The sequence below is a fragment of the Trachypithecus francoisi genome, unplaced genomic scaffold, assembly GCF_009764315.1.
Source record: "Trachypithecus francoisi isolate TF-2019V2 unplaced genomic scaffold, Tfra_2.0 Lachesis_group19, whole genome shotgun sequence".
Classification (NCBI taxonomy): domain Eukaryota; kingdom Metazoa; phylum Chordata; class Mammalia; order Primates; family Cercopithecidae; genus Trachypithecus; species Trachypithecus francoisi.
This window is the reverse complement of record NW_022681464.1, coordinates 26184103-26328281: the sequence shown is the minus strand read 5'-3', so window position 1 is coordinate 26328281 and position 144179 is coordinate 26184103.

Sequence of the window (144179 nt, the reverse complement as noted above, 5' to 3'; positions counted from 1 at the left end):
CAGCTACACTAACTATATGCTTGTAACCTGGGAAAGATGCTGCATAACTTATTGAAATACAAAAGCCATGACAAAATACCAAGTGATTATTTATCAACGCAGTTGAGAATTTATGATGAAAAGTGTGGGATCAGTTTAAGAGAGGATTTTGTTAGGACATGAAAACTGATGATTTTAATATGAAAATGTGAATGTTTCAAATAAGAATAGCTAGAATATAGCAGCTGTTAGCAAATATGAATAAATTTGTTATGAATTTATTTGAAAAAAGATTATACATTCTATGTATTCGAACCAATGGATTTTAATTTTACTTTTTTTTTTTTTTTCTGTTGCACAATTTTCTACTTGTTTCCTCTAATCCATATTATGCAGTCTGGAAATAGCACCTCCATACATCCCAAATAATCTTAACTGCCTGACGTTCATTCTACCCACATGCACATACAAACTCTCTCTCTCTCTGTTTCTCTATGTGATATGGTTTGACTGTGTCCCCACCCAAATCCCATCTTGAAGTGTAACTTCCACAGTTCCCACATTTTGTGGGAGAAACTCAGTAGGAGGTAATTGAATCATGGGAGTGAGTCTTTCCCATGCTGTTCTAGTGATAGTGAATAAGTCTCATGAGATCTGATGGTTTTAAAAAATGGGAGTTTCCCTGCACAAGCTCTCTCTCTTTGCCTGCCATCATCCATGTAAATTGTGGCTTGCTCTTCCTTGTCTTCCACCATGGTTGTGAGGCCTTTCCAGCAATGTAGAACTGTAAGTCCATTAATCTGATTTTTCTTCCCAGTCTCAGTATGTCTTTATCAGCAGCATGAAAATTAACTAGTACAACAAATTGGTGCCAGTAGAGTGGGGTGCTGCTGAAAATATACCTCAAAATGTGGAAGTGACTTTGGAACTGAGTAACAGGCAGAGGTTGGAACAGTTTGGAGAGCTCAGAAGAAGATAGAAACATGTGGGAAAGTTTGAAACTTCCTAGAGACTCGTTAGATTGCTTTGACCAAAATGCTGATAATGATATGGACAATGAAACACAGACCAAGCTGGGCTCAGATGGAAATCAAAAACTTGTTGGGAATTGGAGCAAAGTTGACTCTTGTTGTGTTTCAGAAAAGAGATTGGTGGCAATTTGACCCTGCCCTAGAGATTTGTGGAACTTTGAACTTAAAACAGGTGACTTAGAGTACCTGGCGGAAGAAATTTATAAGCAGTAAAGCATTCAAGAGGTGACTTGGGTGCTGTTAAAGGCATCAGTTTCATAAGAGAATCATAGCATAAAAGTTTGAAAAATTTGCAGCCTGACAATGTGATTAAAAAATAAAGTACCATTTTCTGAAGAGAAATGCAAGCCAGCTGCAGGAATTTGCATAAGAAGCCAAACATTAATCCCCAAGACAATGGGAAAAATGTCTCCAGGGCATGTCAGAGATCTTCATGGCAGATCCTCCCATCACAGGCCTCAAGGCTTAGGAGGAAAAAATGGTTTCATGGGCCAGGTCCAGGGTCCCCATACTGTTTACAGTCTAGGAACTTTGTGCCCTGTGTCTCAGCTGCTCCAGTCATGACTAAAAGGGGCCAAGATACAGCTCAGGCCAGGGCTTCATGGGGTGCAAGCCTCAACCTTGGTAGCTTCCACGTGGTATTGAGCCTGCGGGTGTGCAGAAGTCAAAAATTGAGGTTTGGGAACCTCTGCCAAGATTTCAAAGGCTAAATGGAAATGCCTAGATGCCTAGGCAGAAGCTTTCTGCAGGAGTGGGGATGTCATGGAGAGCCTCTTCTAGGGCAGTGCAGAAGGAAAATATAGGGTTGGAGCACCCATACACAGTACCCACTGGGTCATTGTTTAGTGGAGCTGTGTGAAGAGGGCTACTGTCCTCCAGACACCAGAATGATATATCTACCAACAGATTGAACCATGTGCCTGCAAAAGCCACAGACACTCAAAACCAGCCCATGAAAGCAGTTGGGAGAGAGGCTGTACCCTGCAGAGCCACAGAAGTAGAGCTGCCTAAGACCTTGGAAACTCACTTCTTGCATCAGCATGCCCCAGATGCAAGACATAGAGTCAAAAGAGATCATTTTGAATCTCTAAGATTCAACTGCTCTGCTGGATTTCAGACTTGAATGGGACCTATACCCCCTTTGTTTTTGTCATTTTCTCCCATTTGTAACGTCTGTATGTGACTGTAGCCCCATTGTATCTAGGAAGTAACTAACTTGCTTTTGATTTTACAGGCTCATAGGCAGAAGGGACTTGACTTGTCTCAGATGAGACTTTGGACTAGGGACTTTTGAGTTAATGCTGAAATGAGTTAAGACTTTGGGGGACTGTTGGGAAGGCACAATTGGTTTTGAAATGTAAGGATGTGAGATTTGGGAGGGGCCAGGGGTGTAATGATATAGTTGGGCTATGTCCCCACCCAAATCTCATCATGAATTGTAGCTCCCACAATTCTCACATTTCATGGGAGAAACCCAGTGGGAGGTAATCAGTCATGGGGGTGGGTCTTTCCTGTGCTGTTCTCACGTTAGTGAGTAAGTCTCATGGGATCTGTTGGTTTCAAAAACAGGAGTTTCCCTGTACAAGCTCCCTCTCTTTGCCTGCAGCCATCCATGTAAGACATGACTTGCTCCTCCTCCCCTTCCACCATAATTGTGAGACATCCCCAGCCATGTGAAACTGTTAGTCCATTAAACCTCTTTTTTTTTCCTAATCTCAGGTATGTCTTTATCAGCAGCATGAAAACAGACAAATCCACTATTTCTCTCTTTCTCTATCTGTTTTTCAGTCCGCCTGTCTGTCTGTCTCTCTCTTCCACATACATAGACTTACAGGCACACATACACACAAACAGGAGTGAAATAAAATCACTTTATAACACATAGAAACTGTATCTGTAGATATTAAAGTATCACACAGAATCACCTTCCTAAAATCACTTAGAGTGCCAAATGCCTCTTTTTCCCAGAAATTAGTGTTTTCTTTTTGTTATAAGAAATATCCTTTATATTTATATTTAGATATTTATGTTTAATTGTATGTTTTACATGCACATTTATATTTAAATGTATTTTACGAATAAGGGTAGTTAGAGTTAGCACATATGAAGTCAACTTGGTGCAACAAGCATGAAGCAGAGTACAGGCCCAAAAGACCTATTACGGTTTTGGAACATGCTTCTTCCTCAGATTATTTTGAACATTACAAATTTATTAAAGAGTTGCAGATGTGCTCAATCTACTTATCATTCATCCACAATATATGTAATTTCTTTTAAGGTGAAGATTTTCAGCTCAAAATGGCTTTTGGAATATTTACTCTTAGATGCAGTGATATTATGTCTGTTGAAATGCTTGGAATATAACCAGGTTATTAACATCTGACACGTTGCTCATCAACATTACATAAAATCAAAGCAAAACTTTTGAATGTATTACTTAATTTAATTCAAATTTAATGAGATAAAATATTTGAATGTACTTTGTACAAAGTCATAATTATCATTGTTATTACTCATTTCTCAGGCTTCAGTTTAGTTTGTTCCATTATTGGCAGCGTTAATTGACCTATTAGCTTTTCCTCAGTCACTGAAAGACATTGTTACTGTTGTCCTGTTGTAAAGACATCTACTTTTAGAAAGTCAATGTAAAATAGTGGTAGAATATTTGGAGCACAATTTACAAAGCCTGGTGTAGCAAGATTTTAATAACATGTCGTGTTATTAAAATAACATGACGTGTCCTGGATATAGCTGTGCGTCCTTGTATGAGAAAGTGAACTTCCTGAATTTGCGATTCTGCATCTGATATAAGGAGGATAATGATATTACTGATATGATCTTCGTCAGGATTAAATTAGTGTAGCCAAAAACACTAGAGTATGAGTAAATATTCAAGAAATATTTGGTCTTATTTTTGTTATTCATATTTTCATTATTTATCATAGAACTTCTATACAGAATGAAGAATGGAGGATGGACAAGGCTGCACGATGGACATTACTTGGAGAAGTTAGGCCTGAAGGAATACACAGCCACTGTTGTTGATAGGTATCTGAAATTTTCTGCAGCTTCAGACTGAGAAGGAACTTAGTGTGAATGATAACACATAATACCTCTATACATAAGTGGTGGTGCATAGCAACTGTCTTGACAAGCTGAAAGTGTCCCTAAAGTACCCATGAGTATAGTATCCTAGCATCTACATGCTGGAGTACCAGTCTAGGATATTTGCTTGCCTAGATGAGCCACAGCTGTCTTCTTCCCTCTTGTTGCTGTGTTCTGGATCAAATTAGGTTACTGTCACCATGGTGATAGAAACTGTCTAAAAGTAGGAGGGGATGAAATTTTTTAGAAGGCAATTGATGCTATTCCAAAGGGTTTAGATCTCAACTAAATTAATGGGGATTCACTAAATTACTTTACACTGATGAACGACCAGATGGTATTGAATTTTAGAATGATTACTCTGGCAAAAGTGTGGAAGAAGATAGACCAGAGCATAAAGAGCGGCAGGGAAGGGACTATGTCGTAATCTGGGTGAAAAATTAAGCTCCAAAGGAATTATAATAATGGGATAGATTTACAGATAATAAATTGGATTCACAAGGCAATTTGGTAAGGAATAAAGTTACAGGCAGCAGGTTAGGGTAGGGTGGAGACGTACCTTTAGTCAGTAGATTAAGATTTAAGGCAAATAATTTATCCTTAGTAGAATGGGTGACAGCAGCTGTGCAGTTCCCCCGAAGAGTAACTTGGATGTATGCAAATGAGGTGACCAAGGCAGAGTGATGTAAGAAAGAGACAGGATTATAAGACATAGGGTCCAGTGTGGAAACAACTCAGGCACTCAAATAAGACCATCAGCCACTTATAATACCACAAGCATAAAGCTATACTTGTGGTAGAGGCAATTTGATTCAATTATTATAATCATATGCTATTTAACAAAATTTGTTAGGTACCTATTATGTGTCCAATTCTGAGTTAGGCAGCCAGTATATAAGAAATTGTCTAAGGTGGGCATGGTGGCATGCACTGGTACTCCTAGCTACTTTGGGGGCTGAGGCAAGAGGATCATTTGAGCCCAGGGATTAAAGACCAAGTTAGGCAACATATGGAGATCCAAGTCTCTAAAATAAAATAAATAATTTTAAAATTACAGAAATAGAAATTGTCTAAATACTCCAAAATCTGGGGATATAGTAAAATCTTTGGGGTATTATAACAATAGCTGAGGCCACTGGAAGGCTCTAGTGAGAATAGATCAGTCAGGGCCATAATAGTTCCAAGGTATATTTTGCTCAGTGTTATACTTGAATTAATTTTATTAACTAAAACATTTTAAAATGAATTTTTTTTACTTGCTTTGAATAATGCTATTGAACCAACTTCCTTTATTCTATCAGCATTATAATTTCTTAGGTCTTAACATTCTTAGCACTTAGAGCTTTTTAATTTTTTTTAATAAACTATCTTTAGAGCAGTTTTAGATTCACAGCAAAATATAGCAGAAAGCACAAAAATTCACTTTTTAACTCCTGCCCCTACCCTTGCACAGCCGTTCCCATTATTAACATCCTCCACTAGAGTGGTACATTTGTTACAACTGATGAACCTACATTAACCTATCATTTTCACCCAGAGCTCCTGGTTTATATTAGAGTTTCTTCTTGGTGTTATACCTTCTATGGGTTTGGGCAAATGTGTAATGACATGTATCTATGTATCTACCATTAAAGTATCATATGGAATCGTTTGATTGCCTTAAAACTATGGGCTCTGCTCATTCATCTCTCCCTTTCCATCATCCCCTGGCAATCACTAATCCTTTTATTATCTTCATAGTTCTGCCTTTTCCATAACATTATGTAATTGGAATCATATGCAGCCTTTTCATGTTGGCTTCTTGCACTTAGTAATATGCTTTTAAGCTTCCTCTGTGTCTTCATGGGTGGATAGCTCATTTCTCTTTAGTGCTGAATAATATTCCTGTACTGAGGTAGGAGATCAACAGGACTCAGTTTCTGCTGATCAAACAGGATATAGCAAAGATACTTGCCAAACCAGCTAGAACTAGGAAGTATACGGTTCATTTGCATAAGAAACTCACCAGTGCTATGACAGTTTACAAATGCTATGGCAACAAACATGAAGTTACTTTATATGGTTCGAGTAATTCCCTCATTCCTTTTCTAGAAAATTCTGAATATCTGGCCCCTTGATTAGCATATAATTAAGAGTAGGTATAGCCAGAGGCTGCTGCTCTGGACTGCTCCTGTTTCTATATACTGCTGCTGCTGCTGCTTCTCAGACTGCTCTACCTATGGAATAGCCCCACTCAGCCTATGGAGCAGCCATTCTGCTGTACACTGTTGCTCTAATAAACTTACTTTCTTTCACTGTCAGTTTGCTCTTGAATCGAGCAAAGCCAAAAACCCTAGGCTGAGTCCCAATTTTTGGATTCACTTGCATCAGTACCACATTTTGTTTTCCATTCACTTGCTGTAGGAAATTTTGTTTGCTCTGTTTTTTGGCAATTGTGAATAATCTTGTGATAAAGATCCATGTCCAGGCTTTTCTATGGACATATCAATTTCCTTTGAATGCATCAGATTTATTTTATGCAAATCACTTTCTTCACCTTTTTTCAGAATAAGATGTATTCAAGAACCTGACTCCATTTTTGACATTTAACTTCTGACAGCTTTCAAGCCTCATCCCTCCCTCTTCTGCACATCTGGGTCCGCAGATAAGAAAGCCTGTGCATGCTGTCCTGTCATTTCTTCAGTAGGAAGTTCAAAGCATGCAAACGTTTGCTACTGATGGAACAATAAAATGAAACTAGATACACATGTTTCACCTTACACAAGAATTATAGACACAAATGTAAAATTCAGAATTATAAAACAACTAGAAAAATACATAGGAGATAATCTATAAAAAATGAATTGGTTGAAAAGATTTTAGATATAAAAGTAAAATCTTAATCAATTAAAAAATAGATGTCAGGCTTTATTAAAATAAAAATTGCTCTTCACAAGGCATTGTTAAAAGAATAAAATTAAAATGCACAGAATAGAAGAAAATCATTGCAAAATATATATCTAGCATAAGACTGGTATCCAAAAATATACAAATATATCTTAAAATTCAATTTTAACATAACCCAGTTAATTCAAACATAACAACTCAACTAAGAAAAGGAAAAAAATTCTTAGCAGACACTTTATCAAAGACTTCCAATTTTATCAAAGATGGAAAATAGGGACATTAAAAGATGCTTAACATTTTTGTCAATATCAAATTACAAATGTAAACAATAATAAAGTAAAGTTGACATCATTTAGAATGGCTAAAGTTCAAAAGATCGACAATAACGTTACTGGAGACAATACACAAGAGGAACTCTTATTCACTGCTAGTGGGAGTACAAAATGGTACAGCCGCTTTGAAAGGTATTTTGGACATTTCTTACTAAGTAAACATTGTCTTAGAGTATAATCCAGCACCCGTATTTCCAAGGATATTTCCAAATGATTTGAAAATTTATTTCCATAGAAAATCTAGCAGATGAATGTTTATAGCAGTGGCACTGATAATAACCAAAAAGAGCAAGTTGATGACCTACAGTAGGTGAATGGATAAACAAAAGGTGGTACATCTGTACAATAAAATACTATTCAGTGATAAAAAGGGTTATGCAGAGATGGATGAATCTTAGCTGCATATTAATAAGTGAAAGAAGCCAATCTGTGAAAGTTTCATAATATATGATGCCATTTATATGACATTGCGGAAGAAGCAAAATTACATTATCAGGAAACAAATCAGAGATTGACTATGTTTCAGAATGCAAAGAGGTTGACTACAATTGTGGAAACATGATGCCACAGATTTGTCAAAAGTCATACAATTTTTATAAGATAAGGAGTCAACCTTAATATAAAAATGTTAAAAAATAATTTAGGTGGTTGGAGATATCAGGATTAAGGCAAAATGTGCCAAATCAACTAACTCTAGTATAAATGTATGAAACAAACTTACTAAAGCAAACAGATGAAAGGAACTGACATAGGGTAGACATATAGATGAAGGGAATTTAATTGAAAATCTGAAATCAACCTTCATATTTAAGGTTAATTATTTATTTTCTTTCTTTCTTTTTTTGAGACAGAGTCTCGCTCTGTCTCCCAGGCTGAAGTGCAGTGGCAGGATGTCAGCTCATTGCAACCTCTGCCTCCCGGGTTCAAGCAATTCACCTGCCTCAGCCTCCTAAATAGCTGGGACTACAGGCGCCCGCCACCACGCCCTGTTAGTTTTTTTGTTTGTTTAGGTTTTTTTGTGTGTGTGTATTTTTAGTAGAAACAGGGTTTCACTTTGTTGATCAGACTTCTCTTGAACTCCTGACATCGTGATCCGCCTGCCTCGGCCTCCCAAAGTGCTGGGATTGCAAGCATAAGCCGCCTCACCCAGCCCAATTTATTTTCAACAAGGGTGAAAACATAATTCACTGGGGAAAATAGTCTTTTCAAGTAATTGTGCTGAAACAACAGGATGGGCACATGAAAATGAATCACACATATACAAACATTATTTAAAAATGTATCATAAAGCTCATATAAAATCTAAAACTATTTTTAAAAGATTTAAAGGAAATATAGGACTGAATATTCATGACCTTGGGTCATACAAAACTTTCTAAGATACTACACTAAAAATACAATTAACAAAAGAAAAAATTTTTATAAATTTGGTTTCAACAAAATTAAAACCATTGTACTTAAAAGGACACTATCAGGGAGCGAAAGCACAAACACAGATTGGGATAAAATTTTTAGAAATTATATATCAGATAAAGATTTGTATCTAGAATATTTAATAATTCTTACAACTTGATAATAAAAAGACAATTGGGCAAAGTATATGAATGATCTTATGTGATGGCTAATAAACATCTGAAAAGATGCTCAGTGTCATTAGCCATTTGAAAAATGCAATTCACCACAGCAAAAGAAATAGCACTTCATACCTACTAAGATGGCTATAATAAAAATGACAGACCATAATGTGTTGGCAAGAGTGTGAGGCAATTGGAGCTCTCATACATTTCCAGTGGGAATATAAAATGGTGCACCAATTTTGGAAAGTAATTTGGCAGTTCCTCAAAAGATTAAACATAGAGGTGCCTTAAAATTCGGTGAATATATACTATATATATAATGAAAACATATTTCCACACAATATCTTGTGCTCTAATGTTCATAGCAACATTAGTCATAATAGCCAAAAAGTAGAAACAACCTACATGCCTCTCAACTGACGAACAGATACATAAAATGAGGTATACCTAGATAATAAACTATTATTAAGCAATAAAAGGGCTTTTCTAGATACAGGGATGGTCAAACAGGGATAGTTTGACCTCATCCCTTCCTATTTGACCATCTTTCTTTCTATCGCTTGCCTGATGACCCTGACCAGAACTTCCAATACTGTATTGGATAGGAGTAGTGAGAGAGGGCATCCTTGTTTTGTTCCAGTTTTCGAAGAGAATGCTTCCAGCTTTTGCACACTCGGTATGATGTTGCCTTTAGGATATTCATATGTGGCTTTTATTATTTTGAGATATGTTCCTTCAATACCTAATTTATTGAGAGTTTTTAACATGAAGGGATGTTGAATTTTATCAAAAGCCTTTTCTGCATCTATTAAGATAATCATTTGACTTTGTCTTTAGTTCTGTTTAATCACATTTATTTATTTGTGTATGTTGAACCAAATTTGCATCCAAGGGATGAAGCCTACTTGATCATAGTGGACAAGTTTTTTGATGTTGCTGGATTTGGTTTGCCAGTATTTTGTTGAGGATTTTTGAATTGATGTTCATCAAGGATATTGGCTGGAAGTTTTTTGTTTGTTTGTTTTGTTTTGTTTTGTATCTCTGCCTGGTTTTGTATCAGGATTATGCTGGCCTCTTAGAATGAGTTAGGACAGAGTCCTTCTTTTTCAACTTTTTGGAATACTTTCAATAGAAATGGTCTTATCCCCTAGAATTCACCCCAAAACTTTCTTAAGCTGATAAGCAACTTCAGCAAAGTCTCAGGATACAAAATCAATGTGCAAAAATCACTAGGATTCGTATATACCAACAACATTCCAGCTGAGAACCAAATCATGAATGAACTCCCATTCACCTGCCACAAACAGAATAAAATACTTAGAAGTACAGCTAAGTAGGGAGGTGAAAGAACTCTACAAGGACAACTACAAAACACTGCTCAAATAAATCAGAGATAACACAAGCAAATAGAAAAATACTCCATGATCATGGATAGGAATAATTAATATTGTGAAAATAGACATACTGCCCAAAGTAATTTATAGATTAAGTGCTGTCCCCATTAAACTACCATTGACATTCTTCACAGAATTAGAAAAAAACTATTTTAAAATTCATATGGAACAAAAAAAAAGAGCCCAAATAGCCAAGGAAATCCCTAGTAAAACGAACAAAGCTGGAGGTATTACACTATTTGACTTCAAACTACACTACAGGGTTATAGTAATCAAAACAGCATGGTACTGGTATGAGAACAGACATATAAACCAATGAAACAGAATAGGAAACCTGAAAATAAGACTGCACATCTACAACTATCTGACCTTCGACAAACCTGACAAAAGCAAGCAATGGGGAAAGGATTCCTTATTCAATAAATAGTGCTGGGATAATTGGCTAGCCATATGCAGAAGATTGAAATTGGACACGTTCCTTATATCATATACAAAAATCAACTCAATATGCATTAAAGACCTCAATGTAAAATCAAAAACTATAAAAACTATGGAAGACAACCTAGGCAATATCATTTCAGGACACAGGAATGGGCAGAGATTTCATGCTGAAGATGCAAAAAGCAATTGCAACAAAAGCAAAAATTGACAAACAGGATCTAATTACACTAAAGAGCTTCTGCTTAGCAAAAGAAATTATCAACAGATTAAATAAACAACCTACAGAATGGGAGACAGTTTTTGCAAGCAATGCATCTTACCAAGGCTTAATATCCAGCATCTATAAGGAACTTAAATAAATTTTCAAGAAAGAAACAAAAACCCCATATAAAAGTGGACAAAGGACATGAACAGACACTACACAAAAGAACACATGCATGTGACCAACAATCATGAAAAACAGCTTAACCTCACTGATCATTAGAGAAATGCAATAACCACAATGAGATACCATCTCACACCAGTCAGGACGGCTATTACTAAAAAGTAAAAAAATAACAGATACTGGAAATGTTGCAGAGAAAAAAGAACACTTATACACTGCTGGTGGAAATATAAATTAGTTCAACCATTGTGGTAGACAGTGTGGCAATTCCTCAGAGACTTGAAGACAGAAATATTATTTGACCCAGCAATTGCATTACTGGGTATATACCCAAAGGAACATGTTATAAAGACACATGCACACATATGTTTATTGCAACTCTATTCACAATAGCAAAGACATGGAATCAACCTAAATGCTCATCAATGATAAATAGGATAAAGAAAATGTGGTACATATATACCATGTACTACTATCTAGCCATAAAGCACAATGAGATTACATCATTTGCAGGGTTATGGATGGAGCTGTAGGCCATTATTTTAGAAAACTAATACAGGAACAGAAAACCAAATACTACTTGTTCTCCTTTATAAGTGGGAGCTAAATGATAAGAATACATGAACACATAGAGAGGAACAACACACACGGAGGCCTATCAGAGTTTGGAGGGTTGGAGGAGGGAGAGGATCAGGGAAAATAACTGTTATGTACTAGGCTTAATACCAGGATGATGAAATAGTCTGTACAACAAACCCCCATGGCACACATTTACCTATGTAACAAACTTGCATACGTACCCCTGAACTTAAACAAAGTTCAAAAAGCAACAAAAGGAATGAACTACCTATATTTGCTACAATATAGATGAACCTTTAATCACCACTCAAAGTTAAAGAAACTAGTTGCAAAAGAAAATATATTTCATGACTTCATCTATCTGGAGTGTTGAGAATAGACACATCTATAGGAAGAGATAGTGGATTCATGATTTTCTGGGACTCATTTGGGGGAAATTGAGAGGAAGAGGAGAGTGACTGCTGCTGGTTATAGGGCTTCATCCCGCGGTGCTAGAATTATCTTAAAATTAATTGTAGTAATAGTCATATAATTCTGTGAACACACTAAAATATCAATCGAATTTTACACTTCAAATGAATGAATTGTATAGTATGTGAATTATACCTTAATAAAGTTGGTAGAAACAATCTATGGTAGCCTATTCCTACTGTCTTCCTTTTGACATGGATATTGAATGTGAACAAAATAGGTTTCAGTGATACAGATAATTCTCCATTTTGTTTCAGAAAGCGTTACTTATACTGACATAAGTCTGCTTAAGTATTCTTTATACTAAAAGTATCTCAATAAAATATTTATCCTTGGGAAAATGTATATTGATGAGCTGAAAATAAAAGGAGGCTGTGACTGAAAAAATACCTAAGGGAAAAAAAGAGAGAAAATATAGCTTGAATAACCACCTCTCCACAGATTTCTCATGTTCAAAGGCTACAAAAAACAACATTAGCTCTAAGGATAGAAAGTGGCTCTGTGGCTTCATCAGAAAGGGAGTACATTATGAAACATACCGAGGTGAAAGAGAAAAACAAAGCCAGGCAGAGTATGCCTAGCAGGATCCCAGTGGTAACAATAGTGATAATTAATTACATGTGCAATGTTCAATGTTTTTCTTCCTTACAAGACAGCAACAACACTATTATACCTTTCAGAGACAAATTAAGGCCAAGAGAGCTCACCTTTGAACTACCTCTCTAATGTGTCATGCATAGCCTGTGCTCCTTGTAATGAGCACAACCAGGAGAGGGCAGGTCTTCAGCACAAACAAAATACAGCATATAAACCAGCTGCAGAAAACATCCAAATGCATTTGAAAAGATGGCCACAATCTCAGAATTTTGATAAATATTTTTTTTCTAGTGCAATTGTGTTGTATTATTTGACTGTGTATTTTCAACTTGAACTGTTTGAAAAGACTTTGCATGCTGGAAATGGCATTGGTGCTCATTCCCAGGTCTTGAAAGATTATGTTTAGTAGGTAAAATAAAACTGAAATGATTTTATAGCAGAATGCTTGGAATAAAATTCCTTAGATATGCACCATTTTGAAAAACAAAATGATTCTAATATTACTTAAAACAGAGCAGGAAATAAAATTTGTAAATTATAGCTTTAAAGTTTCTGATAGTCATTAACAGGCTTTCCTTTTCCAGTTACTGGCATAATGTAATTCTCAACGTGAGCACAATAAGTCAAAATCAGTAATTTTGGTGTTGTATCCTTATACCTTTTAAACTTCAAATAGAGCCTTTCTGGGCCTTGGTTTTCAAGCTGAATATCCTGTAGTAACATCCAATTTGTGGTGTTATCCTGGGGATCAAGAGGGATATGTTTTAAAAACTATCATTTTCCTTAAAATAGAAGGCATTATTTTGGAGTTTATGCACAAGCATGCTTGGAAGCAAGGTCGACAAAGTAAGATATTAGTGACAAATTGACTAAATCAAATATAAGTATTTTTTAAAAGACTTTATTGATAAGAACATTACCATTGCCCCATTAGATGGTGATTATAACATTTACCCTGGGATTTGGCAAGGGCCAATATGCTAATAATTATATATCAAGTTGTTTATTTTTGGCACCCACATTTCTCTCTTATTATTTTCCTTCCCTGAGACTGTGCTACTGTAGGAAATCATTCAAGGATGTCAGCTGTTCTTTTTATTGCTCACCTAACCCAGATGTTATTTTGGTCCATCTGTTCCAGCGTTCTCTGCCACAATATGAAAAACAACTGGGGGCTTTGAGGTGACACAGTAATTAACCTTGTAAATGGCATTAGTATCACAACTGAAACCAACACTTGGTTTTGTGACTTTAGTCAATTAGCAGCAATTAATCTTGGTTGCTTTGTATAATGCCCCCATAATATTTTATAATTTGTTTAATGGTGGATGCTGTAAAATTATTGTCCTTTGTTCCATTTTTCTTGATGTTTAGATTCCCCTCCCTGTTACAATGAGCTTTGGATGTATCATTCTTTATGTTTGGGAAAATTATGTTTACTCCCTTGTGAATTATTAATTTGTTTAAAATTAATAATTTTAAGGATTGCTCAGTATCCATTGAATTTATAATTTATAATCCATTAAAATTATATCCATTTATAATTTACTTTATGTTTGTCTTATATTAATTTGAGTCATCTTTAAAGTCAAAATGAAGAATTCTCATTGGCAAGATGCTAAAACAACATTGACTAAAAAAATTTTAGGTTATAGAAGTAAAAATTTAATAACTGCAATGGAGACTGATGAATTTAACAGCAGATTAAACATAGAAGAGAACATTACTCTTTGAGAATTAATAAATTTGAACATGACTTAACGAAGTATATATTTGAGAACTTACACAATAAAATATAGGTAAGAGGCAAAGAAAAGCATGTAAAATAAACTGTAACAATAACCAGAACAAAAGAACATAGAAAAAATGAAAAAATACTGGGAAACTTGCTGATCAGCTATATTAAGAAAAATGTTAAAAAGTATTTTCATACTGAATGGGATACATCTCAGAAGTATAAAGAAAAAAATTAAAACATATATTTTTCAAAAACTAAAACATAGTTTGAAGAACTAAAATTTAAAATTTTAGTGAAATATATTTACTTATACATATAGAAGCTCAAGCAGTTTAAATACAAAAAAAGGACTGACATATTAGATTCAAACTGCTGTAAAAGAAAAATATTGAGAATATCTTGAAAGCAATCAGAGAAAAAAAGACATTACATATGGAAAAACTAATCTACAACTGCTTGCCAAGTCTTTGCTAGAAATAATAGAAGACTAAATGCAGTGAAATGTCTATTTTAAGAGCTAAAAAAATTAGATATTCATATATCTACTATTGGGACAAATATAATATTTATATTATATACAAGGAATAAAACATGCTGATAATCTTGAGGTGAAAATATTCCTCAAAAAATAAGGCAAAATAAAGACATTCTCAATAAAATGGTGATAACATTTATTTCAAACAGTTCTGCACTGTAAAAATTGCTAGAATAAATTAATGAGTTTGGAAAGAATTTCTTTCAAGGAATTGATAGTTTGAAGCCAAGTTACGACAACATAATAAGGGTTTATAGTATACATAAAAGTAAATGTAAGACAATACTGATGGTTTTAAGAATAAAAGAAGATTGATGTTCAAAGCAAAAATAAAGGTAATGTAGTAGGGGTTATAATTATTAAAAAGTAAAATATAAGACAACAAGAAAACAAAATATGAGAGGGATAAATAAATAAATAAATAAATAGTTTGAAAATGTTTAGACAAAGACGTAACCACAAACACTAGATATAAATTAGCCAATTTGGCTACAATAATACTAAAAAAAGTAGATTTCAATACAAAACTATTGAAGAGATAAAGGGAAATATTTTATAATAGCAAACATTTTAAAATGTATAATAATCTCATATGTATAAGTACCTAAAAACAGCATTTAAATACATGAAGAAAGGTTGGCCAAATTAAAGATAGGGATAAAAGCAAACCACAATGAAAATATGAGGTTTTAATATTTCTCTTTCAGTAATTAGAAAAAAAAAACAAGTAAATAGAAGAATCAGAAAAGATGTTGAATATTTGAAATGTAACTATTAAAAACCTTATATTGATAACTGGAAGTTTTAGGATATTTTAGAATACAGGTATTCTTAGGTGTACATAGAACCTTCACCAAGTAGCATCAGATAATAAATTCCTACCAACTACTTGCTCTGACCATGATGTTATTAAATCAAAAAACAGTAACAATAAGAATCCAGGATAATGCTAAATATTTAGGAATTAAGTAATACAAACTAAATAAAATATGGCTGATAGAAAAATAACATAAATTTTAAAATATTTAAATTGAATTACAATTCGTAAAAATTACTAATGTTTGGAATGCAGCAAAAGTTTTTGTTAGATAGAAGTTTAAATTTTAAGTGTGTAAATTAGAAAAGGAAAGGATTTCAATCAAAATCTAAAGCTTTCACATTAGCAATTTAGAAAAATGAAGGGCAAAGTAAACCTAAGACAATAAGAAGAAATGATATAATAATTACAGCAGAAATATATGAAAGAGAGTACAGAAAAACAATAAAGAATATCAATAAAGCCAAAAACTATTTCTTTTAAAGTATCAACAAAATTTACAATTCTGTACCTAGAGCGATTAAGAAGAGAGAAAACACAGATTAATAATTATACCACCGATGTATATACACAATAACATGAGTACAACTCCTGAAATGTTGATTAAAACAAGTTAGGTGCAAACAAATATATATTACGGTTCCATATATATTATATATATATAGAGAGAGAGCATATATATATAGCACATATATAGTACATATATAGCATATATATATGCTTTATATTTTTTAAATTTATTTATTTTTGAGACAGAGTCTCACCCTGTAGCCAGGCTAGAGTACACCGGCATGATCTCAGCTCACTGCAACCTCTACTTCCCAGGTTCAAGCAATTCTTGTGCCTCAGGCCTCCCAAGTAGCTGGGATTACAGGCGTGTGCCACCATGCCCAGCTGATTTTTGTATTTTTGGTAGAGACAGGGTTTCACCATGTTGGCCAGGCTGGTCTCGAACTCCTGTCCTCTGGCAATCTGCACACCTCGGCCTCCCAAAGTGCTGGGATTACAGGCATGAGCCACCATGCCCAGCCATGTTTTATGAAATTATTGTTTCAAGGAGGCATGTTAAGGAATGTTATGGTCTTAATGTTTGCATACCTCCAAAATTAATATGTTGAAATCCTAACTGCCAAGGTGAGGTTATTGAGAGATGGGGCTTTTAGGAGATGACTAAGTCATGAGGGCTCTTTGGACGGGATTAGTGCACTTATGGACAGAGATCCTGGAGAGCTTGCTTGCACTTTCTTCCATGTGAGGCTACTATGAGAAGACAGCAGTCTATAAGAAAGCAGGGCCTCACCAGACACTGAATGTGTTGTTGCCTTCGTCTTGGCCTTTCCAGCCTCCAGAACTGAGAGTAATAAATTCCTGTTGTTTATAAGCCACCTAATCTATGGCATTTTTATTACAGCAGCCCAAACGTGCTAAGATGAGGAGATGAATCTATAAAGAAATGCAAGTGAGAATAGTGGTTTTCTCTGAGTAGTGACTAAGGGTGGAAAGAGGATGGCACTTGAATGGTTGATAATGTTCTATTATTGTTTTGCATTGTGCTTGCATGGTGTTCACTTTCTGAAAACTCACTGAGCAGTACATTTAAAAATATTTCTTATCTGTATTTGTTGTATTTCACAATTTAAAAAAGATTTTTAAAGCAAAGTTAATCATTCTTATTGAACAAATACAAGTGATTTTCCAAAGTAAATGCTTATCTAAACTTAAAATAACAAAACCAATAACAAGTGTGTATACAATTTGACTCTAAATTATTAACCTCTTCTCATGTAGTCACTTCAAAATAATACCTTCAGTCCTAATGTTATCAAATGTAACACATTTGATGAAAGTTGAGACATGTACATGTCTATGCCAATGCTAAGAACACATGTTTGGTTCAATGTTCTTTTCTAAACTAATGACTAAACTAATTACTGTAAAACATTTGACCTTTTGGAGAGGGTTTTAATAAATGCATTTGAACCACAAGCGTAATCATGCAGATGTATTAGCTATAGTGAGGCTTATGAGTGTGTGGATAAATCAACTATCAAACACCCAACAAAGTCTAGAAAGCCAAAGCCTGGTTCTTAAAAGTTTAGTGTTATAGGAGGACAATTTTTAAAAAATGAATTAGAAACTATATACCTTAAAGGATAAATACAATTGATATTGCTGTAAATGCTTGAACATTAGCCAAGTGCATACATTTCAGATCATTACAGAATGCAAACTAGATTAAGTGAATAAACACTGCAATTCCCATATATTCTAATTTCGTTAGAACTTTCAGATATTGAGGGTCAGACACTGTTCTTGGTGTTTTATATTTACTATTCCTCAAACTTAATATCTCACAAAAGAACTTGTAATCTTGATCTAAGCAAACAAAAGTTATGGGGGGAAATTACCAAATCTCGGATTCAAATATGTAAATTGGTAAAAGAAAAGTTTGAATCAAAATCTGTCTACTTCCAAAGACTTTTCACTATCTATCTCACTTATATTATCACTTTTGATAGTAATTTTAAAATCTAGCTATATAGTAAGATGTATATATAAGATATATAGTTGCATATATAAGATATATATTGATATATATATAATATAATGAAGTATAATATAATATATCTGAGGCACTTGTCCTCTTTTACTTGATGAATATTTTGTAATATAAAATGGAAATCCACATCAATCTCCAAGATTCCAAATGTATGTTCAAGTTCTTCTTCCACAAATAACTCAAATAAGGAAGTATTTATATTTCTTTCCCTCTTGAATATCCAATGAAATAATTTTACTCACACAGCTACATCAGAACAGTCTGATGTTATTTGTTGTAGGGGTGACTTTACCATACCTCACTACTCCACGTGTATACCCAAAATCAACAGAGATTTGTGAGCCTTTATATCCATTCTAGTACCTTCTACTTTAACAATTGAATTGCCACTTGGATAAATCACTCTTATTCCTCAAAAAGGCAAAAGAAAATGGTATTTGCTCTAAAGTTTCCAGCCTCTGTTGTGGTTTATAAAGATGCTCTGCAGAATTTAACTCTTGCAATAGAGAGACATGCAACTTAATACACAATGAGTCTCACCCTTGTGAAAAAAGATGTCAACAGTAATGATATGTTTGGCATTATTTTTAAACCATTTTTTATGAAATCTATGAACTATACATCCAGCTAGATAACACTTACCTTACCACAAGTCTTATGGTGCAGTTACTGGAAAAATATGATGCCTGCCATGATACAAAATGTTTTAACATATTTACTTATGTCTTTACTTTAGAAAAGACTCAAAGTCTTGCTCAAGAGTGTAGTAAGGGATAGTTTAGTTAAGCTATTCACTGGATTATGCTATTCCCTGATCATCTTTCAGCCTATAATGTGACTTGTTCACTATAATAGGAACAGTTGTGGTTTTTCTGTTTTTGTTTTAGTTGACCACTTAAACACCCTTTTCTCCTAAAGGTAACTATTCTCTTCATACTTCTTAGTTGAGGCAGTCCTGGGAAGTTTTTATATATTGTCTTCTAATGTGGCCATGGCTGCTTGCTTCAGAAGAAAGAACATTTGACGCGATGGCACACACTCGTAGACTCCACTGTGAACCAAAGAAAAGGCTGGTGTGAGCGTTTTGCCTAACAATTTTGATTCCTTATCTTAATGAGTTTGAATGAGAGACATGGCATTAGGAAACTACATGAGATTAGAAGTAGAAACAGCAAGCCACTCAGAAAGACCAAAAAAAATGGAATTGACAGCTGAGCCACATTAATGTCCATATATGTTAACAAGACATTTTAAAAAACACTCCTAAATGTTCCACTACTAGATTATTGGATATATTATTAATTACTGCTAAGCTATCAGATCATTTAGTAAATCCAAAGAATTTACAAGACGTCATGAAGTTTTCTCCCTTAAATAAACATTATAACGTCAATTATGATCAGTATGATAAAGGAAATGCCAAGGGTAAATGATGGAGACTTAGTGACTAGAAGTTTGGGGAGTAGGCTACCTTTGATATAATGGTTAAGAAAGCCTCACTGAAGAGCAATGTAAAGGCCTTGGGATTAGAAAGGGTTCACCATAGGTAAGGAACAATACAAGAGAACAATTTGTCTAGATAGTGGTGGTCAAAAGGGACAGTAACATCAAAGAATGTTGAAAAAGTAGTCAGAGGCTAAATAATACTTACCCCAGTAGGCCATGCTGATAACCTTTCATTTGATTTTAAGAAAAATGGAAAGCCACTGAAAGATGTTAAGGAATAAAATGTATTGCAAGCATGTCTAGCTTCTATGTATACACTTAAAGCATACTTCATATTTATATAGCTTTATTTCTATTAACTAAATTGGCAATATTTATAAATAGTTTATGTGAACAATAACAATGTGGCTCTGATATTATTCTCTAATTTATTGGGGTATTAGTACAGTTATTAGAGGAAACTGAGAATCTCTGCTCTCATTCTAGGAAAGGTCTCCACTGTTTAACAGTTTCCTTTAATCTATGCCCAATCCAAGTGTAACCATGCACAGATTATTTTAATGGTCATATTATTGCAAAGATTCTAGTGGTTATCAATGTGTCCGTACATTTTAAAGTTTAGTTTTCAAGTTTTAAGCATTTTGTTTCTAATGTTTAACTATTTATTTTTCCATTTACCTTTTTGTAAAATTGTGAAGCCGTGAAAATGTGTCTATGAGATTACGGTCTAACTCAAATGTTTTATTCCATCATCCTCTGCAAAATTCTGGTGTTGAAAGCTTTACAAATTAACTCAATTAACAAACATGCCATTACTCCAATCAAAACTTCAGGGATTTTTGTAATACTATGCAAATATCATTTTAAAGTTATCTAATGGACAATTAAGCATGAATTTGTCTAATGGACAAAAGTTCGCAAGAATAAACATAAGAGAGAGAGAGTTTCTATCACCATAATGGAACTGAAATAATAATATGCGCTCACAATAACTATAGTTGAATATTTGTCAGATTTATAGATGAAGTGAAATGTTTCATTGATGCATGTAGCAAAAGAAAACAAAGGAAAAAGATTTTAAATAAACAAAATTTAATATTCAACCAACAAATATTTATTAATCAACATTTATGTGTTTTTCTGAATATTTAGGATACTTCAAAAATAAACTAGACAAAGATCATTGCTCTTATATGTATATTAGGATATGCACAGAATTTTTAAAATTATGTAGTATTTTAGATGATGGTGAGTTTGTGGAGAAAAGGGGGAGAATAGTAAAAGGGTCAGTTACATCACAATATAGGCTAGCAATGGTAGTTAAACTTCATTAAAAGGAAAGTATTTGAGTTAGGAATTGGCACTGTTTATGAAAAATAATGTGAACAAAATCGAAAGACAAATGAACATCTAGAAAAAAGTCACAAATAAGACATATATTTCATTAATATCATAAAACGACAATTCAAGAAGACAGCTCTCAAAATATTTTTATAAATGTATATTAAAATAATTATTTTAACGTAGAAATTTGGCAAAGATTTAAAGCTTGACAAAATGAACATTTAATACTGTGACATATTTTCTTACTCAGTTGAAGGAAATGCACATTATCACACATTTTCTGGAAGAAAAGAAATCACAGTATGCCCACATATATTAAAAATAACAATATACTTTACCAGTAATTTAACTTATAGGAGTTCATGCTAAGAAATTTGTCAAAGATAGGGGTTTGTTAAAGGTTTATGTACATGGAGAAATGATGGGAAATCTGAAAACAACCCAAATATCTAACAGAAAGGAAGTAATCAAACACTTTTTATTGTATCCTTTTATTCTAACCCTCTTTGTAATTAATCAGTACTTCAGGGACTCGCTACTGCCACCACCCTACTCCACTGGCATCATTTGATGACAAGTAATAATCTCCTAAGTTTCTTCTGTGCATGTATTGTGCAACAAATTATTTGACCAATATTTTTGAACAGGGAGCCAGAGAGATCTTTATGAGTTAAATCCAACATGCTCACATTCTTGCTCTAAAATAGAGCACAAAGTCATTAACGCATTCTACAGAAAGTATTATAAATATTTAGTGTATCCTATAATTCCCTGGAGGGCTAGGCCCTGACCAAGTTCTCAAAGTTTATTTCACAACCATGTTCTTGTTCTGAGTCTGGTCATCCTTGTTCTTTTTCAGCTTCTTTAATGTGCCATACATACCCATGTAACATGGCCATTGCATATGCTACTTCCTTTAGCATATAGCAGGCACTCAAATATTTAGTGATTGAAGAATGCACAAACTAATAATTGAAAGAATGAAAAGAATAAATGAAAAATGTTTCTGAGTATAATGGAGTGCAATGTGGAGAATTTAATCTTATTTTAAACCACAGTGTCCAAGATAATATAACTGACTGCTCAAAGTGCACATTCAGGATTGAAAATAAATATTGTGGGAAATGGGAAATGATAAATATGTTGAAACTGGTGATACAATATGATATTCAGTAGACACCATTTATCAGATAATTGGTGTGGGTTCAAGTATGGGACTGCATATAGAGATGTCAGGTCCTCTCCTCAGATGGGACTATTTAACCCATCTGCAGTTTAACTCAAAAAGTCTTCTTTATGTACTGATTATATTGAAAACATTTTATTCAGTGATGGGGAAATAAAACTGAAGAAGGTGAATTTCTCTCTCTATTATATTCTAGTCTAATAAGGAGGTTGTATCATGAAAACAATTTCAGAATACAGAAAATCAATGCAGCACCTGAACATTGCAATAAGGTTTCTGAGAAGAGAAACTGTTATAAAAATAGAAATATAGAAATATGTATTTACTTTCCCAATTTAGGCACATTGCTTCACAGAATTCCTGCTGAATATAACTGATTTCCAGCATATGGTAAAAACACATTGTAGGGACTGGGACTAAATAGCTATCCCTTAACTTGTTATGAAATGTCAAAATTAAGTGATGTGATTTGGTCATAGATTTTTATTTCTTTTTTTAGGTATCTAGTCATTGGGGACATTTTGTTAAGTGTAGAAAACAAAGGCAACATGAAAGCTAAGAACTACCAAAGAAATTATCTCTGCTTGGTGTCAGAAAACTTACTGATCCTTCTCACCCAAATGAATATTTTGACACATTTCTGTTGAGATTCTGGAAGTCCAGGACTTCAAATGAAACAGAATGTGAAAGTGCCTTAAAGGCAAGATCAATCTATCATATATTCGACACCATTTTGTAACTATGTGTCATTATCTGAAGCAATGAGCTCATGAAAAGCACATGGATCACTAAACTAGTCAGTGAATTGAACATATTCACTTAGAGTAGCTGAGTGACCTTGTGCAAGCCACTTAGCGTCTCTTTGCCTTAGTTAGCCATTTGTGAAAAGATGCTTCTACTAAGTGACTCTGCAATTCCACTAAGCTCTACAGAGCAATCTAGAATAGCGTATTTATAAAAACATGTAGATAATAAATAAGACATGGAAATATTATCCTAAAAAATAAGACAGTCAAATAAATTTTGCATATGAAAATGGTTCCATGAAAAGCTAAGACAATAGGAAATACAATTTAAAAGTAATAAAGAAAATAGAATATAAATTCACTCACAGATAACATCTTTATTTAATATCATTTGCTCATTACAATAATTCTGAGCAAGTTAAACCTCCTTTTAACATGGTAACCTTATAGAAAATAAACAAAATCACTGAAAAAATAGATCTTGCCCTGAAAATGAATCATACATCTTTAGATTAAGGTATTTAACTTATTCTTTACTAATATTAAATGGAAATAGTTATTTTCCATTTATGAAATATGTCCACATGTTATTCTTCCACATATCTATTTTATAGAAGAAATTGAGATTCACAAAATTAAAATGACTTGTCTACTTTCATTAGCTAAAAACTGGTAAAAACCCCGTTACATTTATATTTTTAAATTACAAATTTAAGCTTTATCTTGATAAATTATTTGCATGGTTGATATTTACATTTCATAGAGGAAGAAAGTTCTGTTACACAATTCATGTAGTTAAGAATGTTTGTTTCAAAACAAATATATTAGCATCTCAACTGAATATTTCCCAATAAAGACCTATTAACAACAACAGAAAGCTTTCAAATTAATTCCAGGGCCCATTAATAGAAACAGAACCTTAATTATACGCAATGACCTCAGCATTTGTTTTACCACACATGTGCAGGCTGGTCTGTGCACCTTTGCCCTCCACCCTGCAAAACACAGACTGGACTATAATATGCTACTTGATCAGATAATAAGATAATGTAATGTGTGGCAGTCTACGATTTTACCAGCTGTATCTGAAAATACGATTCAATGGGCCTGACTGACAAGGTTTCCTACATCAGTGAACAGGAGGCAACAAGTCGTGAACAGTATTGTGCAGCCGTCACCACTGCAGGCAGCCTTTGTCTTGATGCAGTTACATAACAAGGCTGCCTAACTGACCTGAAACACTACCAAAATTGCTATCTCCATGTTTAAATCTATTGAACACAAGGAAAAACACAATTCTTTCAGAAATTGTTCACTGGTCTCAGAATGGGTTATATGATTATGAGAATGATAGTAATTAATCAGCCTGGTTATTAGTTCAGCACTGGAAGATGATCAGCGGATACTGTGCCAATAAAGCAGAACGATCATGTGTAATTGCTGTAGTCTGTATTTTAGGTGCCTCCCTGCTACCTATGTAGTCAAATGGAGATATGATAATGTACCTGACCTAGCAATTATTATGAGGATACTGTGATATACTAAACATGAGATCACTTTGAAAATGTTCTGCAATATATATTACGCCAACCTAATACATCAATATGAATTTGTACCTCTTCCTTCTCAGAACTCTAAAAACACTATTACAATATGAGAATGAAAACATTATGGCAGCATATGAATTGTCACATTCTAAAAGTTCAATTGCATTTTAAATGGTTTTATATGTCCAAGCAATTCCAAGCAGTATGAGACTTGTGAAGTTAATAATGTTAACAACTGACATATATTAAATATTTAGTACATGACAATCTCTGTGATAAATACTTTATATCGGTTACTTCTTTTGATCCTCCCAGTGATTCTGAAGCAGGGCAGGTGAACCCTAAAGTAGGACTTAGCCTGGGAGGGTTCTTGCCTTTGCCCAGGAAATAATTCAAGGACAAGTCAGAGGTAGAAGACAACAACTTTGTTGAAACAGCAGCGTTACAGCTCCCGTGGTGTTACAGCTCCATGACTGCTGCTGCAGAGCAAGGCTACCCCATATGTAAGAGTGGCAGCTCAAGGCAGTTTTGCAGTTATACTTATATCTACTTAAATTACATGCAGATTAAGGGGAAGTTAATGCAGAAATCTCTAGGAGAGTTAACTTTTGGATCCTCAGGTCATTGCCATGGAAAGGAGTGGTAACGTCCAGTTGTTGCCATGGCAATGGTCAACTGACATGGCACACTGGTGGGTGTATCTTATGGAAAGCTGCTTCTGTCTCCTCCACTAGTCCTTAATTTGGTCTGGTGTCCAAAGCCAAACTCCAGAGTTAAGTCCTGCCTCCTCCCTTCTATGAAGAAGGTGCTGTTATTTTCTGAGTTCCATGAAGGAGAAAACTGGATCTTAAAAAGATTGCACTATTTGTTCACTATTACAGAATTAGAAATTGCTGAAGTGCCCTTGTGAGGATTCAGTATATCTGACTCCATATTCTTAACCACTAAATAATATTAATTCGTAGAGAGGTTAACTATAAAATTTCTCAAAATTACAGTAATATGTTCAACATTGTGATGTGGAAAATACGTTTTTCCTTTTTTTTTTTTTTCTCTGTATTACTGGTCACTGGTGTTGGAACTTAGTTACTCCAAAGTTGGCAGGAGTTCCTGTTTGAGACAGGAGAATAAAGAAGTTAAAGACTGACAATGAGGGCCAGGCATGGTGGCTCACTCCTGTAATCTCAACACTTTGGGAGGCCAAGGAGGGCAGATCATGAAGTCAGGAGTTCAAGACCAGCCTGACCAACATGGTGAAACCCTGTCTCTACTGAAAATACAAAAATTAGCCGGGCGTGGTGGCTCGCACCTGTAGTCCCAGCTACTCAGGAGTCTGAGGCAGGAGAATCGATTGAACCTGGGAGGTGGAGGTTGCAGTGAGCTGAGATCATGCCACTGCACTCCAGCCTGGTTGACAGAGCGAGACTCCATCTCAAACAAACAAACAAACAAACAAAAAGAAAAAACTGACAATGTGCGGATACAGAGCTTTACTGATTTAAATCCCCAAAGTCATTTCCAAGTCCTGGTCGTCATTTTCTTGTTTTAATCTCAAGAATTTCTATCTCTCTTTTTCCCCCCAATATACCTCTTGCAATTGAGAAGTAAGATTATTCTCCTTTCCTAATCCACTGTAGAATAGCCACATGCCTATAGATTTTTTCAATCTATCTTTTTTTTTTCCTCCTCAAGGACATTGGAAATTTTCATAAGCCTTAGCAACAATAGGGAAAAGTGAGTAAGTGAGTTTTAAACGTGAAAAGATTCTCCCAAAAGGACATTGGCCGTAATGTTGGCCTCTGGCATTTATTGGAATGTAAATGGAGTTAAGCTATGCCTCACTATATGCTCATGGTTAATACTGAGTATTCTCAAGTGTGTACATTACAAAAGTACCAACAAGTTAGAACTTTCATACATGAGTAAAATAAACTAAAATATCTTCTAATGATAAATATTTGCCTGCACACAAAAGAACATTAATTAAATCCTCACACTGTTTACTCCCTGAACACCTATGCTAGGTGTTACACTGAGAATCTGTCACAGTCCTAAATGTCAAAAGCACTCATAAAACTTGGTGGAATTGCCTTCGCCTAACTGCTTTAGTGTATGTGTTACTATTTTTGACATAGATCTAATTTCAAAATGGTCTATTTTTGACAGTGAGAAAATAAGCATTGTTTTTACTGTGTAAATTACTAGTTATTTTTTGATTGTAGGACTTCTACATACTTTTCACATTTTTTAGACTTAAAGCATGTATATATTGTTACCAATTAAATAAGATCAATAAGTAGAAAATCAAGTGCCATTTTTTATTTGTCAAACTGTTTGAATTTTCCTTATTAGAAAATGAAACAATTAAACTATGTAATCTGGAAACTATCCAGTAATCACTGATGCTAAAATAATCTGAAATTAAATTGCATCTCTCTTTATTCATATATGAGGATTACTACAGGATTACAGTTTTTAAACATGAAGGTTGCATCCACCTTTCTCCTACCACTCTAGGCTGAGAACTTTGGAGTTATCTTCAATTTCTAATTATATATTACTTCTGAAAATCTTAACATCAATAATTTCCCATGTGTATTCTTTTCCATTACTATAAACTTGATCCTCATTCTGGTCCTAAATGATTCATAGGTAGAGAAGTGAGTTTGTTACCAACATGCCTACTGCCTTTTCCACTTTAGTTTACACAGAAAATATCTTTTTTCAAATGTTTCCTATTATTAACATCTTAACAAACTTTGTAACTCTTATTTTTTCCCCAATCATCTTTTTATTGCATATAATCCTGGTTGGTTTTATGGTTGTTGCTGTGGTAAGAACACTTAATATGATATCTAACCCCTTAACACATTTTTGTGTGCAATATGATATTGATGACTTTAGGCACAATGTTATATGGTAGTCCTCTAGAATTTAATCATCTTGCATAACTGAAGCCTTTTACTCACTGAATAGCAAATCCCTGTTTCCAACTCCCCCAGCCCCTGGTGACCACCATTCTATTTTTTGCTTCTTTGTGTTTGAATATGTGTTATATATAAAAGGAATTCAGCAGCATTTGTCCTGTGACTAGCATATTTCTGTTAGCATAACATCTTCTATATTGTCACATGCAGCAGGATTCATTTCCTTCTTTCTTAAATTATATTTCATTTTTTATCTGTTGATGAATCCAGGGACGTTAAAGTTGTTGCCATATCTTGGCTATCGTGAATAGTCAAGTGACTAGTTCACTGCACTGAACATGGAAATGTAAATATCTTTTTGAAATCCTGTTTTCAATCCTTTCATATTAATACCCAGAAAGAGAATTGCTGGATCATATGGTATTTCTATTTGTAATTTATTGAGAAAATTCCACATCACTTTCCATAGCAGCTATACCATTTTAAATTCCCATCAACAGTGTACAGAGTTTTCAATTTCTCTACCAGTATTTGTTATAGTTTGTCTCGCTTTGTTTTCAATGGCCATCCTAAGAGGTATGAGGCAATATATCATTGTAATTTTGATTTATATTCCCATGATGATGAGTGATGTTGAGCATTTTTTCATATTCCTGTTGGCCATTTGTATGTGTTCTTTGGATAAATGTCTATTCCAGTTATTTGCCCATTTTTATTTTTATTTCTTTTGCTTTTGAGTTGAAAGAGTTCCTTACAGATTTTGTAATATTAAAACTTACCAGACATATGATTTGCAAATATTTTCTTCCATTCCAAAGGTTGCCTTTTTATTCTGCTGATTTTTTTTCTTTTGCTGTGTAGAATTTCTTTAGTTTAATGTAGTTCCATCTGTCCCTGTCTATTTTTGGTTTTGTTGTCTGTGCTTTTAGGGTCATATACAGGAAATCATTGCCAAGATCAATGTCATGAAGATTTTCCCCTGTTTTCTTTTCTTTTTGAAAGAGAACCTTGCTCTGTCACCCAGCTTGGAATACAGTCCTGTGATCATAGTTCACCACAGCCATGACCTCTCTGGGCTCAAGCGATCCTTCCACCTCAATCTCCCGAATAGTTAGGACCACAGGCATATACCATCACTCCCAGCGATTTTTTCTTTCTTTCAATAGAGACAGGGTTTCCCTATGTTTCCCAGGCTTTCCTCAAACTTTTGGGCTCAAGTAATCCTCCCATCTCTGCCTCCCAGTGTACTGGGATCACAGGCATGAGCCACTGTCCTTGACTCCCCTGTTTACTTATAGAAGTTATACAGTTTTTAGGCCACAGGTTTCAGACATTTCTTCATTTTCAGTTAACGTTTGTTTATGGTGTAAAATAAGGGTTGGATTTCATGCATTCCAATGTGGATATTCACTTGTCCGAACACCATTTATGCAAAAATCTACCGTTCCTTCATTATGTATTTTTGGCACCCTTATGTATCAGTTGAGTATATATGGATGAGTTTACTCTGGGTGTACTCTGTTCCATCAGTCTGTCTGTCTGTCTTTATGTTTGGACGTATATTTTTATTACTTCACCTTTGCACTACATTTTGAAAACACAGTGTGATGCCTCCATATTTGTTGTTCTTTCTCAAGATTGTTTTAGCTATTCTATTAAAGGTTCTTTGTGGTTCCATATAAATTTATGGATTAATTTTATTGGGATTTTGATTAAGATTGATTGAATCTGTAAGTTGCTTTGAGTAGTATGGACGTTTACACAATATTAAGTATTCTAATCCATGAACTTTTCTTTCCATTTGTTTACATCTTTTTAAGTTCATCAATGTTTTACAGTTTTCAGTATGAAAGTTTTTCACTTTCCTAGTTAAGTTTATTCTTGAGTAATTTATTGTTTTTGAGGTTACTGTAAATGATATTGTCTTCTTAACTACATTTTTGAATAGTTTGTTGCTAGTATACAGAAACACACCTGATTTTTTTTTTTTTTTTGAGACGAAGTCTTGCTCTGTCGCCCAGGCTGGAGTGCAGTGGCCGGATCTCAGCTCACTGCAAGCTCCGCCTCCTGGGTTTATGCCATTCTCCTGCCTCAGCCTCCCGAGTAGCTGGGACTACAGGCGCCCACCACCTCGCCCGGCTAGTTTTTTGTATTTTTTAGTAGAGACGGGATTTCACCGGGTTAGCCAGGATGGTCTCGATCTCCTGACCTTGTGATCCGCCCGTGTCGGCCTCCCAAAGTGCTGGGATTACAGGCTTGAGCCACCGCGCCCGGCCACACCTGATTTTTTAATGTTAATTTTGTGTCCTGCAACTTTGCTGTATTAATTTATTAGTTCTGATACTATTTTGGTAGAATCTTTAGAATTTCTACATATAAAATCATGTCACCTGCAAACAGAGACAATATTACTTCTTCTTTATTTGGATGCCCTTTATGTCTTTATCTTGCATAACTGCTGTGGCTAGTAGATAGAAGTAGCAATAGTGGACATACTTGCCTTGTTCCTAATCTTCGAGGAAAAACTTAGAGGAAAGTCTTTCACCCTTGTACATGATATTAGCTGTGAGGGATTTTCATATATGGCTTTCATTATGTTAAGAAAATTTATTTCTATTTCTAATTTGTTAAGAGTTTTTAAACACTAAAAGTTGTTGAACTTTGTCAAATGCTTTTTCTGCACCTATTGAGATTATCATGTGGTTTTCATCTTTCATACTGTTAATGTGGTATAATTAATTTAGGTGATTTTCATGTTGAACCATGTTATGAACTGCATATTTGAAGTAACCCAGCCTACAATATTCTGTTATAGCAGTCCAAACTAAATAAGACACCATCTTTGTATCTCAAGGATAAATTCTACTTGGTCACAGTGTATAATCCTTTTGTTGTTTTGCTGAACTTGGTTTGCCGGTATTTTGTTGAGAAATTTTGCAACTATATTTATCAAAGGTATTGGCCAGTAGTTTCCTTTCCTTGTAGTATTTTTATCTGGCTTTGATATCAGGGTAATTCTGGCCTCATAAAAGGAGTTTGGGAGTGTTCACTTCTCTTTAACCTTTTGGAGGTGATTGAGAAATACTGATATTATTCCTTCTTTAAATGTTTACAAGAATTTACCAACGGATTCATCTGGTCCTGACTTTTCCTTTCTTGGGAGGATTTTCATCACTGTTACAATGTTCTAAAGAGTTATAGGTTTGTTCTAATTTTCTGTTTCTTAATGATTCAGTCTTGGTAGGTTGAATGTGTTGGGAATTAAAAGCAATACCCCAAAGTGAAAGCCTAAGAAGCATCCTTAAAAGTAAAGTCTCTGTCTGACCTTATCCTGCTCTCTAGCCTCCTAATCCTCATTCTTCCCTGAGGCGAGCCATAGAAACTGGAATTCCTCTTCTCCAAGACAGGATGTAGAAACCATAACCCCTTTTCCCCAAAGCAAACCATTAGCCTAAAAATATTACTCAAACCTTCTTCCTCTTTTCCTTGTAACAGCTGACTATAAAGAAATTAAGGTCCTTATTCCAGAAGTGTTCTATCCCGTATCCATAACAAAGAAATGCTACAACAGAGACGCTAAGAAGAGTCTGAACAGACAGGCTTTACTCTTTTTGCCTGCTCCATCTGCAGTGTAGCATTGAACAATGTGTGGGTCAGAGCTGTGGACTCACCATGCAAATATCTGCATATAGCTATTGAGTGCCCCCAAATTTAACTATTAGCCTACTGTTGACAAGAAGCTTTACCAATAACATAAACAGTTTATTAACACATACTTTGTATATGTATTATGTACTGTATTCTTACCATACAGTAAACTAGAAAAAGGAAAATGTTATTAAGTAAACCATAAGGAAGAGAAAGTATACTTACTGTAAATTAAGTGGGAGTGGATCATCATAAAGATATTCAGTTTCATCATTTTCATATTGGGTAGGCTGAGAAGATGGAGAAAACGGAGGGGCTGATCTTGCCACTCAGGATGGCAGAGGCAGAAGTGAAGGAGGTGAAATGAGAGGCATAAGAGGCAGATTCACTCTGTGTAACTTTTATTGACAAAATCTGCACAAAAGTGGACCCATGCAATCCAAACTAGTGTTTTGTGGAAGGGTGAATTGTATTACTGTTAGATCATAGCTTTTTTTATATAGTCACATTCTACAAGTCTGTCCCTGCTTCATTGAACCCAACCATTAAATCAGATACTTTCCCCTGTATTTTTGTGTGTTCCTTCTGAAGGCTCTTGTGTCACATAAAACTATGATCAAATAAATTTGTTATGCTTTTCTCTTATTAACCTGTCTTTTGTTATAGACAACTCTGATCCTTATGATGGAGAAGAAAGGAATCACTCCTTTTCTTCTTCTACATATATTTCTAGGAATTTGCCCCTTGCTTCTAGGTCATTGGATTTTTTGGCTTATAATTGTCCATGGTAGTATCTTACGATCCTTTTAAGTGTCTTTTGTGTCTTCTGTTTTTCTCTTTTGCTGTCTTCCTTTGCTTTCATTGATTTTTTTGTTTGTATTGATGTGATTTGATTACTTCCTTTTTCTCATATTGTATCTTCTGTAGTCATTTTCATTCTAGTTACCAAGGGACTTACATAAAACAATTTGTAGTTGTAAGAGTCTATTTAAGTTGATAACAACTTAACTTGAATTGCACCAGCTTAATTTCAATGGCGTACTAAAACTATCCTTTTACTTCTCCCTCTCCACACACACTTTTATTGATGTCATAACTTACATATTTGTATGTTGTTACATTATAATTTTACTGTTTTAGTTACTTTTAATACTTTAAAAAATTTTTACACTATAATTAAACATAATTTCTCCATCATTTACAGGATTACAGTATTCTGTACTTGTCTATATTTTGCCTTCACCAGTGATTTTTATATTTTCATGTGCTTTCATATTGCTGTTCAGGATATTTTTATTTCAACTTGAAGAACTTCCTTAACATGTCTTGCAAGGCAGATCTAGTGATGATAAACTATCCTTTGTATTTGTCTGGGAAAGTCCTTAACTATTCTTCATTTCTGAAGGGTAGCCTTGCGGGTGTAGCATTCTTGGTTGTCAGTTTTTGTTTTCCTTTCAGCACTTTGACTATATTATTTATCATTCCATTTTCTTCTTCTTCTCTTTTCTTTTTGAGATAAGGGTCTCATTCTGTAGTCCAGGCTGGAGTGTAGTGGCATGATCTTGGCTTACTGCAGCCTCAGCCTTCTGGGTTAACAGTCCTCCCACCTCAGCCTCCTGAGTAGCTAGGACTACAGGCTTGTGCCACCACACTCGGTTAATGATTGTATTTTTTGTTGAAACAGGGTTTCTTCATGTTGCCTGGGGTCATCTCAAACTCCTGAGCTCAAGCAATCTGCCTACCTTGGCTGCCTGAAGTGCTGGGATTACAGGCTTGAGCCACCATGCCTGATCCATTCACCTTCCTTCTGATCTGAAATTTTTCTGCTGAGAAGTTTACTAAAATAGATAGACTTATATGGTGTGACTGTTTGCATGGCAAGTCACTTTACTCTTTATCCTCTAAAAATATTCTGTCTTTGACTTTGAGAATTTGATTATAACGTGTCTCAGTGTGGATTTCATTGTGATCGTTGTATTTGTGTATTCTTGGGATTCACGGATTAGATGTCCTTTTCCTTTCCAAGATTAGAAATTGTTCAGCCAATATTTCTTTGAATAAGTTTTTCCTGTTTTTCTTTCTCTTATTCTTCTGGGATACCCATAATGCATATGCTAATCCATCTGATAGTGTCACATAAGCCTCTTAATCTTCCTTTACTGTTTTTCGTTTTCTTTTAGCTCCTCTGACTGAATAATTTCCACTTACCTGCCTTAAAGTTTACTAATTCTTTTTCCACTTTATATAATCTTCTGTTGAACCCTTCTAGTGAATTTTTCTGTTTAATTATTGTATTTTTAAGAATCCTATTTTCTGTTTGGTACAATTTCATATTTTCTCTTTGCTGAAATTTTCACTTATTTTGTGCATTGTGCTTCTGACATTGTTGAGTACTTTTATAATAGTAATTCTTAATTCTCTGTCAAGTAAATCATATGTCTCCATTGCATGAGGGTGGTTTTCTGGAGATTTATTTATCATCTTAAAATTGGAATTGGCAAGAAAAACATAACACAGATAATCTCTGGATGGAACAAGCTTTACTCACACAGAGAAGAAACAGAGCAAGATCAGCTTTAGTAGTGGTCCTTGGTCTCCCCTGGCCATCAGGTTCTTCCTGGAAGCTGATGCACAATAATTGGTCTGTACACACACCTCTTGTGATGCAGCAGAAAGACCCCATCCCCTCATGCAGGTTATAAATATATCAGTAGATTTGACCGGGTGCCATACGACACACATGCTTAAGCAGAAAAAAACAAACATGGGTTAGGACCATAAAAGTTATTTCCACACAATGCATTAAGCCCAACACAAATTGTGAAGACTATCTTTTGGTAAGAAAGTTTTCCAGGCCTGAGGAAATATCTTCAAAATATTTTGATTTTTTTTTTCTTTTTTAGAGACTATGTCCTCTTCTGTCACCCAGACTGGAGTGCAGTGGTATGATCATAGCTCATTGTAACCTTAGGTGAGAGCCACTGCACTCAGCTTCTTGATAGTATTTTAAATGTGATTGCCTTCAATCTATAGATGAAGATGGGAAAAGTTCACATATTAACAACAATGAGTCTTTACATTCATGAACATGCAATATTCTCCACTAATTTTTAGCTTTTTACATTTCTTCTACCTTTTATAGTTTTCCATATACATGTTTGTACATATTTAATTAGATTTATACTATTTCATTGCTTTTGGGACTATTGTTAAGTGGTAGTTTTTTAAAAACATAAAATGTCAATTGCTCATTTCTAACATATAGGAAAGCAATTGAATTTTCCATATTGATCTTGTATCCTGTGACTGGAATACTTCTTTATTAATTATAGGAAGTTTTGTTTCTTTGTTTGGCTATATTCTCTGGAGTTTTCTATAATCATATTGCCCCTGGATAAAGGTAGTTTTGTTTCTTTCACTGTAATAATTACAAATTTTATTTCTCTATGGCATTATTGCACTATCTAGAGTTTATAATATTGAGTAGTAATGATAAGAGACATGACCTTGCCTAGTTGCTGATCATAGAAGGAAAATGCCCAATCTCATTCCACAATTATGATTTTAGAATAAGGTTTTTTTTTGTAGGTTTATTTTTAAATCATGTTGAGGAAGCTCCTAGTTTTCAGAGAGTTTTTATCATTTGTGGGTCTTGGATTTTTGGATTATGTTTAGTGTATTTTCTGCATTCACTGGTATCATAATGCGATTTTTTACTATTAGCTTTCTGATATGGAAGATTATGCAGATTGAGTTTTAAATTTTAAACTAGCTTTGCGTTGTTGAAATAACTCCTAACCGATTTTAATGTTTAATTATTTTCATGCATTTCTGGATTAATTTACTACTTTTTTAGGATTCCTGCGTCTATGTTCATGAGAGATGTCATTTTGTAGTTTTCTATTTTTTCAATGCTTTTATCTGTTTAAGTATTGGGGTAATACTGACCTTATAGACCGAGATAAAAATGTTACCTCTGTTTTTCTTTTCTGGAAGAGATTCTGGAGAATTGGTATTGTTCTTTAAATGTTTTATAGAATCTGTCAGTGAATACCTCTGGATCTAGAAGGTTTTTGTTTTTGTTTTTGTTTTCCTATGGAGGATTCTTAATGTAATTTCTTCAATAGAAATAGGCTAGCCAGGTAATCAGTTTCTCCTTGTGTGAGCTTTGCTAGGTGAAAATTTGGGATGTTTTTCTAAGTTTTCAAATTTGTGGGCATAAAATTGTTTTTACCTTTTTTTTATACTTTTAATGGCCATGTTATCAATAGTAATGGTCAATAGATTCTTCTTCCTTGCATTTGTAATATTGATCAGTCATCTGCATTCGCTTTCTCTGTCTCCGTCTCTCTCACACACATTTTTGGTTAACCTGGCAAGTAATATATCAATTTTGTTTCTCTTTTCAAGGATCAATTTTGATTCATTTATTCTTCACTTATTTTCTTTTCTTTTGTTTTCCTGTGTTTCTCTTCTATTTTTATCCTTTCCATTCTTGAAGCTTAATTTGCTCATCTTTCTCTAGTTTCCTAAGAACTAGTTTAAGTTATTAACTTTCAGGAATTCTTCTTTTCTAATACATATGTTTATTGCTGTAATATTCTCTTTAAGCATTTATTTGGCTGCATCCCACAAATTGTGACAAGTTGTATTTCCATTTTCATTTAGTTTAATATATAATTGAAAACTCTTGACATATTTATTCTTTAATATATGTGTTATTTACAAATGTGTTGTTTAATTTGCAAATATTTGATGGTGTTTTAGTTTATATTCCTGGTATTGAGTTCTAATTTAATTCAGTTGTGGTCTAAGTACATAGACTGTATGATATCTTTTTTTTAATTGTTGATTAGTGCTTCATGGCTTAGTGGTGCTTCATGTGAGCTGCAGAAAAAATGTGTATTCTTCTGTTGTTGGATGAAATATTTTTCAATTTGATTAAGTGAATTAATAATTTTATTTATGTCTTTATATTCTTACTGATTTCTGCGTTCATGACCTGTTGATTACTGATAGAAGGAAGTTGAAGTTTTCAATGAAATAATGCATTAGTATTTGTATGCTTCTTTTTTCTCTTTTATTTTTTAAGCCACATGCAGTTTGATGCATTCCTTTTAGATGCACACATTTAGGATTGTTTTGTTGTCTTGGAGAATTGACTTCTTTAACTATGTCATGCCCCTCTTTTTCTTTTATAATCTACCTTTTCTAAAGACTTTTGTGTCTGAGTTAATTTAGTGACTTCGGCTTTTTAAAAAAAATTAGTATTATCATGATGTAGCTTTCTCCATTACTTTATTTATTTATTTATTTATTTATTTAATTTATTTTGAGACGGAGTCTCAGTCTGTCGCCCAGGCTGGAGTGCAGTGGTACGATGATCTCGGCTCACTGCAAACTCCGCCTCCTGGGATCATGACATTCTCCTGCCTCAGCCTCCCAAGTAGGTGGAACTACAGGCACCAGCCACCATGCCCGGCTAATTTTTTGTATTTGTAGTAGAGACGGGGTTTCACCATGTTAGCCAGGATGGTCTCTCCAATACTTTATTTTAAACTGAGTCTTTACATTTAAAGTTGGTCTCTAACAAATGCATAGTTTGGTCTTTTTTTGTTTCTGCAACTCTCAAAATCTCTGTCTTTTAATTAGTTTGTTAAGATAATTTACATTTAAAGTGAGTAATGTCATATTTGTATTCATATCTATCATTTTTGTAACTTTCTTATAATTGTTCCATTTTTTAATTTCTTTTTTCTCTCTTTGCCTGTCTTTTGATTGAGCAATTTATATTACTCAATTTAATTTCCTCTTGTAGCATATCACCTTTTATTCCTTTTTAAATGATTGTCCTGTTGTTTAAAATATTCACTTTTACTAATCTTAGTCCATTTCCAATTAACACTGTACTGGTTCATGTTTAGTGCAGGTTTCTGACCAAAGAGTATTCCTAATTTTCCCTTTTGCTATATTGCTGTCATATCCTTTCACTTGTCTGCATGATATAATGGCCCAATACAGTGCTACTACTTTGCTCTAAACAGTTTTCTTTTAGATCAGTAATGAGTAAGACAGATAGATGATTGAATCTTGCCTTTATTGGCTCCTTCTATGACACTGTTACTTTATTGTAGATCTGTGTTTCTGGGCTCCATCTTTTCCCTTCTGCCTTCTTTTAACATTTCATGCAGGGCAGGTTTGTGGGCCATGAATGTGCTCACTCTTTGTTAGTCTGAGAAAGTCTTTATTTCTTCTTCACTTTTGAAGTGCAATTTTTCTGATACTGTGCATGGTGTCTCCCACCTGTAATTTTAGCACTTTGAGAGGCCGAGGCAGATGGATCACTTGAGGTCAAGAGTTCAAGACCAGCATGGCCAACATGGTGAAACCCCATCTCTACTAAAAATACAAAACTTAGTCAGGCATGGTGGCAGGCACCTGTGGTCCCAGATGCTCGGGAAACTGAGGTGGGAGAATCGCTTGAGCCTGAGAGGTGGAGGTTTTAGTGAGTCAATATTGTACACTCCAACCTGGGCAGCAGAACAAGACTCCATCTTAAATAAAATAAAATAAAATAAAATAGTGTACTTTTTCTGGATAGAGAATTCTAAGATGCTATTTTTGTTCTTTGAACACTAAATACTTGGCTCCACTCTCCTTGCTTGCATGCTCAGTGAAGTAGTCTATTCTTATGCCTGTTTCTCAGTAGGTCAAGTTGTTGTCATCTTTTCCCTCTTGCCCTACCCATCCCCAGTTTCTTTCAAGATTTTCTCTTTGTCTTTGATTTTCTGCAGTTTAATATCATATATGTAGGTGCATATTTTGCCAAGATAGGGCTAGTATTTTGTTATTTATCCTGCTTTAGCAGTGTTTAAATTTCCCTAATCTGTGGTTTGGTGTCTGCCATTATATTTGGAAAATTATCTGCAACTGTTACTTCAAATACATATATATATAATTTCTCTTCTATATATAATTATCTGCAACTGTTACTTAAAAATGTATATATTTATATATAATTTCTCTTCTATATATAATTAAATAGATATATAATTTCTCTTATATATAATTATATATAATTTTTCTTATATATATAATTAAATATATATACAATTTCTCTTATATATAATTAATATATATATATACAATTTCTCTTCTTTTTCTTCTCTATCAGGCATTCCAATTTTGCATAACTTATACCTTTTTAATTGCCCTCTAGTTGTTGAATATTCTGGGCATTCCTTTTTCCTCACTGTATTTCAGGTTTGGAAGTTGTCATTGCTGCATCTTCAAGTTCACAGCTTTCCTTTTCTTTTTTTGGTGGGTGGCGGGTGGTGGGCTTTGTTGACTGTGTCCATTCTACTGATGGGTTCATCAAAGATATGCCTCATTTTTGTTTTGGTGTTTTTCATTTATGGTATTTCATTTTGTTTCTTTCTTAGAGTTTCAATATCTCTGCTTATGCTACCCATCTGTTCCTTCATGTCAACTTTTTTTCATTAGAACCTGTAACCTTTAGAAGTGTTTCTCCTGTAGTACAGCCTCTCACTTGCTTCCTTGGGTATGTCATTCCCAATATATATGCTTGAAGTCCTGACCTCTGTTGACTACACTTTTTCTTCCCAGGTGAGGCATAAAAGCTGGAGGGGCCCAATGTGAGAAAAAATTACATTCCACTAGCTGGGATAAGACTCTGACAAAATCCTTTCTCTTGGAGCATGGACATTTGTTATGTGAGTACCTGGTGGGGATCCTGGAGGTAAATCTCACAGAAGTGTGGGGGCCTCCTTAAGCCTGGACTCCCAGGATTTTTTGACTTTATGCTAGCCCATATTCAGCCTCTGCCAACTTATCAAAATGCCAATTAAGCATTTATACCAGTTCATGGCTTCAGCAGCTTTTGCTCCATATAAGCATGTCTTAGTGTTATCTCTCTGAACACCTGTCCCTTCTAATTTTGAGTGGTGGCCTTCCCTGCTGTTTTAGTTTCCTGATAGGTCTAAGAAAAGTTGCAGATATTTCTGATTATTCAATTTTTTTCTTATTGTAAGGATAGAAGTGACCACTTCCCACTTCCAAGCTGTTTACATGTGGGAAGCGAAATTAGAAGTCCCTGTTAATATTTGTAATGACTTTTAACACTGTAAAGCATGTGTATTGTAATTATTCCTTTCTAATAAACAACTTGCTATAGCACCATAATACTGTAATAGGCAATACATTTTCCCCAGGTAATTCATTCATAAATCATTCCCTCATAGTTTAGGCTTAATCCCCTATGCTTGCTCCTGGTAATTTCCCAGTACTTTTGCCATAAACTAATACTGAGAAGTAGATTGAAAAGAAAATATTAACGTATCATATATTTTATCATATAGAACATAACCAATGTGGAATATGAGAAATTCTAGGCTATCTTATTTTACAAAATTAACGGCACACTAGATACGTACATATCTACCTATTTACATATATATACACATATATATAATGTATGCATATGTGTATACATATGAATGTGTACACATATATTTGATACACAATTATATAGTTATTATTTTGTCTTGTGTGATAATGCAATACTGTGAGGTGAATTCCCCTTGTGGTCTGCCTCTTAAACTTTCTAGATACTTTATGCAAAGCTTGATTCTTGGAAAACCCACTGTTAATACATTTTGAAGTCTACTTCTGTTCAATTATCTTAATTTACCTTTCAGACCCTGGAATAAGCTATATTTCTCTACAAAGGGCTATGAACTCTTATTTTTCTGCCTTTCATGAAGCTACTGGCTAGCTGTAATTTGCTGCCTGTTTATTCTACTCTCCAGCATAAATACATAAAATGTTATGATTGCACCAATGTCATGGGATTACTGGAAATTAACTCTACATCTGATGAAAGCTACCTCGTTTCTGTGTTTATTCTTTTAATTCCCTCTCCTATTTTTGTTCAGGGTTGTTTTCCATCATTATTTCCAAATTCGTATCTGCTGCTGTCTTACAATATTTACTTAGAGAATAATACCGTCAAAGTTACATTATTCTTTAATATTCCATAATAACAGCACATATGAAAAAGAAATAAAGCATTCAAGAAAGAGAGGATGATTAAAAAATAGAAAAATATAGTAAAGTTAGGTTTACAAATCTGGTATTAAAATACCATATAAAAAATGAAAAGTATATTTTATTACTTGGAGTATTTATAATACACACACACAGATATAACTTTTGTTAAATGCAGCATTTTCTCATGTTCCATTCTTTGGTCCTATCCACTTCCATATCTAGTACTCTCTCCCCATGTGATGTCACCATGATTCACAATTTTAAATGCCACTTAGGAGACATTGTCCCAAGACTATAAACCAGAAAACAGTTCACAATATAAGTGGAATTCCAGACATTCTAACCAAGTGCCTAAGTGATATTTTTATGTGGATACTTCACAAGTATTTTGAACAGTGTTAAAACATGAATGCATCACCCTTCTTCAAACAAGCCAAATGTCTGTCTACCCATCTGTCTATCTATGCTTTGTAATTGTAATTGTGCGAATTGTAACTTGTGGGACTTATAAACACAAAGAAAAAAATACAAATAAATCCCACAAATTCTAAGGTTTGATGTTACAGTGCATGGTGTAATCATTCATTCAACTGCATAAGCCAGAAATCTGTTATTCTTAACTCCTCTCACTACCCAAACCTCTATATTTGAAAAGTTATTATGTTTTAAGTACTTGATTTCTAAATAAATCTTAAATCTTCTTCATTCATCTCCACTATCTGTCCCTATCAAGCTTCCATCATATCTTGTCTAAAGATTCTTCAATAGTTGACCGGGCGTGGTGGCTCACGCCTGTAATCCCAGCACTTTGGGAGGCTGAGGCAGGCGGATCACGAGGTCAAGAGATTGAGACCATCCTGGCTAACGTGGTGAAAACCTCGTCTCTACTAAAAAATACAAAAAATTCGCTGGGCGTGGTGGCGGGCGTGTGTAGTCCCAGCTACTCCGGAGGCTGAAGCAGGAGAATGGCGTGAACCCAGGAGGTGGAGCTTGCAGTGAGCTGAGATCGCGCCACTGCACTCCAGCCTGGGCGACAGAGGGAGACTCCGTCTCAGAAAAAAAAAAAAAAAAATCTTCAATAGTTTCTCGTCATCTAAATTCAAAACTTGTAGTTTGGACATGAAGAGACTAAAGTATTTAGATATTGATAAATTTTTTGACACTCATATGACATTATTTTATGTTTTGTTTTCTTTTTTTAGATCAAATTGTCCTTGTTTCATTTCAGTAATGAATACGTTACCTTCTGTGTTGAGTCTTCCCCAGAAACTATTTTCTCATATTACAATATTCTTTTTCTTTGTTAATTATTTCATCCTAAAATATTTACAGTTTACCTAACATAACCCTTTCTTAGTTTTCAATTGATAATTGTCTTGATCTTGTTCTCTCTTATATGCTAAAATAGCACCCTGTTAATACTCACCACAATTGTAATTTCATATTTACTTATATACATAGTTATTTATCACCTGAATCCTTTATTAGAATTTCTTTCCAAGAGAGTAAGAATTATGTATTTATTTTTTATTCACTTAATCTTAGTAAGTAGCATATTCTTGGTTCAAAGTAGATTATTAATATTTGTTGAACAAGTGACAATGATATTAAGAAAAACATATACTTTATATTTCAATCCACAATTTCTAACACAGGTTGAAATGTCTTAGAGTCTAGCTAGGATTGTAGTAATGGGATACAGGAAGATGAAACTTTAAGTAGCTTAGAATAGCTGTGCAGGGTTTGCAATATACCAATGCTAATAAACAGAGTAAGTTTCACTTACATGCCAAAGTCATTTAAACTAGTATTAAAAAGTATAATTAAGATACATTTATGTTAACACAGGAACATGTATACCAAGACAAAGAACCTTATAAATATACCTATACCAATTACACCATAGTGTAATTCAATGTACAGTTTTTATATAGAATGCTATATGTACATATTTATAAGATATAAATAAATCACACATTAATAAAACATGTATATTTATATTAATATGATATAATATAATAAATCATATAACTAATATATAATTTTATATTTATGTATACATTTATATTATACTTTAGTAGAATTAGTATTAATATAAATATAGTATATAATATAGAATGATTTGTTATATAAATTAATATGTGCATTTATGTGGAATATATACGGTACATTGATAATATATACACTTTACTTATTTCTTTATTTCCGTTGGAACATTTATCCTTTCCTTGGGCATCTTCATGAGATCTCCAAAACATTACTTACTGCTTTTCTCTCCTCTTTTATTTCCATTTTCAACTTTTTAAAAAGATTATTTAAAAAATTATTGAAAGTCACTCTCTGTCATCTTGTCATCATTATAATTATACTAAATTATAATTTAACAAGAAAGAGAAAGTCTATTTAACTAGAGTTTAATGTTTCTCAAATGTATTTATCCACTTAATTCTGTTTTTAAACTCGAAAATCAGAAATCTACGAATATAAGATACACCTGATTTTTAGCAGACACCACTTTGAGAAACACTACTTCAAATTTTTTAAATCCTCAAGAATAAAAGTAAATTTCTCAAGAATCATCAGTGGAGAATATCAAGGATTTTATCTTTTGAGTTTTGAATTAGGCTACTACTGAGCTTTCATAAATGTTTGATTTCAGACCTCATTTTCCGGACTCATATTTTTACTAGAAAATTAAATGGCATTGAACTTTCATTTGAACCAAAAATTAATCTTTGGTTTCTTCTTACTGAAAGAAGAGGTTAAGTGATATCATACCTTTTCATGCTTTCCTTGGATTATAATTAATCTACTTTCTTTGTGCAACTTTGTGAGACCTTTAAGAAATTATTTCTGTTTTCTAGTTTTCTTATTTAAAATGTAGAGTTTAAATAAATCACAAGATTTTTAGACATTATTTTGGGATTATATACTAAATTTCAACAAGGAAAATAAGAGGAAACCTATATGAGTATAATTTGACATTCACTAATTTTAAATAACTGAGGAGAATGTAATCTGAGTTAGTTACACCAACCTTAAGTCATAGCCTTTCTTTTAAAAAACATGTTAATTCATATTAACTGCAATTGGTAATGGATGATTTCACAACAAATTACAAATAAGAGTACCATTCCAGGTACTTTGGTAAATTAGTATTTTAAAATGTCAACCTTAATTTAGATTCAATAAAACTGTTAAATTTTTATTTAAATTAGTTGAAATTAGGTGGCTTTCTTAGGCCTAATCACTCTCACAAAATTATTTTCCTTTATAACACAGTGGTAGAGTAAAGATACCACAAATTCTTTGTGATTCTTTCCATGGAGGAACACTCAGTGGCATGGTACATTCTGCTGGAGATGAGCCTACTTGTGGGAAGTACAGCATCAGGATAATAAGGTGTTGCTGTAACAAATACAGAAAAATATGGACGTAGCATTGTAAGAGGTAGGTGGGAGTAGGCAGGGAGAATTTGGAAAAACCTATCAGTAAAAGTTAGATTGCCTTGAACAAAATGCAAGAAGAAAAATTGATGGTGAAGTTCTTGCCTGTGAGGGCTCTGATGGAAGTAAGAAATTTATTATTGAAAATTGTTACAAAGGAAATCTTTGTTATATGGTTTCAGAATGCTTCGAAAAAATTGTGCCCTATAGTGCTTTCGAAAACAGCATTTATAGGAAATGGATATAATCAGCTCAGAAGATTTTCAAAATTTTGAAAATGATGTTCGTACTAAAATGAGAAAGCATACAGACTAACAGAGGGAAAACTGTTAAACAAAAAGGAAGCAGAACTTGATGATTTGAGAAATTTTCAGTCTATCCAAATGGCAAAAGAGACTAATGTTAAGAGATTGCTTCAGAAAGTGTGACAGAAAAACCTGAGTGTGTGGCAATACAATATTTTGTTAACCAGCAGAAAAATCAATATAGGTCAGAGTACTCATCACATAAAACACTCTTTGAAAACTTTAACAGTAGTGACTCACAGATCCTCTCAATGAAATCAGAGGCTCTCTAGGTATTTTAAGGGTATTGACCTTCACTCTTTTCATCAGAAGTCAAGAATAAAGAAGGGATTATCTAATAAAGGTCTGTGGAGGAGTCTTTTTCTAATGGAGTTATCCCTTGTTGAGTCTATGCAAAACTCGCAAGTTTCTTGATATTTTTATATCAGCAGAAAGATTGCTAGCTTAGACTTTAAAGGATAGGACAAATATTAAGTGAAGATTTCTGGGTCACCAAATTTCAACTGACAAGAAGCACTCTGATATAACCAGTAAGCTGCAAACATGTGCCTATGTTCATGAAAAAGGGAACATGACTCAGAGGGTTGAATTGAGAACTCAGAGGACTGAACTTAGAGCCATGTGGGTGGAATGAAAGCCAAGGAGGTCCATTTAGTTGCCTGGATACTTAGTGAAGTGTGCATGGCTACATTTCAAAATAGTTTTGGATCAGTGACCTCTTTTTTCTTGCATTTCCCCCTTTTTGAACCAGAATATCTACCACTGTTATCTATACCAGAATATCACCATTATATGTTGGGAGTCTGGTGAGCAGATAACCTGTTTCCCTAGTTTCATAGGCCTACAGATGGTGAGAAATGGTAAACTGTAATTACTTTTTCACCAACCTAAGATTTTGAACTTTGAGCTCATGCTATAATATGGCTTTTGGGGACCTTGGGAAATAGTATGGTTTGGCTGTGTCCCCACCCAAATCACATCTTGAATTTTTAGTTCCCATAATCTCCATATGTCATGGGAGGGATCTGGTGGGTAGTGATTGGATCAAGGGAGCAGTTTCCCCCATACTGTTCTCGTAATGGTGAGGGGAGTTCTCACGAGATCTGATGGTTTTATAAGCATCTGGCATTTCCCCTGCATGCACTTCTCTCTGCTGCTACCTTGTGAAGAAGGTGCCCTGTTTCCCCTTTGCCTTCCACCATGATTGTAAGTTTCCTGAGGCCCTCCCAGTCATGTGAAACTCTGAGTCAATTAAACCTCTTTCCTTTATAAATTACCCAGTCTCAGGTATTTCCTCACAGCAGTGTGAAAATACACTAATACAGGAAAGGATAAATATATCTTTTATTTGAGAGAGATAGGGATCATGGGGGTCAGGGAATAGAGTTCAGTAGTGAGGATTTTGGCCCTGTGAACTTTGCACACTGGTGTCATGCTAATGAATATGTTATGTTACATGCCAAAAAAGACTTTTCAGATGTGATTAAGGTTACTGTGTTATTTTCCTAGGTTCCTATAACAAATGACCACAAACCTGGTTGCCATAACAAATTACCATACATTTTGTGGCTTAAAACAATAGAATGTATTCTCCCAGTCCTGGAGACTAGCTGTTTGAAGTCATCACAAGCCCTCTGAAGGTTCTAGGAAAAAATCCACTTTTCTTTTTTTTTTCCCCTAGGTTCTGGTAGTTGCTGGCAATCCTTAGTTTTCTCTGGCTTGCAACTGCAACTCTTTAATCTCTGCCTTGGTTGTCACATGGCCTTCTCCATTCTGTGTCTGTCTGTGTCTGTGTGTCCTCTACCCTTCTCCTAAAGACACCAGTTATATTGAATTTAGGGCATACCCTAATTCTGTGTAACCTCATCTTAACTTTACTAGTTATTTCTGCAAAGGTTGTGTTTTTCTCTGCTCTGGCTGCTACAACAAAATACCATGGATTGGGTGACTTTAACAAAAAAACATTTATTTCTCATAGTCTGGAGGCTGGAAGTCCAAGATCATGGTGCCTCCAGATTTGGTTACTGGTTTGGGCTCATTTCCTAGCTGCTTCCTTGTTGTATCCTCACAAGGCAAGTGACAAAAATCTGATCTCTTCCTCCTCTTAAAAGGAGGGCCTCACCCTCATGGCTGCATCTCAACCTAGTTACATCCCAAGGACCCTGCCCCAAAACACCATTACATTAGGCACTAGGGCTTCAATGTATACATTTTGGGGGAAGAAAAACATCCTGTCCATAACAGGACTTATTTCCAAATAGGATTACATTCTGTAGTTCTGGGTGGACATTAATATTGAAAAGATATTATTTAAAGCAGTACAGTTACTAATCAATTGATCTTAAAATAGGGAGATTTCCCTAGATTACCTGTATGAGGGGAGGGGTCCGGATCATAATAAAACCCCTGATAGCAGAGAAAAGCAGAGCTTTCTCCCAGTCGAGGGTAGAGGAACAAGTCAGAGAGATTTAGCATGAGGAAATGTTGTGGAGATTGTGAATGTCTTTGCTGGCCCAGGGACACATGGAAGACATGAGAAGGAAGCAAATTATTTCAAAAAGCTGAATAAAAATGAAAATAAATTCTCTCTTAAATCTTCCAAATAAGAGCTCAGTCCAACTGACACCTTGATATTGGCCTTGTAAGACCATAAGTATATTACTGATTAAACCTACCTGAAAGTTTGACTTATACAACATAATATAATAAATGTTTCTGTGTTATACTGTTAAATGTATGATTATTTGTTATGGCAGCAATGAAAAATTAATACACTCTTCTTCACATAATTATTATTTTATAAACAATGCAGTAGATAAAAGAGGACCACACATTCTGTATCATCTTCCCATTGAGAAACTCTCAACGGAATGCTTATTTTGAGGGAAATATCCTTCATGTTGGAAATCCACATTGAGATGACCACACCGTAAAAAAACAAAGTGACATGGAGAGACCTGGAGAATGAGGCACCATGCAGAGAGGCCAGAGAGTCTTAATGAATCCAAAATATGAAAGACAGAGCCATCTCGGAAGTAGAGACTTCATCCTTAGCTACGTCAGTAGATGCCTCGTAGGTCAGTCAGAAACCATGTAGATAAGCCTTTCTATGAAATGTCAAGCAAAATCGTGGGTTGATTTAAGCCCTAAGTTTTGGGTAGTTTGTTATGCAGCAACAGATAAGAGAAACAGCCCCTCCTTTCTCAGGCAACTGTTATCTGAAGCTATATCGTGACCTGATTTACACTTTTACACGACATAATTCATCTATACTTTGTTCTTCTTTCTCAGAGATCTATTTTATTATTGTTCAAGGTTACTTAAGTCGCCTTCCACTTATATAAATATCTTTGGAACATATTGTTGGGAGATAATTCTTTATAATTTTAGCCATTTTGCAAATCTTCTGGGACAAAGGGTACTACAAGAATTATTGCATAACAGAAAGCTTTAAAAGTTAAAAATAGTGTCTCTCTAAAGATAGACACCTGAGAATATGATAAGCCATAAAGCCCTACTTTCCTCTCCTTGGAAATATTTGCTTACATTCCAGGGTAATAAGTATACTGACAGTTTCCTCTTTCCTGGAGGAGATTTGCTTAATAAGCCATTTCTCTCTTTCTCTGGAGAGAAGGATGGGCAGAAGTGCTAGTTGCCTTATATAAACTGGGTCTGCTGACTTCAGAGTTCCTCTCCCGTGGCAATACCACTGCATATTCAGGGTAATATCTGGCCCTCACCACATTACCCAACAAATATGGTGGTTTAGGAAATCAAAACTAAGGTATTGCTCTGACTACTGCATTTTACTCTGAATAATAAAATTCCTGTCTGTCTGATTCAGGAAGAATTATGTCTTCTATTAAAATGTGTGTGTGTGTGTGTGTGAGAGAGAGAGAGAGAGAGAGAGAGAGAGAGAAATGTGCAGGCTAACTTGTTAGATTGCACCTTATACCTTTCACAGTCTCTGATTTAATGCCAAAGTAGCCAACCCTACCATAATTGACTAAGCCAGCGTATTTCTAACTACCGCCATACATTCTGGTCTTTGTTAAATAAGCTTTTCTTACAGCATAGTATATCTTAAATAGGAAAAATAAATGGCATGCAAAAATGTTCATCTTCTGTAATACTTTTCAATTATAAAGCCACAATTCTAATCCATATTTTGTAGTCCCTTAGCCGTATCTACCTGTTGAATGCAATCTTACATTATGTATCTTCTCATCTTCCATGTCAAACGTCACATGGATATTTTTCATTTCTTAGTATATAGCATTGTCCAACACCTACTCACAACCCAAGTTCTTGTATAAACTAATATCACTTTGAAATGCTCCTCTTTCTCCTTCTCTTAATTTATTCCATTTTAACTCCTTAAAATTTTTTAAAAGTAGGCAGAACAAGATGGCTGAATAAAAGCCTCCGTGGTTTGTCCTCCCTGCAGGGACACCAAATTTAATAATCATCTACACAAAAAGCACTTTCACAAGAACCAAAAATCAGACACGTGATCACAGTACCTTGTTTTAATTCCATAACACTGAAGAGGATAGAAAAAAAACAGTCTTGAATTGCCGACACCAGCCCTGTGCCATCCCCCAGCAGCAACTGCATGGCATGGAGAATCTGTGCACTTGAGGGAGGGAGAATGCAGTGAATGTGGAGCTTTGCATTGAAACTCAGTGCTGCCCTGTCACAGCAAAAAGAAACATCAGGCAAAACTCAGCTGACTCCCATGGAGGGAATATTTAGATCAGCGCTAGTCAGAGCAGAATTGTCCATCTCAGAGAGTTTCAGCAAGCCTAGCCACTGTGTGCTGAAGTGCTCTGTGCTTCTAAATAAACTTGAAAGACAGTCTAGCCCACAGGGCCTGTGACTGTTAGGCATAGCATAGTACTGGGCTGGGCTCAGAGAAAGTGGACTTTGGGGGCTGGTTATCTAGTGAGACATCAATGAGGGCAGCCAAGGGAGTGCTTATGCCACTTCTCTTCCAACCCCAGGCAGCACACTTAACAGCTCTAAAAGAGATACTTTTCTTCCACTTCAGGAGAGGAGAGGGAAGAATAAAGAGGACTTTGTCTTGCAGTTTAGGTCCTAGCTCAGCCACAGTGGAAAAAAGTATCATGCAGCCTCTTAGGGTCACCAATACCAGATATTGGCCCTTGAATGGCATTTATGGAACTGCCCTGGGCCAGAGAAGAGCCCACTGCCCTGAAAAGTGAGTCACAGGCTTGTGAGCATTCACCATAAGCTGACTGAAGAGCCCCTGGGCTTTTAGTGAATTTCAACGGGAATCTGGCAGTACTCCCCTTGAGCCTGTGGTGGTGGTGTGGCAGTACTCCCCTTGAGCCTGTGGTGGTGGTGGCCATGGAGAGAGACTCCTCTGCCTGGGAAAAAGGGAAGGAACAGTGGGGAGGACTTTGTCTTGTGACTTGGGAGCCAGTTCAGCTGTAATACAATACAATAAAGTGTTGGGTACAATAGAGTGTCAGGACCTGGCTCCCAGATGGTATCGCTGGACACACCCAGGACCATAGGAGAAACTGCTGTCCTGAAGGGAAGGACACAATCCTGACTGGCTTGACCAGATGTGACTACAGAGCCGCAAGGCCTTGAGGAAATACAGGTGGTAGGCACGTGGTTACGGCAGGCCTTGAGCAAGGCCCAGTGCTATGCTGGTTTCAGGTTTGACCCAGCATGTCCCCAGTGGTGGTGGTCACAGGGGTACTCGTTTTAACATTCCCTCAGTGCCAGGAAGCTCAGAACAGAGAGAGAGAGAGAGAGAGAGATTCTTTGTCTGGAAGAAAGTAAGTGATAGATCGAGAGTCTCTGCCTGGTCATTCAGATAATGCTTTTGGATATTGTTCAAGACCACAAAGATGGTAATTCTATGGGTCTGCAAAAGCCACAGGGTACTGGGCATGGGGTGCCCCTAATGCATATATGCTTTCAATGACCTAAAACTTAGATCACAACATAAAAGTCCCTTTGAATACCTGAAAAGCCTTAACAAGAAGGATGAGTAGACACAATAATAGACTGCAAAGACTACAGTAAATACTTATTTAAGGTTCAGACACCAACAAACATCTATAAGCATTAAGACCATCCTGGAAAACATGACATCCCCAAACAAACTAAATAAGGCACCAGGGACCAACCCTGGAAAGACAAAAGTATGCAATCTTTCAGACAGAGGATTCAAAGCAGCTGTTTGGAAGAAGTTCAATAAAATTCATAAATTTAATGAAGAGATAATTACAAATAATTAAAAATAAGCAAAAACTCTAGAGTTGAAAAATGCAAGAGACATACTGAAGAATACATTAGTGTTTCTTTTTTTTTTTATTTATTTTTATTTTTTTATTATACTTTAAGTTCTAGGGTACATGTGCATAACGTGCAGGTTTGTTACATATGTATACTTGTGCCATGTTGGTGTGCTGCACCCATCAACTCGTCAGCACCCATCAATTCATCATTTATATCATGTATAACTCCCCAATGCAATCCCTCCCTCCTCCCCCCTCCCCATGATAGGCCCCAGTGTGTGATGTTCCCCTTCCCTAGTCCAAGTGATCTCATTGTTCAGTTCCCACCTATGAGTGAGAACATGTGGTGTTTGGTTTTCTCTTCTTGTGATAGTTTGCTAAGAATGATGGTTTCCAGCTGCATCCATGTCCCTACAAAGGATGCAAACTCATCCTTTTTGATGGCTGCATAGTATTCCATGGTGTATATATGCCACATTTTCTTAATCCAGTCTGTCACAGATGGACATTTGGGTTGATTCCAAGTCTTTGCTATTGTGAATAGTGCCACAATAAACATACGTGTGCATGTGTCTTTGTAGTTGAGTAATTTATAATCCTTTGGGTATATACCCAGTAGTGGGATGGCTGGGTCATATGGTACATCTAGTTCTAGATCCTTGAGGAATCGCCATACTGTTTTCCATAATGGTTGAACTAGTTTACAATCCCACCAACAGTGTAAAAGTGTTCCTATTTCTCCACATCCTCTCCAACACCTGTTGTTTCCTGACTTCTTAATGATTGCCATTCTGACTGGTGTGAGATGGTATCTCATTGTGGTTTTGATTTGCATTTCTCTGATGGCGAGTGATGATGAGCATTTTTTCATGTGTCTGTTGGCTGTATGGATGTCTTCTTTTGAGAAATGTCTGTTCATATCCTTTGCCCACTTTTTGATGGGGTTGTTTGTTTTTTTCTTGTATATTTGTTTGAGTTCTTTGTAGATTCTGGATATTAGCCCTTTGTCAGATGAGTAGGTTGCAAAAATTTTCTCCCATTCTGTAGGTTGCCTGTTCACTCTGATGGTAGTTTCTTTTGCTGTGCAGAAGCTCGTTAGTTTAATGAGATCCCATTTGTCAATTTTGGCTTTTGCTACCGTTGCTTTTGGTGTTTTAGACATGAAGCCCTTGCCCATGCCTATGTCCTGAATGGTACTACCTAGATTTTCTTCTAGGATTTTTATGGTATTAGGTCTAACATTTAAGTCTCTAATCCATCTTGAATTAATCTTCGTATAAGGGGTAAGGAAAGGATCCAGTTTCAGCTTTCTACTTATGGCTAGCCAATTTTCCCAGCACCATTTATTAAATAGGGAATCCTTTCCCCATTTCTTGTTTCTCTCAGGTTTATCAAAGATCAGATGGCTGTAGATGTGTGGTGTTATTTCTGAGGACTCTGTTCTGTTCCATTGGTCTATATCTCTGTTGTGGTACCAGTACCATGCTGTTTTGGTTACTGTAGCCTTGTAGTATAGTTTGAAGTCAGGTAGCGTGACGCCTCCAGCTTTGTCCTTTTGACTTAGGATTGTCTTGGCAATGCGGGCTCTTTTTTGGTTCCATATGAACTTTAAAGCCGTTTTTTCCAATTCTGTGAAGAAAATCATTGGTAGCTTGATGGGGATGGCATTGAATCTATAAATAACCATGGGCAGTATGGCCATTTTCACAATATTGATTCTTCCTATCCATGAGCATGGTATGTTCTTCCATTTGTTTGTGTCCTCTTTGATTTCACTGAGCAGTGGTTTGTAGTTCTCCTTGAAGAGGTCCTTTACATCCCTTGTAAGCTGGATTCCTAGGTATTTTATTCTCTTTGAAGCAATTGTGAATGGAAATTCATTCCTGATTTGGCTCTCTGCTTGTCTGTTACTGGTGTATAAGAATGCTTGTGATTTTTGCACATTAATTTTGTATCCTGAGACTTTGCTGAAGTTGCTTATCAGCTTAAGGAGATTTTGGGCTGAGACGATGGGGTTTTCTAAATATACAATCATGTCATCTGCAAACAGGGACAATTTGACTTCTTCTTTTCCTAACTGGATACCCTTGATTTCTTTCTCTTGCCTGATTGCCTTTGCCAGAACTTCCAACACTATGTTGAATAGGAGTGGTGAGAGAGGGCATCCCTGTCTTGTGCCAGTTTTCAAAGGGAATTTTTCCAGTTTTTGCCCATTCAGTATGATATTAGCTGTGGGTTTGTCATAAATAGCTCTTATTATTTTGAGGTACGTTCCATCAATACGGAATTTGTTGAGCGTTTTTAGCATAAAGGGCTGTTGAATTTTGTCAAAAGCCTTTTCTGCATCTATTGAGATAATCATGTGGTTCTTGTCTTTGGTTCTGTTTATATGCTGGATTACGTTTATTGATTTGCGAATGTTGAACCAGCCTTGCATCCCAGGGATGAAGCCCACTTGATCATGGTGGATAAGCTTTTTGATGTGCTGCTGAATCCGGTTTGCCAGTATTTTATTGAGAATTTTTGCATCGATGTTCATCAGGGATATTGGTCTAAAATCTCTTTTTTTGTTGTGTCTCTGCCAGGCTTTGGTATCAGGATGATGTTGGCCTCATCAAATGAGTTAGGGAGGATTCCCTCTTTTTCTATTGATTGGAATAGTTTCAGAAGGAATGGTACCAGCTCCTCCTTGTACCTCTGGTAGAATTCAGCTGTGAATCCATCTGGTCCTGGAGTTTTTTTTGGTTGGTAGGCCATTAATTATTGCCTCAATTTCAGAGCCTGCTATTGGTCTATTCAGGGATTCAGCTTCTTCCTGGTTTAGTCTTGGGAGAGTGTAAGTGTCCAGGAAATTATCCATTTCTTCTAGATTTTCTAGTTGATTTGCATAGAGGCATTTATAGTATTCTCTGATGGTAGTTTGTATTTCTGTGGGGTCGGTGGTGATATCCCCTTTATCATTTTTTATTGCGTCTATTTGATTTCTCTCTCTTTTCTTCTTTATTAGTCTTGCTAGCGGTCTGTCAATTTTGTTGATCTTTTCAAAAAACCAACTCCTGGATTCATTGATTTTTTGGAGGGTTTTTTGTGTCTCTATCTCCTTCAGTTCTGCTCTGATCTTAGTTATTTCTTGCCTTCTGCTAGCTTTTGAATGTGTTTGCTCTTGCCTCTCTAGTTCTTTTAATTGTGATGTTAGAGTGTCAATTTTAGATCTTTCCTGCTTTCTCTTGTGGGCATTTAGTGCTATAAATTTCCCTCTACACACTGCTTTAAATGTGTCCCAGAGATTCTGGTATGTTGTATCTTTGTTCTCATTGGTTTCAAAGAACATCTTTATTTCTGCTTTCACTTCGTTATGTACCCAGTAGTCATTCAGGAGCAGGTTGTTCAGTTTCCATGTAGTTGAGTGGTTTTGATTGAGTTTCTTAGTCCTGAGTTCTAGTTTGATTGCACCGTGGTCTGAGAGACAGTTTGTTATAATTTCTGTTCTTTTACATTTGCTGAGGAGTGCTTTACTTCCAATTATGTGGTCAATTTTGGAATAAGTGTGATGTGGTGCTGAGAAGAATGTATATTCTGTTGATTTGGGGTGGAGAGTTCTATAGATGTCTATTAGGTCCGCTTGGTGCAGAGATGAGTTCAATTCCTGGATATCCTTGTTAACTTTCTGTCTCGTTGATCTGTCTAATGTTGACAGTGGAGTGTTGAAGTCTCCCATTATTATTGTATGGGAGTCTAAGTCTCTTTGTAGGTCTCTAAGGACTTGCTTCATGAATCTGGGTGCTCCTGTATTGGGTGCATATATATTTAGGAGAGTTAGCTCTTCCTGTTGAATTGATCCCTTTACCATTATGTAATGGCCTTCTTTGTCTCTTTTGATCTTTGATGGTTTAAAGTCTGTTTTATCAGAGACTAGGATTGCAACCCCTGCTTTTTTTTGTTCTCCATTTGCTTGGTAGATCTTCCTCCATCCCTTTATTTTGAGCCTATGTATGTCTCTGCATGTGAGATGGGTCTCCTGAATACAGCAGACTGATGGGTCTTGACTCTTTATCCAGTTTGCCAGTCTGTGTCTTTTATTGGAGCATTTAGTCCATTGACATTTAAGGTTAATATTGTTATGTGTGAACTTGATCCTGTCATTATGATATTAACTGGTTATTTTGCTCGTTAGTTGATGCAGTTTCTTCCTAGCCTCGATGGTCTTTACATTTTGGCATGTTTTTGCAATGGTTTGTACCGGTTGTTCCTTTCCATGTTTAGGGCTTCCTTCAGGGTCTCTTGTAAGGCAGGCCTGGTGGTGACAAAATCTCTAAGCATTTGCTTATCTGTAAAGGATTTTATTTCTCCTTCACTGATGAAACTTAGTTTGGCTGGATATGAAATTCTGGGTTGAAAATTCTTTTCTTTAAGAACGTTGAATATTGGCCCCCACTCTCTTCTGGCTTGTAGAGTTTCTGCCGAGAGATCTGCTGTTAGTCTGATGGGCTTCCCTTTGTGGGTAACCCGACCTTTCTCTCTGGCTGCCCTTAAGATTTTTTCCTTCATTTCAACTTTGGTGAATCTGGCAATTATGTGTCTTGGAGTTGCTCTTCTGGAGGAGTATCTTTGTGGCGTTCTCTGTATTTCCTGAATTTGAATGTTGGCCTGCCCTACTAGGTTGGGGAAGTTCTCCTGCATGATATCCTGAAGAGTGTTTTCCAACTTGGTTCCATTTTCCCCCTCACTTTCAGGCACCCCAATCCGACATAGATTTGGTCTTTTTACATAATCCCATACTTCTTGGAGGCTTTGTTCATTTCTTTTTCTTCTTTTTTCTTTTGGTTTCTCTTCTCGCTTCATTTCATTCATTTGATCCTCAATCGCTGATACTCTTTCTTCCAGTTGATCGAGTCGGTTACTGAAGCTTGTGCATTTGTCACGTATTTCTCGTGTCATGGTTTTCATCTCTGTCATTTCGTTTATGATCTTCTCTGCATTAATTAGTCTAGCTGTCAGTTCTTCCACTCTTTTTTCAAGATTTTTAGTTTCTTTGCACTGGGTACGTAATTCCTCCTTTAGCTCTGAGAAGTTTGATGGACTGAAGCCTTCTTCTCTCATCTCGTCAAAGTCATTCTCTGACCAGCTTTGATCTGTTGCTGGCGATGGGCTGCGCTCCTTTGCAGGGGGAGATGCGCTCTTATTTTTTGAATTTCCAGCTTTTCTGCCCTGCTTCTTCCCCATCTTTGTGGTTTTATCTGTCTCTGGTCTTTGATGATGGTGACGTACTGATGGGGTTTTGGTATAGGTGTCCTTCCTGTTTGCTAGTTTTCCGTCTGACAGTCAGAAGGACTGTCTGTTGGTCTGTTGGAGATTACTTGAGGTCCACTCCAGACCCTGTTTGCCTGGGTATCAGCAGCAGAGGTTGCAGAAGATAGAATATTGCTGAACAGCGAGTATACCTGTCTGATTCTTCCTTTGGAAGTTTCCTCTCAGGGGTGACTCCACCCTGTGAGGTGTGGGGTGTCAGACTGCCCCTAGTGGGGGATGTCTCCCAGCTAGGCTACTCAGGGGTCAGGGACCCACCTGAGCAGGCAGTCTGACCGTTCTCGGATCTGAACCTCAGCGTTGGGAGATCCACGGCTCTCCCCAAAGCTGTCAGACAGAGTCGTTCGCGTCTGCACCGGCCCCCGCTGCTTTCCCTATTGGACTTCAGCTGTGGGCTCTCCCCAGAGGTGGAGTCTACAGAGACAGGCAGGCTTCCTTGAGCTGCTGTGAGCTCCACCCAGTTCGAGCTTCCCAGCGGCTTTGTTTACCTACTTAAGTCTCAGCAATGGCGGGTGCCCCTCCCTCCCACCCCCCACCTCCCACCCCCCCCCCACCCCCCCCCCACCCCCCCCCCACCCCCCCCGCCTGGCTGCTGCCTTGCGGACAGATCGCGGCAGACTGCTGAGTTAGCAGTGAGGGAGGCTCCGTGGGCGCAGGACCCTCCCGGCCAGGTGTGGGATATATTCTCCTGGTGTGCCTGTTTCCTTAAAGCGCAGTATTGGGGTGGGAGATACCCGATTTTCCAGGTGTTGTGTGTCTCAGTTCCCCTGGCTAGGAAAACGGATTTCCTTCCCCCTTGCGCTTCCAGGGGAGGCTATGCCTCGCCCTGCTTCAGCTCTCACTGGTCAGGCTGCAGCAGCTGACCAGCACCGATTGTCCGGCACTCCCTAGTGAGATGACCCCAGTACCTCAGTTGAAAATGCAGAAATCACCGGTCTTCTGTGTCACTCGCGCTGGGAGTTGGAGACTGGAGCTGTTCCTATTCGGCCATCTTGCTCCGCCCCTACATTAGTGTTTCTTAATAGCAGAATTAATCAAGCAGAAGGAAACAACTGTGAGCTTGAAAACAGGCTATTTGAAAATACACAGCCAGTCTATGGCCATACCACTCTTAACGCTTATGATCTCATTTGAAAACACACAGTCAGAGGAAATGTGTTGGGCTATTCTTGCATTGCTATAAAGAAATACTTAAGACTGAGTAATTTATATTAAAAAAAGAGGATTAAAAGGCTGACAATTCTGCAGGTTTTATAGGAAGCATGGTTTTAGCATCTGTTCACCTTCTGGTGAAGCTTCAGGGAGTTTTCAATCATGGCAGAAGGCAAAATGGGAGCAGGCACATAACATAGCCAGGGTGGGAACAAGAGGGAGAGAGAGGGGAGGTGCTACACATTTTTAAACATCCAGATCTCATGAGAACTCACTCTCTATTGCAAAGAGAGCACCAAGTCATGGGAAATCCACCCTCATGACCTAAATACCTCCCACCAGGCTCCAACACCAAGGGTTGGTATTACAATTCAACATGAATTTGGGTGGGGACAAATGTACAAACTATATCAGGAAACAACAACAACAACAAAAATAAATACAAAGGGAGAAAGCATGCCTACAAGATCTAGAAAATAAACTCAAAAGGGCAAATCTAAGAAGTTTTGGTCTTAAAGAGAAGGTAAAGAGAGAGAGAGGTACAAAGTTTATTCAAAGGGTTAGTAACAGAGAATTTTACAAACCTAGAGAAAGATATCGGTATTCAAGTACAAAAAGGTTATAGAACAATAAGCAGATTTAACCCAAGGACAACTACCTCAAGGCATTTAATAATCAAATTTCCAAATGTCTAGAATAAAGAAAGTATCCTAAAAGCAGTAAGAGAAAGTCAACAAATAACATACAATGAAGCTCCAATACATCTGGTAGCAGACTTGTCAGTGGAAACCTTACAGGCCAAGAAAGAGTGGCATGACACATTTAAAGTGCTGAAGGAAAAAAGTTTTGCCCCAGAATTGTATATCCAGCAAAAAATATCCTTCAAACATGAAGGAGAAACAAAAATTTTCTCAAACAAAGAAAAGGAAAAAGCTGAGATTTCATCAACATCAGACCTATCCTACAAGAAATGCTAAAGGAAGTTTTGCTTTATTCAATCTGAATGAAAACATTGTTAATGAGCAATAAGAAATCATCTGAAGGTACAAAACTTACTGGTACTAGTAAACACACAGAATATTATAATGCTGTAATTGTGGTGTATAAACTACTCATATCTTAATTAGAAAGACTAAAAGACGAACTGATTCCAAATAATAACTACAATAACTTTTCAAGACATAGTATAATAAGATATGAATACATAAATAGAAAGAACAAAAAGTAAAAATGAGAGGAAAAAAGTTAAAGTGTAAAATGTTTATTAGTTTTCTATTTGTCTATTTGCTAGTTTGTTCATGCAATCAGTGTTGTCATCAATTTGAAATAATGAGATATATGATATTATTTGCAAGGCTCTCACAGTAACCTCGAATCAAAAACAGTACAAAAGACACAAAAAATAAAATGCAAGAAATTAAAACATATCACCAGGGAAAATCACCTTCACTGAAAGAAGACAGAAAGGAAGGAAAGAAGGAAGAGAAGACCACGAAACAACCAGAAAACAAATAACAAAATGCAGGAGTAACTCCTCACTTATCAATAATACCAGTGAATGTAAAATGAACTAAACACTCCTATCAAAAGACATAGACTGGCTGAATAGATTAAAAAACAGAACTCACTGATTTGTTGCCTACAAGAAACACACTTCACCTGTAAAGGCACACATGGATGGAAAATAAAGGGATGGAAAAAAGATACTCCATTGCAATGGAAACAAAATGGAGTAGGAGTCGCTATGCTTATATCAGACAAAATAGATATCAAGACAAATAAGAAGAGACAAAGAAGGTCACTATATGATGATAAACAGGTAAATTCACCAAAAGGATATAACAATTTTAAATATATATGCACCCAAGACAGGAACACACAGATACATAAAGCAAAATATATTAGAGCTAAAGAGAGAGATAAACTGCAATACAATAATAGCTGCAGACTTCAACACCCTATTTTCAACATTGGCCAGATCATCCAAGAGACATTACAACTGATAATATAGAAATTCAAACGATCATTAGATGCTAATATTAACAACTATATGTCAATAATTTGGAAAATCTAGAAGAAATGGGACAATTCCTAGACACATACAACCTACTGAAATTGAACCATGAAGAAATCCAAAACCTGACAAATCATTAACAAGTAAGGAGATGGAAGCAGTAATAAAATGTGTCTCACCAAAGAAAAACCCAGGATCCAATAGTCTAAGTGCTGAATTTGATCAAATATGTAAAGATTAAGTAGTATGAATTCTACTCAAACTATTCCAAAAAAAAAAAAATAGAGGAAGAGGGAATATTTCCAAACTCCTTCTACAAGGTCAGTATATTATCCTGATACCCAAACCAGAGAGACACATCAAAAAAAGGAAAACTACAGGCCAATATCTCTGATGAACATTGATGCAAAAATCCTCAACAAAATATTAGCAAACCAAATTCAACAACACATTAAAAAGATAATTCATCATGGCCAAATGGGGTCTATCGCAGTGATGTAAGGATGTTTCAGCACAGGCAAACCAATCAATGTGACTGCTTGATTGTCACATTATATTAACAGTTCGAAGGATAAAAACAATATACTCATTTCAGTTGATGCTGAAAAGGCTTACATTAAAATTCCACATCTCTTCACAATAAAAACTCTCAAAACACTGGGTATAGAAAGAGCATACCTCAACATAATGAAAGCCATATACAACAGACCCACAACTAGTATTATTCTAAATGGGGAGAAACTAAAAGCCTTTCCACTAAGACCTAGAACATGACAAGGATGACACTTTCGCCACTGTTATTCAACACGGTGCTGAAAATCCTAGCTAGTGCCCTCAGACAAGAGAAAGAAATAAAAGGCATCAAAATTGGAAATGAACAAGTCAAATTATCCTTGTTTGCAGATAATATGATCTCATATTTTGAAAGACCTAAAGAAGACAGAAGAAAACTATTAGAACTGATAAATTCAGTATAGTCAAAGGACAGAAACTTAACAGATAAAAATCAATACCATTTCTATATGACAACAGTGAGCAAGCTGAAAAGTCAAAAAGGTAATTTCATTTACAATAGCCCTAAATAAAATAAAATATCTAGGAAAGGGAAAGATCTCTATAATGAAGACTGTAAGATGCTGATGAAAGAAATTGAAGACATCAAAAAAATGGAAAGATATTCCATGTTCACGAATTAGAAGAATAAATATTGTATATTAAATATTGTAAAAGTGTACATACTACCCAACACAAATTCAAAGCAATCTCCATCAAAATATCTATGATAAAATCTATATGGAACCACAAAAGACTTGGAATAGCCAAAGCTATTCTGAGCAAAAAGGAGGGCATAGCTGGTGAAATCACATTACCTGGCTGCAAATTATACTACAGATCTATATTAACCAAAACAGCATGGCACTGACACATGCACCAATGGAATAGAACAGAGAACTCAGAAACAAGTCCATATATCTATAATGAACTCATTTTCTACAAAGATGGCAAGAACATATACTGGAGAAAGAACAATCTTTTCAACAAATAGTCCTGGGAAAATAATTGGATAACCACATGCAGAAGAATGAAACTAGACCCTTATCTCTTGCCTCATACAGAAATCAAATTAAAATGGATTAAAGATTCATTCTAAAACCTGAAACTATGAAACTATTAAAAGAAAATGTTGAGGAAACTCTCCAGGTCATTAGTCTGGGCAAACATTTCTTGAGTAATATTCCACAAGCACAAACAATCAAAGCAAAAATGGGCAAATATTATCACATAAAGTTAAAAAGCCTCTCCAAAACAGAGAAAACAGTCAAAAAAGTGAAGAGTCAGCCCCCAAAATGGGAGAAAATATTTGCCAACTATCCATTTGACAAGGGATTAATAATCAGAATCTATAAGTAGCTCAAATTGTATAGGGGAAAAAATTAATCCAATTTAAAAATGGGAAAACAATCTGAATAGACATTTCTCAAAAGACATACAAATGGAAAACAAGTATATGAAAAATTGATCAACATTATTGATCATCAGAGAAATGCAGATTAAAACCAAAATGAGATAACATCACATCTTAGCTTAAATGGCATTTTTCCAAAAAACAGTCTATAACAAATGCAGATGAGGATGTGAAGAAAACAGAACTCTTTGACACTCTTGGTGTGATGTACATTAGTATGACCAACTTGAAGAACAGTTGGGAGTTTCCTCAAAAATCTAAAAGTTGAGCTACCATAGGACCTAGGAAAGGAAATCAGGATATCTAAAATATATCTGCACTCCCATGTTTATTGAAGCACTTTTCACAGCAGCCAAGATTTGGAAGCAACCTACATATCCATCAACAGAGAGATGGATAAAGAAAACGTGGTACATATACACACTGGAGTACTATTCAGTCATTAAAAAGAACGAGACTCTGCCATTTATAACAACATGAGTGGAACTGGACAGCATTATTTTAAGTGAAATACACCAGGTACAACAAGACAAATTTTGTAAGTTCTCAGTCATTTGTGGGAGCTACAAATTAACAATTGAACTCATGAAGATAGAGTAGAATGAAGGTTATCAGAGGCTTGGAAGGGCAGTAGGAATGTGTATGTGTATATATGGGGGTGGGGGGTGGGAATGGTTAGTGACTATACAAAGATACTTAGAATGAATCAATTCTAATATTTTATAGCATAACAGGGTGACTATAGTAAACAATAGTTTAGTTGTACCTTTTAAGATAACTAAAAGAATATAATTGGATTTTTCATAACACAAAGGATTAATGCTTGAGGTGATGGATACTCCATTTACCCTGAGGTAACTATTATACACTGTAGGTCTGTATCAAAATACCTCATGTACCCCATAAACATATTTACCTACTATGTATTCCCAAAATTAAAATGTTGTCCGTCATTTCTGCAGTTAAGTATTCTTGATCCATTCAAAAAGGGCAGAGGTTCTCCGTATGTCCTAGTTCATTTGGGCTGCTATCACAAACTATCATAGACTGTTTGCAAATGACAGAAATTTGTTCCCCCAGTCCTAGAGTCTGGGAAGTCTAAGATGAAGGTGCTAGTAGGTTCAACATCTTATGAAGGCCTGTTTTCCGGTTCATAAATGTGGGGAAAAGAAAGAAAGATCAGCCTGTTACTGTGTCTATATAGAAAGAAGTAGCCATAAGAGACTCCATTTTGTTCTGTATTTGAGATGCTGTTAATCTGTGACCCTACCCCCAACCTTGTCCTTGCAAGAGACATGTGCTATGGTGACTCAAGGTTTAAAGGATTTTGGGCTGTGCAGGATGTGCTTTGTTTAACAAGTGCCTAAAGACAGCTTCCTGGTTAAAAGTCATCACCATTTTCATGATCTCAACTACCGAGGGACACGTACTGGGCCAAAGGTCACAGGGACCTCTGCCTAGGAAAGCTAGGTATTGTCCAAGGTTTCTCCCCATGTGATAGTCTGAAACAATGCTGCTAAAATGTTTATGGAGATATTTGCATATGTATCTCAAGGCACAGCATTTTCCTTTGAACTTGTTCATGTCACAGAGATCTTTATCCATATGTCTTACTACTAATTTCCTCCCTACAATGATCCTATTGTCCTGCCACTCCCTTATCTTTCTGATGGTAAAGATAATTATCAATAAATACTAAGGGAACTCAGAGACCGGTGCCGGTGTGGGTCCTCTGTATGCTGAGCGCTGTTCCCCTGGGCCCACTTTTTCTTTCTCTAAGCTTTGTCTCTGGGTCTCATTTCTTTTCTCAAGTCTCTCGTTCCACCTAACGAGAAACGCCCACAGGTGTGGAGGGGCAGGCCACCCGTTCAATAAAGAGTCTGTCTTTTCACTGTGTTCTTACATGGCAGAGGGGCAAGGGATCTCTCTGGGACTTCTTTTATAAATGCACGAATTCCTTTCATAGGTTTCTGCTTTCATGACTTAATTACCTCCTGACAGTACTACTTCCCCACTTCCAAGTACCATCACATCACGTGTTATGATTTCAAAATATAAGTTTTCTGGAGATACAGACATTCAGACTATAGCACCTTATAATTTACCATCATCAGTTCATCTCATTTACAAAGCTTACAGTGGTAGCAATATTAAATTTAATTTTGCCATTTTTTTGTCTCCATCTCTCTGCAGTAGGCATTATCAGAGCATGCACACTGTTTTCTCATTATTTTACCCTGTCACATCTTGATATGTATTAATTGTTACAAAAGTCACAAACGAATAAATGACATATCTTCATTAATAGTATCAATTTGGTGCTCCAGTAATGATATTATATTATGTCCATCATGAAGAAGGTGGAAAAAATGGGAACAAAAATTGTCAAGAAAATGATAGAACATATCAAAGTGTTCACTATATTATTATACTTTTTAATATGTTAGATAATTAAAGTAACCAAGAAACAGCCAAGAAAAATATTAATACAATATCCCTTGATATATCAACCCTCCACTTTATTAGGAATTCCATAATAGCGTTCTTTTATTAGTCAAATTCAACAAAGAAATGAACAACTATAAAACATAATATAAAAATTATAGGGCAAAGTATCAGAAGACCTTGGTTCAAATTTTCTCCTATAAGCCATGTGACCTTCAAGATTCTTTCTCTTTATGCCTTTTTTTCTTATTTATAAAATGTGAGTAATATTCCCTTTACATTTATATAGTAATAAGCAAGTTATATAATGTACATGTGTTGCAAATACAGTGTCTCATGCACTCTAAGCACTCAACAAAAAATGTATATATTAAGTGATAGTTATATAGTATCCATAGTAATTGATTCTACCAAAGTCAGGTAAAGACATTTTATTTTAATAGGTTTTGGTGGGATTGATAATGCAAACATTTCCCCTAGTTATGCAGACCATCTCTCTATAGAGCTGGAAACCAGGTTTCTATTTATCTTACTGATATACTACCTGCCATAGTTTCTTCATCTCTAAAGTGAAAATCAATGGCTGACATTCTCCTAAGCTCAAGTTGAACTTGCTTATCTCTTCTATTTCATGAGGCACGTACTCCATAACAGACATCTAGTAGTATTTTTAAAAGGTGACGTTTAAATAATACATGACACTTTCAGGATATTATTATATTCTTATATAAGGCCTTGGCATTGTAGCTATCTTTTTAAAACATTCCTATTTTTGAATTAGACTTGGGCTTTGAGTTATTTCAGAACTGTGTACAAACGGATATCAGATGAATTAAAGTCCAGGTTAGTTTCTTATGATTTAAATCTAATAATTATATAACATTTGCCTGAATGAGCAAGCTGTGCTGTAATATGTTTATTTCTTCATTTATTTCCTTCATTTTCTGCTACTGTTGTGTGCCTTGCTAATGTATAATTATTTTTTCCTGAATATATTTTGGGAAAATGCACATACATACATACATACATACATACATACATCTTAGGAACAAAGTGTCAACTGAATTACACAAGAAGAAAGATAGGTAAAAAAATCCAGAAAATACCATTTTCTATGGGTAGTAGGAAATGTGAATAGGAAATAAATTCCTGCCTTTATAATTTTTATAGATAGTACAATTCTCCAATATTATCTGATATTATAATCACTTAGCTCCTTGACCTGGATAATTAGATCTAGTTTTAGAAAGTACTAATAATAGAAAAAGAAAAGAATCTGTAGCTGGTTTCAGAGTGTCATTTTGTTACTGTGTACTTTCTATTTAATTCTACAGAAAGTAAGGTCATAAATAGAAAATGCCTTAAAATATTCCTAGCTAATAATTTTTATTTATTTCAATAGTTTTAAAGTTAAAAACACCTTTCATACATCCCATCTTCAAATTTCTATAATAATTGTATTCATAAGTATTCAATAGGAGAGATTTAAATATTATCAAAACTGACATAATAAAAATTTTAAAACCACAGGACAGAATGACAAGATTCAGAGTTCTTAATTAGCCGATAAAACTATTCACATTCCTCTTCACAATCCACCTATGTCTCTTTGTGTGTGTGTGTGTGTGTGTGTGTGTGTTTGTGTGTGTGTGAATACATGTTGAAATTTAAAAAGTAGCTTTGACATCTGTAAGTATTGTAATGGATGACAATTAGACATTAAATTCAATAAATAAGTACAACTAAAGCAAAGAAATCTGGAACGTATTAGAAAAGCACAATACCCTAGCATTCAACTTTTGTCCACTCCTTCTTTGCTTAGCCTAGATGTAGTGGGAGTCTGCAGAACTCTGTCAGCAGTTTTCATCTATTTCAGCTTTCACTCCTCTCTGTCGGTGTTTACATACACTCCCCAACCTTCTCCATATGTCACTGACGCACAAATCCTCTTCTCCAAATCCAAATCATGCCTTGAGCTCCAACTGTTCTTCTAAAAACCTATTGAAAATCACTCTATAAAACATCTCCTAGATACCTTAAAGTCAATATATCAAAAAGTGTTCTTATCAGCTCTCTCCTTTCCCAACAGTGACCTTTCCTTTTTGTGCCATAAATTTTTATGAATGGTATGATTATCCAATCATTCAGAAAATCTAAAAAGCAGACAGTTTCGTTGAATGGTAGCTCTCCTTTAACTTCATAAGCAATTCTTCTTTAGTATTTGCAAAAGTGGTAATTCTATATATAATTATTCCATTCATTATTTCATATAAGTATATATCATTTGCATACATATTTCAGTGACTATTCTAGGTGGTTGCATTACAGTATTGTGAGCTTATATTTTAGTGGGGACAGAGAGAAGACAAAGTGATAATCAATATAATTAAAATCTATAGTATATATGAAGATTATTTTTAATAGTATATTCTTAAGTCTTTTATAAAATGTAGGCTGAAGAAGACTACCACTATACTTTCTGCAAAAGAGAAGGCATTGTGAAAGCAAATATACTTTTTAGGGATCAGGAAGACGTTCCTGAAGAAATGATGAAGAGCCAGAATGATAAGACAAATTTAGAGATTTTTAATGATTATAAGTTAAATTGTTTAAGAGTGGAGGAATAAGCAATTCACTTATCTTTCTGCTAACTCAATTTCCTTATCTTTAAAATGGGTGTATAACAACCATGTGATTGTGAGAATAAATTAACGCACATTAAGTGCATCAAAAATACGTGGCATGTGTATTAGTTCATTATATTTTATTTATTACCAATATTAATATTTAATTACATCATATATAAAGCACTATGCACAGTATCACAAAAAATTAAAACGTGTACAGTATATACTTATGTGCTTTGTGTGCATAATTTCAGTGGTTATCCTTCTCCAAGATTAAAAGATTTACATATTCTTGTATTCTTTAATGCTTCTTTGAGTCTGTCATAAAGGAATTTTAATTAGAGAACTCTCGTCTTCATGGTCAGAACCATGATAGTCTAAAAGCAGGACAAGCACAGATAATTCCTGAGGAATGATTTTTTAAAACTACTGGAATAGTATTTCTAAGGTTTCAAATTAAATCATATTGGCCAAAGTGTGTGTGTGTGTGTGTGTGTGTGTGTGTGTGTTCAATTCGTTATCACCTGCAATTCTGCTATTGAAATAAGAACTTATCTTAAGGCTCTTTTTTTAAAAAAAAAATGGTTATGTTCCTGGCCTGTCCATCCATTGGTCTGCTTGTCCATTGTATTAAAGGCCTGGATGAATTTATTTATAGCCATAATCTTTTCTTTGGATAATAGCTAAAGCTAATGGTGTATCATTGGTACAACCCTGGCAGTCTATCTTCCCGATTCCTCAGGGTAGCTATCCCATGTACCTCATCACTCCATTGGATCTCTAAACAGACATCATCCTTAAAATCCCATTTGTGCCATTTGGATCAGGGCAGGAAGAGTAATAGCTCTAATCTTCTTGGAGTGATATTATTAATCTTGAGCAGGTGAGCTCCAAGGAACTTTCTCTAACCTATACATTTAGAAAGCAGAAGCTTTAGGGCTGTAATGAATAAAGCTAAAATGTAAGCCTGAAGCATAAGGGGAAATGATTGTAAGATTAAGCTGTCCTTTAGGTTTGTGCTTAAACCTTGTTTACTCTGTTGAACCAAGAGCTTTAAGAAAACTAAAAAGCGGTATGGAATGGACTTTCCATCTGAAGAGAATCAAAATATTATTCTGTTGTCAGAGTTATTTATTTATTTTCTCTAACAGAGTCTGTGTAAAAATCACAGCTAAATAAAATTTAGTCTAATATTCTAAGAAAATTTCAATGGCTTTCTGAAGCATTTGTCTTTAATTTGTTCATAAACCTGTATCGACAATTGACCAAATAAACTAACTCATTTAGAGACCAAAATTAAAAGTGAACTTCCTTATTTTTTTCTCTCCTTCACTCCCTCCCTTTATAAATCACCTGCGTGATGATCTAAATCCATTTCTCCTGCATACGATAGAAAAGGGTGCGTCGCCCCTTTGTTATACATACTTACATAGGGGTTAATTCCAGTTTTTATTTTTTCTAAATCCTGTATTCACACTCACTAGGAAGTCTTTATTTTCAATTACCTTTCAGTGAGCCGTAATAAGATACGAGTTTGAAGCAAATACAGATATACAGGGAGTGGTTACAAGTGTTTAAAAGTTTCAAAGTACTTCTTTTGACTACATGTATAAATATTCAAAAGTAATACTTTTTTTTTTAACTTAGGTGCTGTTTTTTCTACTTAGCATAATGGCACGGGATTATTTTCCTTCGAGACAGAAATGGATTTGTAGTGTTCCCATGGTTCGCTAACCCTACTATCAGATTTTTTATAAGTTACTAGTTAACGATGGTTAGGTGCATTTTGTAAATTGTAAAAAAATTTTAAAGTTAGACTCCTTATTTCTTTTTGCTTGAGTATAGATGGATTGCCTTTAAAAATGTTGAATAATTCAATATGTTCACATGATATTTGCCATAGTGACCATGAGCTACTGCATACATTAGCTTCTCTGTAGCTTACTTTTTTTATTTGTAAAATGGAGACCATAACATGTATGCATTTTAAGAAACACTAATTGCAACACCTTAAATTGCAGATATTATGCTAAGTGCTTTGCATTAATCTTTTTATCAACTCTGTTGGCATTGTTTTACATATAAGGAAACTGAGGCATAGAGAAGTTAAGTAACTTTCCAAGCTTATAAATCTATCAAGTAGTAAACATTCAACCCAGAAAATATAACGTCAAGTTCCAAGTGCTTGAAGTTATGACATTTTGCTGCTTTTTCTCTACCAAATAAGGTTTTTAAAAATAAATTATTTCACTGAACAATGCTCAGAATATTGAAACTGACTATATAAGTGTGAGCTACTATAATTCTTGTCATAATTACTGTGATATTCTTATTTAACCAACAGTTTTCTCAGACCTACTCTGTGTCAGGAATTATGCTAGTATTATTGCTATTCTTGGTATTATTACTAGGTCCATTTTGCAGAAGAGAAAATAAAGACTGAGAATTTAAATTGCTCAAATAGAAACAGCAGGAGGCAGACCTAGAATGAAACTTTTTAATTACAATAATGCAGGTTTAGAAGTTCAGAACTAGATTTGTCTCATAATTTTATAATATCAATGACCTTGAAATGAAGCTAGATAGTTTTAATCATTTCAGAAGACTAGAATATAATTTTAGAATCTTCAAAGCAAAAAAGTGGTATAATTAAAGCAAAGAAGGTCCATGAATACCAGATTAAAAATACACATTTTTTCCAAATCTATTAAGACATAGAGATTATTTTTAAAAAGAAACTGGTCAGAGTTATCATCACAAAGAGAAAATATGTAATTTGTGGAAAATGTCATGTATATTATAGAAAAGGAAACCTAAAATAGTTCAGGGGAAGGCAGAAACATGAAGGATAAAGCATGATAATCATTTTCCTCCTGGTGTATCTTCTTATGAGAAGAAAGCAAGTGGATTCAATAAGTACTACTGACCCTAGAAAAACACAGGCTTGAACCGTGTGAGTCCACTTACATACGGATTTTCTTCCACCTCTGCCAGCCTTGCAACAGCAAGACCAGCCTCCCCTCTTCTTTTATCACTTAATCTGATTTAACATGAAAAAAAGAGGATGAAGACCTTTATGATGATCAATTTCCATTTAATGAAGAGTAAATATAATTTATCTTCATTATGATTCAATCCTTATGAATCAATCATGATTCCTTATGATTTTCTAAAATTAGTAAATCGTATTTGAATAAATAAATTTGAGTGTATACTTGTTTTATACTTCTCCATCACCTATTTTATTTTAAATTTTAATTTAATTTCAATTTTTATTTTTGATAGAGGGGGTAATTATGCAGATTTGGTATATGTATATTGCACCCAAGTAGTAAGTATAGTACCTAACAGGTACTTTTCCAACCCATGCCCCACTTCCTTTCTCCCTGTGCCAGTGGTCAGCAGTATCTATTCTTCGCCTGTTTATGCCCATGTGTGCTCAATGTTTAGTGACAACTTATTTTTTTTTAACTTTTATTTTAGGTTTGAGGGTATATGTGTAGTTTTTAAAAAATTTTAGTTTAATTTAAGTTATGGGATACATGTGCAGGATGTAAACATGTGCCATGGTGGTCTGCTGCACCTATCAACTCATCACAAGGTATTAAGCCCTGCATGCATTAGCAGCAACTTATAAGTGAGACCATGTAGTAGTTTGTTTTCTGGTTCTAAATTTGTTCACTTAGGACTGTGGACTCCAGTTCCATCCATGTTGCTGTAAAGGCCATGATTTCATTATTTTTTATGACTGTGTAGTATTCCATGCTGTACATGTACCACATTTTCTTTATTCAGTCCACTGTTGATGGACACATGGATTGATTCCATTTCTTTGCTATTGTGAATAGTGCTCTGATGGACAGATGAGTTCATGTGTCTTTTCGTATAATAATCTATTTTCCTTTGGGTATATACCAAGTAATGGGATTTTTGGGTCAAATAGTAGCTTAAGTTTTTTGAGAAATGTTGAAACTGCTTACCACAGTGGCTAAACTAATTTAATGTTCCACCAATAGTGGGAATGTAAGCATTTCCTTTTCTCTGTAGCCTCAGCAGAATGTTGTTTTTTGACTTTTTAATAATAGCCATTCTGAATGGTGTGAGATGGTATCTCACTGTTGTTTTGATTTGCATTTCTCTAATAATTAATGATATTGAGCATATTTTTGTATGTTTGTTGGCCACTTGTATGTCTTCATTTAAGAAGTGTCTGTTCATTTCCTTTGCTCATTTTTTAAATGTGGTTATTCATTTTTCATTTGTCAAGTTGCTTAAGTTCATTAAAGATTCTGTATATTAGATCTTTGTTGTATTCATAGTTTGTGAATATTTTCTCTCATTCTGTAGGTTTTCTGTTTATTCCATTGTTAGTTTATTTTGCTTTACAGAAGCTCTTTAGTTTAATTAGGTCCCACTTGTCACGTTTGTTTTTGTTCAAATTGCTTTTGGGGACTTAATAAAAAATTATTTGCCAAGAGCAATGTTGAGAATGCTGTTTCCTAGTTTTTCTTCTAGAAATTTTTTAGCTTGCGGTCTCATTTAAATCTTTATCTATTTTAAATTAATTTTGTATATGGTGAAAGGTAAGGATGTAGTTTCATTCTTCTGCATATGGCTATCCAGTTATCTCAGCACCATTTATTGAATATGGAGTCCTTTCCTTGTCGCTTGTTTATCTCGGCCTTGTCAGAGATAAGATGGTTGTAGGTGTGTGGCTTTATTTCTGAGGTTTCTATTCTGTTCTATTGGTCTATGGGTCTGTTTTTGTACTAGTACCATGCTGTTTTGTGTTACTATAGCCTTATAATACAGTTTGAAGTTGGATAGTGTGATGACTGTGGCTTTATCCTTTTTGTCAGGATTCCTTTGGGTATTAGATATCTTTTTTTTTTTTTATTCCATATGAATTTTGGAATAGTTTTTTTTTCTACTTTTGTGAAAAATGGCATTGATATTTTTATAGGAATAGCATTTCATCTGTAAATTACTTATGGAAGTCTGGTCATTTTAACAATATTGATTCTGATTCTTCCAATCCATGAGCATGGAATGTTTTCCCATTTACTTCTGTCATCTCTGATTTCTTTTAGCAGTGCTCTGTAGCCTTGAACCAAATGGATTCACAGTTGAATTCTACCAGACATACAAGCCAGAAATGGTACCCATCCTACTGAAACTCTTCCAAAATATTGAGGAGGGGCTCCTTCCTAACTCATTCTATGAGGCCAGCATCACCCTAATACCAAAATTTGTCAGAGACACAATGATAAAAGGAAACATCAAGCCAATATATCTAATGAACATAGACAAAAAAAAAAAAAAAAACCTCAACAAAATACTAGAAGACTGAATCCAGCAGCATATCAAAAAGTTAACACAACACAATCAAGTAGGCTTCATTCCTGGGATGAAAGGTTGGTTCAACATACAAAATAAATGTGATTTGCCACAAATCAGAGAATTAGAAGCAAAAAAAAAGAAAAGAAAGAAAAAAATATCATCTCAGTAGATGCAGAAGTCCTTTGATAAAATTTAACATTCCTTCATGATAAAAAGCTGTCAACAGACTAGGCATTGAAAGAACATACCTCAAAATAATAAGAGCTATCTGTAACAAAACCCACAGCCAACATCATACTGAGTGAGCAAAAGCTGGAGCCATTCTGCTTGAGAACTAGAATAAGACAAGGATGTCCACTCTCACCAGTCCTAGTCAACATGGTACTGGAAGTCTTAGGTAGAACAATGAGGTAAGATGAATAAATAACAGGCATTCAATTAGGAAAAGAAGTCAAACTATTTCTCTTCACTGATGATATGATTCTATACTTAGAAAATCCTGAAGACTCCACCAAAAACTAAATACTTAGAAATAGAGCTAACCAAGGAGGTGAAAGAACTTCACGATATTCTTAATAACATTATATTTTATCTAGCCTACTTTATTGTAAGAACACAGTGTACAATACAAATAAAATATAATATATGTGGGCTGGGCATGGTGGCTCACACCTGTATTTCCAGCACTTTGAGAGACTGAGGCAGGAGGATCACTTGAGGTCACAAGTTTGAGACCAGCCTAGCCAACACAGTGACACCCAGTCTTTACTCAAAACACAAAAATTAGACAGGCGCTATGGTGGGCGCCTGTAATCCCAGTTACCTGGTAGGCTGAGGCAGGAGTATCTCTTGAACCCAGGAAGCAGAGGTTGCAGTGAGCCAAGATGGCACCACTGCACTCCAGTCTGGCTGACAGAGTAAGACTGTCTCAAATATATATATATATTTATATATATTATTTATATATATATTTATATATATTATTTATATATAATATATTTATATTTATTATATATTTTTATATATATAATAACACATATATGTGTTAACTGACAGTTTATGTTATCAGTAAGGCATCTGGTCAACCATAGGCTATTAATTGTTAGGTTTTTGGTAAGTGAAAAATTATATGTAGATTTTCAATTGCACAGGGGTCAGTACTGCTAACCCCATGTTGTACAAGGGTGAACTTATATTTATTACTTTTACAACTTGCACAATTCAAATAAAAATGAAGCTGGTTTGGTATGCTTAGACAAGGTTTCTATGTCCCTTTTTTAAAAGCATATCTTTTGAGCTTTGCCTGTTTGTATTTACTGTGTTACATTTGGATTCATTTCTACCAAGTAATATTATGTCTCATAATTGGTTATGCTTTATCTCTTGTTATATATCTTCCTTTGGATTTATTGTAATTTATTTTCAAATAATTTCTCTCTACTGGTTTTAAAATTACACACTTTATGCTATTCTTTAAAAACTTCTCTTAGGCTTTTATAATGCATATTTTATGTAATAAGGCTTAAAGTTCGGAAATATTTCTAAATTTTTTCCTGAAAACACAAGACCTAAAATCCTTTCTACCTCATTCACCTAACCCCAGTTTGAATGTTCCTGTTGTTCACTATTTTTTATCTGTTCAATAACACCATGTGCTGTAACATATGTGTTTTATTGAATGATGATATAGAGAGAGAAAAGTGCATAAAACTTAAGTTTTTAGCTCAGTGCACATTGCAAAGTGAGCATATTTACATAAGCAGTATCCAGAAGCCCCACTATAAGGTCTATATCCAGCATTTTATTTTGAACTCAACACATCATTATTATTTTATAAGTCGATAAAGATGGTTTAGGCTCTAGTCATTTCCTGTTTAAATACTTTCCTTCTCCAATTGCTATGAACTGTCTGTGGGAATTCTAATCAGAGAAACATGCTAACTTTTCTATTACTTCTTTTTCTTCTGCTCTTATTATTTTTTTGTTTGTTTGTTTTACAAATTCTTATCTTATAGCATTTACACTGTTAAACCGTTAAAAGATTTTAAAGAAAGTAAATTCATTACTGGCATAAAATTATAAAATGAATACATCACAGATTTTATTTAAGGTATTTATTAACTAAGTATGTACTCAATAGGGTATTAAAAACCAGTTCAATGGAGAATTTAACACACAAGCAAAGAAAATTAAAAATGCTCACAGTGTTTACTAACTGACACAAAACTGGCCAATATACACAGGGCAATAATAAATTATACCCCAAAACCGATTTGCATTCCTATGAAGTAATTTTCATTTCTAATAGTTAACACTCATTTACAGAGTTATACAAAAACATAAAGGTGATGAAAGAAAGGGGCCCATGATCTGGAAAAGTCTGCTAGACGGGGCATCCAGTGATCATTTTTGCTCATTTCAATGACTTTTAAATTTATCCTGACATTATGACATAAGCAGAAAATGTTTAAAAAGAAACTTCAAATGAAAGATGAAGAGGAAGGAGGAGGCAGAAAGGAGTAGAATAAATAGTAAAATAACAATTGCTGATTAAGTCTGAAATAATAAATGCAAATGCACTAGTCTCACAAATTCCTGCCCCTCCAAAAAAACCCAAACAACACAAAAAATGAGAGCTTAAAGGTAGATTGTTATATCAAGTTTTAAAAATCTAGCTGTATGCAGTTTATAAGAGAAAGACCTAAATCTCAAGAACTAAAACAAAAAGAATGAAGTTTGAAGACTAAAATATAATAAACCATGAAAACCCTAACAAAAAATTAGATAGCTAATTTAATTCCTGAAAAAACCAGACCATAAATGTAATAAGTAATTTAAATAGAGAGACAGAGAATAAACAAATGTTTAACTGGAATGAATCACAACTTAAAATTTATAGTTTCTGGTAAAACACTTTTAATCTACATAAAGTGGAAATTCTGGGGGAGTGGGGCCAAGATGGTTGACTAGAAGCTGCTAGTGTGAACTGCTCTCATGGAGAGGAGAGAGTGGTCAGTAAAGAGCAGTTCCTTAACTTAACATCCAGGTAGACACTTTTAGATTTAGCAGAGAAGCAATGCAACCAACAGACAACAAAGAAGAGTGAGACGGGACAGCCACCCATCTGGGATCAGCGTGGAGCCACTGTAGTCTCCCCTTCATAGGGAAATGGTGAGTGTGTGAGAGCCCCCAGGGACCCACACTTCTGCCATGAACCTTTCCAACCTTGAGGTCGAGAGATCCCCCATGACCCCTCCCCACTGGGACCTCCAGACACAGATAGCTATGTGGATTCTGAGCAGAGCCTCCACTCAGGCACATGTGGAGTTCCGGGAGCCTTGGACCACTGGACATCCTGGCACCAGTGGCCGCAGCTCCAGTAACAGTAAAAGCCAGGAACCCTCACATATCCCCAGAATAGAGGCTGAATCCATGAGACTAAGGAGTGGACAGACCACAGGCCTCACCTCCACTGCGCTTCACTGAACAATGCCCACTGGCCTAGGACCATGGCATGGCCACCCCAGCCCAACCTGAGCAGCCCTGCATTTCCCTTGGATGGAGCCCAAGAGGGAGCAGGGAGACCTTTCAATTGTGCTGCTCTGCAGTCCCTGCACCTGCAGCTCTCAGACTTGAGAGCAAGTGAAATTATTAAGGACTAGTGTGGAGCCCACAGCACAAAGCAGCTGTCTTATGAAAAAATGGCCAGACTGTTTTCCACAAGGTGCCCTGCCACCACTACCCCTCACTGGGCAGGGTCTCCCAACCTGTAACCCCAGCCACCTGAGCCCCACCTGGGATCTCCAGCCAGTAGCAGCTCTGCACTTTCTGGCATAGAGCTCCCAGAGGTAGCAGACAGACCTTCCATTTTTATTGGTCCACAGCTCCAATCTCTTCTACCCTCAGGCTTGGGAGGGAACACAGTGATTAAGGGCTAATGTGGGATCCCTGCACAGAAGAGCTGCCTTATGGAAAAGTGGCCAGTTTTCCATTTGTGTCCCTGCAATTTTTACTCCTCACTGATCAAGGCCTCTAAATCTGGGCCCCCAGCATAACTACCGTGCCCCTGCCTGAACTCTTCAGTCAGTGGCAGCTTCTGTTTCTTTGGGGAGGAAATCCCAGAGACAACTCACAGCCCCTTTCCCATTGTATATAAAATGGTACCTGCCCTTACTGCCCTTGGGCAGAGGAAAAAACAAAGGGCCTGGTCATGTCACTGGAACCTTCAGCACACCCACAGCCACTATACACAGAGGAGCCCAGTCTATCTTTCCTGTGAGCCCCCACCCCTACTCCTCACCAGGCAGGGCCCTTGCGTTCACAGAGCAGATGCCCCACTCCTGACTGAGCATTCCCACTGGTAGCAGCTCTGTGTTTCTCTGGGGGGAGAGGTTTCAGACACTACTGATGGTGCCTCTGTCAATGCCACTGCAGCAGTTTTGCCCTTGCTGCTTTCAGACTGGAGAAGTAACAAAGAGGCTAAGGGTTTTACGCATACCTCCAGCATGCCACACTCACCATACAAAGAAGAGCCCAGTCTCTCTTCCTTGTGAGCCTCCAACCCCCTGTCCTTCACTAAGTAGGGCCCCTGCTTGGGCCCGTAGCACAACCACCACATCCCCTGGCTGAACATTCCTATTGGCAGTGGCTCTGCATTTCTCTGGGGTGGAGCTCCCAGAAGAAACTGAAAGCCCTTCTGCCACTACCATTGCAGTGGTACTGCCTTTGCTTCGTCTAAACTGAGGAAGGAACAAAGACCCTGCACGCTGTACTCATACCTCCAGCATGTCATAGGCACCTTAAGGAGAAGAGTCCAGTCTGTCTTCCCCATAAGCCCCTTGCCCTTCAGCTCATCACCAGGCAGGGACCCTGGCTTGGGACCACAACACAGCTGTCTCACACCAGCTCTGTGTTTCCCTGAGGTGCAGCCCCAAGTGACAAATGAAAGGCCTTCTGCCACTGCCACTGCCACTGCCATGGTCTCTGCACATGCTGCCCCCAGACTGGGGAGGGATTCTTCCTGGGGCTGCAGTGTGCAGTCCAGGAGTGCCAAGCCAAGATCTGTAGCCAACACTCAAATGGTCAAGGAGCCCACACCATCAGGGCACTGAGAAGAAGCAAGCCTGCAAATGCAAGAAAATATACAGGAGCCACATGGTTGAGCAAGAGGCTGCCTACTAGCCATTACACCTAATTATCATTGACAGAATTACAACCCAAACTTCAACCCTGCAAATGCTTTGCTAATATATGCCCCTGTGTAACCAATGGCAAGAATTCAGCTAAAAATAAAAATCCAGCGTAAAGCCTTGATTCTTGGAAAACATCCAGGAATGAAATCAACTGACTCTACTCAAAATATACCACAGTTAAAGGAACATCATCCCACACAGATGAGAAAGAACCAGTGCAAAGACTCTGACAATTCTCAAAGCCAGCGTGTCTTCTTGCCTCCAAATGATCACACTAGTTCCTACACCATGGTTGTTAACCAGGCTGAGATGGCTGAAATAACAGACATAAAATTCAGACTACGGATATGAAAAAAAAGATCAACAAGATTCAGGAGGAACTTGAAACACAATTCAATGAATCCAAGGATTACAATAAAACTATACAGGAGCTGACAGACTTGATGACCACTTTATGAAATAACCAAGCTTATCTAATAGAGCTGAAAAGCACACTACAATAATTTCTTAATATGATTGCAAGTATTAACAGCTGAATACATCAAGTTGAGGAAAGAATCTGAGAGGTTGAAGACTGGTTCTGCAAACTAATTCAATAAGACAAAAATAAAGGAAAAAAGAATAAGAAGTAATGAAACAAACCACTGAGAAATATAGGATTACGTAAAATGACCAAATCTATGACTCACTGTCATCCCTGAAAGAGAGGATGAGAAAACAAGCAATGTGGTACACATATTTGAGTATATTGCCCATGAAAATTTCCCCAATCTCACTAGAGTCGCCAACATTCATATTTGGAAAATGCAGAGAACCCCTGCAAGATACTACATAAGAATCATCCCCAAGACAGATAATAATTAGATTCTCCAAGGTTGACATGAAAGCAAAAGTATTAAAGACAGTTAGAGAGAAGGGGCAGGATACCTACAAAACAAACCCCATCAAGCTAACAGTGGATATTTCAGCAAAAACTCTACAAACCAGAAGATCAGGGGCCCATATCGAGCATTATGGAAGAAAAGAAACTCCAACCAATAATTTTATATGCAGCCAAACTAAGGTTTGTTAGTGAAGGAGAAATCTGATTAGATCCTTTTCAACAAGCAAATGGAAGGAAATTTGTTACCAAATGATATGGTTTGGGTGTGTCCCCAGCCAAATCTCACCTTGAATTGTAATTCCCACAATTACCATGTGCCCTGGGAGGAACCCAGTGGGAGGTAAGTGAATCATGGGGATGGGTCTTTCCCATGCTGTTCTCATGATAGCAAATAAGTCTCATGAGCTCTGACGGTATTATATATAAGGGGGAGTTTCCCTGCCCGATCTCATTTTCTTTTCGCCTGCTGACATCTGTGTAAGATGTGACTTGCTACTCCTTGCCTTCTGCCGTGATCATGAGGCTTTCCTAGCCACATGGAACTGTAAGTCCAATTAAACCTCTTTCTTTTGTAAATTGCCCAGTCGCAGGTATGTCTTTATCAGCAGCATGAAAATGGACTAACACACCACCAGACTTGCCTTAAAAGAGGTATTTAAGAGAGTGCTAAGTACAGAAAGGAAAGACTAGTACTGGACACTACAAAAACAGTACTGGACACTATAAAAACAGTACTGGACACTACAAAAACAAAAAGCTGCTACCCAATTAAGTCTGCATAATAACCAGCCAACAACAAAATGACATGATCAAATTTGCACATATCAATATTAACCTTTAATGTACATGCTCTAAATGCCCCAATTAAAAGGCACAGAGTCGCATGTTGGATAAGCAAGGAAGATTTAACAGTATGTTGTCTTCAAAACACCTATTTTACATGCAATGATACCCATAGGCTCTAAGTAAAAGGACAGAAAAAGATCTACCAAGTAAATGGAAAGCAAACAAAAAAGCAGACATTACTATTTTAATTTAAGACAAAACAGACTTTAAACCAACAACAATCAAAAACAAAGACAGGCATTATATAATGGTAAAGATCTCAATTCAACAAGAATACTTAATGGTCCTAAATATACATACTACCAATGTTGGAGCTCCTAGATTCATAACACAAGTTCTTAGGTACGTACAAAGTGACTTAGTAACCATACAATGATAGCAAGAGACTTCAACACCACAAGGACAGTATTAGACATATCTTTTAGCCAGAAAATTAACAAAGCTATTCAGGACTTGAACTCTGAGCTTGACCAAATAGACCTAACAGACATTTACAGAAGTCTCCACCCAAAAACAATGGAATATACATTCTTCTCTTCTGCACATGGCACATAGCCTAAAATCAACCACACTTTTGCCATAAAACAATTATTAGCACATTTAAACAACTCCAAATCATACAAACCACACTCTCAGAACACAGAGCAATAAAAATAAAAATTAACACTAAGAAGATTGCTGAAAACCATACAATTACATAGAAATTAAACAACCTGCTTCTGAATAACTTCTGTAAACTATGAAGTTAAGGCAGAAACTAAGAAGTTATTTGATACTAAGAAGAACAAAGATATAACATACCAGAATCTCTGGGATACAGCTAAAGCAGTGTAAGGGGAAAGTTTGTAGCAGAAAGCATCAATAAGTTACAAAGATCTCAAATTAACAACATAACATAGCACTTTGAGAAAATTTTAAAAAGAGCAAACTAACCCCAAAGCTAACAGAAACAAAGAAACAACCAAAATCAGAGCTAAATTAAATGAAATTCAGGTGTACAAAAACACACAAAAGATCCATAAATCCAGAAGTTGGTTTTTTGAGAAAAAAAAGAAAAATCAATAAAATAGACTGTTGGCCAGACTAATAAAGAAAAAAAAAAGAGACAAAATCCATAAATTAAAAAAATCAGAAAAGACAGAAGTGACAATACCACTGACTTCACAGAAACCCTAAAATTCAACAGAGACTTTCATGATAAACCCTGTGAATACAAACTGGAAAACCTAGAAGAAGTGGATAAATTATTGGAAACATATAACCTCTCAAGACTGAACCAGGAAGAAATTCTAACCCTGAACAGACCAATAATGAGTTCCAATATTAAATCAGTAATAAAAAGCCTACCAACCAGAGAAGGCCCAGGGCCAGATGGATTCACAGCCAAATTCTATCAGGTATATAAGGAAGAGCTCGTACCATTCCTTTTGAAACTATTCCAAAAAGTTGAAGAGGAGGGACTCTGCCCTAATTCATGCTATGAGGTCAGTATCATGAACGTGACAAAGACATAACAAAAAAGAAAACTTAAGGCCAATATCCTTGACGAACATAGATGCAAGTCTTCAACAAAGTACTGACAAACTGAATCCAGCAGCAAATCAAAAAGCTAATCCATTACTACAAAGTAGGCTTTATTGCTGGGTTGCAAGATTGGTTCAACATATGCAAATCAATAAATGTAATTCATCACTTAAACATAACTAAGAAACAGAACCTAAAAAACCACATAGTTTCTGCCCAAAAGCTCTTAGATCTGATAAACAATGTCAGAAGTTTCTGGATGCAAATCAACCTACAAAATTCTGTAGCATTACTATACACCAATAACATCCAAGCTGAGTGTTAAGTCAGGAAAGTAATCCCATTCACAATAGCCACAAAAAGTAAAATACCTGGGAAGACAGTTAATCAGGGAGGTAAAAGAACTCTGCAATGAGAATTGCAAAAAACACTGCTGAAAGAATTCAAATATGACAGAAACAAATGGAAAAACATTCCATGCTCATGAATAGGAAAAATCAGTATTGTCAAAATGGCCATAGCACTCAAAACTATTTGTAAATTCAAAGCTATTTCTAATGAACTACCAATGACATTCTTCAATAACTAGAAAAATATATTTTTAAATTCATATGTAACAATAAAAGATCCTGAATAGCCAAGGTGGGCCTAAGCAAAATGAACAAAGCTGGAGATAATCACATTACTCTGACATCAAACTATGCTATAAGGCTACCATAACCAAACAGCATGGTACAGGGCAAAAAATAGATGCAGAGACCAAAGAAACAGAATAGAGCCCAGAAATAAATTTATGCACCTACAACCATCTGATCTTCAACAAATTTGAAGCATTAAATGGTGCTGGGATATCATATCTGGCTAGCCATATGTAAAATATTTTAACTGGACACTTTCCTTATACCATATACCAAAAATCAACTCGAAATGGATCAAAGACTTAAATTTAAAACATAAAACTACAAAAACCCTTGAAGAAAACCCAGGAAATACCATTCGAGATAGGCCTTGGCAAAGATTTTATGAAAAAGATGCCAAAAGCAATTGTAATGGAAATAAAAATTGACAAATGAGACCTAATTACACTAAAGAGCTTCTGTTCAGCAAAAGAAACAGTCATCAACATAAACAGACAACCACAGAGTGGAAGAAAATATTTGTAAATTATGCATCTGACAAAGGTCTGATATCCAGAGTATGTAAGGAACTTAAATTAACAATTAAAAATCAAACACTCCATCAAAAAGTGGGGAAAGGGTATAAAAAGACACTTTTCAAAAAGAAGACAATATAGGTGTTCAATAAGCTTATGAAAAAACTCTCAGGATCTCCAATCATTAGATAAATGCAAATCAAAACCAAGAAAGATAACATCTCATACAAGTCAGAATGACTATTATTACAAATTCAAAAAATAAAAAATGTTGGCAAGGCTGTGGAGAAGGGAGAATTTTTGCACACTGTCAGCAGCTATGTAATTTTCATAGTTCAGCCACTATGGAAAGCAGTTTTGTGATTTCTGAGGGAACTTAAAACAGAACTACAATTTCATTCTAGAAATCCCATTATCAGGTATAGACTTAAAGGAATATAAATCATTCTACCATAAAGACACATGCATGCATATGTTCATTGTAGTACTATTCACAATAGTGAAGACATGAACTCAATCTAAATGCCCCTTGATGATAGACTGGTTGATATGGTTTGATTGTGTCCCCACTCAAATTTCAAATCCAGTTATATCTCCCAGAATTCCCACGTGTTGCAGGAGGGACCCACTGGGAGGTAATTGAATCATGGGGGCCGGTTTGACACTTTACCTAGAATATGAGCAATTTAAAAATTTTTTTTAACACTTATTAACTCTCTAAATTTGTTACAATGAACAAAATTTATAATCAGAAAAAAAAGAAAAAATTAACAACAATGGCAACAAGAAAAGCCCCTACACCATTCTTGCTCACATCAAACTATAGAGCCTAAGGTCCAAAACCAAGGATGATTCTTGATTCTTCTCTGTCCTTGAAACCCCACACCTAACCAAATACTAAATTATGTAGTCTTTATCTTGAGATAAAACTTCATCTCTAACAAAACAACTCTTTTCTTCTCCACCTCCATTGTAGTCCAATCTGCCTTTCTCTGAAGGCTACATTCTCCCTGGTCTCCTGGTTTTGACTTTATTCAAATTCTAATCTTTTCTCTACAGAGCAGCAAGAATTATCTTAAAAAATAGATGGAATAATGACATTCTTTTGCTTAGAATTCTTCAATTGCTTCTTTAAAAATCAAAGCTTTTAGTAATATTGTAGAAAGTCCTTGTGATCTGACTTCAGCCTACCTTTCCAACCATATCACACTTTATTACAATCCTCCCCTCCTTACTGCTAATTGGTCCTGCCAGCCTCCTTCTTTTTCTTCTTTTTAAAAAGACTTCAGTATTTTGTAATAGCAGTTTTAGTTTCACAGCAAAATTGATAGGAAAGTACAGCGATTTCACATATGCCCCTGCCTCTGACTTACACATAGATATCCTTATTATCAATGACACCCACCAGAGTGGTATGTTTCATAAAATTGCTGAAGCTACATTGATATATTAGTATCATCTCAACTCTCTAGCTTACATTAGGCTTCAGTCCTAGTGCTGTACATTCAATAGGTTTAAACAAATATATAATCAAATGTATCCATCATTATGGTATCACACAGAGTAGTTTCACTGCCCTAAAAATACCTGTTCTTCCCACCTTCCCCTCTAAACCCTGACAATCACTCATCATTTCACTGTCTTCATAATTTTCACTTTCAAGAATATCATATAACTGGAATATACAGCATTGAGCCCTTTCGCAGTGGCTCCTTTCACATAGTAACATGCATTTAAGTTTCTCTAATATCTTCTCATGTTGTGATGGCTCATTTGTGAAGAATATTTATGGCTCTGAATAATAGTTTATTGTCTGGATGTAGCCCAATTAAACTATTCACCTACTGAAGAACATATTGGTTGCTTCCAAGATATTTCCAAATTATGAATAAAGTTGCTATAAAGATCCATGTGCAAGTCTTGTGTGGAGATTAAGTTTCAAGTTCCTTTGGATAAATACCAAAGAGCATGATTGGTGGTTTGTATGGGAGGAGTATGTTTACTCTCAAAAGAAATGAACAAACTGTCTTCCACAGAGCATGCTCTTTATATACTTATTCTTGAATTGATTTTCTTTTTTTTTTTTTTTTTTTTTTTTTTTTGAGGCGGAGTCTCGCTCTGTCCCCCGGACTGGAGTGCAGTGGCCGGATCTCAGCTCACTGCAAGCTCTGCCTCCCGGGTTTACGCCATTCTCCTGCCTCAGCCTCCCGAGTAGCTGGGACTACAGGCGCCCGCCACCTCGCCCGGCTAGTTTTTTGTATTTTTAGTAGAGACGGGGTTTCACCGTGTTAGCCAGGATGGTCTCGATCTCCTGACCTCGTGATCCGCCCGTCTCGGCCTCCCAAAGTGCTGGGATTACAGGCTTGAGCCACCGCGCCCGGCCGAATTGATTTTCTATTAGTAAAACTTAAGCTCCATGAGATCAGGAATCTTTCTGTGTTATTCACCAACATACATTTTTTATATCTGAGATACAGTAAACACTCAATAAATATTTGTTAAATTACTTTATACCTAGCCAGTAACTAATATGTGACTAACTCTATACAAGTGCACTAATAGTTAAAGATTATCTAGCATTTGACTAAGTCAACAAAGTGTTCCTATCAATTTTGGTGTGGTACTCTGAACTTTCTTATGTCTACATAGAACTGATTTCAAAGAATTAATCCATAGGGGTTTAGTGAATACTTTCACAGTTTGTAAGTCATCTCTGTTAGATGGAGTTATAACTTTGAAACTAAAGGGAAAAATAAAAGGGGGGAATCTATCAACCTTCAAATTTCCAACCTACCTGGAGCATTTAATATTCATTACTGAAATGGTGTCCTTGTCTTCAGTATATATCCGAGGTTCGTCGTCTTATGCCAAAGGAATCAAGGATGCAGAAACATAAGATCAGAGATTTAACAGGCAACAGAAAGTGAATAGTTCTTTATCCTGCAGAGAGAGAGGGGTGCCCGAGTGGGTCTTCTGGTCCGCAGCAAAGTAGACGGGGATTTTACGGACTGGCTTGAGGAGGCAGTATCTGATTTCCATAGGACCCAATGATCTGTTGGACCAAGTGTGCTCTTTACATAGCACACAAAGAAGCTGACCATCCAACTCTAATCTTTTGTTATGTAGATGGGTTCTCTACCCGGCCGGCACCATGTTGCCTGTTCCTTTATTGTACACATGGCTGACACAGAAAAAGGAAGCTGGAGCTGCTATGGTGAACATGCCTAGCCCCCAGGTAGCCTTTTCCTGTTGGCACAGCTGCCGGCACTCACCCGTGCAATCTTCCAGTTTGCTTATGTATGTCTGCAGCTCGATTTTACAGGCTGCTTTTTGTTAGAAAATAAATGATTTGGAGGCTGCTTTTATTAAAAGGAATACCTTATAAAGGACTTTCTTACCTTCTTTAGCTGCCCAAATAATTTATTTTTAACTCCTATTTCATCAATATCACCACGTTTTGTCTCTAGAAAAACGCCTCTCGGCAAGGCGCAGTGGCTCAAGCTTGTAATCCCAGCACTTTGGGAGGCCAAGAAGGGCGGATCACGAGGTCAGGAGATCGAGACCATCCTGGCTAACACAGTGAAACCCCGTCTCTACTAAAAATACAAAAAACTAGCCGGGCGAGGTGGCAGGCGCCTGTAGTTCCAGCTACTCGGGAGGCTGAGGCAGGAGAATGGCGTGAACCCGGGAGGCAGAGCTTGCAGTGAGCTGAGATCCGGCCACTGCACTCCAGCCTGGGCGACACAGAGAGACTCCGTCTCAAAATAAAAAAAAAGAAAGAAAGAAAGAAAAATTAGCTGAACGTGAAGGCACGCGCCTGTAATCGCAGCTACTTAGGAGGCTGAGGCAGGAGAATTGCCTGGACCCGGGTGGCGGAGGTTGTACTGAGCCAAGATCTCGCCACTGCACTCCAGCCTGGTGACAGAGCAAGACTCTGTCTCAAAACAAAAACAAAAACAAAACAAAAACAAAAAAAAACAAAAAAAAGAAAAATGCCTCTCTTGTCCTCATTCACTTCATACTTTCATTTATTCATTTCTATAAACCTACTCTAATGCTGGCTCCATTTTCCCTTCCTCATTGGTGCATATAGTATACTCAAACTTGGGTTTAGGCATATTTCTCTCTTAGTGAATTCATCCATTCTTATGGCTTCAACTATCATAACCCACACAGGTGACTCCTATTTCTAAATTTTACTTCCTAATAGTTCTTTCTCATACTATGAAATTATGTATATATTAATACATACATAGAACTTATATGGAATAATAAATAATAATAAACATAATAAATGTACCTATAGTACAGGGGTACAGTAACCAAAACAGCATGTACAAGTACAAAAACTGACACATAGACCAGTGGGACAGAAAAGAGAGCCTAGAAATAGGGCTGTACGCCAACAACCATCATAATTTTCGACAAAGTTGACAAATATAAGCAATAGAGAAAGGAATCTCTTCTCAATAAATGGTGCTGGGATAACTGGCTAGTCAGAAGACTGAAACTGGACTCCTTCCTAGTACCATATACAAGCATCAATTCAACATGGATTAAAGACTTAAATCTAAACCCCAAACTATAGAATCCCTGGAAGACAATCTAGCAATACTATTCTTGACATAAGAATGGGCAAAGATTTCATGACGAAGACACCAAAAGCAATTGTGATGAAAATAAACCTTTGTAAATGGGATGTAACTAAACTAAAGAGTTTTGCATAACAAAAGAAACTATCAAAAGAGTAAACAGGTAACCTGTAGAATGGGAGAAAATATTTTCAAACTATGTATCTGACAGAGGTCTAATATCAAGCATCTGAAAGGAACTTAAACAAATTTACAAGATAAAAACAAACCATTCATTAAAAAGTGGGCAAAGAACATGAACAGACACTTTTCAAAAGAAGACATACATGTGGCCAACAAGCAAATGAAAAATATTTCAATATCACTGATCATTAAATAAATGCAAGTCAAAACCACCATGAGATATCATTTCACACCAGTCAGAATGGCTATTTACCAAAAAGTCAAAATATATCAGATGCTGGCAAGTTTGCAGAGAAAAGGGAACAATTATACAGTGTTGATGGGTATATAAATTAGTTCAACCATGTGGAAAGCAATGTGGCAGTTCCTTAAAGAGCTGAAAACAGAACTATCATTTAGTTTAGCAATCCCATTACTGGGTATATATCCAGAAGAATATAAATCTTTCTACCATAAAGACACATGCACATGAATGTTCATTACAGCATTATCAACAATAATAAAGTACATGGAATCAAGCTAAATGCCTATCAATGACAGATTGGATAATGAAAATGTGGTACATATACAGCATGGAATACTATGCAGTCAAAAAAATGATAGATTATGTATTTTGCAGGAATGTGGACGGAGCTGCAAGCCACTATCCTTAGCAAACTAATACAGGAACAAGAACCCAAATACTGCATGTTCTCGCTTATAACTGGGAGGTAAATGATGAGAACTTATCAACACAAAGAAGGAACAACAGACACTGGAGCCTACTTGAGTGTGGAGGGTGAGAGGAGGGAGAGAAGCAAAATCCAAATAACTATTGGGTACTAGGTTTAGTACCTGGTTGACAAAATAATCTGTACAACAAATCCACATAACAAGAGTTTATCTATATAACAAATCTGCTTTTGTATCCCTGAACCTAAAATAAAAGTTTAAAATAGTATATATGTAAAAAGTGATATATAAATATTTATATAACATTTAATATTTTGACTTCACATTTCAATACAAATAATATGTAATATAACATTTAATCTAAAATATTTACATTTAAAATATATTAATATTTCAGGTATACACTGTAGGAAGAGCATAGGTTTTATAGTTGTAAGTGCTACAGTAAAAATTTTGTGTCTGTAACACAAAATTTGTGTCTATAACACAAAGTGTTGCATGAATTTGAACACCGTACTTAAAATTTCTTGGTTCTCATTTTGTTCTCAATCTAAGAAATTGAGCTAATAATACCCACCTTAATAAAATCATAGTTTCTGGTATGAGTTATAGATTTAATAGCATGTTACTGTTAATGGCATTAAAATAAATAGCTTCTGGGAGGCACTCCCATCCTCTTACCAATATTTGCCGAATGTGTAAATTTAAATTGTTCAATTTTTACTTTTTCATGTCTAATAATTAAAATAAAATAAATTATAATAAGCAAATGAAAAGTCAAATATATGAGTGACTTAATTTATTAATACAGTAAATATTTGCTTATAATTAAAAAATTTCCAGAAAAGAACGTTAGTAAATTGGCTATTTTCTGTTCATAATCCAAAATCTCTAGCAGTCTTGTTGGCATTTTAAAATAGAGTGATAACACCTCTTATGATTCACAAATGATTTCATCTGTTGAGGAAGCACTGAAGTGGTAGTTTAAGAATTTTTATAAACAAAATGATTGAAAGAAGATTTTAGGGAGGATGTGGTTTCTTTTTTTTTCTTTTTTTGTTGTTTTTAACTTTTCTTCTTTCTTCACTCTTTTCTCCTAAAACTCTTAAGTATATGTACACTACACAATCATGTTCACAAAAATTATGATGTAGAATTGCCTTCTAGATACATAGTACATAGTACCCATTTTTCAAGGACACTAAAACTACTGCTTCCTCTACTCTTTTCTCACCCCTTTGGTAACCCAGTCGTGCCAGTGTCAGTGAATTGACTTCAAGAAATAGCCAGAATAAAAAAGAGAAAGGTAAATGTGCACTTCCTTCAGGAAAACATTTTTTTTTAAATGTACATCAACTTTATTAATTTACTGAAACATTAAAATATACACAAACAAACATCTTTTATTATTTGAGTCAAGCATATTTCAATGTTAAGTTTACAATATGAAAAAGGGATTTATACATACCAGTGAGCCCTTTCTGTTAAAATCAATAGTTCAGACTGCATTCTGGTCTATGTAGCTCTGAACAAAATGTTTCCAAATGGGTTGCAAATTATGTACCACCCACAAAGAGCACTGAAAATTAATAAACACAATTCCATCTTCCCTTTATCTTTACCAATGAAAAAATAATAATATTTAATAGATAAATATGTATTCATGATGACAAAGTTTAAATATGATACTTATAAGAAATATTTAATACATTTACATTAATTTCAGGGTCCATGAAAGATAGTAATTTAATATTCTTTAGGAATATGTTTTCAAAATTAATTTGTTCCTGGATGCCTTGTTTGAGGAATATATAATATTTCTATACAGGTAAAAATGTAGTCATATTTAGAAAGGACGCATTTGTTTTTCTGATCTGGGTTACGTAGAGTTTGAACTCCAGATGAGAGGCTCAAAATATATACCAGAATGTTAAATATATAATGTCACACATATTGATCTTATGAAGTAAATAAATGTTATTCCTTTTGGACGTACTGTCTTGTAAAGCATTAAGCAATAATAAAATATTATCTCACTGCTTTTTTATTAATAGAGATAACAAATTTTTCTTCAGTGTAATGGAGCAATCTTCCAAAATGAATATTCTATAAATATGAACCAGTTCAATTATTTTTATTGATAACTAGTGTCATCAATTAAAAATATTAAAAGCATAATTTTTATACATATGCAGAAAAATAACTATAAAAATTTTAGCTAATTAATAAGAGAACATAAAGATAAAACAGAAAAAGTACATACGAGAAATTGATCTCTTTTTTACATATGATTATGATGAAGATATACATTAATCCTGCAATAAAATTGTGATGTGAAATCTAAACAGGTTAATTGTCCATAGGATAATAAAATAAAAACCTTGGGATTATTGGACTAGTATTATTTTTGCACAAGTTAACAGCTAACTTTATAAAGAGTAGGTCCTAGTAATAGTAAATACTTACATGTTTTCAATGCGTTTATTCTTAAGTGAACTTATTAGGAGGTATTCAAGCATGACATTGCAAGGAGACACAGGTTATTTGTTGCCTCATAGATTTTATATATTGTTCCTTAAAACTGTTTTTTGATTATTTAGTAAAGATTAACTTGTCAATTTTTAAATAAGTACTACTTTCATTTAGCAGTTTGTCAAACTCAGTTAAGAGTCTACTTTTGGTGCACAGATTCAAATTCTAGTAGTACAATATCTTTCAACCCTATATTAGAGATATCATTAATAAAATAAAATTACTTTAACCTTAAAGAATTCAAATATATTCACAGAGATTAGATTAATTTCTGCTTAGAATATATTCTTGAAACATGATCTAGTAACTTGCGTTATAATTTTATTAAATCATATTTAGTGAGTGATATATACAGAAACATTTGAAATATATATGGTATTAAATAATACAAACTTGGATATTATAATAAAACAAATTTATTTAATAGGTAATTCCATATACCAAATATGTAAAATGTATCTAAAGTTTATTGTATACACAAATAATCAAAGTTAAAAATAATGTATTAATATATTAATGAATTTAATTTTAGGATCATGAATTTAATAATATTTCCTGCTGAGCTGACAAGGAATGTGTCTGGCAAAAGTTAGGAGATTAAAAAGGAGCTTGACAAAATAGTAGGTATTGATGTTGCAGAAAACAACAATTTTATTACAGGGTATAGTTATCATCACTGCATATCGTGTTCAGCTCTGTATGGAGTTAACTAATGTCAGAGATTAGCAAAGATGCAATCAAGGAGAGACAAAATGATAAAGAGAAGACATCACAATTTGAAGAAACAGAAAATGAGACAAAATTGAAGAAAACATACTGTGAGTTGATGTCACCTCACACCTTTAAGAAAGCGTATTATTATTATTGTTGTTGTTATTGTTATTATTATTATTCTTTCTTTTGAGATGGAGTCTTGCTCTGTCACCCAGCCCGGAGTGCAGTGGCACAATCTTGGCTCACTGCAACCTCCACCTCCTGGATTCAAGCAATTCTCCTGCCTCAGCCTCCCTAGTAGCTAGGATTACTGGTACACATCATCATGCTTGGCTAATTTTTTTGTATTTTTAGTAGAGATGGAGTTTCACCATATTGTCCAGGCTGGTCTCGAACTCCTGACCTCTGGTGATCCACCCACCTCAGCCTCCCAAAGTGCTGTGATTACAGACATGAGCCACTGTGCCCACCCAAGAAAGCATATTATTAAAAAGACAATAGATACCAACATTGGGTGAGGATATAAAGGAAAGAGAACCCTTGCATCTGTTTGTGGGAATATCAATTACTACAGTCATCATGAAAAATAGTATGGAGAATCCTCAAAAACTTAAAATCATATGATATATTGCTGGATATATACCTAGCAATTCTACTACTTAGCATATATCTTAAGGAAAGGAAATCAGTATATTAAAGAGATATCTGCACTTCTATGTTCACTGTAGCATTTTTTCTTACAGTAGCCAAAACATAGAATCGACATACATGTCCACCAACTGATGAATGGATAAAGAAAACATGGCATTTATTCACAATGGAATACTATTCCGCCTTAAAAAGAATAAAATCTTGTCATTTGCAACAACATGGATAGAAGTAAAGGACATTAAGTGGCATAATCCAGGCACACAAAGTCAAATACTACATGATCTCACTTATATAAAATCTAAAAATCTTGAACTCATAGAAACAGAACATCGAACAGTGGTTACAAGAGGCTGAGGATTGGGGGATTAGGGAGATGTTCAAAGGACACAAAGTGTTGGTTAGGAGGAGTAAGTTCAAGAGATTTATTGATCCTCCTTCCTCATCTTCCCAAGTGACTAGCACTCTCAAATGGTTCTGACCAAGTTGAAACATGCCACCATATTTGACTAATATATATAATTTTTATTTGTTAATTTTAAAAATAAATATATATATTTATTTAAATAAATGATATATTTAAAATGAAGTGTCAGATTTATTACACTTTTTTAAAGTAGACATAAGCTCATCTTTTTAAAAAAAAGCCATATGCCTTTTCATTCTTCTTCTTTTATTTTTTTCATTCTTCCTTTCTAACCGAGAATTGAATTTGGATAGTAAGGGTTAAAGAGCTTGAATTATGTTATAAACCATAGAATGGGAAAAATGTGTGGTTGCATTTCTCATCTGAAAGAGGGTAGAGGCCGGGAGCAGTGGTTCACGCCTGTAATCCCAGCACTTTGGGAGGCCGAGGCAGGTGGATCACGAGGTCAGGAGATCGAGACCATCCTGGCTAACACGGTGAAACCCCGTCTCTACTAAAAATACAAAAAATTAGCCAGGCGTGGTGGCGGGCACCTGTAGTCCCAGCTACTCGGGAGGCTGAGGCAGGAGAATGGCGTCAACCCGGGAGGCGGAGCTTGCAGTGAGCCTAAATCGTGCCACTGCACTCCAGCCTGGGTGACACAGCGAGACTCCGTCTCAAAAATAAATAAATAAATAAAAATAAAATAAAAAAATAAACAAAAGAGGGTAGAAGAGAAGCAGAGGGAATATGACTATCAAATAGCTGAGAAACTTCTCTTGCTGAAAGCCCAAGTACTAGGCAATAGAAATACAAGGTAGAGTGACTTAGATCTGAGAAACTCTTTGCTTCATTTTGTTGTTTAAGCCATAGGTAGCAACTGTTCTTGCCAAGACAAACTACTCGCTAGTAATATATTAAAAGTAAAAAGTAGAAGAAATCCTATAGGAGATGTGCCAATTCTTATTTCAAAAGAGTTCTCAAGTCATTCCTCCCCTAAGTTGTTCATGTACAAATGTATATTATGGTTCCCATCATGATTGAGCAAGAAGAAAAAGAATGGACTCACGGACTGAGGAGGCCTCCAGGTCAGATCCAGAAGTTGGCACTTAGATCTTCATGAGGACCATGACCACAGAATGGAAGTATAAAGGCATCTTCAGCCAGATGGAAGCAGGGAAAAAAAACAAGGGAACAAGAACACGTTAGTGGCAGACTGAGGCATAAGAACAACAATATCTGGGGAGAAAAACTTGAACTCCTCCCCACATATACCAGGTATGTCAGGTTGGGGTACTCTGAAAAGCAGATGCTAAAATCTAGTTAGGAGCAGAAATACTTATTGAGGAATAACACCAGGGAAAGATAAATGGAGGGAGCAAGATTGGGAAGGGGACCCTTTAGATACTGACGCTGATTTAACAAAGTCTATCAACCCAAAATGGAGCTCCAGAGCAAATACAATTAGACAAGTGTTGGGTAGAAATGAGTAGACCCTTCTAGGACTCCAAGTCGTTATTGGCTGGTGGGCAAGAAAAGAACATATTCTTTGATACTGTTGTCTTGCTTTGCAGGATCTACCCTGAAAATAGAGTTACTTAGGCTTAAAATCTGAGCTAACAGGTTGGGACTCTCAGCTAACCACCCTCTTTGCAACCCGGCAACAAGTCCTTTCTGAAAGACGGATTTCAGCACAACATTTTCATGTCTGTCACACCAAGATAGCCTTTTTTAAGTCCTGCCACTGACTTTTAAATCCTACCACCATCTACTCAAGCATAGATATTCCTGAAAAAGAAGGGAAGTATAAAAACGATGGTTGTGAACTTTTTAGACCAAGAAAAACAACTTAAAAATACGTGACTGACTGATTTGACTAGGAAGTGGCAACAATTGCTATAGCTCTGAATAAAAATGAGACTAAAGACCTGAGTGATATTTAGTTACAGAAAAATTGGTGGTTTAATCATTGTACATACAATGTTTTTCCTATTAACTAACCACTATATGTATTTTAAATATATAGATACAAGGAAATTACATTACCAAGAATTAATTGTAATAGGTGTTTCAATTTTAGATTTCTAGGTACATTTAAGCACAGATTTAGATTATTAGCTTTCAAAGGGGGGCATAAGCTAATCATTTCTACAAGTTAACTATTTCCCTTAAGAGGATTATTAAGCTACATTATAGAATAAACTAAGATATTCGGTAGTAAATTATTTTCTTAGTGTATCTTACTAAGCAGGATGAAAGAATTAATAATAACTTTTAAAAGTGATAAACGGTGAATATAGCCACTTGTAAGTCCCAGATGGGAGTAAACAGCAATGTCAGGAAAAATCATAAAATGCAATTGATTAATTCCTTACAGGAAAATAATAATTCCACATAAAGGTATAGGCAATTCATTCAAGAAGAAAAAAATTCAATAAAATAATGATAATAAAAGTGTAACAAGATTTGCAATGATACTCATCTTCTCAAAGTTTCTGCAGGGACTCCAAACCTAAAGAAATACAGTGGGTTCGAGGTATTCTCATATCTTTTGTGAGGTGTTAGGTCACCTATGCAGACTTTCTAAGAAACTATCAAAGAGGATCTGCAATATAAGTGATCTCCTAGATGTCGGTTTTAAGGAATGAAGATGAAGAGTCAAGAGAGAAGAATCCTTTTCAATGACTTAGACTATTTTGTACATTTACCTCCATAAAGGAGGCAAAGGGGAGGGTATTTCTACTAACTGTAAACAAGGGAGAGGGTCTTTTAAGAAGGCCAATTATTCAGATAATTTAAGTTTAGGGAGCATAAAGATTGCATGAGAGGCTGTGGCTAACCTGGCCTGATGTACAAAGCAGAGAATAAAGGGAGGTATTTCATTGGGAAAAAGCTGCATTTCCACCTACTTAGGGACAAAAGTGGCTGATGAAGGGGATTGCATGAGGAACATGTGGTGGAAAGTAGACCTGGAACTATCTAATGAGGGAAAAGTTTTAAGAAAATCACCTTGAGGGTAAAGAGAAAATGGGAAAAAGCACTAATTATCAAGTTCTAACGTAGGTTATCAGGGATTAAAGGGCCATATGGAGGAGGTATATTTGTGTCTGGTGAATTGCAGTTGGAAGTGGCTAGCAAGAATATTTCCAGAAAAAACATCAATTTTCCATAGCAAAGAGTTAGCTCTCAGTATTAACACTAGATCACAAATAGCACTAGTAAAAAGTCTACTCCTCTTGTTGAAAAAAGAATATCATCTCTCTATGAGTATAATCTTGAGGAGGTCAGACACCAGGGCTCCATAATGGGGTAGGGAGTCTGTAAGAGAAATTGGAACTACTCCCATCCTTCATACAGTTTCCAAGACTGAAAGAGACCCAATCAGGAAGATAGAAAACTATTTAAGTAAAGTCTGAAGTTCTGATGATTAAACTAAACACAAATTTAAAGAAAATAATAAAAGATGATATCTATTAAATGTATAAGCATTACGAGGAAAGCTATGAATCTTATCTCAGTTTTCACCAAAAGCAGGTAAACAAGTAGCTCCTAAAATAAATTAGAGGTTCTGTGGAAAAACAAAACAAACAAACAAAAATGGTGAATTATGGTTGTGATTTCTTAAATATTTAAATTTGTTAAGAAACAAAATTAGTTTAGATCAATAAAAATTAATTTCATTAATGTTGCCAGAGTGATACTACGATTATACATAGTTACTTGCAATGAAACTTGAGACCAATTTTATGAAAAGCAAATTTGCAAAGCCTTTCAGAAACTAAATAAAGACTAAAGAGTTCTGTTTCTAGAGTATGATCTGAGAAATAATCTAAAGACTTCTTTAAAAAGTGCTGAATGAGAATCATCTTAGCATTATTTTGGCTAACAGAGTGATCGGTCAGCTGGTTTCCAATTTCCCAGCAGGTTATTCCCAGAGAAAAAAAGAAGGTGGATGACTCAGAAATAGCCTCTTGGCATGATCTTAATGTAAAGTAAATTATGAAATATAAAGTAAATTCCAAAATTTCACTGAGACTTGAATCAATAGGAAAACATACATTGTTCTTGAATAGAAAAGCTAAAGCTAATATAAAGATAGTCTTTGTTCCTAGGTTAATTCATAAATTTGATATGTTCTTTATTTAAATTTCTTTCTGACTTTTCTGACATAGTTTTTAGTGCTTTTTTTTTTCCATTTTGATATGCTCCTTTTATCCCTTTGTTTAATTTTTTATAAGTTATTTAATACTGCAATATTCTCTTAAGTAGTCTCCGCTTTAGGTCTTTACATGGTTTCAGGAATAGTCTTTCTGTAATTTGAAAATTGCTATCTCTGTGTAAAATTCTTTATACATTCCTGGCTAAAGAATGCAAGTTCTCCAGGAGCGAGTGCCTGACTGCATCTCCTAGCCTTTGTGTTGCTCCTGCCCTTCTAATGCATTCTGCTTTTCACACCATGCTACTAACGACGACCAATCAAATTCATTCTTCTCTCTTTGCCTGGAATAAATACTCCTTGCCCCATGGTCTGCTCAGATAGCCTTTTTTACTCTTTTAAGGATCAGCTCACATGTTACTTCTACTATGAAACATTGCTAGATTCCCCATCTACCTCATTTTCTAGGTAAAATTGAACTATTATATCTTTGACTCCCCGAACTTGAAACGAGCTTGTATAGTAGTATCTGTAACGCTTTATTATACCCAAATATTTGCGTGTCAACCTTTCTTAACTAGTCTGAATGGTTCTATTTTATCGATATTTGTATACTCTAACAGGGCATTTACATACATTCGATGTATAATAATTGTTGATTGATTGGATGTATTATTGAAGTTTCCACTCCATGTTTACATTGGTTCTGAAAGTATTAAATATATATCTGAAACTCTATTCTTAGATGATTTTTTGTTATCATGTGGTTATGTTTCATGACCATTTTTAAAGGTACCATATATGGGATACTATAGTGGATACAATAGTGTGTTATTTACATCCCTTTTCAGAACACAGCTGCTAACATATACCCCTAGGATATGAAGCCCCTTTAGGAATTAATAAAAAGAACTTGATGATGAGAACTTTCCTGCTCAAGGTTACATACACTTCCTGGGACACCCTAGGAAGACCCAAGTCCTTTGCTCACAGGACAACCCTGAATAGGGACCTAAGATGTTTTGGAGATCACTTTGCAGTGAGCTGAATCTTTGGATGAAACAACATTGCATTGCAGCCTAATTCTCCCTCTGACCAAGGCTGATTTTTTTTCTCCCCCAGAGAGACTTGCTTCAAGAAGAGAACACTTACATTCTTTTATGCTGTTATAGAAGGAAGGTTTGTGCCCCACCCCACAATTCATTTGTTGACATCCTAACACAGGATGCATTGGTACTAGGAGTTGTGGCCTTTGCAAGTTAATTTAGGTCATGAGGATGTGATTGACAGCCTTGTAAAAGGGATCCTACTGAGATCCCTGATTCCTTCTGCTGTATGCAGACAGGTGGAGAAGATAGTCATCTGGAAACCAGGAAATGGGTCCCAATTAGGCAGAAAACCTGCCAGCACTTTGATACTGGACTTCCCAGCCTTCAGAACTGTGAGAAATAAACAGTTTTTGTTTAAGTCCTCCATACTATGACATATTTGTTATAGTAGCTGAAACTAAGACACATGTTAGTCCCCCTGTCAGAATGTGTTTTCAGAAAATTTCAGCCTAAAATAGGTCTACAAGGTGATCCAGAAAAAAATTAGTAGCACATTTATTTAAATTTACTATTCAAACTGTTAGAGGACATTGGCTGGGTGCCAGTGGCTCATTCCTGTAATCCCAGCACTTTGGAAGGCTGAGGCGGGGGGATCACCTGGGGTCGGGAGTTTGAGACCAGCCTGACTAACATGGAAAAACCCTGCCTCTACTGAAAATACAAAATTAGCAGGGCATGGTGGTACAAGCCTGTAATTCCAGCTACTTGGGAGGCTGAGTCAGGAGAATTGCTTGAACTTGGGAGGCAGAGGTTGAGGTGAGCCGAGATCATGTCATTTCACTCTAGCCTGGGTGACAGAGCGAGACTCTGTCTCCAAAAAAAAACAATGAGAGGACATCACATTTCACTAATAGTTAATATGCCCACGGACATGGAGTTTGCCCTAGTATATGTTGCCAGGTATCACACACAGTGTAAGAGATACCCCAAGAGAAGAGGGAGAGTTGCCAATGCATAAGAGTTTCCACTCATACTCACATGATTGAGTGGATTTATTTGTATTAAATTATGTAATGTTAGCTACACTACATAGTACAAAAAGATAGCTGACAGGCCGGGCGCGGTGGCTCAAGCCTGTAATCCCAGCACTTTGGGAGGCCGAGACGGGCGGATCACGAGGTCGGGAGATCGAGACCATCCTGGCTAACACGGTGAAACCCCGTCTCTACTAAAAATACAAAAACTAGCCGGGCGAGGTGGCGGGCGCCTGTAGTCCCAGCTACTCGGGAGGCTGAGGCAGGAGAATGGCGTAAACCCGGGAGGCGGAGCTTGCAGTGAGCTGAGATCTGGCCACTGCACTCCAGCCTGGGCGACAGAGCGAGACTCCGCCTCAAAAAAAAAAAAAAAAAAAAAAAAGATAGCTGACAAAGATACTTGTAAAAAGTACCAGATATTGACAATAACCCTAATGATACAAGTAAATTGAAAGCAAGTCATATAGCATTGATAGTTCTTGCTCAACACGACAAGAGATGTCCTGTTTACACATGGATTGCCTCAGAAGCCCTCCTTGACTATAGCTGGTGTTGACTATAGCTCGTGTGAAAGACCAGATTAGTGGAGTTGGAAAAGTTTTATAACCAGTCTGTCATATGCTTGCTATTTAAAGGTATTTGTTGGTGGTTTTTTTTCGTTTCTTTCTTTTTTTTTTTTTTTTTTGCCACATTCACTTTAGTTTTTTTAACAAATATTTTCCTAGTACCCAATAGTTATTTTTTCTGCTCCTCTCCCCCTCCTCCTACCTTCCAACCTCAAGTAGACCCCAGTGTCTGTTGTTCCTTTGTGTGTTGATGAGTTCTGACTTAGCTCCCACTTATAAATGAGAACATGCAATATTTGGTTTTCTATTCCTGTGTTAGTTTGCTAAGGATAACAGCATCAAGTTCCATCCATGTTTTCGCAGAGGACATGACATCTTTCTTTCTTATGGCTGGTTAGTATACTATGGTGTATATGTACCATATTTTCTTTATCCATTCTGTCGTTCACGGGCATTTAGGTTGATTCCATCTGTTTGTTATTGTGAATAGTGCTGCAATGAACATTTACGTGCTTCTGTTTTCATGGTAAAATGATTTATATTCCTCTGGGTATATATTCAGTAATGGGATTGCTGGGTGGAATGGTACTTCTGTTTTAGCTCTTTGAGGAATTGCCACACTGCTTTCCACAATGGCTGAAATAATTTACACTCCCACCAAAAGTGTATAAGTGTTCCATTTTCACTGCTACCTTGCCAGCATCTGTTATTTTTTGACTTTTTAATAATAGTCATTCTTACTGGTGTAAGATGGTTCTCATTATGGCTTTGATTTGCATTTCTCTAATGATCAATGATATTTAACCTTTTTTCATACACTCTAGGCTTAATACCTGGGTGATGAAATAATCTGTACAACAAACTCCCATGAAATGAGTTTACCTGTATAACAAACCTTCACATGTATCCCAGAACCTAAAATAAAATTTGAAAACAAAAAGAAGAGAGAAAAAGAAAAAGTAAAACTGTTTAGCACACTTTATATCATTGCAACCCAGTTACTATTAGAAGAGAACAGTTAGAAGCAGAGCTCTCTGAAATTGAAAACGCTGGAAAAGGTATGACCTCATTTCAGTTATGTCTTTGAGATTGAAAATAAGAGAATTACAAACTGTTATTATCAGAGACTAACATTAAAAAAAGAAAGACTCACGCCTGTAATCCCAGTACTTTGGGAGGCAGAGGCAGGTGGATCATGAGGTCAGGAGATGGAGACCATCCTGGCTAATACTGTGAAACCCTGTCTCTACTAAAAATACAAAAAATTAGCTGGGCGTGGTGGTGGGCACCCATAGTCCCAGCTACTCCAGAGGCTAAAGCGGGAGAATGACATGAATCCGGGAAGCAGAGCTTGCAATGAGCCGAGATCACACCACTCCAGCCTGGGCAACAGAGCAAGACTCCGTCTCTAAAAAAAACAAAAAACAAAAAAAAAAAAGAAAGAAAGGCATCCAGATGAGAGGGAAAAATGGGTCACTCATTGTGACTTTCTAAATTTACATCATTTTTTTCTTTTACAAAAATGAATGTGCATACTAATTTTCTATTTTCTTTCACTATCTGTTACCATAAGCTCTTGGACAAAATATAGATACAAATCATAGTTATTAAATATTTTCCAAAAATGAAAATTACATCAAATCACAGAGATATCATGTCTTCTAACCCTTGCATAAGTTTTTCTTTTGACACATCACCTGGTTAAAACAATGCCAGTCTAAATGTGTCAAGAAGTTAGGCAATTAAACAACACATTACTAAAATTATTCATACTTTTAGTGTGCTTTTTGAACAAAATTAAATTTTAGAAATTTTAGTTTACCTTACTACCAAAATTCATTGAGTCATTATTCCTACAAGAGAGAGTCGGAATAGGAACAGCTCCAGAATCCAGCTCCCAGCACCAGCGACACAGAAGACAGGTGATTTCTGCATTTTCAACTGAGGTACTGGGTTTATCTCACTAGGGAGTGCTGGACAATCGGTGCTGGTCAGCTGCTGCAGTCCGACCAGCAAGAGCTGAAGCAGGGCGAGGCATCGCCTCACCTGGGAAGTGCAAGGGGGAAGGAAATCCCTTTTCCTAGCCAGGGGAACTGAGACACACAACACCTGGAAAATCGGGTAACTCCCACCCCAATACTGTGCTTTAAGCAAACGGGCACACCAGGAGATTATATCCCACACCTGGCCGGGAGGGTCCCACGCCCACAGAGCCTTCCTCATTGCTAGCACAGCAGTCTGCAATCTAACTGCAAGGCAGCAGCGAGGCTGGGGGAGGGGCGCCCACCATTGCTGAGGCTTAAGCAGGTAAACAAAGCCACTGGGAAGCTCGAACTGGGTGGAGCTCACAGCAGCTCAAGGAGGCCTGCCAGTCTCTGTAGACTCCACCTCTGGGGACAGGGCACAGCTAAACAACAACAACAACAACAAAAAGCAGCAGAAACCTCTGCAGATGCAAACGACTCTGTCTGACAGCTTTGAAGAGAACAGTGGATCTCCCAACACGGAGGTTGAGATCTGAGAATGGACAGACTGCCTGCTCAAGTGGGTCTCTGACCCCTGAGTAGCCTAACTGGGAGACATCCTCCACTAGGGGCAGACCGAAACCCCACACCTCACATGGTGGAGTACACCCCTGAGAGGAAGCTTCCAAAGTAAGAATCAGACAGGTACATTCGCTGTTCAGCAATATTCTATCTTCTGCAACCTCTGCTGCTGATACCCAGGCAAACAGGGTCTGGAGTGGACCTCAAGCAATCTCCAACAGACCTACAGCTGAGGGTCCTGACTGTTAGAAGGAAAACTAACAAACAGGAAGGACACCCACACCAAAACCCAATCAGTATGTCACCATCATCAAAGACCAGAGGCAGATAAAACCACAAAGATGGGGAAGAAGCAGGGCAGAAAAGCTGGAAATTCAAAAAATAAGAGCGCATCTCCCCCTGCAAACGAGCGCAGCTCATCGCCAGCAACGGATCAAAGCTGGTCAGAGAATGACTTTGACGAGATGAGAGAAGAAGGCTTCAGTCCATCAAACTTCTCAGACCTAAAGGAGGAATTACGTACCCAGCGCAAAGAAACTAAAAATCTTGAAAAAAGAGTGGAAGAATTGACAGCTAGACTAATTAATGCAGAGAAGGTCATAAACAAAATGACAGAGATGAGAACCATGACACGAGAAATACATGACAAATGCACAAGCTTCAGTAACCGACTGGATCAACTGGAAGAAAGAGTATCAGCGATTGAGGATCAAATGAATGAAATGAAGCGAGAAGAGAAACCAAAAGAAAGAAGAAGAAAAAGAAATGAACAAAACCTGCAAGAAGTATGGGATTATGTAAAAAGACCTAATCTACGTCTGATTGGGTTGCCTGAAAGTGAGGGGGAAAATGCCCACAAGAGAAAGCAGGAAAGATCTAAAATTGACACTCTAACATCACAATTAAAAGAACTAGAGAAGCAAGAGCAAACATATTCAAAAGCTAGCAGAAGGCAAGAAATAACTAAGATCAGAGCAGAACTGAAGGAGATAGAGACACAAAAAACCCTCCAAAAAATCAATGAATCCAGGAGTTGGTTTTTTGAAAAGATCAACAAAATTGATAGACCACTAGCAAGACTAATAAAGAAGAGAGAAGAATCAACTAGACACAATAAAAAATGATAAAGGGGATATCACCACCGACCCCACAGAAATACAAACTACCATCAGAGAATACTATAAACACCTCTATGCAAATAAATTAGAAAATCTAGAAGAAATGGATAATTTCCTGGACACTTACACTCTCCCAAGACTAAACCAGGAAGAAGCTGAATCCCTGAATAGACCAATAGCAGGCTCTGAAATTGAGGCAATAATTAATGGCCTACCAACCAAAAAAAACTCCAGGACCAGATGGATTCACAGCTGAATTCTACCAGAGGTACAAGGAGGAGCTGGTACCATTCCTTCTGAAACGATTCCAATCAATAGAAAAAGAGGGAATCCTCCCTAACTCATTTGATGAGGCCAACATCATCCTGATACCAAAGCCTGGCAGAGACACAACAAAAAAAGAGAATTTTAGACCAATATCCCATGAACATCGATGCAAAAATCCTCAATAAAATACTAGCAAACCGGATCCAGCAGCATATCAAAAAGCTTATCCACCATGATCAAGTGGGCTTCATCCCTGGGACGCAAGGCTGGTTCAACATACGCAAATCAATAAACGTAATCCAGCATATAAACAGAACCAAAGACAAAAACCACATGATTATCTCAATAGATGCAGAAAAAGCCTTTGACAAAATTCAACAGCCCTTCATGCTAAAAACGCTCAATAAATTCGGTATTGATGGAACATATCTCAAAATAATAAGCTATTTATGACAAACCCACAGCCAATATCATACTGAATGGGCAAAAACTGGAAAAATTCCTTTTGAAAACTGGCAGAAGACAGGGATGCCCTCTCTCACCACTCCTATTCAACGTAGTGTTGGAAGTTCTGGCTAGGGCAATCAGGCAAGAGAAACAAATGAAGGGTATCCAGTTAGGAAAAGAAGAAGTCAAATTGTCCCTGTTTGCAGATGACATGATTGTATATTTAGAAAACCCCATTGTCTCAGCCCAAAATCTCCTTAAGCTGATAAGCAACTTCAGCAAAGTCTCAGGATACAAAATTAATGTGCAAAAATCACAAGCATTCTTATACACCAGTAACAGTCAAACAGAGAGCCAAATCAGGAATGGACTTCCATTCACAATTGCTTCAAAGAGAATAAAATACCTAGGAATCCAACTTACAAGGGATGTAAAGGACCTCTTCAAGGAGAACTACAAACCACTGCTCAGTGAAATAAAAGAGGACACAAACAAATGGAAGAACATACCATGCTCATGGATAGGAAGAATCAATATCGTGAAAATGGCCATACTGCCCAAGGTTATTTATAGATTCAATGCCATCCCCATCAAGCTACCAATGAGTTTCTTCACAGAATTGGAAAAAACTGCTTGAAAGTTCATATGGAACCAAAAAAGAGCCCGCATTGCCAAGACAATCCTAAGTCAAAAGGACAAAGCTGGAGGCATCACGCTACCTGACTTCAAACTATACTACAAGGCTACAGTAACCAAAACAGCATGGTACTGGTACCAAAACAGAGATATAGACCAACGGAACAGAACAGAGTCCTCAGAAATAATACCACACATCTACAGCCATCTGATCTTTGACAAACCTGACAAAAGCAAAAAATGGGGAAAGGATTCTCTATTTAATAAATGGTGCTGGGAAAATTGGCTAGCCATAAGTAGGAAGCTGAAACTGGATCCTTTCCTTACTCCTTATACGAAAATTAATTCAAGATGGATTAGAGACTTAAATGTTAGACCTAAAACCATAAAAACCCTAGAAGAAAACCTAGGTAATACCATTCAGGATATAGGCATGTGCAAGGACTTCATGACTAAAACACCAAAAGCAATGGCAACAAAAGCCAAAATTGACAAATGGGATCTAATTAAACTGAAGAACTTCTGCACAGCAAAAGAAACTACCATCAGAGTGGACAGGCAACCTACAGAATGGGAGAAAATTTTTGCAATCTACTCATCTGACAAAGGGCTAATATCCAGAACCTACAAAGAACTCAAACAAATTTACAAGAAAAAAACAAACAACCCCATCAAGAAGTGGGCAAAGGATATGAACAGACATTTCTCAAAAGAAGACATTCATACAGCCAACAGACACATGAAAACAGACACATGAAAAAATGCTCATCATCACTGGCCATCAGAGAAATGCAAATCAAAATCACAATGAGATACCATCTTACACCAGTTAGAATGGCAATCATTAAAAAGTCAGGAAACAACAGGTGCTGGAGAGGATGTGGAGAAATAGGAACACTTTTACACTGTTGGTGGGATTGTAAACTAGTTCAACCATTATGGAAAACAGTATGGCGATTCCTCAAGGATCTAGAACTAGAAGTACCATATGACCCAGCCATCCCATTACTGGGTATATACCCAAAGGATTACAAATCATGCTGCTATAAAGACACATGCACACGTATGTTTATTGTGGCACTATTCACAATAGCAAAGACTTGGAATCAACCCAAATGTCCATCAGTGACAGACTGGATTAAGAAAATGTGGCACATATACACCATGGAATACTATACAGCCATAAAAAAGGATGAGTTTGCATCCTTTGTAGGGACATGGATGCAGCTGGAAACCATCATTCTCAGCAAACTATCGCAAGAACAGAAAACCAAACACCACATGTTCTCACTCATAGGTGGGAACTGAACAATGAGATCACTTGGACTCGGGAAGGGGAACATCACACACCGGGGCCTATCACAGGGAGAGGGCAGGGGGGAGGGATTGCATTGGGAGTTATACCTGATGTAAATGACGAGTTGATGGGTGCTGACGAGTTGATGGGTGCTGACGAGTTGATGGGTGCAGCACACCAACATGGCACAAGTATATATATGTAACAAACCTGCATGTTATGCACATGTACCCTAGAACTTAATGTATAATAAATAAATAAATACATACATACATAAAACAAATTCTGTCAAAGATATAATCATGTATAAAATATATCAAGTTGTGGATATTTGATTAATATGAAAATAACTGTTTTCAATAAAAACACCACTATTTCCAAAAAGAAAAAAAAAGAGAGAGTCACACTGAGGCTATGACATTTTCAGTCTACGTAGAGAGGAAAAGACCTTCTAATGTGGCTTGCCCCTGTTAATTACTACTACATTAAGCCAACTTTATAAAAGCTTCATTTAAGCTCCACCCTTCACCCAAGAGCCTGTGTAGTTTACTTGTAATTATTAGCAGATTGCTTCAGAAATCTGCATCCAGAATCCATTCTCATGACTTCTGCCATTAATTTTTGTAGTTACAATCGTTGCTTCCTCAGGCACCATTTTCATCATATTACTCAAGACTTTGAAGTAGATGTCTATATTATTTGACATAAATTCTAAAATTCTCAGTCAACTCCACAAATATCTGCTTTAATCACTTCTGCAATTTAAGAAAACATATTTCTTTAAACTAAGATCAGCATTTGCCCTTTAGTTTACCTGGGTTACTATCTTAACTCCCAGTGTTTGCTTGCTGTTTTTTTATCTCACTGTGTTTCCTTTTATCTTACATTCACTCTTTCCTATGCTTTCATTATAAATGTAAAATCATTATGTTTTCTCTATCAAATAAAATTATCATTTTAGAACAACCATTCATAAAAATCTTGAAGAAAAGCCTTTAGTTATTATTGATAATAAATTGTGGCTTATTTGGTCATCACTACAAATATGACAAATTCTTAAAGTGATTATTTCCAGTTAAAAAAGTAAATGAAGTACAGTACATTCAGCTATACATTTAGGGAGATGATTAATGACAATTTGTTAAGCTCACATAATTTCATAAATACATGGTGTTTTGGAATATTAAAGTTTAGAAATTCTATACTTAACATCAATGTGCTATTTGATAAATAATTATTATAATTAATAGTAATTGAATTTAAAATAAAATTTAAATCTCATATTTTAAATATATCATATAAAAATTATTTTGCATGAGAACAAAAAACATTCCTTTTAAAATTATAAAACAGTGATTAGAAAATACATGTAAATAAAAACTTTAGAAATAAAAGTATATATCTCTAGATTTCCTCCTTTAAAAAAATAAGTAATTTTTTTAACACTCACTTTAAACATTAGGGCTATATCCTAATTGCTTATGCAAGAGATTATATTTGAATGTAATGAAATATAAGCTAAAATATAATTTGAAGAAAAGAAATACAGTGTCTGATTGTACTGATTAAATACTGGTGGGAACCCATCTAAGTGATGGTGCACCTATATTACCTGTAACACAGCATAAAGAAAGTGCATTTTGATATATATCTTTAACATTCTTTTTTTTTTTTTTTTTTGGTGAAATGGGGTCTCACTAGCTCTGTTGCCCAGCCTAGAGTGCAGTGGCACCATCTTGGCTCATTGCAACTTTCACCTCCCAGGCTCAAGCGATTATCCTGTCTCAGCCTCCTGAGTAGCTGAGATTACAGGTGCCTGACACCATGCCCAGCTAATTTTTTTGTAATTTTAGTAGAGGTGGGGTTTCACTATGTTCGTCAGGTGGGTTTTGAACTCCTGACCTCATTGATCCACCGGCCTCGGCCTCCCAAAGTGCTGGGATTACAGGTGTGAGCCACTACACCCAGCTTATATCTTTAATATTCTTTTTACTGAAGTGAGAGACAATATAAAGAAAGGAAAAGAATTTCTCAGAATCATGTATTCCCAGATTGTTCTAGGTGTAAGCATCCTTGTTACTTGTTACTTTTAACATTCCTTCTAACATAACAACTCTTTACTTAAAACTATAAAAGAAATATTTACAATCACAAGGGAGAGGAAATGTGCAAGTTGTCATATTTTAGTTTAACATTTGTTTCACCTTCGCAAGTCAATAACTTTAGAACTAGTTAGTGTCGTTACTGTTCATTTATTCTTAAAAATTTGGAAGTTATATAACTTGGCAGAAGTAGGTTTGAAGAAAACCTTTATAGGTAAATTATAATAAAATCTACATAAAAACCAGATTAACTGCTAAAATGCTACACTGACTTCTAATATATTGTGATAATTTAGGCCATTTTATTAAATGCACATTGCCAAATTAAGCTTAATTTAAAAGTCTCTCCTAGGATATGCAACTAACAATTAAAATAGAACAAAACAAATTTATTGTCATTACCACTATTATTTCTAAATGTTCAGCCATGTCATTTGCATTCTGATGATTTCATTTTCTTTCTATTCATTTCCTAATTTTGTCTCATATTTAGACATTATCTCTTTGAGTACACACTAAAAAATCGGTTTTATCACCCTGTTGTATATAAGAAAATATATTTTCATGTTAGTAACCATAACATTTTGTTAAGGGCACTAAAGGTTTTTATTCTAATGCATGTTTATAGTTTGATTAACAATATGAGTATCATTAGCATTTTCTCCCAAACGTTTTCAAAATTATGTAGTGATACTTTTTTCCAAATGCTTTTATACAGAACCATTGCAGTAATGTTTTAGCATAATGCTAAAATTTCTACAAGATAATAAATTGATTATATTTTACTGGTTTTGATATGTTTGAAGCAAAACTTCTACTTCATCTTTTGCTAAGCAAAATAAAAAGAGAACAATTCCCATAGCAATACTTATACAATAATAATAAATTTAATATTTCATTCTAACCTGTTTCAGGATCTTTTCTGGTATCTATGTTAGAAGATGCTTATAAATATTTCATCATGATGAAGTAAGACATAAAACTGGAGAAATGTAAGTATTTCAAGAACTGATCTCATTTGTATCCTTTTAACATAATTACTGTAATAAATATTTTTAATATGTGATTTTTCTTCTCACTGTCAAGTTCAACTGAAAAATATATCTTCACTTATTTCCTTATATAAGAATGATTAGTCAAAAATATATGTTTGGATGTTTATGACTGTGTGTGAATATCTAAACACATATATGTACATGTATTTGTATATATATGTCTATGCATATATGTATATGTGTGTGTACATATATATATGTGTAAACACAGGTTGTAGTCTGCTGCTCAGCATCTAGAAAGTAAAATCTCCTTATAATTTATTTACATAATACTATCCTAAATAAAATGAAATTTGAAACACTAATCTGTAGTAAAAAATGTATATGATGTATATATGTGTGAAAACAAAATAAAATAAAATATATATAAGATTTATTGATTTTTCATTAGTCTGGACAATCAGAAATCAACTGAGTGTGGTAATATGTGGTAATATGTAACATGTGGTAAAATATTTGTTTAAATCCCTTGTATGTAACATTTGCTTAAAAGCATGTTGTAGTTACAGTAGTCTAAAGTAGTTGAGTTTGGAACTCAAAAAGTGTTTTAAAAAATGGTCTTAATCTCTAGTCTGTATTTTTTCATGTTGTTCGTGGGATGAATTTTCTTAAAAAGCAAGGCTTTTTAAAAAACATAATCTGAAGCAAAAACATTTTTCTGTGATTTTTCCATGAAACTAATCATTAGTCACATATTCCTTCTTCACTTACACAAACAGGCGCACAGTACTCTTAGCAAACCCTTTCTTCTATTTTCCTGTCTTTTGCTAGCATTGATTTTGATATTTGTTTTTTCTTACAAAGCTAGTCATCCCTACTTCTAGTCATTATCCGCCTCCATGCCTGGGAAACTGCCAGTGGTCACTTGACTTCAGATTAACTCAGAAAATCATGTGGACAAATGTTGGTTGCCAGAGATTAATTTCAGCCCCCCCCTTTTTTTTTTTGTATTTATTTGCTCAGAAAACTTGTTCACTGTGAGTTATTTCTGAAGCAGAGTTTTGTCTGTTGTCTCACTGTCAAAAAACTAGATGATACATGGATAGATAGATACACAGATAAAAATCGATGATTTAGATATCTGTATATCCTTGATTATATCTGAGCCACAACAGCCCTCAATGACTTTACTTTGGAAACTAGGAGCCAAGCTGTCATTTGTAGATGATTTGGTCATCAACCTAAAAAATCTCAAGGGAATTATTAAAAATTTCAACCTGTTTAAAAGGTTAAGAAAATTACAATATACAGTAACCAAAACAGCATGTGACTGGTATCAAAACAAATATATAGACCAATGGAACAGAATAGAGTCCTCAGAAATAACTCCACACATCTAAAACCATCTGATCTTTGACAAATCTGACAAAAACAAGCAATGGGGAAAGGATTCCCTATTTAATAAATGGTGTTGGGAAAACTGGATAGCCATATGCAGAAAACTGAAACTGGACCCCTTCCTTATACCTTATACAAAAATTAACTCAAGATAGATTAAAGACTTAAATGTAAGACCTAAAACCATAAAAACGATAGAAGAAAACCTAGGCAATACCATTCAGGACATAGGCATGGGCAAAGACTTCATGACTAAAATACCAAAAACAATGGCAACAAAAGCCAAAATTGACAAATGGTATCTAATTAAACTAAAGAGCTTCTGCACAACAAAAAACAAAACAAAACAAAAAAGTATAATCAGAGTCAACAGACAGCCTACAGAATGGGAGAAACTTTTTGCAATCGATACATCTGAAAAGGGCTGATACCCAGAATCTACAAAGAACTTAAGCAAATTTACAAAAAAAACAAAAAAACAACTACATCAAAACGTGGGTGAAGGATATGAACAGACACTTTTCAAAAGAAGACATTTATGCAGCCAACAAACATATGAAAAAAAGCTCATCATCACTGGTCATTAGAGAAATGCAAATCAAAACCACAATGAGATACCATCTCACACCAGTTAGAATGGCGATCATTAAAAAGTCAGGAAACAACAGATGCAGGAGAGGATGTAGAGAAATAGGAATACTTTTACGCTGTCAGTGGGAAAGTAAATTAGTTCAACCATTGTGGAAAACAGTGTGGCGATTCCTCAAGGATCTAGAACCAGAAATACCATTTGAAACAGCAATCCCATTACTAAATACCTAAAGTATTATAAATCTTCTTCTATAAAGACACATGCACACATATATTTACTGCAGCACTTTTCACAATAGCAAAGACTTAGAACCAGCCCAAATGTCCATCAATGATAGACTGGATAAAGAAAATGTGGCACATATACACCATGGAATACCATGCAGCCATAAAAAAGGACATGAGTTCATGTCCTTTGCAGGAACATGGATGAAGCTAGATACCATAATTCTCAGCAAACTAACACAGGAACAGAAAACCAAACACCTCATGTTCTCACTTATAAGTGGGAGTTTAATAAAGACAACACCTGGACACAGGGAGGGGAACATCACACACCAAGGCCTGTCGGGGGTGAGGGGTTAGGGGAGGGAAAGCATTAGGAGAAATACCTAATGTAGATGATGGGTTGATGGGTGCAGCAAACCACCATGGCACATGTATACCTATGTAACAAACCTGCACATTCTGCACATGTACCCTAGAATTTAAAAGTATAATTAAAAAAAGAAAATGAGTATATAAAATAATTACATCATATTTTTGTTTTATGTATAAAGTTACATCATATTTCTGTTTTCTTTGTATATTTCTATATTCTAAATGCTTTATATTAAGACGAATTTCAGATGTACAAACAAATAATTAGGCCAGTATAATGAATCCATATCTGCATCAGTTAAAGCCTGTATTACCTATATCCCCACACATCTTTTTTCCATATTATTCTGAGTCATTTTATCCTGTGATCTATCAAATTTCAGTATGTATTTCTAAAGAAGTATTACCTTTAATTAGCATAATTGCAAATATTCTTATCACACCTAAGGAAATAATATTTCCTCAAAAGGACCAAATTTTCAAATTCCCATTATCTCAAAAATATTCAATATCAGAAAATTTCTCTGTAATTTTTTCAAAATTCCAGCCTTCCTCTTTATTTTTTCAAAATGTATTTATTCAACAAATCTAGTTGTTACTCAGATATTTTCTTTTACAATTTAGCTTACTGTTATAGCTTAAATAGCCATTTAGTATATAAAAATAAATTAGCAGCAATTGTTCATAATGTGTATGCAAAATTGTGGTAGATACTTTGTGAGGAAGAGATAATGGAGTCATAGATTTTAGCCTCTACGAAACCAAAATATATTTTTTATTAGTGCCTTTCAGCTAAATGTGTGTGTGTGTCTGTGTGTGTGTGTAAGATGTGTTTATAATATTTGTAATTGCTTTATATGACTTAGGGCAAGGCCTCCCATCTACTTCTGAGTATACTGTCTTGATTCGCTCTGCCTTTGGCATCCATATAATTTCCTCTGAAACTTCTTCCAAAAGTTTTTACTCCTCCTTTTTCTAAAGTAATACACACACACACAAAAAAATGTTTTCCCTGGAGCTAGAAATGTATTACTGTAATAGTTTAGTACTGCTAAAAGTGGCATTCAGAGAAAGAAGATATTGATACAACTAGAGATGTACATCTGGTGCTGAGCCTTGGAACATTCAGGATTGAAATATACACTTCCTTATGGTGTCCATTGTCAGATTTTTAGATGCAGAAAATTAAAATATACAATAAGTCCCATATCCTGCTCTATGTTGTAATTGACAGAGTTCAGCACACATCCCTAAATAATTGTAATTGCATTTTCTAAATACATTAAAAAGAAATACTTCCTAGTGTTGGCAAACCATCTAAAATGTTTTTTTCTTCCCATTTCTGTGGGTATAAGAACTAGAGTGTATCCTCAACAAATTGCACTGATTCTTGATAATATATAAGGCATTTTTTGGTAGAGTTGTAAAATTGTGTATCTATTTTATTTATTTATTTAGTTTTTTACAATTTCAATAGCTTTTGGGGTAAAAGTGGGTTTTTATTACATGAATAAATTGTATAATGGTGAAGTCTGAGATATTCATGCACCTGTCACTCAAGTAGTGTACATTGTACCCAACGGGCAGTTTTTGTATCCCTCACTCCCTTTCCACCCTCCCTCTTCTGAGTCTCCAGGGTCCATTATACCACTCTGCATGCCTTTGCTTACCCAAAGCTTTGTTACCATTTATAAGTGAGAACATATAGTATTGGATTTTCCATTCCTGAGTTATTTTCCTTAGAATAATGGCCTCCAGCTCTATCCAAGTTTCTACAAAAGGCATTATTTCATTCTTTTTTTGTGTCTGAGTAGGATTCCATGGTGTACATATACGAAATGTTCTTTATGCACTCATTGGTTGATAAGCACTTAGGTTGGTTCCATATCTTTGCAATTGTAAACTGTGCTGCAATAAACATACACACGCAGGTGTCTTTTTGATATAATAATTAATTTTCATTTGGGTAAATACTCAGTGGTAGAAATGCTAGATTGAATGTTGGGTGAACTTTTAGTTCTTTAAGAAATCTCCATATGCTTTCCATAGAGACTGTACTAATTCATACTCCAACCACCAGTATATAAGCGTTTCCTTTTCACCACATCCATGTCAACATCTATAGTTTTTTGACTTTTTAATAATGGTCATTCTTGCAGGGGTAAGTCGGTATCTCATTGTGGTTTTAATTTGCATTTCCCTGATGATTAGTGATGTTGAGCATTTCTTCATGTTTGTTGGCCGTTAGTATATCTTTTTTGAGAAATGTCTATTCATGTCATTTGCCCACGTTTTGATGGGGCAATTTGTTTTTTCTTGCTCATTTGTTTAAGTTCCTTGTAAATTCTGAATATTAGTCCTTTGTCAGATGCGTAAACTGCAAATACTTTCTCCCTTCCTGTGGATTGTCCATTTGATAATTATCCCTTTTGCCATGCAGAAGCTTTTTAGTTTAATTAGGTCCCATTTATTTATTTCTGTTTTTCTTGCATTTGCTTTTGGGGTCTTAGTCACAAATTCTTTGCGTAGGCCAATGTCCACAAGAGTTTTTTTTAGTCTATCTTCTATAAGTTTTATGATTTTTTGGCATTAGATTTAAGTTTTTGATCCATCTTGAGCTGATTTTCGTATAAGGAGAGAGGTAGAGATCCAATTTCATTCTTCTACATGGGGCTATCCAGTTTTCCCAGCACCATTTATTAAATAGGATCTTCTTTCCCCAATTTATTTTTTGCATGCTTTGTCAAAGATCAGTTGGTTGTAATAGGTTGATACATAAGTAATTGTGTTATTTTGCCATTACTTTCAGTGAAAAAAACACAATTACTTTTGCATCAACTTAATATTTGACTTTATTTCTGGGTTGTATATTCTGTTCCATTGATCTGTGTGTCTACTTTTATACCAGTACCATGCCATTTTGGTAACCATAATCTTGTAGTATAATTGGATGTCAGGTAATGTGATGCCTCCAGATTTGTTCTTTTCACTTAGGATTGCTTTGGCTATTAAGGCTCTTTTTTGGTTTCATATGAATTTTAGGAATTTTTTTTCTGATTCTTTGAATAAAGATGTTGGTATTTTGACAAGAATTGCATGGAATCTGTAGACTGCTTTGGGCAATATGGTCATTTTTCATGACATTGATTCTTCCAATCCATGAGCATGGAATGTGTTTTTGTTTGCTTGTGTTACCTATGATTTCTTTCGGTAGTGTCTTGTAGTTCTAGCAGAGATCTTTTACTTCCTTGATAAAGTATATTGCAAGGTTTTGTTTTGTTTTGTTTTGTTTTTTCCAGCTATTGTAAAAGGAATTTAGTTTAGTTTTTTTTTTTTTTTTTTTTTTTCTGAGACGGTGTCTCGCTCTGTCGCTCAGGCTGGAGTGCAGTGGCGCGATCTCAGCTCACTGCAAGCTCTGCTTTCCAGGTTCATGCCATTCTCCTGCTTCAGCCTCCCTGGTAGCTGGGACTACAGCGCCTGCCGCCACGCCTGGCTAATTTTTTTGTATTTTTTAGTAGAGAGGGGGTTTCACCATGTGAGTTACTGATTTGATTCTAATGTTGGTCATTGTTGGTGTATAGCAGTGCTACTGATTTGTGTACATTGATTAATAATCCGTAGTCTTTTGGAGGAGTCTTAAGAACTTTCTAGGTAATACAATCATATCCCTGGTCAACAGTGATAGTTTGACATCCTATTTTCCAGTTTGAATGCCCTTTATTTCTTTCTCTTGTCTGATTGGTCTGGTTAAGACTTTTAGTACGATGTTGCATAGAAGTGGTGAAAGTGGGCATCTTTGTTTTGTTCCAGTTCTCAGAAGGAATGCTTTCAGCTTTTCCCCAGTCAGTATGATGGTGGCTGTGGGTTTGTGATATATGGACTTAAATATATTCAGGTAGGTTTGTTTCTTCTATGCATAGTTACTTGACTATCATAAAGGGATTTTTATCATAAAGGGATGCTAGATGTTATTGAATTCTTTTCTTGCATGTATTGCAATAAATCCTATGGGTTTTGTTTTCAATTCTGTTTATATGATGTATCACATTTATTGACTTGTATATGTCAAAACATCCCTTCATCTTGGGATAAAACTCACTTGATTATGGTGCATTATCTTTTTGATGTGCTGTTGGATTTGGTTAGCTGGTATTTTGTTGAGGATTTTTGAATCTACATTCATCAGGAATGTTGGTCTGTAGTTGTTGTTGTTATGTCCTTTTCTGACTTTGGCATCAGGGTGATATTGACTCTATAGAAAGTGTTAGGGAGGATTCTTTCTCTCTCAATCTTTTGGAATAGTTTCAGTAGGGTTGGTTCCAATTCTTCGACTGTCTGGAAGAATTCAGCTGTGAATCCATCTGGTCCTGAACCTTTTTCTCTTGGCAATTTTTTTTTTTAAATTACTAATTCAATCTCATTGCTTATTATTGGTCTTTTCTGGGTTGCTATTTCTTTCTGATTTAATATAGGAGGATTGTATGTTTCCAGGAATTTATCCATTTTCTCTAGCGTTTCCCTATTATTTCAATAATTGTCTCAAACGATCTTTTGTATTTTTGGGGTGTCAGTTGTAATGTCTCCAATTTCATTTCTAATTTAGCTTATTTAAATTTCCTCTCTTCTTTTCTGGGTTAATCTAGCTAATGGTCTATCAATTTTGCTTATTCTTTTCAAATAACCAAATTTTTGTTTCATCAATCTTTTCTATTTTTTAAAATTTTAATTTCATTTAGTTCTGCTCTGATCTTTGTTATATCTCTGATTCTGCTGCTTTGGGTTTGGTTTGTTCTTGTTTCTCTAGTTCCTTGAAGTGTGCTGTTATGTTACCAATTTGTTATATTACAGATTTTCTGATGTAGCCTTTTAGCACTATAAACTTTCCCTTTAGCAGTGCTTTTGCCTTATACCAGACGTTCTGATAACTTTTGTCTTTATTATCATTCATTGCGAATAATTTTTAAATTTAAATATTGGCTTCCTTGCAAACCCAAAAATCATTCAGGAACAGATTGTTTGATTTCCATGTATTTCTATAGTCTGAGAAGATACTTGATGTTATTTTGATTTTTAAAAACTTATGGAGACTTAATTTGTGGCCTATCATATGGTCTACCTTGGAGACTGCTCCATGTGCAGATGAGAAGAATGTATATTCTGCAGTTCTTGGGTAGAATGTTCTGTAAATATGTTAGGTCCATTTGTTCTAGAGTGTAGTTTAACTCTATTTTTTCTTTGTTGACTTTGTCTTGATGATCTGTCTAGTGTTGTCAGTAGAGTATTGAAGTCTCCTAGTATCGTTGTGTTGCTGTGTATCTCATTTCTTAGGTCCAGTAGTAATTGTTTTATGAATCTGGAAGTTCCAGAGTTAGGTGCATGTAAATTTAGAATTGTAATATCTTCTGGTTGGATTGATCATTTTATCATTATATATTAAGCTTCATTGTCTTTTTTTTTTTAACTGTTGTTGCTTTAAAGTCTGCTTTGTATGATATAAAAATAGCTTCTCCTGCTCGCTTTTGGTTTCCATGTGCATGGAATATCTTTTTCCACCCCTTTACTTTGAGGACATGCTAGATGGGTCTACTGAAGGCAGTAAATACTTGGTTTATGATTTTTACATCCATTCTGCCAATCTGTATCTTTTAAGTGGAGCACTTAGGCCATTTACATTCAACATTATTGTTTAGATGTGAGGTATTATTCCAGTCATTATGCTAAATGCTGCTTAGATATTTTATTTTCTTCATTTTGTTATTGTTTTATAGTCCCTGTAAGTTTTTATGTTTTCAAGAGGTTCTATTCTGGTGTACATCGACCTTTGGTTTCAAGATTTAAAACTCCTTTTATTCGTTGGGGATGGTCTGGTAGTGACAAATTCCCTCAGCAGACCTGATGCTTTGTCTCACTGCTCTTAAAATTCTTTCCTTTACATGGACTTTAGATAGCCTGATAACTACATGCCTTTGTGATATCCTTTTTGCAATAAATCTCCTAGGATTTCTTTGAGGATCTTGTATTTGGATATCTAAACCTCTAGCAAGGCCAGGGAAGATTTCCTCAATTAGAAAAATAAGTTTTAAAAACTTTTTGCTTTCTCTCTCAGAATACCAGGTATTCTTGATTTGGCCATTTTACATAATCTCATATTTCTTGGAGACTTTGAGCATTTCTATTATTTCTTTTTTCTTTATTTTTATCTATATTAATTTGAAAGCCTTGTCTTCGAGCTCTGAAATTCATTTTTCTACTTGGTGTAGTCTATCGTTAACATTTTCCATTGCATTTTGTAATTCCCTAAATGTGTCTCTCATTTCCAGAAGTTTGGATTGTTTTTTCTTTAAAATATTTATCTCTTCAGAAAATCTCTTTCTTATCCTGAATTTTTTTTATTTCTTTATGTTGGTTTTCACCTTCCTCTTGTATCTCCTTGAGTAGCTTAATAATTAATCTTTAGAATTCTTGATTTTGTATTAAAAGATTTCATCTTGGTTTGGATCGTTTGCTAGAGAGTTAGTATGATTTTTTGAGAGGTGTTATAGAATGCTGTTTTGTCATTACTATAATTATTTTTCTGATTGCTTCTCATTTGTCCTGATTATTCTTGAATTTATTTTTTATTTGACTGTGAGGTTCTATTGTTGTTGTTGTTTGTTTGTTTTATTTTTTCCCCCTTAAGGATGTAGCTTTAATGTTTATTGTTTATTATAATCTAATTCAGCTCCTAGTGCTTTCAAGGGTAAAGACACTGTAAGGGTTCCTTGGTTACAGAGTCCTTGTGTGATGGCTTTCTCAGTACTGATTCTAGGAGCAGTGTGTTTGTTGTGTGAATAAGTTCACTGTCACCTATGGGGTTGGAATGGCATAGATTTCTTGAAGCTTATCTCATTCCCCTGTGGTATGCACTTATTTATTTTTCTCCCTAATATTTATTTCCTGGGTTAAATAGTTCAAGGCTTTAGGCCAGTAAGCGAAGTGTCCCTGGGTAGAAACCAGTTGTGGCTAAAGCAAGTGGCTAAATGCAATACCTAATGGTAGGCAGAGGTCACAGCCTTGACAGAGGTGGCTGGAGGATCTCTGAGTTACATATATTTTTACAAAAGCTTTGTGTAACTCAATACCATTAGTGACGTGAAAGATTATCTGTTAAATATGGATAATACAGAGATCTACACAATTAATGTATGCTGGTTTGACATTTTACTAAACTCAAGGAACCTTGATACTTTTTAGTAACTTGAAGATTTTACTCTATATTTTAAAGTACACTTATAAATTAGATATAATAATTTTAATAAAATTTCAATAAATATTATCAAAACATTGGGGTCTTTTGTTTGAAAAATATACAAATTCCCAAAAGCAGATTCTGACTTTCTCATTACTCAATGAACAAATTGTAGCTTTTATTGCTAAAACTACCACATCAGCACATTCAGTAGATGTTTATGTATCCATCATTTGCTAAACGTTTATTAGTGTTAATCTTAGTACTATCTATGCTTCCTAACCCTTGTAAGAATTTCACAGTCACAATTGCACAATTTCATAGATTTCGCAGTTTGAAGAGGCAAACCGAGCAAAGATAACTGATAATAGAAGTCAATAAATGACATTTGAGACATATATACTGGATTTGGGAGTGTATACACTTAAACCTGTTTCTAGGGGATTTGGAGGAAAACCATAGAACCAGTGGGTATGAGTGATGATTTGTCAAAACCTGAGTCATAAATATCTGAGTTCATAAATAATATCAAAGTACAGAACAGTATGGAATATCTGAAATGTATTCAAACAGCCGTAATCACAGCAAACAGAGGAGGCAAAACATGAGGACTTTCAAGATAGCAGAGGCAAGAGAAGTAAAATAGAAAGCCATCAAAATACAGCTATGTGACAATTTCCTTATGTTCTATATCTCATTGAAATTTCTCACCAATCTGTGAGGTCAGAAATAGTAAATCATTTGCTCATGCAGTTAATAATAGTTTAGAATAGATCTTAAATATTTGGCTTCAAAATAAAGGGTATTTTTATAATGTCATTTTTCATCCAATGAACATGCAAACAATTAGCTTAAAAAAATAGTTAGAAATATTACAGATGTAAGGAGAAGAGAATACAAGGAAAAGCCCCAGGCTAATCCTGAGCCTTTCCATCTCATCCTCAATTGCCTCATCTCATTCCTTTGAGATCCAGTTTTGACCCCACAAGTTTAATGATGATAATTAAGAGACTTCTGTCTTAGTAGTTTTTTGAGAGATGAAAGCATCACAATTCTTTGCAAGAGAGAAAATCATTACTACAAGATTCAAAGGAGGAAATTGATAGAGCATACTAGTGTGGAAAAGATTTAGAAATCAAATAAACTCTAAATGCATTATTAAAAGACAAAAAGATAAAGTCCCAATAGGGAAATATTTTCAAGCATATGTATGAATTAGATACCTTCAAATTAATTATGTGTCATAGCATCAGGAAATATTCTAGCAGAAGTAAATCTTTTAAAACATATCCTTTTATTCCTGTCTTTTCTGCAAAACTCTTGCTTTTCCTGTGGCAAAACTGTAATTCATGCTCTAGTGAGTCTCTTCTCTAGCAATATTAGGTAGTGACTTTCACATGGAGAGCTCAAAATGTCTTTAGAAATTTTATTGCATTAATTTTTGCATCCCTGTAAGGTAGGTGGAAAGAATTACTGTCCTCATCAAATTAATTGTCAAACTAGGACACTAGTTAAATGATTACAAGGACCTTTGAGTAATATTAAAGATATTCCATTTGATTCCACTACTACTTTTAACTTTATAATTTTATATTGACTATTTTATACCATCAAGCCTGTTGAGTGACAAAATTCAAAATGTCTGCTAATCACTGTTCTCTTTCCCTCCTTCTACATCTCCATTGATTCTATTATTTTTTCGGATCATTAACTTATCCAGTTCTACAACCTCCACCCTTATAACCTCATACCTAAACTATCCTAACAATCTCCTAGCTAATGAATGTCGTGATACCCTCTAATCCAAATCTTTCTAAATACATAGAGAAATTAAATTTTCCCCGAAGGACTGCATTAAGAATTTTACTTTCCTATGTATACCTAATTTCAATAAATAATTAGAACTTTAGAAATTCCTTTCTCTGATCCTAATCTACTTTTCCAAACACAGTGATGCAGCTCCGGTGAGTGGAAGAACACCAGGGCTTTTGTCTCTCACGAATTGGATGAAATGACATGGACACACATGGAGTGGTTTTAAGGCGTGGAGAGTTTAATAGGCAAGACAGAAGGGAGAAGAAAGAAGGAAGAAGCTCCCCTTACACAGAGAGAGGGAGAGGGGCCTCCAAAGCGGAGAGAGGAAACCCAAGTACAGGTAAAGGTGGCAGCTTCTATGAGGAGGATGGAGGAAGTGGTGTCTGATTTGCATAGGGTTCAGGGAATTGGCTTGACCCGCCATGTCACTCAGGTAGTCCACAAAAAACTGGCCTTCCCACCTTACCTTTGTAATATGTAAATGAAGGGCGACGTGATGTCCTACACATGTGGGGAAATGTGGGGGCGGCCATGGTGCCAGGCACTTGTGAGGGCGAGGGCAAGAGGAACAGAGCGGGAATCGCCATATTTGGGCGGATCCAGTTTCTAACGGTGTGCATTTGCATATCAAAGGTTGCCCGCCTGTCTCTAAGAGCCAGGGTTTTCCTGCTAGACGGAAACGTTTCCGGAGCTGCTTTAAAAGAAACAACTTTCCGAGGACCCCTTTTCCTATCTGCCTAAAATAATGTCTTAATAACACCTAAACAACAGTACTGTCATATTAGTGCATGACTTTAATTTACAGTAACTCTTCTGGATTCTGTGAAAAAAGAAAAAAAAGAATACAATAGCCCTGGAAAAAAACCCTTTTGCCTTTTGGTGATTATGATGAGGTGACTGACGTATACCCAGTCCTCAGCGTTCTCAGATCTATTGTGTTTCACAAGGCAAAAGCATATCTTAATAGAAAACAAACATTCAAAGTTTTAATAAGCATACTATTTGTAGAACATATCTTTTCGGCTTATGCCAATCATTTTATTTGTAAGTTCAACTGAAGAAATAGTTGTCGAGGCTCATTTGTTTCAATTAAGTTTTTTTTTTTTTTTTTTTGAGACGGAGTCTCGCTCTGTCCCCCAGGCTGGAGTGCAGTGGCCGGATCTCAGCTCACTGCAAGCTCCGCCTCCTGGGTTCCCGCCATTCTCCTGCCTCAGCCTCCCGAGTAGCTGGGGCTACAGGCGCCCGCCACCTCGCCTGGCTAGTTTTTTGTATTTTTTAGTAGAGACGGGGTTTCACCGTATTAGCCAGGATGGTCTCGAACTCCTGACCTCGTGATCCGCCCGTCTCGGCCTCCCAAAGTGCTGGGATTACAGGCTTGAGCCACCGCGCCCGGCTCAATTAAGTTTTAATTGTAGACTAGTTTTCGATTTACAGAAGTGTGAAGATAGGAGAGGGTTTTCATATACTCCACACATCTCCCCTCACAGTTTCTACTATTGTTAACTATTTTGAGCATCCACAGCTTAATTGGAGTTTCAGTGCCAGATACACAAACAACCCTGCCCGAGCCGGAAATGAAGGGGAACTGGAGGTGGGTGTTTGCAGTGTGCCTCTTATGGGACGCATGTTTTACCTGGCAGATGGCCTAATGACTAGTTATCTGACCTACAACCAGGGGTTCGCTGAGACAGGAAATTTGTTTCTATTGGCAGACACCCTTTTGGCTCTTGTCTGACCTGTGTGCTGTTTTTGCTTGCCTGCCCATTGTTCTGGTGCTGGGAGCCTGACTTTTTGTTCTCTCCTGGCATCATGGGGAAATCTAGCCAGGAGTAGCCCCTGGTTCTTCAGATGACAGGCACAAATTCAATACAGCACCACAGTAGGAAATGAGTTCAAAGATCTTTTAAGGTACAGATTCTAGGCAAGGAGAGAGAGGGAAATTAGGTGAGGGGCAGGGAGAGGAGCAAATAGCAGTATGTATAAAGAAATAGGGTGTGGGTCACTTTAAGTTCATAAGCAAATACCTAAATGCTCTGCTTAAAAGAAGAGGCAGGAAAGTAGGGAGCCCAGTCAGCCAGGCAGAACAGATGCTTCTAAGTTCTTATCTGTGACCACTCTGGCCACTGACTTGAGCCATTTGGATGTGATATAAAACTGGAAACTGTGTCAAGGGTGACTGAGCTCTGCTTCTGTACGAGAAAGTTGAACTTGTATTTAAAATAGATGCCAAGGAAGTATAAACTTATAAGAATTTACTAAAATAACATCTTACAGAAGTGTGGTATTTTTTGTCACAATTAATGAAACCATATTGGTAGATTATTATTAATCAAAATTTCTACTGTGTTCAGATTTCCTTAGTTCCTACCCAATGTTCTTTTATTGGCCCAGTATCCTACCCAGAATAATATATTTGGTTGTCATGCCTCCTGGGTTGTTCTACCTCCTTGAGGGCAGAGTATTTATATAAACTATTTGAAATTCTTCTACAGGAGAGATTTGTCTGTTCTCTGTCCTTTACTTCTTTATTCAATCATTTATTTATAACATAATGGATTCAATCATGCATCTTCTTTATGTCTTGGGTTATAATCCAATACAATATAATCTGATATATTCAAGAGTAACTTTTGATGTGCAATATTTGCCTCACACAATAGTAGAGGCCCAATCTTAGTATAAGGCGAAACTACATTTTATTTTAAAGTAATCATGTGGAAAGTCCCACTTTAAGCCACACTGTTTAGCATATTTTGTTCCAGAAATAAAGTAAAAAAAAACTGTTGGCTCATAAGGAGAGTATTATAGGTTAATTTAACTCATTTTATTTATTTATGTGTAGGTGAATAATTACATACGATATAAAAAAGTAGTACTTTTGCAAATAAAAATATAAAGAAATTGCCTTTTGTTTAAATAAAAGTAGCTATGAAACTTAACAATTATTCTAAAATTATAGTCTCAATCCTATAATATTTACTTGAAGTAATTTGCAAACTATAGTGTGCATAATAAATTTCTGAGTTTGTTGATAAATGTCTGTTTCTGATTCCCACCCTCAAATATTTTGTTAGGAAATGTCAAGTGTGGCGCTCACAATACACAATTTAAAAAGCAGTCCATGGAATTCAGATGCTAATTTTCAGTATTTCCTCTTCCGGAAGTGCTGTTGTGGGGAAAGAGACACATTCTTGTAGGGATAGAATATCCCAAGACCCACATCTGCATAATAGCATGTCAGATAACTAGCCTGATAATTTTGACCATGTGACTAAGTTCTCGCCATCTAAAGGAAAGTAGAAATTAAATATGCAAATTTTGTCACTTTTTTAAAAGATAAGCTCCTTTTCTCCCATTTCACAGTCTGTAACATGGTCATGCTGCTGGTGAGTCACATTTAACCAAGTAGACAAAAAAAAAAAAAAAAAAACCAGGGGGGTGTTAGCAGAAAAGAAGATCACACTGGATATCCCAGACCACTTGCCTTTCTCTGGACTGATATACATCTCCATATTTTTGCCCTCTTTGTTATGGCAGCATAGCTTACACTGTAATAAAAATGTTTTTGAGGAATCAGATCAAATCCAGCCAATACTCATATAATGCATATTTATTAATACTTTAGATTGAAATATGGCAAGCACATGTCCCAGTTTGTCTTAGACTGCCTGTTTTATATCTGTAGTTGGACCTAATTATTGTTCATGCTTTTATTCACTCTCAAAAATAGCCTTGTTTAAATGATAAATGATATGACACCCTATTTTAAGGGACTTGGCTTGCTCAATAATATATCAGAATTCTAAAAACTTTCTACTCAAAATTAAATTCAGATTCAGACATAGTTCAAATTCATGGTGATCACACAAACTTTAAGCACAAAGACAGAACACTTTACATGTATGTTATTGTACAATTATATATATGTAATGTTATAATTTATGTTTGATTAGAGGTGAAAAGATAAGTAGGCAAAATAAGGCTGGAATGATTTTTTTAAAATTTCTGTTTAAATCATTTTACAGCCTCTTGAATCTCCTCTGGCACCTAAAAATCAATGAGCCAGGAATTCTACAGGCCATTGGCAAGTGCCTATGAACTCTTCAGAATTTCTGAATAAGCAGAATGATTAATTCGTCTAAATTTATTGCCCAGGAAATATCAGAGGTGGCAGATGCTTTTCTCAATAATGATTTATATTGAGAAGAAAATGAAAATCCTGGCTGTCTTAATTAGGTGAATGCAGCACTAAATCTAGACTTTTCCCCTGCAATTTTATGAAGAAGCAGAAGTGTTCTTCCCTTGTTTTGTTTTTATTTTTGTTTTTGTTTGTTTGTTTCTGTTTGCTGGCATAAATTTTTGCCAGTACTTTTTCTATCCTTGATGGGGTGGAAGTCCCTAAAGATTGCTGCCTTGGAAACGATTAATCTCTAGTCATTAAAGCTCTCAACTGACATTGCAGAAAAGCTGTCAGAATCTCTTCATTAGCCTTGAGATCGGAAGCTTTAGATAAGCACAAGTAAACTTGGATCCTAAGAGTATATTATCCTCAGAGTATATTAACAAGAAAAGATTTTACAGCAACTCAGGACTAATACTTCTTTATTCAGATATTGTTTTATCACATGGATTTTGCAGAACTATATAATCTGCCTTCATAATATTAAAAACTGTTAATATAAGCTTGGTAATATTACACAACAGGAACTTGTCATCAGTAACTTCTTCCTGTCATTTTTTTAGTAATTGAAAGAGATGTGATTTTAAGAGCTATACCACGTTGATTCATTCTTCTTATTTATTTATTTTATTTCTTTTTTTGAGACAGAGTCTCTGTCACATAGGCTGGAATGCAGTGGCGCAATGTCGGCTCACTGCAACCTCTGCCTCCGGGTTCAAGCAATTCTCCTGCCTCAATCTCCTGAGTAGCTGGGACTATAGGTATGTGCCACCACGCCTAGCTAATTTTTTTGTACTTTTAGTAGAGATGGGGTTTTGTTAGCCAGGATGGTCTCGATCTCCCGACCTTGTGATCCACCCGGCTAGGCCTCCCAAAGTGCTGGGATTGCAGGCAAGACCTTCTTCTTATTTTATAGTTCTCACTCAATCTAACAAAAAGTAAATCCTAGGATTTAGTAATCCCAGCTACTCAGGAGGCTGAGGCAGGAGAATCATTTGAACCGGGAAGCAGAGGCTGCAGTGAGCTGAGATTGCACTATTGCACTCCAGCCTGGGCAGCAGAAGCGAAACTCCATCTCAAAAAAAAAAAAAAAAAAGAATTTTCATTTAAATCATTACATTTCAGCCTTCATTTTAATTTTTTTATAAATTAGATTTTTTTTCCTTGGGATTATTTTTTTTTTATGAAACATGTTATACCAGTGGCAGCGCTCTCACATAACTGCACCTATCCTACTAAGCTAAATTTGAGGCATTGAATTATTATTATAGGGCTCTAAATTATAGTCCTTAAAATTCTATTTCATGTAACTACATAAATATTGTGCCCTTTCAACTTAACTATGTTTTCACAAAATTAAATCAGGTGTCTAAAATGTGACAGACTAATAGTTCACAAAATTTTCATTCTTTTATTCCACATGTATTATTATCCCCCAACTTCAACATCCACCTTTTCATTTCCTCTTCTTATATGAATTGGAGAAACCACAGTAGCTTTATACCCAACTATGATTCTATTTCCCAAATATGATATTCTGTCACAACGAAGAGAAAGAAAAAGTACCAACTAGTTTTACTTCTACTCATTCTTGTTTCTCATTAGGCTTCTAGCCCTGATTTATTTTAAGATCAAAGTAAATCGTGTCAGTAGTTATTCTAGAGACTCTTTAGAGTTACCTTAAAATAATTTACTTCTACAAAGTTCTATTCTCAATTCAATTTTACAGTAAAGTATTAGAAAAATAAAAACTAGAAAATTATTCAAAGTCATAAATAGTAAAACACATATATCACTTGCTTTTCAAAGTAATTAAACATTTTTTTTTTCTTTGGGAGAGCCTCAAAGAAAATCTCCTATGAGACTCAAAGGAAGTCTCATCTCCTGTGGACACTTGAGTTATTTACATCTTTTGTCTACTATAAATAATACTTCTATGGGCATGGGTGTGCAAACGTTTGTTTGAGGCCTTGATTTTGATTCTTCCTATCTCATTTTGCTCATTATAATCCTTAATAATAATCTTAGATCATAACTTAAAAATAACTTAGTATTTTGAGATAGTCTCCCTCTGTTGCCGGGCTGGAGTGCAGTGGTACGATCTCGGCTCACTGCAACCTCCACCTCCCGGGTTCAAGTGATTCTCCTGCCTCAGCCTCCCAAGTAGCTGAGATTACAGGCACCCACCATTGCGCCCCGCTAATTTTTGTATTTTAGTAGAGACGGGGTTTCACCATGTTGGTCAGGCTGGTCTCGAACTCCTGACCTCAGGTGAAATCTTCACTCTAACTATAAATTTTATCATAACTATCAGCCCTGTGAAGACTTTTAAACATTGCAATAGATTCCTAGACTGCCACAAAACTGACATAGTGATTAATACCCGTGTCATTGACTAGCACACATTACATTAACTTCTGTACGCAAAGCTGCATAGACATCAGAGGGACAGATGTGAACCAACATGTAGAACTATTGCAAATGTAAATACACTAAACTATCCTTGGATATCATATTTACTAATTAATCCAGTCATCCATTAATGAAACTGTGGTTTAGCAGATTCACGTTCCATAGAATGTCAGTGGCAGTGGAAGATAAACTGAACGGATCCAGTAGATAAATTGTCGGTCATCCTTCCTCTTCTTGATCAAATGTTCTCATTCACAGCGATTCCAGAAGTCTCTCTATAAATGTCTCAGATTTCCAATCAATCAGCAACGATTTTCTTAGAGGCTGTAGGCAGCTCTGCAATATGCTACCTTGTGTTTGTTTCCCTCCTTTTTGGAACTACTTCCCTTTTCCCATCACTCTAAAACCCAGGAAAGGGGCTGTTATGGCCTTCAAACCAGTTTTCAATAAAACTCAAACATCCTATTCAGGAGATCTGATTTATAGGTCTACACTGGTACCTGAATTCTTGAAAAACAGAGTCATAGAGAAAACTTTATTTGAGAAATTTATTACATATTTTGTTTTTCTTGTTACCAAGATGAGAACATTTATCTTAATACACATTTGCCTCAGACATCTCCAGTGGTTTCCACTACTTTGTGATTCAAAGCCTGTACTCTCTGGAATGCACATTCTGTATTCTTTGGTTTTTGTCAGGATTCAAAGACTTGGGAATAGCTTGCATTTTTCTAATAACACAGGCACTGAATTATTTTTTGGAATAAATCATCTAATTTTCCACTATACAACTCTTAAGATACATGTGTTGTATATATTAACTTCACTTTCTAAAGGCTCACTAATTTTTTTTTTTTTTTTGAGACAGAGTCTCGCCCTGTCACCCAGGCGGGAGTGCAGTGGCGCGATCTCAGCTCACTGCAAGCTCTGCCTCCCGGGTTTACGCCATTCTCCTGCCTCAGCCTCCCGAGTAGCTGGGACTACAGGCGTCCGCCACCTTGCCCGGCTAGGTTTTTGTATTTTTAGGTAGAGACGGGGTTTCACCGGGTTAGCCAGGATGGTCTTGATCTCCTGACCTCGTGATCCGCCCATCTCGGCCTCCCTAAGTGCTGGGATTACAGGCTTGAGCCACCGCGCCCGGCCTAGGCTCACTAATTTTTGTGTGCAACAGTCCTTGAAGAATGTTCAAAATTAAGTGAATTTTACACTACTATCTTGTTTGGTACCCTTACATTCTCTAAACAATCTACAACTCTTGATTTTTCAAGTCTCTGCCTTTCAGGTTTTGGTCAGAAGCATAAATCTTCTGCTATTGTTTTGTAGAGACGTTCAGCTTTCCAGATTCCTTTCCATCTCTGTGAACTAGGCCTTCTAGATATTTTCTGCTAGCCAGTAGATCACCTATCTACAGTGTAACTGCATTGAAGAAGGGGAAGCAATTTTTAAATTTCTCTATTCCTTTTTTCCTTTTAAATTTTAAGCAAGTTTAGAATGACTAGAAAAGATGTTGCTTTCATGGTGATTTTCCATGTACTCCCTTTGTAATAAAGCAGAATTGGGCCTACTCAGTTTTTGTACAAATAATAGTATTATCCCCTAGACATGCATGGTTATAACTGGTGTGGTAATTTTGATGCATCTCTGTTTGATTCTTTTTCGGTTACCTGGATTTTCTCTCAACATACCTAGTCAACCATTATAGTTCCAAGAAAGAAAGAAGGCAGTGGTTAAGTATGTTATCTAGTAAAGGAGAAGGAAATGACACAGTGGAAGATCCATACAGGGAGAGGAAGGCGAAATCTCAGGCAGGCAGGTGATAAGGTTTTTCCTTACCAAGAATTCCTATGGCAAGGGCATTCCCATTTTCTAGATGCCTGTTTTATCTTCAGTGCCAAGAGATCATGGAACCTTCTCATCTACAAAATCAGAGGCCATCTTAGAGAAAAGGGAGAGGAAAATAATCTGGAAAGATACCTTATAACTTAGGCGATTAGACCAAATTTGACCAGACCAATTTTGGACCTGTGAAAAATAAACAGTAAATTCAAGTGTTGGTAACACAATGCATTCTACAGTTCCAGGTTGATAGTAATTTAAAATATTTGTTAATATAATTCTATTATTTATGTAATACTTACAAAACTAATTTGAAAACAAGAAAAATATAGAAAATAAAAAGTCAGCTTAAGGGGCCAGTATTACTCAGTTATCTATTCCCTTTTTCTTTCTTTCTACAGAGGCATAGACATCATGTATGTAGCCCCTGAAATAGAGTGAAATAATAAAACTTTTTTGTAATCTGTTTTCTTAGAAAACCTCTTTCTGAAGAAAACCTCTTTCTGAAGCTCTGTAACATTAAGCCCCACTAAGTTTAGAAGGTTTAAGAGAAAATGCCAATAACTAAATCTAATATCCAATAAGAAAAAGAAATAAGATCTTTAAAGAAGCAAAGAAATCATTCAGTAAGAAGAAAGTATCATTTAGAGTATGTAAATAAGGGATTATTCTAGGAAAAACACAGGAACAAAATACAACATTTATTATTCTAGACATTAAACTATAGTCCTTAAACTGTGACATTTAATAACTCTAAGTGAACAAAATTCTTTCATTTCCATTGATTTCTTCTCTGACAAAGCATTGCCACATACCAAACATGAGCTATTCTGTGTCCAAGGGCTACCAAACACATAATTAGCAGGGTTTTGTTGTTTAGTTTTTGGCAAGGCCATAAATAATTTTTTCTCTGATAAACAGTCCAACCCTGAAGGTTAACATTTCTATCAAAGTTAATCAGTTCCTCTGAACAAAATTAGATTTAAAAATATATATTCAGCCAAATTAAATTAGGCCTTCATTAATCCACTTAAAGAGAAAATGAGCAGTGTTAAAATGAATTATTACTCCAATTCTGAATTATGTTAACTTTTCAAAGAAATACAATATTCTTATTACAACTATTTATGGAAGTTCCTAATCAGAACTAGGCACTGTGTTTTAAATACATGATAATTGATCCTTACAAGGAATCTTCAACATGCACATTATTATCACTACTTTGAAGAAAAGAAAAGTCAAGGCTCAATGATGTAAAGAATCAGGCTACAGAATGATGATGCTTGGATTTTTCTGGTATATTATAGACCATGAATTGTCTGCATATGAAGTTGTGCTTTCCATTTAACTCTTATAAGTAGAATATAGCGGGATTTTGGATATCCAATTAGATAATCTCTATATAGTTATTTACCATAAATTAATTTTAATTTATTTCTAACTCCTTATATTGTGCATTCATTAAGCTTTGTTTTTTAAAATTTTTTTTCTACTCATGGTGCACAGATTGGTTTTTATTTTTCTTATTTCCTTTAACTACATAAACTCTACAGATTTTACCTCTCTTGTTTTAGGTGGTTCCTTTAGAAGTATAATAACATTTTTAAATATAAATTTGCCTACCAAAGTATAATATCCATCAGTACTTAAATATACCACCAGAACAACAAAAAAATCCCTAATAGTTTAACACTTTAAAACCTTGCTCAATTCTACATTACTATTGTGTAAATTTGTTTTGCAACTTTTGCTATTTAAAATATCTTTACCTATGATATTAAAATATCAATCATTTATTAATTACATTGTTTACATTCATATTTGTACTTACTTTCATTTTTATTTTAACTGAAGTATACTATTTAGATTTTTCTTTTGCTTTTGCAAAAGGATATTTGCAATTAACTAATTGTGACTCTTATTTTACTTCATTTATAATAATTTAATACGAGAGTATATTAGTCCATTTTCACACTGCTGATAAAGACATACCAGAGACTGGGCAATTTACAAAAGAAAGAGGTTTAATTGGACTTAACAGTTCCACATGGCTGAGAAAGCCTCAAAATCTTGACTGAAGGCAAGGAGGAGCCAGTCTCATCTTACATGGATGGCAGCAGGCAGAGAGAAGGCAGAAAGTGGAAACAGCTGATAAAATCACCTTATCTTATGAGACTTATTCACTACCACAAGAACAGTATGAGGGAAACTGCCCCCATGATTCAATTATCTTCCACCAGGTCCCTCCCACAACACATGGGAATTACGGGAGTACAATTCAAGATGAGATTCAAGTGGAGACACAAAGCCAAACCATATTATTCCAATCCCCTGACTCCTGCCAAATCTCATGTCCTCACATTTCAAAATCAGTCATGCCTTCCCAACGATCCCTTAAAGTCTTATTTCAGCATTAACTCAAAAGTCAACAGCCCAAAGTTCATTTGAGACAAGGCAAGTCCCTTCCACCTATGATTCTGTATAATCAAAAGCAAGCTACTTATTTCCTAGATACAATGGTGATACAGATAATGGGTAAATACGACTGATCCAAATGAAAGAAATTGGCCAAAACAAAGGGGCTACAAGCCCCATGCAAGTCCAAAATCCAGTGGGACAGTCAAATCTTAAAGCTCCAAAATGATCTCCTTTGACTCCAGGTCTTACATCCATGTCATGCTGATGCAAGAGTTGGGTTCCCATGGTCTTGGGCAGTTCCAACACTGTGACATTGCAGGGTACAGCCCCTCTCTCAGTTGTTTTCATGGGTTGGCATTGAGTGTCTGCAGCATTTCCAGGTGCACAGTTTAAGCTGTCTATGGAGCTACCATTCTGGGATCTGGAGGATAGTGGTCTCTCACAGCACCACTATGCAGTGCCCCGGTAGGGACTCTGTGTAGGGGCTCTGATCCCACCTTTCCCTTCAGCACTGCCCTAGCAAAGGTTCTCCATGAGGGCCCCACCCCTGCAGCAAACCTCTGTCTGGGCATCCAGCATTTCCATACATCTTCTGAAATCTAGGTGGAGGTTCTCAAACCTCAATTCTTGATTTCAGTGCACCTGCAGGCTCAACACCACATGGAATTTACCAAGGCTTTGGGCTTGCACCATCTGAAGCCACAGCCTGAGCTCTACCTTGGCCCCTTGTAGTCATGACTGGAGCAGCTGGGACGCAGGGCACCAAGTCCCTAGGCTGCACACAGCTCGGAGACCTTGGGCCTGGCCCATAAAACTACTTTTTCCTCCTAGACCTCCAGACCTGTGATCGAGGGGCTGCCATGAAGACCTCTGATATGCCCTGGAGACATTTTCCTCATTGTCTTGGGGATTTACATTTGGCTCCTTGTTACCTATACACATTTCTGCAGTGGACTTGTACTTCTCCTCAGAAAATGAGTTTTTATTTTCTATCAGATTGCCAGGCTGCAAATTTTTCAAACTTTTATGCTCTGTTTCTCTTTTAAAAAGGAATGCATTCAACAGCACCAAAGTTACCTCTTGAATGCTTTCCTACTTAGAAATTTTCTCCACCAGATACCCTAAGTCATTTCTCTAAAGTTCAAAGTTCCATCATTCTCTAGGGCAGGGCAATGCTGCCAATCTCTTTGCTAAAACATAACAAGAGTCATCTTTGCTCCAGTTCCCAAGAAGATCCCCATCTCCATCTGAGTCCATCTCAACCTGGATCTTATTGTCCATATCGCTATCAGCATTTTGGGCAAGCCATTCAAAAAGTCTCTAGGAAGTTTCAAAGATTTCCCCATTTTTGTGTTTTCTGAGCTCTCCAAAATGTTCCAGCAGTTACCCAGTTCCTTTCACCCAGTTCCAAAGTCACTTTCACATTTTCAAATATCTTCTCAGCAGCTCCCCACTTTACTGGTACCTATTTAGTGGATTAGTTCATTTTCATGCTGCTGATAAAGACATACCTAAGAGTGGGCAATTTACAAAAGAAAGAGGTTTAATTGGACTTACAGTTCCACATGGTTGAGTAAGCCTCACAATCATGGCAGAAGGCAAGGAGGAGCAAGTCCCAGTTTACATGGATGGCAGCAGGCAAAGAGAGAATGAGGACAATGCAAAAGTGGAAACCCCTGATAAAACCATGAGATCTCATGAGATTTATTCACTACCATGGTAACAGTATGAGGGAAACTGCTCCCACGATTCAATTATCTTACACCAGGTCCCTCCCATAATACATGGGAATTATGAGAGTACAATTCAAGATGCGAATTGAGGGGGGACACAGAGTCAAACCATATCAGAAAGTATAATTATAAGGTGACATATATTTTTCTTTAGCAGTTTGAAAATTTGAGGGGCTCTCTAGGGCCAACTACCTCAGAAGAGTCAATCAAGACATCCTAGCTGATATAGTTTGGATATTTGTCCTCACACAAATCTCGTGTTGAATTGTAATCCCCAGTACTGAAGTTTGAGCCTGGTAGGAGGAGTTTGGCTCATGGGGGCATATCCCTCATGGCTTTATGATGTCTTAGTGATAGTGAGTTCTTTTGAGATCTGGTCTTTTAATAGTGTGTGGCACCTACCCCCATTCTCTCTGTCTCTTATCCTGCTTTCACCATGTTACATGCCTGCTCCCCATTCACCTTCCACCATGAATGTAAGCTTCCTGAAGCCTCCCTAGAAGGCAGATAGATACCAGAACCATGCTTCCTATAAAACCTGCAGAACTGTGAGCCAATTAAACCTCTTTTCTTTATAAATTACCCCACCTCAGGTATTTCTTTATAGCAATGCAAGAATGGCCCAATACAGATAATTGGTACCAGGAGTGGTGAATTGCTATAAGGATACCTGAAAATATGAAACTAACTTTGAACTGGGCAAACGACCGAGTTTGGAAGCGTTTGTAGGGCTCAGAAGAAGATGGAAAGAAGATGAGGGAAAGTTTGGAACTTCTTAGAGACTAAATAGTTGTGACCGAAATGCTGATAGTGATATAGACAGTGAAGTCTGGGTTGATAAAGTCTGAGATGAAAATGAGGAAATTGGAAACTGGAGCAAAGTTCATGTGTTCTATACCTTAGCAAAGAGCTTAACTGCACTAAACAAATGACTAAAATTTGAATTTATATTATATTTAAAAAGGAAGCAGAGCATAAAAGTTTCAAACATTTGCAACCTCGCCATGTGTCAGAGAAAGAAAAAGCTTTTTTGGCAGAGGAATCCAAGTGGGCTGCAGAGCAGCAACTTGCTAGAGACATTTGCATAACTAAAAAAGATGCAAGTGTTAATAGCAAATAGAATGGGGAAATGGTCTCCAAGGCTTTTCAGAGGCTTTCACAATAGCCCCTTCCATCACAGACCCATAAGCCTAGAAGGAAATAATGGTTTCATGTGTTAGGCCAAGGACCCTGCTGTCCTAGGCAGCTTCAGGACACTGATTCCAACATCCCAGCCATTCTGGTGCCAGCCTCAGATCAAACGGCCAGAGTTACAGCTTGGGCTGCCACTCTGGAGGGCACAAGTCATAAGCCTTGGCAGTTTCTTTCTATTGTTAAGCCTGCAGGTGCACAGAATGCAAAAGTGATAAATTCCTGGCAAAGCATCTGCCTAGATTTCAAAGGATATATAGAAAAGCCTGGGTGCCCAGTTAGAAACCTGCTGCAGGGATAGAGCCACCACAGAGAACTTCTACTAGGGAAGGGCCAAGGGGAATTCTAGAGTTGGATCCCTCACACAGAGTCCCCAGTGGAGAACTGTGTGGATCTGGGAGAAATGGATCAATACCCTCTAGACCCAAGAATGGTAGACCCACCAGCACCTTTCACCCTGAACCTGTAAAAGCCACAGGGACTCAACAATCTGTGAGAGCAGCCTCAGGCTGAATCCTGCAAAGAAACAGAGGCAGAGTTGCCCAAGACCTTGGGAACCTGTCTCTTGCATCAGTTTGCCTTGGATGTGGGACATGGAGTTAAAGAAGATACTTTGGAGTTTTAAGATGTAATGGCTGCCCTGCTGGGTTTTGAACTTGTATGGGGCCTATAACCCCTTTTTTTTCAGGACACTGAGCATGTTGTCCTCTTCGCCCATCTATATGCTCTGATCATTCTGTGTATGAGATAGACATCTAAAGATAAAGACTGAAAAAACAAGCAAATTTAACTCAGGAGAAGCTTAAACTTAATGTTCCGGGAAAAAAAATTCTCAATACATAGATATAAAAAAATTCAAGGAATGAAATACCATGAGTCTGAGCCAACAGAAGCAGAAAACAATAACATCTGACCCATATATGTTTTAATTACTAAAATTATGAGACAGAACAGATTAATCAACTGTATCAAATATTATGGTATATGAAAATCAAGGATGATGGCATAAGCGATGTGAATGATAGTATGAATAACTAATCATATATGAAACACAACTAAGTATGTTGTCTATAAATTAAACTATAATAATTTAAATTTAAAGCTAAGTGGATGGAAATCAGCAACATCTGAAGAGTGACTTAGTTACTCCACCAGATAGACCTAAAAAAATGTCAAAAATGCCACTCACGAAGACGTGAAATATATGATAGAAAAATGAAGATATGTGTAATATATTGCAAGAAACTTTAACATAAATTAATCAGAATTTTAAAATGAAATAATACAATGAAAAGTAAGAGGTTATTTTTAAAAAGAGAACATTAAGAACTTTTGGTTTGATCAAAAACATCAAACCATAGACTGAGGAAGCCCCACAACTTAAAAATTAAATAAATATATCTCATTAGCATTCCTTGTAGAATAGGTCTGGTAGCGAAAATTTTACTCAGCTTTGCTTTATCTGGGAGTCTAACTCTCCTTCATTTCAGAAATATAACATTTTTGGGTACAGTATTGTTGGTTGAAAATTTGTTATTCTCATTACTCTGAATATATCATTCCACTCTCTCCTGGTCTTTAAGGTTTCTGCTGAGAAATTACGCTAATTTCATTGTTATACTAATATTGTAATTACCATGTTTAAACTACTTATACCTTTAGTAACACTGAAAGACAAAACTATTAAAATAATAACTACAATGATTTGTTAAGAGATAGAACACAGGACCGGGTGCAGTGGCTCATGTCTGTAACCCCAACACTTTGGGAGGCTGAAGCAGGTGGATCACCAGATCAGGAGTTCAAGACCAGCTTGGCCAATATGGTGAAATACCATCTCTACTAAAAATACAAAAATTAGCTGGGCATGCTGGCAGGCGCCTGTAATCCCAGCTTCTTGGGAGACTGAGGCAGGAGAATTGCTTGAACCCGGGGGGCAGAGGTTTCCATGAGCTGAGATCATGCCATTGCACTCCAGCCTGGGTGACAGAGTGAAATTCTGTCTCAAAAAAAAAAAAGAGAGAGAGAGAGAACACATAAAATGTACATTGTGACATCAAAAATGTGCGGGCACGTGATCTAATGTGTATAAATATTTTGTGTTTGTTTTTTTCTTTCTTTGTAATCAAAATTAAGTTGATATCAGTTTTAAATATGTGTTATAACTACAGGATACTTTTGTAAGCCTCATATGAACCACAAAGCCAAAACCTATAAAATAAAAAGCAACAAGTTAAAACATACTACCAGAGAAAATAATTTAACAACAAAAGAAGACAGTAAGAAATGGAGGAGCTACACAACTAGAAAACAAGTAAGAAAATGACTGCTGACAGGCCTTACTTATTGTGTTAGGCCAGTTTGTGTCACTATAAAGAAATATCTGAAAATGAGTAATTTATAAAGAAAAGAGGTTTAATTGGCTCACAGTTCCACAGGAAGTACATGAAGCATAGTGCTGGCATCTGCCTCTGGTGAGGGCCTCAGGAAGCTTACAATCATGCCATGTCACACGGCAGGAGAGAGTCGAAGAGAGAGATAGAGGGGGAGGTCCCAGAGTCTTTTAAATAACCCGATTTTGTGTGAATTAATTGAGTGAGAACTCACTTATCAGCAAGAGGATGGTGCTAAACCATCCATGAGGGTTCCGCTCCCTTGATCCAATTAACTCCAACCAGGCCCCACCGCCAACATTGGGAATCACATTTGGAATATGGAGTAGACAAACATCCAAACCAAATCACCTATCAATAAGAACATTGAGTATAATTGGACTAAAATCTGTAAGCAAAAGACATAGAGTAGATGAATAGATTAAAAACAACACCCAACTATACACTGCCCACGACAATCTTACTTTACCTATCAAGGCACACATAGGTGAAAGTGAAGGGATGAAGAAAATATATTATATAAAATATAAACCAAAAAAGAGAAAGAATAGGTTTACTATGTCAGATAAAATGGAGTTTAAAAAACTGTAAACAGAACGTTATATAATGATTAAAGAGTTAGCTTAGCAAGATGATATTACAACAGTAAATATCTGTGCAACCAATATTGGAGCAGCAAAATACATAAAGAAAATATTAGTAAACCTGAAGAAAGAGAAAGACTGCAAAATAATAGTAGGGTACTTCAACCCACTACTATTGGCAGTGGACAGACCAACCAGATGGAAAATCAACCAAGAAACATCAGAATTTAAGTATATGCTAGAGAAAATAGACCTAACAGTCATTAATAGAGCATTTCATCCAACTGTTGTAGAATATACATTTTTTTTCATGAGCCACATGGAACATTCTCCAGGATACACTGTATGTTAGGCCACGAAAAAGTCTCAACTGTTTCCAAAAATAAAAATTATATCAATTATCTTTTCTGACCACAACAGAATAAAACTAGAAATCAATAACTAACAGAGCCTTTGAAACTATATGAATATATGGAAATTAAACATGTCCCTGAATGATAAATCACTCAATGAAGACATTAAAACAGAAATTATTAATGAACAGTTCTTGAAACAAATAAAAAAGAAAATTCAGATGCCAGAACCTGTGGAATACAGCAAAAGCATTACTAAATTGATGTTTATATTAATGAATTACTTACATCAAAAAAGATAGCCTCCAAATAAATAATCTAAAAATGCATCCCAAGGAATTAGATAAGCAAGACCAAACTAAACCCAAAATTAATAGAAAGAAAGAAATAATGAAAATCAGAGAAAAGGATAAATAATGTTTAAACAAAAAATAACATAAAAGATCAACAAATGTCTATTTTGAAAAGATTAAGAAGCATTGACAAAATTTTAACTAGAGTAAGAAAAGTAAAACAAAAGATGAAAAATATAACACTACAACTAATACCTGAGAAATAAAAAGAATCATTAGAGACTGTTATGAACAACAATATGCCAACAAACTGGAAAACCTAGAAGAGACGGATAAATTCCTGGACACATTCAACCTACAAAGAGTGAAGCACAAAGAAATAGAAAACCTGGACAGACCAATAATGAGTAATGAGAGAAAAACTAAGGACCCGATGGCTTCAGTGCTGAATTTTACCAAACATTCAGAGAAGAATTGATTACCAATTTTACTCAAACTACTTCAAAATATTGATAGGGAGGGAAACACTTTTAAACTCATTCTCTGAAGGCAGCATTACCCTGATACTAAAACCAGACAAAGACACAACAACAACAAAAGACATGACAGGTCAGTATCTCTGATGAATATAGATGCAAGAATCTTCAACAAAATACTAGCCAATAGAATTCAACAACACAATAAAAACAATTCAGCATGATCAAATGGGATTAATCCCAGTGATGCAAGGATGGTTCAATATAAACAAATCCATAAATATAATACATCACATCAACAGAATCATGAACAAAAATTATATGGTCATTTAAATAAATTCTGAAAAAATATTTGAAAAAAATTAACATTTCATCCTGGTAAAAACTTTCAACAAACTGGGTATAGAAGGAACATACTTTAATATGAGAAATACCATATATGACAAGCCCATAGCTAATTTCATACCAAAAGGGAAAAAATGGAAAGCCTTTCCACTAACACCTGGAACAAGAAAAGAATGCCCACCTTAACCACTTTTATTAAACATAGTACTGTAACTCCTAAGCAGAGCAATTAGACAAAAGAAACAAATAAAATATCCAAATTAAAATGGAAGAAGTCAAATTAGCCTTGTTTGCAGATGATATAATCTTATATTTTAAAAAACGTAAAGACTCCACCAAAGAAACCTCTTAGAATTGATAAACAAATTTAGTAAATTTGTAGATACAAAATGAACACACAAAAATCAGTAGCATTTTAATACATATTTGTGTACATATACCATTTTATACATACACCATATACATACACATAAGTGACCAATTGAAAAAGAAATAAGAAAGCATTCCCACTTACAAGAGCCAAAGAGAATTTAAAATACTTAGGAATCAATTTAACCAAAGACATGAAACTTGTATACAAGAAACACTATACAATGCTGATGACATAAATTGAAGAGGACACAAAAAATGGAAAGATATTTCATGCTCATGGATTGGAAGAATTAATATTGTTAAAATGATAATACTACCAAAGCAATTTACAGACTAAGTGAAATCCCTATCAAAATATCAATGACAGTATTTACAGCAATAGAAAAAAAAATGATCCTAAAATTCATGTGGAACCACAAAATATCTTGAATAGACAAAGCAATACCCAGCAAAAAGAGGAAAACTGGAGCAGGAGGGCGGGGTATCACACAAACTGACTTCAAAATATTCTACAAAGCTATAGTAACCAAACCAACATAATACTGACATAAAAACAGACCCATAGACCACTGGAAGAGATAGAAATCCAGACTACGTCCATGCTCTTGCAGCACTCATTTTCAACAAGGCACTAGAAATATATAATGAGGAAAGAACAGGTTTTTTTTTTTTCAGTAAATGACACTGGGAAAACTGGATATCCATATGCAGAAGAATGAAGCTAGTTGCCTATCTCTTACCACATAAAAAAATCAAATCAAAATGGATAAAAGACTTAAACCTAAGACCTGAAACTATTAATCTACTGGAAAAAATTATTGGTAAAATGCTCCAGGGCATTGGTTTGTGCAAAGATTTGGGGTGTTAGAGCTCAATAACATACGCAGCCAAAGCAAAAATAGACAAATGGAATTATATAAAACTGAAAAGCTTCATACATGAAAGAAAATAATCAACAAAACAAGGAGAAAACCCACAGAACAGGAAGAAATATTTTCAAACTATTCATCTGACAACGGATTAATAACCAGAATATGTAAAGATTTCAAGCAACTCAATAACAAATAAACAAAAAATGCAGTTAAAAAATGGGGAAAAGATCTGAACAGACATTTCTCAAAAGAAGGTATACAAATGGCCAATAGGCATATAAAAAATGTTCAATATCATTAGTCATCAGAGAAATGCAAATCAAAACTATAATAAGATATCATCTTAACCCAGTTAAAATGGCTTTTATCCAAAGACAGACAGTAACAGATAGACAGTAACAAAGACAGACAGTAACAGGTGAGGATGTAGAGAAAAGGGAACTCCCATACACTGTTGGTGGGAATATAAATTAGTACAGTCAAGCAGAGAACAGTATGAAGATTCCTTGAAAAATTAAAATAGAAACACCATAAGCTTCAGCAATCCCACTACTGGGTATATATCCAAAAGAAAGAAAATCAACATATCGAGGAGATATCTGCACTCTCATGTTTATTACAGCACTATTCACAGTAGCCAAGATATGGAATCAACCTAAGTGTCCACAAATGGATGATAATATAGTGTTTGATAGATCAATAGGATGGACTACAGCTTGCAATAATATATTGTAAACTATTTTAGCTATTTCAAAATAACTAGAAGAGAATAATCCAAACTATCCTTATTAGCAGAGAATGTTTCTAGCATAAAGAACATGCAAATATTTAAGGTGATAGATATCCTAATTACAGTAATTTGATTTTTACAAATTATATGACCGCATTAAATGTTCACGTGTGGCTAGGCATGGTGGCTTACGCCTGTAATCCCAGCACTTAGGGAGGCCGAGGTGCGAGGATTGCTTGAGTCCAGGACTCTGAGGCTGCGGTGAGCTATGACTGCACCATTACACCACAGCCCGGGTGACCAGAGATTCTATCTCTAAAAAACAAGTAAAATAAAATATAGCACAATTTGAAACAATTTTTATGTGTACCCCAAAATATCTACATCAGTTGTGTCTCAATAAAAATAAGAAACAAGATACAAAAACAAACACAATATTATTTTGAATATGAAGAAATGCGCATATATTTTAGCACAAATACATATTTGTAAAGCATTATATATGTGTACATGTATAATAATTGCATAAAATAAAATGTGTATGATTTGATACATTAATTATGTATTAAGTTTATAATAATGTCTCAATGTTTATATTGGATTTCTTGACCCAGATATTCCCATGAAATTTAATTTCACCCTGATAAATGTAGCTATTCAAATTACAGTTAAAATTACCTATTAAAAAAGTTGTCGGGCGCTGTGGCTCATGCCTGTAATCCCAGCATTTTGGGAGGCCGAGGCAGGCAGATCATCTGTGGTCGAGAGTTCGAGACCAGCCTGATCAACATGAAGAAATCCCGTCTCTACTAAAAATACAAAACACAAAATTAGCTGGGCGTAGTGGCGCATGCCTGTAATCCCAGCTACTCAGAAAGGCTGAGGCAGAAGAATTACTTGAACCCAGGAGGCAGAGGTTGAGGTGAGTGGAGATCATGCCACTGCACTCCAGCCTGGCTAACAAGAGAGAAACTCGGTCTCAAAATCAAAAAACAAAAAACAAAAAGCAAAAAAAAAAAAAAAAAAAAGAAAGAAAAAAGCCAAGGCCATTAATGCTTATATATGAAATATGGGAATTTTAATGTATATTTTAATTACCTACATATATTGGATTTCTCTTTGATAACTACAAAGAGTAAATAAATATTAAATAAGGTGCAATAGTTGTTGTTAGAAATATTACTAAGTTTAAGACAGAAATTGTGGCATCAAAATCTTTCTCTGTCACAATCAAATGTGTCATATAAAATCTGTAATATAAAATCTCTTAACCTTTTAAAATCATAGTTTATGTTCCTCCTGTAGAAAGGAGGGATATTTGTAAAGTTACATATTTGTGATAAGAACTAAATAAGATAATATATCTGAAAGTATATGATATATAGTATATACTAAGACTTAAAAACACCAATTTTCATTTTATTAAAACTATTGAAATATTAGAGATGGGAGACTTTCAGGGTAAACTTCTGTCTTTGTCAGTTTCAGACTGCTTTTTATATGGGGCACACCTAAAATAATTTTAATATATTTAGCATCCTATCAATTCAAATATATATATATATATATATAACTGTATTAAGGAATAAACTTTGTCTTACATAATCAAAAACAACATCTTATGTTGTGTAAAAAAATGTGTTATGAAAAGAGTAGAGCATTCATAAGGTTACTGGAGTCAAAAAGAAAAGTAAAAATCAGAAGTACGTTAGTATGCCGTTAATAAAGACATTTTAATAGGTAATACATGGTTATCTTAAGCTGTCGTATTGAGCTGTGTTGGTGCTCTCTTTCCTCCATCAGCCAGTGCTACTCCATACAATTACCCCTTGATATTCTGAAATGTTATTTTATATGATAGAATATTCAGCAAACAATTTGGTGAATGCTGACTTATTATTTTTTACTTTTTAATTTTTTAAACTTATATTTTAGATTCAGATACATGTTCTATATATGTGTGTTACATATGTAAATTGCATGTCGTAAGGCGCTGATTTACAAATAAATTTTATCACCCAGATAATAGGCATGGTACCCAATACGTTTTTGATCCTCACCCTCCTCCCATAACCCATCTTCAAGTAGGGCCCAGTGTCTGTTCCCTTCTTTGTGTCCATATGTCCTTGATGTTTAGCTCCCATTTATAAGTGAGAACACATGGTGTTTTGTTTATTGTTTCTGTTATTTTAGTTAGCTTAAATAAGGGCCTCCAACTTCATCAACACTGCTGCAGAAGGCTGCATACTATTGTGTGGTGTATATGTACCACATTTGCTTTATCCAGTCACATTTGCTTTATCCAATGCTTTACCATTGATGGGTATTTAGGTTGATTCCATGTCTTTGCTATTATGAATAGTGCTGCAATAAACACACACATGCATATCATTTATGTTACTGATGGGTCCAATTCTACTGTAAATTCTTTCAGAAATCATCAGACTGCTTTCCATAATGGCTGAAATAATTCGCATTCCCACCAGTAGTGTATAAGTATTCTCTTCTCCACAACCCCAACAATATCTGTTTTACTTTTTAATAATGTCCATTCTGCCTGCTATTAGTGTCTCATTGTGGCTTTAATTTGCATTTCTTCAGTGATTAGTGATGTTGAGCTTTTTTCATATGCTTGTAGGTCACATGTTATGTCTTCTTTTGAAAATTGTCTGTTCATATCCTTTGCCCCAAAAATAAATGGGATAATTTATGTTTTTTGTTTGCTGAGTTGTTTAAGTTCTTTATAGATTCTTTATACTAGACCTTTGCCACAGGCATAGTTTGCAAATGTTTTTCCCATTCTGTAAGTTGCAGTTGCCTGTTTACTCTGTTGATAGTTTCTTTTGCTGTTCAGAAGTTCATTAGTTTATTAAGTACCATTTACCGATTTTTGTTTTTGTTGCAATTGCTTTTGACATCATCATCACACAATCTTTGCCAGGGCCTATGTACACAGTGGTATTTCCTAGGTTAACTTCTAGGGTTTTTATGGTTTTAGGTTTTACATAAGTCTTTGATCCATCTCGAGTTGATTTTTGTATATGGTTTAAGGAAGAGATTCAGCTTCAATCTCCTGCATGTGGCTAGCCCGTTACCCCAGTACCATTTGGTGAATAGGGAGTCCTTTCTTCATTGCTTGTTTATTGAAGATCAAATGGTTGTAGGTTTAAGGTCTCTGTTCTGTTCCATTGGTCTATGTGTCTTTTTTTTTTTTTACCAGTTCCATGCTGTTTTGGTTAGTGTACCCTTGTAGTATAACCTGAAGTCAGGTAAGGTGATGTCTTCAGCTTTATTCTTTTTGCTTAGCATTGCCTTGGCTATTCAGGTTCTTTTATGGTTTCAAATGAATTGTAAAATACTTTTTTTCTAATTCTGTGAAGAAAGTCATTGGTAATTTGATAGAAATAATATTGAATCCATAAATTGATTCTTGCAGTATAACCATTTTTATAATATTGACTCTTCCTATCCATGAGCATGGAATGTTTTTTCATGTATTTGTGTCATCTCTTATTTCTTTGACCAGTGTTCTGTAATTCTCATTGTAGAGATATTTTGCCTCTTTGGTTAGCTGTATCCCTAGGTATTTTATTCTTTTTGTGGCAATTGTGAATGAGATGGTGTTCTTGATTTGGCTCTCAGCTTGTATGTTGTTGGTGTGTAGGAGTGCCATTGATTTTTGTACATTAACTTTGGTATCCAGAAACTTTGCTGAAGTTGTTTATCAGATCAAGGAGCTTCTGGGCAGAGACTGAGAATCATATCATCTGCAAACAGGAATGGTTTGAGTTCCTCTCTTCCTATTCGGATGATTTTTTTTTCTCTTGCTTGATTACTTTTGCCAGGATTTCTAGTGCTATATTGAATAAGAGTGATGAGAGGGCATCCTTGTCTTGTTCCAGTCTTCAAGGGGAATGTTTCAGCTTTTGTTCATTTGGTAGGATGTTGGATGTGGGTTTGCCCTAATGGCTCTTACTATTTTGAAGTATGTTCCTTAAATTCCTAGTTTGTTGAGGGTTTTTCACATAAAGGGATGTTGAATTTTATTGAAAGCCTATTCTACATCTGTTGAGATAATCATGTGGTTTTCATTTTTAGTCCTGTTTATGTGATGAATCACATTTATTGATTTGCATATGTTGAACCAATCAATCTTGAATCAAAGCCACTTGATTATAGTGAACTAGCTTTTTAATGTGCTGCTGGATTTGATTTGGTAGTATTTTGTTGAGGATTTTGGTATTTATGTTTGTCAAGAATATTGGCCTGAAGTTGTTGTTGTGTCCATGCCAGATTTTGATAAGAGGATGATGCCAGCCTTCATAGAATGAGTTGGGGAGGATTCCCTCCTCTTCAATTTTTTGAATAGTTTCTGAAGGAATGGTATCAGCTTTTCTGTATACATCTGGTAGAATTTGGCTGTGAATCCATCTGGTCCTGGACTGTTTTTTTGGTTGTCAGGTTTCGTATCGCTGATTTAGTTTTGGAAATTGGGAAACTAGTCTGTCCAGGGATTTAATTTCTTCCTGGTTCAGTCTTGAGAGGTTGTATGCGTCCAGAAATGTATCACTTTCTTCTAGTTTTTCTAGCTTGTGTGCATAGAGGTTTTCAAGGTGGTCTCCAAGGGTTTTTTGTATTTCTGTGAGGTCAGTGATAACATCCTCTTTGTCAATTCTAATTGTGTTTATTTGGATCTTCTTTATTTTTTTCTTTATTATTCTAGCTAGTGGTTAATCCATCTTATTATTTTTTTCAAAAAAAAAAAAACCCTTGGATTCTTTAACCTTTTGTATATTTTTTTGCCTCTCGATGTCCTTCAGTCCAGCTTTGATTTTGGTTATTTCTTATCTTCTGCTAGCTTTGGGGTTGATTTGTTCTTGTTTCTCTAGTTCCTCTGATTGTGATGTTAGTTGTTAATTTGAGATTTTTCTAACTTTTTGATGCAGGTTTTTCATGCCATAAACATCCCTCTAACACTGCCTTAGCTGTATTCCAGAGATGCTTTTATGGTATATCATCATTCTCATTAGTTTGAAATAATTTGTTTGTTTCTGCTTTAATTTCACTGATTACCCAGAAGTAATTCAGGAGCAAGTTGTTTAATTTGCATAAAATTCCATAGTTTGGGGCTATCTTCATGGTACTGATTTCTATGTTTATTGAGCTATCATCTGAGAGTGTGATTGGTATAATTCCTTTGTTTTTAAATTTTCTGAGAATTATTTTAAGGCCAATTGTATGGTCAATTTTAGAATATGTGCCATGTGCAGATGATAACAATGTTTATTCTGTTGTTTTTTTGATGGAGAATTGTATAGATTTCTATTAGGCCTATTTGGTCAAGTATTGAGTTCAGGTCCTGAATATCTTTGTTAGTTTTCTGCCTTGGTAATCTAATACTGTCAGTGTTGTGTAGAAGTCTCCCCCTATTATGTGGTTATCTAAGTCTCTTTGTGGGTCTCTATGAACTGGCTTTATGAATGTGGATGCTTCTGTATTGGGTGTGTATGCAGTTAGGAAAGTTAGGTCTTCTTGTTGAATTATGCCCTTTACCACTGTGTAAAGCCCTTCATTGTCATTTTTG